This window comes from Hyla sarda, chromosome 1 (assembly GCF_029499605.1).
Source record: "Hyla sarda isolate aHylSar1 chromosome 1, aHylSar1.hap1, whole genome shotgun sequence".
Lineage (NCBI taxonomy): Eukaryota > Metazoa > Chordata > Amphibia > Anura > Hylidae > Hyla > Hyla sarda.
In genome coordinates this window covers 86,203,821-86,347,999 of record NC_079189.1, presented here as the reverse complement: position 1 = coordinate 86,347,999, position 144,179 = coordinate 86,203,821, and the positions used below count along the sequence as shown (strand labels likewise).

Sequence of the window (144,179 nt, the reverse complement as noted above, 5' to 3'; positions counted from 1 at the left end):
GACACATTCTCTCTCCAAAATCCCAATGGCGCGCCTTCTCTTCTGAGCATTGTAGTGCGCCTGCAGAGCACTTTACATCCACATATGGGGTGTGTTCTTACTCAGAAGTAACGGGGTTACAAATTTTGGGGGGCTCTTTTCCTATTCTCCCTTGTGAAAATGAAAAATTTTGGGTAAGACCAGCATTTTAGTGAAAACATTTTTTTTTTTAATTTCTCATCCAACTTTAATGAAAATTCGTCAAACACCTGTGGGGTGTTAAGTTTCACTATGCCCCTGGTTACATTCTGTGAGGGGTGTAGTTTCCAAAATAGGGTCACATGTGGGTATTTATTGTTTTGCGTTTATGTCAGAACCGCTGTAAAATCAGCCACCCCTGTGCAAATCAGCAATTTAGACCTCAAATGTACATAGTGCGCTCTCACTCCTGAGCCTTGAAATACAATAGGGCTTCAAAGCGAGAGAGCGCCATGCGCATTTGAGGCCTATTTTGGGAATTTGCATCCGCTACCAAAATACCCTACGGCAGTGTTTCCCAAACAGGGTGTCTCCAGCTGTTGCAAAACTCCCAGCATGACTTGACAGTCAGTGGCTGTCCGGCAATACTGGGATGATGTTGTTTTCAACAGTTGGAGGCTCCGTTTTGGAAACCGTGCCGTACAAAAAAAGTTTTTCCCATTGGGGTGGGAGGGGGGGGCTGTGTAGGGGTATGTGTATATGTAGTGTTTTACTTTTTATTTTGTGTAGTGTACTGTTTTTAGAGTACATTCACATGGGCAGTTTACAGGGTGGAATTCCAATGTGTGGAAACGTTGCAAATCAGATTATGTTGAGGGATACCGTTCTGACACTGCAGCTCAAGGGGTGTGTGCTTTGCAGTGTACGAGTGGCTGAAGTGCATACCAAGTTTCCTTCCCATTGCTATTATGTCTTGCAGATGGGGGGAACACTTCAGGAACTGCTTCCCAACCAGATTGAACACGTGTGCCCTGCAGGGAGCATGTCTCAGGCTTCCGTATCTCAGCGCAGACAAGATGTTCTTCCCGTTATCGTCACCATGGTTCCCATTTCCAGTTTTCGTGGAGTAAGCCATTATTCGATTTCTTGATGAACGACTTTTAGCAGTTCCTCCCCTGTGTTCACCAAGACAAACCATGTCTTGAACAGCATGACACCGCCGTTCCCTGCACACATAGTATGCTGGAGGGGCACTGACACTTGTCCGTGCAGTGGAGGCTGAGGACACGGGGGAGGATAAGCAGGCGGAGTCGCACACTGTCACAGGACAAACAGCCTGAGAGCGTGGAGGCACAAGTGGCGTGACCTGTCCAAGTTGCTGTTGTGGCTGTGCAGGAACCACATTTACCCAGTGGGCCATAAAGGACATGTATTGTCCCTGACCGTAGTTACAGTTCCACACGTCTGCGCTGCCATGCACTTTGGTACACACCGACAGGCTAAAGGACTGGCCCACCTTCTCTTCCACAAAATTGAACAGGGCTGTCTTCATCACAAAGAAATGATGGCTTGGGACTCTCCACCTCAGCTCGGCACAAGCCATCAGTTCTCTAAAAGGTGCAGAGTCCATCACCTGAAAAGGCAGGGACTGCAGCACCAGCAACTTGGACAGGAGCACATTCAGCTTCTGTGCCGTTGGGTGGGCGCATACTGTTGTCTCTTGAACATGGCTTCGCCGATGGATTGCTAGTGGAATGACTAACTCGAAGTAGGAGAAGCAGGAGCATCTGGAGCCACAGAAAATGGGTATGACACACAGGTCCCTTCGGCTGTGGTGGTGGAGCCTTGGCTGGCTATTACAGGGAGCGACATGCCACTGGGTGATGCAGCAGGCTGGACCACCACATCGGAGCCACGGTTCTCCCAGGCAATTTTATGGTGATGCTGCATATGTTAACGCAGGGCCGTGGTGCCAACATTGGAACCTTGGCCACGCTTCACCTTCTGCTGACACATCTTGCATGTGGCCAGGTTAACATCCTCCGGATGCTTGATGAAAAACTGCCACACCGCAGAGTAGCTGATTTTACCACCAACAGTCTGCACTAATTGACTGCTACTGCCTCCGACTCCAGGAACCCCTGTTCCACTACCTAACAGGAAGGTAGGCTGCCTCAAAGCAAGTGGTCTTCCCCGGGCTCGTTTGGCTCCAGACTTTTCATTTCTGCCACCCTGCTGACTCCCAACCATGCTACTACCTTGCTGGCTCAGCTGCTGCCTCACGGGCAACCTGCAACCCTCTTCTCCTGATGATGATGAAGCCCCTTCTGCACCCAGCTCCCAAGTGCGATCAGCTAGGACAGAGGCAATGGGAGGACAGGGACTGCTCCCAGGCCATGCCAACTGAGGGTTGTGTCTGAGGAATCCACCTACTTTTGACTGGGGGTGTCAGATGTCACTTGTGATGAAGTGGATGACCGTGTTAACCAATCGATGACAGCAGATGGGTTGCTGATCGAGACACGACCGCTAGCTTATACTGGGAGCTCAGGCCTCTCGCTGCGACTCCTGCTGCCACTCACCCCTAGTCTGCTGTGACCTCTGCCTGATGAATTTAGGCCTCTGCCACTCCTTTGTGCACGTCCTGGCACTTCTCTGCCTGACATACTTAAAGCATATGGGAAGTACAATACGCTCCACTACACTTTAAACAGTTTTTGTCTACAACACCAGCAGTTGTGTACTTTTGACTGGCCTTTCACAGTATCTAGGCCCTTAAGACTTTAACAGGAACAAAATGGTACACCACTTAGGTGTACACACAGGTTACACTTAATAGAGGACATTACGCTTTTAGTGCTCTGCTCACCCTAACTGGCTTGCTAGTAATAGCTTTTCAGTTGTAATACACACCAGTGCTGCAGCACAGTGTACTAAACCCCAAATTGCACTTTCTCTCTATATCTCACTCCCTTCCCTATCAGTGCTTCTAGGCTGGATTTGGGCTTAAGGTGAATCGCTGCTGTAAAAAAGTTTTTCAGTGCAACACATTGCTCTCTTTCTCTCTCTCTCTGCAATAGAACGCTGATGTGACTGGGAGGTGAATCGCTGCTGTAAAAATGCTTTTCTGTTGAACACACACTGTTCCCTGTCCCTCTCTCTCTCTCTCTGCAATAGAATGCTGAGGTGACTGGGAGGTGAATTGTTGCTGTAAAAATGCTTTTCTGTGCAACACACACTGCTCTCTTTCCCTCTCTCTCTCTGTAATAGAATGCTGATGTGACTGGCCGCAAGATGGTTGCCAATTATATAGGGCTGTGACATCAGAGGGGTGGCTGGCTGCTGATAGGCTGCATGCTGCATGTGATTCGGGGTCATCCCGCCGACCCTTGATGCCACTTTCCCAGGATTCCTTGCCCCATGTCCTTACATGTGGATCCCCTATTTTAGATGCCTGGCCTCTGGAGCCTGGACCGCACTAAATGGAGTTTAGTGAAGCGATTTGCGCTATCGAATTGAGGCGATATTCACATTCGTTATGAATAAAAAATTTCCTGAAATTCGTAACAAATTCAGATTCGCCAGATTCGATTCGCTCATCCCTAGTGGTTAGTGTTAGGGCAAGATTTAAGGGGTTATATGATTGGTGCTGGCATTAAAGGAAGGAGGGGAGGGGGAAGAAAGGAAAGAGAGAAGCATTGTTCTTTTGAAGCCTTTCCCCTTTTTTTTTTCTTTTTTTTTTATATTATTCCTGTAAATAGGTGTATAGGGGGAGATTTATCAATACCTGTGCAGAGTAAAAGTTGCCCATAGCAACCAATCAGATTGCTTCCTTCAATTTGCAGAGGCCTTATTAAAAATTAAAAAAGCGATCTGATTGGTTGCTATGGGCAACTCAGCAACTTTTTCTCTGGACAGGTTTTGATAGATCTCCCCCATAGAGTTTAAAGGGGTATTCCAGGAATTTTTTTTATTTGACTATGCTACGGGGCTGTAAAGTTAGTGTAGTTCATAATATAGTGTCTGTACCTGTGTGTGATGGTTTTCTCACAATTCTTCAGTGATTTTCACTCCAATATTTATTTTTAACAGCATACAAAATGACTGTTGCCGAGACCTGACTCACTAGTCAGCTGATGACAGGGAGCCTGTCTGCTTCAATGGGTGGAGGGAACGCTTGGTGGGAGAGAGATCAATCTGCAACTAATGCAACAGCTGTAGGCACCCTGATTGAAAACCACAGGTCTTTTGAATGGATGCAACTCATTTATGTTTCAATGGGTGGGGTTGCTGATGTGTGGAAGGGAGGAAAATGGATTTGTGGGATTTGTAGTCAAAAAAAGAAAAGTGAAACAGGAAATACTAGTTCACAAAAAGCTAGCCACAGTATTATGGTAATCTCACAACATAGCCATTTAGCCCCAAGACAAGCGCAGATCCTTCCAAAGCATGTCCATTACTAAAATCACCTTATGTTGGAATTGGACCAATCGGAAGAAAAATACCAATGTGTCACCCCAGTAGTAAGGAGATTACATGAGGAGGAGTTTGTTACAGTGTGTCACCCCAGTAGTAAGGAGATTACATGAGGAGGGGGTTTGTTACAGTGTGTCACCCCAGTAGTAAGGTGATTACATGAGGAGGAGGTTTGTTACAGTGTGTCACCCCAGTAGTAAGGAGATTACATGAGGAGGTTTGTTACAGTGTGTCACCCCAGTAGAAGGAGATTACATTAGGAGTAGGTTTGTTACAGTGTATCACCCTAGTACTAAGGAGATTACATGAGGAGGAGGTTTGTTACAGTGTGCCACCCCAGTAGTAAGGAGATTACATGAGGAGGTTTGTTACAGTATGTCACCCCAGTAGAAGGAGATTACATTAGGAGTAGGTTTGTTACAGTGTATCACCCTAGTACTAAGGAGATTACATGAGGAGGAGGTTTGTTACAGTGTGCCACCCCAGTAGTAAGGATATTACATGAGGAGGAGTTTGTTACATTGTGTCACCACAGTAGAAAGGAGATTACATTAGGGGTAGGTTTGTTACAGTGTGTCACCCCAGTACTAAGGAGATTACATGAGGAGGAGGTTTGTTACAGTGTGTCACCCCAGTAGTAAGGTGAATACATGAGGAGTGGGTTTGTTACAGTGTGTCGCCCCAGTAGTAAGGAGATTACATGAGGAGTGGGTTTGCTGTAGTGTGTCACCCCAGTAGTAAGGAGATTACATGAGGAGGGGGTTTGTTACAGTGAGTCACCCCAGTATTAAGGTGATTACATGAGGAGGAGGTTTGTTACAGTGAGCCACCCCAGTAGTAAGGAGATTACATGAGGAGTGGGTTTGTTACAGTGTGTCACCCCAGTAGTAAGGAGATTACATTAGGAGGAGGTTTGTTACAGTGAGCCTCCCCAGTAGTAAGGAGATTACACGAGGAGTGGGTTTGTTACAGTGTGTCACCCCAGTAGTAAGGAGATTACAAGAGGAGGAGTTTGTTACAGTGTGTCACCACAGTAGTAAGGAGATTACATGAGAAGGAGGTTTGTTACAGTGTGTCACCCCAGTAGTAAGGAGATTACATGATGAGGAGGGTTGTTACAGTGTGTCACCCCAGTAGTAAGGTGAATACATGAGGAGGGGGTTTGTTACAGTGTGTCACCCCAGTAGTAAGGAGATTACATGAGGAGTGGGTTTGTTACAGTGTGTCACCCCAGTAGTAAGGAGATTACATGAGGAGGGGGTTTGTTACAGTGTGTCACCTTAGTACTAAGGTGATTACATGAGGAGGAGGTTTGTTACAGTGAGTCACCCCAGTAGTAAGGAGATTACATGAGGAGTGGGTTTGTTACAGTGTGTCACCCCAGTAGTAAGGAGATTACATGAGGAGTGGGTTTGTTACAGTGTGTCACCCCAGTAGTAAGGAGATTACATTAGGAGGAGGTTTTTTACAGTGTGTCACCCCAGTTGTAAGGAGATTACATGAGGAGTGAGTTTGTTACAGTGTGTCACCCCAGTAGTAGGGAGATTACATGAGGAGTGGGCTTTTTACAGTGTGTCACCCCAGTAGTAAGGTGATTACATGAGGAGGAGGTTTGTCACAGTGTGTCACCCCAGTAGTAAGGAGATTACATGAGGAGTGGGTTTGTTACAGTGTGTCATCCCAGTAGTAAGGAGATTCAATGAGGAAGGGGTTTGTTACAGTGTGTCAGCCCAGTAGTAAGGTGGGGTGAGTAAAAGGGCGGAGCCAGTGGGCGGGGTCAAGAGGGCGGCAAAATTCACTTTCGCCTAGGGCGGCAAAAATCCTTGCACCAGCCCTCCCTTACATGAAGGATTGGGTTTTTGTCTTAAGTTCTGCTTCTCGGTGAGTGCATTAGTCCTGCCACACCCCATCTTGCAAAGCCACACCCCATCTTGCAAAGCCACACCCACTACTTAAGCCATACCCCTTTTATTTGCTACTTTAAACAATAACCCCGATCCTCACAAATGGGGGTAGTTAAGGGTTAAATTAACTATCCTTTATTTTATGTGGACATATAAGTAACATGTGACCAAGTATAATGGAAATATCTCCAGCCGTTTGGAAGTTATGCAGTAACATATATTTTCCCATAGACTTGTATGGGACTTGAAATAAAAACCCAGACCCTGGCAAATGGGGGCGAGTAAGGGTTAAATTACCTATCCTATGTTTGTTGTTGACATATAAGTAATGTGTGCCAAGTTTCATGTTAATATTTTTAGTCTTTTGGACGTGATGCTGGAACATATATACATACACACACACACAATAATTTGCACAATTTTACTGCAATTCCTGTTATTTGTGGCAAAACTGTATGCAGTAATTAGCTGCGGTACCACTAATTAGCCACACCATATGCAGTAAAAATATGTCACAAAATATATATATATAATGCAGTAAACATTCAGTGTGTGAACACAGCCTCAAGAAGTCAAATCTTCAAAAAACACCTCAATTGTGTTTATAGGGCAAATCACTTTCTCCTCAAAAAATGCACTTTGAGTAGGAAAATGCATTAGAGCTACGTAGGGGGACAATTATGTTGTTGCATTTATCATACTATCACAGGGGGTTGATAAATTTGGTGCAAATAAGCAAAAAACAATAAATCACTTTAGAATACCACAAATTTAACTCACATAAGCAAAAAACAATATATAATTTCAGAACACCACTTTGTAACACCACCTCCTCTCCTCTGTGACTTTTCTGCTCTAAAGTCTGTGACTTTTCTCTATACATATTTATTTATAAAAAAAAATGTTACCACTTTTCTTTCCTCTAAATGTACTAACCCATTTTGTGTTTCTTTTCTTCTCATTTCAGATCAGTGTATGCAGACCTCTTTGGCTTTAGTGGACTACGTAGATTACCTGCCTTGGAAGTCATCTTATAGACAGAGTCCATTACTAAGCCAGGGCTTAGTGTTAGCCTTAAAAACAGTTAGCGCTAACCCCTAGTTATTTGCCCGGTACCCACCGACCACAGAAGTACTGGAAAGAGACAGTACCAACAGGCCCAGAGGCTGGCGTTATGTAGGCTATGGAGGGCCAGTAAGAATGGTCCTCGCCCACCCTGGTAACATCAGGCTGTGTCTGATTGGTTGATATCTGGCTGAGTATAAAAACATGGGTAACCCCACACATTTTTTGCATAAGTATATATTGTTTTAAATGTGTGTGGTGTATTTGAATTCCAAGCCAGATGCCAACAAAGCAGCAACAGCCAAGGGGCACCATTTTTGACGTTCCAGGCCTGTTGATACTGGCTCTTCCCGGCATCCATGTGGCTGTGGGTACCGGGGTAATATTTGGGGGTTAGCGCTAGCTAATGCTAAGCCCTGGCTTAGTAATGGACCCCGTCTATTAGACAGCTTCTACTACCAAGCCAGTAAAGTAAATAAATAAAAAACACAACATTTAAAAACTTTTATTCTAAAAAAACGCTCTCCCTAAAACCGTGGTTATGCTGCGGTTTTAGGTCTGGTCACAAAACCGGATACGGCTCAAAAATGAGCTGACCAGAGTCACTATCTTACTCCGGTCAGCTCATTCAAATGAATGAGATACAGGCTGGGTCCGGCTGGGATACGGGAGCACCGGTTTTCACTCCCCGCCAACCAGATCTAGTGACCTTATCATCAAACCGTAATGTGAACCCACTCTCACTGGGGGAGATTTATCAAAACCTGTGCAGAGGAAGAGTGGTGCAGTTGCCCATAGCAACCAATCAGATTGCTACTTACATTTTTAAAGAGGTCTGTGAAAAATGATTGATTGGTTCCTATGGGCAACTGGGCAATATTTACTCTGCCCAAGTTTTGATAAATCTCCCCCACTCTGTTTGTTCACAAGATTTGGAACAATATAGCAGCAAAGACATGTAATGAAGGTAGAGAGTCACATGAAATCTCCAATACTTTAACATTGTTAGTATCATGTATACAGCTATAAAATGACTGACAGCTTAAGTTGCATTTGTTGTAGATTTTACTGTAAGGATAATACACCATGAATCATGGCACACTTGTAATGAGTAATGAATTATATATACATATAACCAATAAGCGGCTGTTCCCATCATGTTTATTGCCTCAATTTGTCATATGCAGCATACATTTAATTGAGGTCATGATGAATGCCATAAATGGACACCTGTTACCCATAGGGACCCGGTGAAAAAAAAAAATATAATAATGTATACCGTGGAGTGTACTTTTTTAAAAGCTTGCATTGGATCGCATTGATAGATGCCTGTGATTGATGCGATACCGAAATATATGTCAATGGTTGGGTAACATTACAAATAATATATGCATTTCACTGAGCTTGTCCAGAGTACATGCTAAACATAAATGATAAATGTGATGTGAACAGTCTCTAACAGATATATTTCCACATGAATCTACTTCACAATAACTAGATATGACTAGTTAAATAATCTGCAATGTTCTACTTTTGTGTTGGTGCATGAATTTGAATTTCCTTTAAAGCACACTAGTGCCATCTGGTGAAAACCTGTATTACTCATCTGGGTCTGAGCATTGCAGTTCTCTACCAATGTATTAACTATCCTCCAGTGACTTATGTACCCCCTGCCATCACCAACACCACCAGCACCACTGTACATAAGGCTTTCAACAAAAAAAATACTGTATATACCTTTCTTCACTTTGAAACACTGAAGGTAAGGGGATGTTACCTGTATGTAAGGAAATACACTGCTCAAAAAAATTTAAGGTAACACTAAGATAACACATCCTAAATCTGAATAAACTAATCGTATGAAATACTTTTGTGTTTACATAGTTGAATGTGCTGACAACAAAATCACACAAGAATTATCAATGGAAATCAAATTTATCAGCCCATGGAGGTCTGGATATGGAGTCACACTCAAAGTCAAAGTGGAAAACCACACTACAGGCTGATCCAACTTTGATGTTATGTCCTTAAAACAAGTCAAAATGAGGCTCAGTAGTGTGTGTGGCCTCCACAGCCCGTATGACCTCCCTACAACGCCTGGGCATGCTCCTGATGAGGTGGCGGATGTTCTCCTGAGGGATGTCCTCCCAGACCTGAACTAAAGCATCCGCCAATTCCTGGACAGTCTGTGGTGCAACGTGGCGTTGGTGGATGGAGCGAGACATGATGTTCAAGATGTGCTCAATCGGATTCAGGTCTGGGGGACGGGCGGGCCAGTCCATAGCATCAATGTCACGATGCCGGCTGGCAGGTAGTGGATCCTCTGTGCCAGAGAGGGATTGGCGTGGACCGTGCTAGTGGATCGGTTCTAAGTCACTACTGGTTTTCACCAGAGCCCGCCGCAAAGCGGGATGGTCTTGCTGCGGCGGTAGTGACCAGGTCGTATCCACTAGCAACGGCTCAACCTCTCTGGCTGCTGAAGATAGGCGCGGTACAAGGGAGTAGACAGAAGCAAGGTCGGACGTAGCAGAAGGTCGGGGCAGGCAGCAAGGATCGTAGTCAGGGGCAACGGCAGGAGGTCTGGAACACAGGCTAGGAACACACAAGGAAACGCTTTCACTGGCACGATGGCAACAAGATCCGGCAAGGAAGTGCAGGGGAAGTGAGGTGATATAGGGAAGTGCACAGGTGATCACACTAATTGGAACCACTGCGCCAATCAGCGGCGCAGTGGCCCTTTAAATCGCAAAGACCCGGCGCGCGCGCGCCCTAGGGAGCGGGGCCGCGCGCGCCGGGACAGGACAGACGGAGAGCGAGTCAGGTACGGGAGCCGGGGTGCGCATCGCGAGCGGGCGCTACCCGCATCGCGAATCGCATCCCGGCTGGAGGCGGTATCGCAGCGCCCCGGGTCAGTGGATCTGACCGGAGCGCTGCAGAGAGGAGAGTGTAGCGAGCGCTCCGGGGAGGAGCGGGGACCCGGAGCGCTCGGCGTAACAGTACCCCCCCCCTTGGGTCTCCCCCTCTTTTTAGAGCCTGAGAACCTGAGGAGCAGACTTTTGTCAAGGATATTGTCCTCAGGTTCCCAGGATCTCTCTTCTGGACCACAACCCTCCCAATCCACTAAAAAAAAGGTTTTCCCTCTGACCTTTTTGGACGCCAGAATCTCTTTGACGGAGAAGATGTCCGAGGAGCCGGAGACAGGAGTGGGAGGAACAGATTTGGGAGAGAAACGGTTGATGATAAGTGGTTTAAGAAGAGAAACGTGAAAGGCATTAGGAATACGAAGAGAAGGAGGAAGAAGAAGTTTGTAAGAGACAGGATTAATCTGGCACAAAATTTTGAAAGGACCAAGATAGCGTGGTCCCAACTTGTAGCTAGGGACACGGAAGCGGACATATTTAGCGGAGAGCCATACCTTGTCTCCAGGGGAAAAAATGGGAGGAGCTCTTCTTTTCTTATCCGCGAACTTCTTCATGCGTGATGAAGCCTGTAAGAGAGAATTTTATGGTCTCTCTCCATATGATGGAAAGATCACGAGAAATTTCATCCACAGCGGGCAGACCAGAGGGCAAGGGGGTAGGGAGGGGGGGAAGAGGGTGACGGCCGTACACCACGAAAAATGGGGATTTGGAGGAAGATTCAGAGACTCTGAAATTATACGAGAATTCGGCCCAAGGTAGAAGATCTGCCCAGTCATCCTGGCGGGAGGAAACAAAATGTCGTAAATAATCACCCAAGACCTGGTTAATTCTTTCTACTTGTCCATTGGATTGAGGATGATATGCAGAAGAAAAATTTAATTTAATCTTGAGTTGTTTACAGAGAGCCCTCCAGAATTTAGACACGAATTGGACGCCTCTATCCGAGACGATCTGCGTAGGCAACCCGTGAAGACGAAAAATGTGTACAAAAAATTGTTTAGCCAACTGAGGCGCTGAAGGAAGACCAGGAAGAGGGATGAAATGTGCCATTTTGGAGAATCGATCAACAACCACCCAAATAACAGTGTTGCCACGGGAAGGGGGTAAGTCAGTAATAAAATCCATACCAATCAGAGACCAAGGCTGTTCGGGGACAGGCAGAGGATGAAGAAAACCAGCGGGCTTCTGGCGAGGAGTCTTATCCCGGGCACAGATAGTGCAGGCTCGCACAAAGTCCACAACATCCGTCTCTAGAGTCGGCCACCAATAGAAGCGAGAGATGAGTTGCACAGATTTCTTGATGCCCGCATGACCTGCGAGATGGGAGGAGTGACCCCATTTGAGGATTCCGAGGCGTTGGCGTGGAGAAACAAAAGTCTTTCCTGGAGGAGTTTGCCTGATGGAGGCTGGAGAAGTGGAAATCAGGCAGTCAGGAGGAATGATGTGTTGCGGAGAGAGTTCAACTTCAGAAGCATCCGAGGAACGAGAGAGAGCATCGGCCCTAATGTTCTTATCGGCAGGCCGAAAGTGAATTTCAAAATTAAATCGGGCAAAGAACAGAGACCACCTGGCCTGGCGAGGATTCAGCCGTTGGGCAGACTGGAGGTAGGAGAGGTTCTTGTGATCGGTGTAAATAATAACTGGAAATCTTGATCCCTCCAGCAGATGCCTCCATTCCTCAAGTGCTAATTTAATGGCTAGAAGCTCTCGATCCCCGATGGAGTAGTTCCTCTCCGCCGGAGAGAAGGTCCTAGAAAAAAAACCACAAGTAACAGCATGCCCGGAAGAATTTTTTTGTAGAAGGACAGCTCCAGCTCCCACTGAGGAGGCATCAACCTCCAATAGGAAGGGTTTAGATGGGTCAGGTCTGGAGAGCACGGGAGCCGAAGAAAAGGCAGACTTGAGCCGTTTAAAGGCGTCTTCCGCTTGAGGAGGCCAAGACTTGGGATCGGCATTTTTTTTGGTTAAAGCCACGATAGGAGCCACAACGGTAGAAAAATGTGGAATAAATTGCCTGTAATAATTGGCGAACCCCAAAAAACGTTGGATAGCACGGAGTCCGGAGGGGCGTGGCCAATCTAAGACGGCAGAGAGTTTGTCTGGATCCATTTGTAGTCCCTGGCCAGAGACCAAGTATCCTAGGAAAGGAAGAGATTGGCATTCAAACAGACATTTCTCTATTTTGGCATAGAGTTGATTGTCACGAAGTCTCTGAAGAACCATACGGACATGCTGGCGGTGTTCTTCTAGATTGGCAGAAAAAATCAGGATATCGTCCAGATATACAACAACACAGGAGTATAAGAGATCACGAAAAATTTCATTAACAAAGTCTTGGAAGACGGCAGGGGCGTTGCACAGGCCAAAGGGCATGACCAGATACTCAAAGTGTCCATCTCTGGTGTTAAATGCCGTTTTCCATTCATCCCCCTCTCTGATGCGGATGAGATTATAAGCACCTCTTAAGTCCAGTTTGGTAAAGATGTGGGCACCTTGGAGGCGATCAAAGAGTTCAGAGATGAGGGGTAGGGGGTAGCGGTTCTTAACCGTGATTTTATTAAGACCGCGGTAGTCAATGCAAGGACGTAGAGAGCCATCTTTTTTGGACACAAAGAAAAATCCGGCTCCGGCAGGAGAGGAGGATTTACGGATAAAGCCCTTTTTTAAGTTTTCCTGGACGTATTCAGACATGGCAAGAGTCTCTGGGGCGGACAGAGGATAAATTCTGCCCCGGGGTGGAGTAGTGCCCGGGAGGAGGTCGATAGGACAATCATAAGGCCTGTGAGGAGGTAGAGTCTCAGCTTGTTTTTTGCAAAAAACATCCGCAAAGTCCATATAGGCCTTAGGGAGACCGGTTACAGGAGGAACCACAGAGTCACGGCAAGGGTTACTGGGAACCGGTTTTAGGCAGTCCTTGGAACAAGAGGGCCCCCAACTCTTGATCTCCCCAGTGGACCAATTCAGGGTTGGGGAATGAAGTTGAAGCCAGGGAAGTCCAAGGAGAATTTCAGAAGTGCAATTAGGGAGGACCAAAAGTTCAATCCTCTCGTGATGAGATCCGATGCACATTAGAAGGGGCTCCGTGCGGAAACGTATGGTACAGTCCAATCTTTCATTGTTTACACAATTGATGTAGAGGGGTCTGGCGAGACTGGTCACCGGGATGTTGAACCTGTTGACGAGAGAGGCCAAAATAAAATTTCCTGCAGATCCGGAGTCCAAGAAGGCCATAGTAGAGAAGGAGAAGGCAGAGGCAGATATCCGCACAGGCACAGTAAGACGTGGAGAAGCAGAGTAGACATCAAGGACTGTCTCACCTTTGTGCGGAGTCAGCGTACGTCTTTCCAGGCGGGGAGGACGGATAGGACAATCCTTCAGGAAGTGTTCGGTACTAGCACAGTACAGGCAGAGATTCTCCATGCGGCGTCGTGTCCTCTCTTGAGGTGTCAGGCGAGACCGGTCGACCTGCATAGCCTCCACGGCGGGAGGCACAGGAACAGATTGCAGGGGACCAGAGGAGAGAGGAGCCGGGGAGAAGAAACGCCTCGTGCGAACAGAGTCCATATCCTGGCGGAGCTCCTGACGCCTTTCGGAAAAACGCATGTCAATGCGAGTGGCTAGGTGAATGAGTTCATGTAGATTAGCAGGGATTTCTCGTGCGGCCAGAACATCTTTAATGTTGCTGGATAGGCCTTTTTTAAAGGTCGCGCAGAGGGCCTCATTATTCCAGGATAATTCTGAAGCAAGAGTACGGAATTGTACGGCATACTCGCCAACGGAAGAATTACCCTGGACCAGGTTCAACAGGGCAGTCTCAGCAGAAGAGGCTCGGGCAGGTTCCTCAAAGACACTTCGAATTTCCGAGAAGAAGGAGTGTACAGAGGCAGTGACGGGGTCATTGCGGTCCCAGAGCGGTGTGGCCCAAGACAGGGCTTTTCCAGACAGAAGGCTGACTACGAAAGCCACCTTAGACCTTTCAGTGGGAAACTGGTCCGACATCATCTCCAAGTGCAGTGAACATTGGGAAAGAAAGCCACGGCAAAACTTAGAGTCCCCATCAAATTTATCCGGCAAGGATAGTCGTAGTCCAGAAGCGGCCACTCGCTGCGGAGGAGGTGCAGGAGCTGGCGGAGGAGATGATTGCTGAAGCTGTGGTAGTAACTGCTGTAGCATAACGGTCAGTTGAGACAGCTGTTGGCCTTGTTGCGCTATCTGTTGTGACTGCTGGGCGACCACCGTGGTGAGGTCAGCGACAACTGGCAGAGGAACTTCAGCGGGATCCATGGCCGGATCTACTGTCACGATGCCGGCTGGCAGGTAGTGGATCCTCTGTGCCAGAGAGGGATTGGCGTAGACCGTGCTAGTGGATCGGTTCTAAGTCACTACTGGTTTTCAGCAGAGCCCGCCGCAAAGCGGGATGGTCTTGCTACGGCGGTAGTGACCAGGTCGTATCCACTAGCAACGGCTCAACCTCTCTGGCTGCTGAAGATAGGCGCGGTACAAGGGAGTAGACAGAAGCAAGGTCGGACGTAGCAGAAGGTCGGGGCAGGCAGCAAGGATCGTAGTCAGGGGCAACGGCAGGAGGTCTGGAACACAGGCTAGGAACACACAAGGAAACGCTTTCACTGGCACGATGGCAACAAGATCCGGCAAGGAAGTGCAGGGGAAGTGAGGTGATATAGGGAAGTGCACAGGTGATCACACTAATTGGAACCACTGCGCCAATCAGCGGCGCAGTGGCCCTTTAAATCGCAAAGACCCGGCGCGCGCGCGCCCTAGGGAGCGGGGCCGCGCGCGCCGGGACAGGACAGACGGAGAGCGAGTCAGGTACGGGAGCCGGGGTGCGCATCGCGAGCGGGCGCTACCCGCATCGCGAATCGCATCCCGGCTGGAGGCGGTATCGCAGCGCCCCGGGTCAGTGGATCTGACCGGAGCGCTGCAGAGAGGAGAGTGTAGCGAGCGCTCCGGGGAGGAGCGGGGACCCGGAGCGCTCGGCGTAACAATCAATGCCTTCCTCTTGCAGGAACTGCTGGCACACTCCAGCCACATGAGGTCTAGCATTGTCTTGCATTAGGAGGAACCCAGGGCCAACCACACCAGCATATGGTCTCACAAGGGGTCTGAGGATCTCATCTTGGTACCTAACGGCAGTCAGGATACCTCTGGCAAGCACATGAAGGGCTGTGTGGCCCCCCCAAAGAAATGCCACACCACACCATTACTGACCCACCACCAAACCGGTCATGATGGAGGATGTTGCAGGCAGCAGAACATTCTCCACAGCATCTTCAGACTCTGTCACATCTGTCACATGTGCTCAGTGTGAACCTGCTTTCATCTGTGAAGATGACAGGGCACCAGTGGTGAATTTGCCAATCTTGGTGTTCTCTGGCAAATGCCAAACGTCATGCACGGTGTTGGGCTGTAAGCACAACCCCCACCTGTGGACGTGGGGCCCTCATATCACCCTCATGGAGTCTGTTTCTGACCGCTTGAGTGGACACATGTACATTTGTGGCCTGCTGGAGGTAATTTTGCAGGGCTCTTGCAATGCTCCTCCTGCTCCTCCTTGCACAAAAGCGGAGGTAGCAGTCCTGCTGCTGGGTTGTTGCCCTCCTATGGCCTCCTCCATGTCTCCTGATGTACTGGCCTGTCTCCTGGTAGCGCTTCCATGCTCTGGACAATATGCTGTCAGACACAGCATGCCACAGCTCGCATTGATGTGCCATCCTGGATGAGCTGCACTATCTGAGACACTTGTGTGGGTTGTGGACTCCGTCTCATGCTACCACTAGAGTGAAAGCAGTGCCAGCATTCAAAAGTGACCAAAACATCAGCCAGGAAGTATAGGAACTGAGAAGTGGTCTGTGGTCACCACCTACAGAACGACTCCTTTATTGGAAGTGTCTTGCTAATTGCCTATAATTTCCACCTGTTGTCTGTTCCATTTGCACAACAGCATGTGAAATTGATTGTCAATCAGTGTTGCTTCCTTAGTGGACAGTGTGATTTCACAGAAGTGCCATAGACTTGGAGTTATATTGTGTTGTTTAAGTGTTCCCTTTATTTTTTTGAGCAGTGTATAATGGATGAGCAATATTTGGTCATAGAGAGTTGACTCTGTGACTTATAAATATACCAATAGGGCATGAGTCAATTGTCAGTCACTTATCCTGTTAATAGGATCACACGTCCCTAATTTTGCTGCATATGTTCCTGCACATTTGTTGCTGCAAATTGTTGTATCTATGTCAATGAGTAACAAAATTAGCTGCAGAAAATAAGCAGCAAAATATCCAGCAAAGTAAGGAATCTCCACTGCAGAAAATACGCCACAGACCTCATTTAAGTCAATAGGATCTGCAATGAATTTTTGTTAGCAAAAATCTGCTGCCAAATATCTGCTGTAAACAGCCCACGGAGAGCACGCCCTCTTTCAAATTCACAGTAGGAAACACGCTGCAAGTTTCAAAATAAGGCTGGGTTCACACTACAATTTGACGATACGTTTTGTGACCGGACCTAGAATCGTGGTATGCCACGGTTTTAGGTCAGGTCACAAAACTGGATACGGGGCAAAAATGAATGAGATATTTGATGTATTGTCAAATCGTAGTGTCAACCCGGCCTTAGTCACATGAATGCACCCTTACACTATATGTTGCAGCAGACTGTGTTTATTGCTTATTGCACTGATATACACTATGGGGGAGATTTATCAAAACCTGTCCAGAAGAAAAGTTGCTGAGTTGCCCATAGCATGGAGTTGCCCAATTGGAGTCGGGAAGGAATTTTTACCTCTAGTATGAGGGTTTTTTGCCTTCCTTTGGATCAAATTAGTAGGGACTCATTAGGGTTATAGGTTGAACTTGATGGACTCTTAAAAATTATTTGTCCTTCCAGTACTTATTAGCAGCTGTATGCTACAGAGGAAATTCTTTTCTTTTTGAATTTCTTTTTTGTCTTGTCTACAGTGCTTCCTACTGACACCTGATGCCCGAATCAGGAACTGTCCAGAGCAGGAGAAAATCCCCATAGCAAACCTATGCTGCTCTGGACAGTTCCTGACACGGACAGAGGTGTCAAGAGAGAGCATTGTGGACAAGACAAAAAAGAAATTCAAAAAGAAAATAATTTCCTCTGTAGCACACAGCTGCTAATAAGTACTGGAAGGATTAAGATTTTTTAATAAAAGTAATTTACAAATCTTATTACTTTCTGGCACCAGTTCCTTTAAAAAAAAAAAATTCCACCGGAGTACCCCTCTAAAGGGGGCAGAACCCAAGTCAACATATCTGTGTAGTTTATGGCCATGCATGGACAGGTCTAGGAGAGTGTTGAAAAAGTTTTAGTTTTCATGTTGTGAAGTATGTGATAGATTAAAGGAGATGTACAAAAACCTATCCGCAGAATAGGGAATACGTTGTAAATTGTTGGGGGTCTGACTGCTGGGACCCCCAAAGGAATGGGACAGCCGAAGATAGATAAATGGCTCTCCCATAGAGATACAGTATATGTAGGGGGCATGTTGGCCACTGCTTCATGTGGGGGTCGACACTATCTGTTCCCAGGGAGAGCTGGGGCCTCGTACAGGAGATAGTAGGGGGGCCCCATCGGTCTGATCCCACACAATCTAAAACTTATGCCCTATCCTTTAATATAATGCACCAGCTATTCAATATTAGGAGTGTAAGAAATATTCATGGCATAAATTAGACTAGAAACCAATTCAGCATAACATGTTAAAATCATGATCTATTATTTCTTTCCTTAATCTCACTGTGTTATTAATGTATTCACGATAAATCTTACTCAGAATATGCACATATTGAGGCAATATGGCCGTACTCAATGTGTTTTATAAAAACTGTACCATATTAGCAGCCCCAAAGCACTGATCAGATGGGGGCCTATAAATAGGGGATCCATCTGTTCAGCTTCTGCTTGTGTTTCCCCTCCACTAATGATAATTACAACATATGCACTATGACTAAGCCACGTAATGAAACCACAAAAGCATTCAGTGGGAAACCTCCTAAATTATTTAGAACGCACAGGAATTTGTAATGCTCGACTTGCAAAAGAAATCCATTATTCAACACTGAGGCTAAAACATGCTGCAACAGACGGAAAAGTCAAATGTGGACCAAAAAATATACATGATTAGATATTATATATTATAGGTCAAATTTAAGGTAAGAGTAATATTGCATTGTTACTGTGCTTTATGGTGTTTGATTTTTATTATTCGTTTTTTACTCCTAGAACTGTTGATGTTAAAATTGCATGTGCAACACTACAAATGATAACTAGGGGGAAATCTATTATACGTTGTATCATGCCAGGCACCATTTCTTTTGCTGCTTCTCTTAAAGCTACATTCACTATTGTTTACCTGTTTTGTTGGCCTTTTGCACCTTGTTTGGTAATTTTGGACTTTGTAGTTGGTTTGGGGTGTGGCATGACCATTGCATCATTAGCTACTTTTGAAAAAGTTGCTAAACCTTTGTGCAATCCCAACCCAATAGATGTGGCATAGCAATTCAAAAGGCAAAAAGGGATGTAAAAATTGTTTAAATTACCAAAATCATAATACTTTACAGGACAATATTATAAATTTGGCTCGTTTCCTAAAGTGCAAGTTAGAATAGTGGAGCGAAAAAGGTACCAATGGTTTTAATTTCTACGTGCAAAGTTTAACGGACACAGGGCGTAGAGGTACCCCCAGCGCCCAAGTCCTTAATAGCTCGCTGGGCGGAGACCATAATGGGATGTCTGCTGAAATCATCCTGAGACCCCCCATATCGGCGATCACCGCAAATCGCTGGTCAATTCAGCGATTTGCAGCGTTTCCAGGTCATTCGGGTCTCTGGTGACCCAATGACCCGGATAAGGAGGGTGATCAGTGGTGTATGACCCACCACCAATCACCGTCTGTACTATACTGGGAGGTGGCAGTGTTGCCACCTCCCAGGACTGCTGTGATTGGGCAGTCGGAACGACCGCACCAATCACAGCAGTAAGAGGCGGGGAGGAGGGGTTAACAGCATGCTGTCCCACTCTGCCCACCACACTTTGTATGCTGGTGAGTAGGACGGAGCCCCTTGCTGCCATCTCCAGTGAAAAAAACCCCAATCCAGTGCCATCCTGTGGTATCAGGTACTTTAGTGTATAGGGACAGTGTTACGCCGAGCGCTCCGGGTCCCCGCTCCTCCCCGGAGCGCTCGCTTCACTCTCCCCGCGGCAGCGCTCCGGTCACGTCCTCTGACCCGGGGCGCTGCGATTCCGCTGCCAGCCGGGATGCGATTCGCGATGCGGGTAGCGCCCGCTCGCGATGCGCACCCCGGCTTCCCTACCTGACTCGCTCTCCGTCTGTTCTGTCCCGGCGCGCGCGGCCCCGCTCCCTAGGGCGCGCGCGCGCCGGGTCTCTGCGATTTAAAGGGCCACTGCGCCGCTGATTGGCGCAGTGGTTCCAATTAGTGTGTTCACCTGTGCACTTCCCTATATCACCTCACTTCCCCTGCACTCCCTTGCCGGATCTTGTTGCCTTAGTGCCAGTGAAAGCGTTCCTTGTGTGTTCCTTGCCTGTGTTTCCAGACCTTCTGCCGTTGCCCCTGACTACGATCCTTGCTGCCTGCCCCGACCTTCTGCTACGTCCGACCTTGCTTTTGCCTACTCCCTTGTACCGCGCCTATCTTCAGCAGCCAGAGAGGTGAGCCGTTGCTAGTGGATACGACCTGGTCACTACCGCCGCAGCAAGACCATCCCGCTTTGCGGCGGACTCTGGTGAAAACCAGTAGTGGCTTAGAACCGGTCCACTAGCACGGTCCACGCCAATCCCTCTCTGGCACAGAGGATCCACTACCTGCCAGCCGGCATCGTGACAGTAGATCCGGCCATGGATCCCGCTGAAGTTCCTCTGCCAGTTGTCGCTGACCTCACCACGGTGGTCGCCCAGCAGTCACAACAGATAGCGCAACAAGGCCAACAGCTGTCTCAACTGACCGTTATGCTACAACAGTTACTACCACAGCTTCAGCAATCATCTCCTCCGCCAGCTCCTGCACCTCCTCCGCAGCGAGTGGCCGCTCCTGGGATACGCTTATCCTTGCCGGATAAATTTGATGGGGACTCTAAGTTTTGCCGTGGCTTTCTTTCCCAATGTTCCCTGCATCTGGAGATGATGTCGGACCTGTTTCCCACTGAAAGGTCTAAGGTGGCTTTCGTAGTCAGCCTTCTGTCCGGAAAAGCCCTGTCATGGGCCACACCGCTCTGGGACCGCAATGACCCCGTCACTGCCTCTGTACACTCCTTCTTCTCGGAAATCCGAAGTGTCTTTGAGGAACCTGCCCGAGCCTCTTCTGCTGAGACTGCCCTGTTGAACCTGGTCCAGGGTAATTCTTCCGTTGGCGAGTATGCCGTACAATTCCGTACTCTTGCTTCAGAATTGTCCTGGAATAATGAGGCCCTCTGCGCGACCTTCAAAAAAGGCCTATCCAGCAACATTAAAGATGTTCTGGCCGCACGAGAAATTCCTGCTAATCTACATGAACTTATTCACCTAGCCACTCGCATTGACATGCGTTTTTCCGAAAGGCGTCAGGAACTCCGCCAAGATATGGACTCTGTTCGCACGAGACGTTTCTCCTCCTCGGCTCCTCTCTCCTCTGGTCCCCTGCAATCTGTTCCTGTGCCTCCCGCCGTGGAGGCTATGCAGGTCGACCGGTCTCGCCTGACACCTCAAGAGAGGACACGACGCCGTATGGAGAACCTCTGCCTGTACTGTGCTAGTACCGAACACTTCCTGAGAGATTGTCCTATCCGTCCTCCCCGCCTGGAAAGACATACGCTGACTCCGCACAAAGGTGAGACAGTCCTTGATGTCTACTCTGCTTCTCCACGTCTTACTGTGCCTGTGCGGATGTCTGCCTCTGCCTTCTCCTTCTCTACAGTGGCCTTCTTGGACTCTGGATCTGCAGGAAATTTTATTTTGGCCTCTCTCGTCAAAAGGTTCAACATCCCGGTGACCAGTCTCGCCAGACCCCTCTACATCAATTGTGTAAATAATGAAAGATTGGACTGTACCATACGTTTCCGCACGGAGCCCCTTCTTATGAGCATCGGATCTCATCATGAGAGGATTGAACTTTTGGTCCTCCCCAATTGCACCTCGGAAATTCTCCTTGGACTTCCCTGGCTTCAACTTCATTCCCCTACCCTGGATTGGTCCACTGGGGAGATCAAGAGTTGGGGGTCCTCTTGTTCCAAGAACTGTCTAAAACCGGTTCCCAGTAACCCTTGCCGTAACTCTGTGGTTCCTCCAGTAACCGGTCTCCCTAAGGCCTATATGGACTTCGCGGATGTTTTCTGCAAAAAACAAGCTGAGACTCTACCTCCTCACAGGCCTTATGATTGCCCTATCGACCTCCTCCCGGGCACTACTCCACCCCGGGGCAGAATTTATCCTCTCTCTGCCCCAGAGACTCTTGCCATGTCCGAATACGTCCAGGAGAATCTAAAAAAGGGCTTTATCCGTAAATCCTCCTCTCCTGCCGGAGCCGGATTTTTCTTTGTGTCCAAAAAAGATGGCTCCCTACGTCCTTGCATTGACTACCGCGGTCTTAATAAAATCACGGTTAAGAACCGCTACCCCTTACCCCTCATCTCTGAACTCTTTGATCGCCTCCAAGGTGCCCACATCTTCACTAAATTGGACTTAAGAGGCGCCTATAACCTCATCCGCATCAGAGAGGGGGACGAGTGGAAAACGGCATTTAACACCAGAGATGGACACTTTGAGTATCTGGTCATGCCCTTTGGACTGTGCAACGCCCCTGCCGTCTTCCAAGACTTTGTCAATGAAATTTTTCGTGATCTGTTATACTCCTGTGTTGTTGTATATCTGGACGATATCCTAATTTTTTCTGCCAATCTAGAAGAACACCGCCAGCATGTCCGTATGGTTCTTCAGAGACTTCGTGACAACCAACTCTATGCCAAAATTGAGAAATGTCTGTTTGAATGCCAATCTCTTCCTTTTCTAGGATATTTGGTCTCTGGCCAGGGACTACAGATGGATCCAGACAAACTCTCTGCCGTCTTAGATTGGCCACGCCCCTCCGGACTCTGTGCTATCCAACGCTTTTTGGGGTTCGCCAATTATTACAGGCAATTTATTCCACATTTTTCTACCATTGTGGCTCCTATCGTGGCTTTAACCAAAAAAAATGCTGATCCCAAGTCCTGGCCTCCTCAAGCAGAAGACGCCTTTAAACGACTCAAGTCTGCCTTTTCTTCGGCTCCCGTCCTCTCCAGACCTGACCCTTCCAAACCCTTCCTATTGGAGGTTGATGCCTCCTCAGTGGGAGCTGGAGCTGTTCTTCTACAAAAAAATTCTTCCGGGCATGCTGTCACTTGTGGTTTTTTCTCTAGGACCTTCTCTCCAGCGGAGAGGAACTACTCCATCGGGGATCGAGAGCTTCTAGCCATTAAATTAGCACTTGAGGAATGGAGGCATCTGCTGGAGGGATCAAGTTCTCCTGTTATTATCTACACCGACCACAAGAACCTCTCCTACCTCCAGTCTGCCCAACGGCTGAATCCTCGCCAGGCCCGGTGGTCTCTGTTCTTTGCCCGATTTAATTTTGAGATTCACTTTCGTCCTGCCGATAAGAACATTAGGGCCGATGCTCTCTCTCGTTCCTCGGATGCCTCAGAAGTTGAACTCTCTCCGCAACACATCATTCCACCTGACTGCCTGATCTCCACTTCTCCTGCCTCCATCAGGCAGACTCCTCCAGGAAAGACCTTTGTTTCTCCTCGCCAACGCCTCGGAATCCTCAAATGGGGTCACTCCTCCCATCTCGCAGGTCATGCGGGTATCAAGAAATCTGTGCAACTCATCTCCCGCTTCTATTGGTGGCCGACTCTGGAGACGGATGTTGTGGACTTTGTGCGAGCCTGCACTATCTGTGCCCGGGATAAGACTCCTCGCCAGAAGCCCGCTGGTTTTCTTCATCCTCTGCCTGTCCCCGAACAGCCTTGGTCTCTGATTGGTATGGATTTTATTACTGATTTACCCCCTTCCCGTGGCAACACTGTTATTTGGGTGGTCGTTGATCGATTCTCCAAAATGGCACATTTCATCCCTCTTCCTGGTCTTCCTTCTGCGCCTCAGTTGGCTAAACAATTTTTTGTACACATTTTTCGTCTTCACGGGTTGCCTACGCAGATTGTCTCGGATAGAGGCGTCCAATTCGTGTCTAAATTCTGGAGGGCTCTCTGTAAACAACTCAAGATTAAATTAAATTTTTCTTCCGCATATCATCCCCAGTCCAATGGACAAGTAGAAAGGATTAACCAGATCTTGGGTGATTATTTGCGACATTTTGTTTCCTCCCGCCAGGATGACTGGGCAGATCTCCTCCCATGGGCCGAATTCTCGTATAACTTCAGGGTCTCTGAGTCTTCCTCCAAATCCCCATTTTTCGTGGTGTACGGCCGTCACCCTCTTCCCCCCCTCCCTACTCCCTTGCCCTCTGGTCTGCCCGCTGTGGATGAAATTTCTCGTGACCTTTCCATCATATGGAGAGAGACCCAAAATTCTCTCTTACAGGCTTCATCACGCATGAAGAAGTTCGCGGATAAGAAAAGAAGAGCTCCCCCCGTTTTTTCCCCTGGAGACAAGGTATGGCTCTCCGCTAAATATGTCCGCTTCCGTGTCCCTAGCTACAAGTTGGGACCACGCTATCTTGGTCCTTTCAAAATTTTGTGTCAAATTAATCCTGTCTCTTATAAACTTCTTCTTCCTCCCTCTCTTCGTATCCCTAATGCCTTTCACGTCTCTCTTCTCAAACCACTCATCCTCAACCGTTTTTCTCCCAAATCTGTTCCTCCCACTCCTGTTTCCGGCTCCTCGGACATCTTCTCGGTCAAAGAAATTTTAGCTGCCAAAAAGGTCAGAGGAAAAAAATTTTTTTTAGTGGACTGGGAGGGTTGTGGTCCTGAAGAGAGATCCTGGGAACCTGAGGACAACATCCTAGACAAAAGTCTGCTCCTCAGGTTCTCAGGCTCTAAGAAGAGGGGGAGACCCAAGGGGGGGGGTACTGTTACGCCGAGCGCTCCGGGTCCCCGCTCCTCCCCGGAGCGCTCGCTTCACTCTCCCCGCGGCAGCGCTCCGGTCACGTCCTCTGACCCGGGGCGCTGCGATTCCGCTGCCAGCCGGGATGCGATTCGCGATGCGGGTAGCGCCCGCTCGCGATGCGCACCCCGGCTTCCCTACCTGACTCGCTCTCCGTCTGTTCTGTCCCGGCGCGCGCGGCCCCGCTCCCTAGGGCGCGCGCGCGCCGGGTCTCTGCGATTTAAAGGGCCACTGCGCCGCTGATTGGCGCAGTGGTTCCAATTAGTGTGTTCACCTGTGCACTTCCCTATATCACCTCACTTCCCCTGCACTCCCTTGCCGGATCTTGTTGCCTTAGTGCCAGTGAAAGCGTTCCTTGTGTGTTCCTTGCCTGTGTTTCCAGACCTTCTGCCGTTGCCCCTGACTACGATCCTTGCTGCCTGCCCCGACCTTCTGCTACGTCCGACCTTGCTTTTGCCTACTCCCTTGTACCGCGCCTATCTTCAGCAGCCAGAGAGGTGAGCCGTTGCTAGTGGATACGACCTGGTCACTACCGCCGCAGCAAGACCATCCCGCTTTGCGGCGGGCTCTGGTGAAAACCAGTAGTGGCTTAGAACCGGTCCACTAGCACGGTCCACGCCAATCCCTCTCTGGCACAGAGGATCCACTACCTGCCAGCCGGCATCGTGACAGACAGCTTCAGGTTAGGTAGGGAAAACTTTACCTCAAGTGTCCGAGGGTCAGCAGCACCTTCAGCTGCGTGACCCCGGCCCTACAGGGGCACTGCAGTCTGCCCCCAGCCTATTTTTTTGCGCTGTGTGGACAGACCATCTTCCCTATAAAAGAGCAGTTGGCCAACGTTAGAAAATTGCCCCCCCCCCCACCCCACCTCTGATCTGTTTCATAACACTGATCAGAATTTTTTGTGATGCAGACACCTTTTTGGGGGATTATAGCAGCTAATTTATTTTTGGCACCTTTAAGGTGGTCCATGCCACCAGCAGCAGGCCAGTGCTGTGTGGACAGACCGTGCCTCTGTGTGCAGCCTGCTCTGATTTATCACTGATCAGCGTTTTTTTTTTTTTCTTTGTTTTGTTTTTTTGGGTTCAGGCAGGTACTTTTTTTAGGCTTTAACTTTTTTTTCCCTTTATTTTTCTTTTTTTTTTGTATGGTGGTCTGTGTTTGCGAAACCAGCCGGTGTTCTGGGCCGGACCCCCACTGACTTCTGGTTAGGGCAGGTAGTCAAGCACCACACCACACACAGCACACACACCAAAAAAGTTTTCCCACACATACACACACTCCACCCCCCCATTAGAGTAGGGAAATGGCCCGCAGGGCATTTTCAGAGGAGGAGGCATATGCCTTACTTGCCTCCTACACTGAAAGCGTCAGTGAGGACATCATCTAGTGATGATGAGCCACCAAGGTGGCAGAGATACCTCAGTGAAGATGTATAAATTTTGCGAGAGTACCTCAGGGTACACTTGCAAGTTTATAGTGTAAGAGGGATGAGATTCCCGTATTGAACCCCCAAAATGTCCCCCCACTCTGGGTGTTAGCGGGAAAATCGTTTGGGACCTTATGCACCCATTGATAGATAAGGGTCACCACCTTTACGTGGATAACTATTATACTAGTATCCCTCTGTTCACATCCCTCGCTGCCAGATCCACATCCGCTTGTGGGACAATGTAGAAGAATCAAAGAGTCCTCCCGACCTATCCCCTCCAGACACCTATCCCCCAGGGGGAGTCCCGTTCCCTTACCCATGAAAACCTGTTGCTGGTCAGGTATAAGGATAAGAGAGATGTCCTTATGCTGACCACAATTCATGGGAAAGGCAGCACCCCTGTCTCTGTGCGAGGTACCACGGGACCAGTCCTCAAGCCTGATTGTATTCTGTACAGCAATCGGTATATATGGGGGGAGTTGATTTCTCTGATCAAGTCCTCAAGCCATATAATTCCATGCGGAAAACACGGGTATGGTACATGTTGGTCTACTTGGTACAGGTTTCCATGTACAACTCTTTTGTACTGTCCCAGTATGCTGGAAACACAGGGACATACCTTCAGTTCCAAGAAGAAGTTCTAAAGGCCCTAATCTTTGGCGACTGGCAACTGTGGGCCCCCCGGATCGCAAAAATAATAAGAGTGTGTTGCAGGAGGGGGATATGGAAGGACACCACCACTCAGTGTGACACTTGCCCCGATCAGGGAGTATCACACTTCAATGGAGTACTAAATTTATAATCCTTCTCCCTCATTTTAATATCCTAGAATTCTACTCCAGTGTACCAGTCCAGGGTACATTGACTTCCAAATTTTAAAACAAAACACCCCCCGCCGCCCCCGCCCAAAAAAAAAACCCTTGTTCATAATACCCCTGATAATATCTCTTTTTCTTCCCCCAAAAAATGGTTCATGGGTCACAGAGTCAATAGCATTGTAGGTTTGCATGCTACCTCAAATGTGCAGAACTCTTCCCTCACCTGAGCGGGTGCGTATTTGAGGTAACAGATTAGGGACAACCACACATATCACATTCCCAGAATGATGATTCAGAGCATAGGGTTTGGGGCGGGCATCATTTTTACTTTTGGCTATACTCTGCGTCATCATTCTGGGAAAATAATTGGCATATCAGTAGTAAAATAGCAATTTTCATTTTCCCCAAACTACACTTCATCCATTCCTGGAAAATAAATTTATGGAACACCCATTTGTACCAAATGTCCACTTCCCCCCATAAACAACTTCCCCATGGGGTGTATTGTCTGTAATAGGCTCACATTTGGGTGTTCCTTTCTTGTATTTTCCTCTGAATGTATGTAACTGTCAGGTCTGTAAGAAACATCGGCCTTAAATGCGAAGAGTTCTCTCATGAGCTCCGTCCCATTTGCAGACAATAATTCCAAGCCACATGTTATTTGTTCACAAAATGATGAAGCAGAGCATAGGTTGAAAATTTTCCCAAACTACCCTTCATCCATCCCTGGAAAATAAACTTATGAAGCCCTTATGCATTCAAAATGTCCTCTTTACCCCTGTACCCATTCCTCAGGGGGGGTACTTTCTGTAATGGTGTCACATGTGGGTGTTTCTTTTTTTGTATTATCCTCTTAATATATGTAAAATGCCATAGGCCTCAAATGCAAACAGACCTCTATGACTTCTTCTGAGCCTTGTTGTACGCCCGTCCAGCACATTACCCCATATGTAGATGTATTTCCATAGTCAGGAGAAAAAGCCCTCCAAAATTTGTAACCCAATTTCTCCCATTTCCCCTTGTGAAAATTATAAGATTTGGTAACACCAGCATTTATGTGTAAAAAATCAAATTTTTCATTTTTACTGCCCACTGTTCAAAAAACCTGTGCGGTGTAAATACTCACTGTACCCCTTGTTACGTTCTTTTAGGGGCATAGATTTTATGCCAGAACCTCTGCCATTGCAGTGCAAATCACCACTTTAGGCAACAAATCTCATCGGTGCTGTCTCATTCCTAAGCCCTGTTTAGCAGCAGAGTGCTTTACGTCCATATATGGGGTATTTCCTTACTCTGGAGAATTTGGGCTAAAAATTTTGGGGGGCTTTTTTCTTTTACTATTTGTGAAAATAAAAAAAAATGTGTAATACCAGCAATAACATTTTTCACTTTTACAGTCCACTGTTCAATAAACCTGTGAGGTGAAAGTACTCACTGTAACCATTGTTACATTCCTTGAGGGGCATAGTTTCTAAAATTGTATCACATGTGTTGGGTTTCTGCTGTTCCGGCACATAAATGCAATATGGCCCCGACTTCAATTACAGCCAAATTCTCTCTTCAAAAGTCCAATGGCGCTCCTTATCTTATGAGCATTGTAGTGCGCCCGCAGAGCCCCTTGCATCCCCATATGGGATATTTCCTTACTCAGGCGAAATTGCACTACAAATTTTGGGGGCCTTTTTCTTCTATTATCCCTTGTGAAAATGAAACATTTGAGGTAACACCACCATTATAGTGTTAAAAAATCTAATTTTTCAATTTTACGGCCCACTGTTCATAAAATCTGTGAGGTGTAAGCCCGGACTGGGGATAAAAACCAGCCCTGGAAATTATTGCATACCAGCCCCACAACACATTGTGCCAGCCATCGGCCACCGTGTGCGCAGGCGTATTACTTTACATGGATATATATATATATATATATATATATATATACACACATATATGTCACAGTATAGTTCAGTATAGTATAGTTCCCCACATTAGGTGCAGTTTAGTTCTCCACATTAGGTGCAGTATAGTTCTCCACATTAGGTGCAGTATAGTTCCCCACATTAGGTGCAGTATATAGTTCCCCACATAACGTGCAGTATAGCTCCCCCACATTAGGTGCAGTATAGCTCCCCCCCTATTAGGTGCAGTATAGCTCCCCCCACATTAGGTGCAGTATAGCTCCTCCCACATTAGGTGCAGTATAGCTCCCCCACATTAGGTGCAGTATAGTTCCCCCACATTAGGTGCAGAATAATTCCCCCACATTAGGTGCAGTACAGTTCCCCCACATTAGGTGCAGTACAGCTCCCCCACTTTAGGTGCAGTACAGCTCCCCCACATTAGGTGCAGTATAGCTCCCCCACATTAGGTGCAGTATAGCTCCCCCACATTAGGTGCAGTATAGCTCCCCCACATTAGGTGCAGTATAGCTCCCCCCACATTAGGTGCAGTATAGCTAGACCACATTACGTGCAGTATAGTTCCCCCCACATTAGGTGCAGTATAGTTCTCCACATTAGGTGCAGTATAGCTCCCCCCACATTAGGTGCAGTATAGCTCCCCCACAATAGGTGCCATATAGTTCCACACATTATATGCAGTATAGTTCCCCACGTTAGGTGCATTATAGTTCCCCACATTAGGTGCAGTATAGTCCCCCACATTAGGTGCAGTATATAGTCCCCCCACATTAGTTGCAGTATAGCTCCCCCACATTAGGTGCAGTATAGCTCCCCCACATTAGGTGCAGTATAGCTCCCCCACATTAGGTGCAGTATAGCTCCCCCACATTAGGTGCAGTATAGTTCCCCCACATTAGGTGCAGTACAATTCCCCCACATTAGGTGCAGTACAGTTCCCCCACATTAGGTGCAGTACAGCTCCCCCACATTAGGGGCAGTATAGCTTCCCCACATTAGGTGCAGTATAGCTCCCCCACATAAGGTGCAGTATAGCTCCCCCACATTAGGTACAGTATAGCTCGACCACATTACGTGCAGTATAGTTCCCCCCACATTAGGTGCAGTATAGTTCTCCACATTAGGTGCAGTATAGTTCCCCACAATAGGTGCAATATAGCTCCCCCACATTAGGTGCCATATAGTTCCCCACATTATGTGCAGTATAGTTCCCCACATTCGGTGCATTATAGTTCCCCACATTAGGTGCAGTATAGTTCCCCACATTAGGTGCAGTATAGTTCCCCCACATTAGGTGCCATATAGTTTCCCACATTAGGTGCAGTATAGTTTCCCACATTAGGTGCAGTATATAGTCTCCCACATTAGGCGCAGTATATAGTCTCCCACATTAGGTGCAGTATATAGTCACCCACATTAGGTGCAGTATATAGTCACCCACATTAGGTGCAGTATAGCTCCCCCACATTAGGTGCAGTATAGCTCCCCCACATTACGTGCAGTATAGTTCCCTACACATTAGGTGCAGTATAGTTCTCCACATTAGGTGCAGTATAGTTCCCCCCCCCCACATTACGTGCAGTATAGTTCCCCACATTAGGTGCAGTATAGTTCTCCACATTAGGTGCAGTATAGTTCTCCACATTAGGTGCAGTATAGTTCTCCACATTAGGTGCAGTATAGATCCCCCCACATTAGGCGCAGTATAGTCCCCCACATTAGGTGCAGTATAGTCCCCCACATTAGGTGCAGTACAGATCCCCCACATTAGGTGCAGTAAGGCTCTCCACATTAGGTGCAGTATATAGTCCCCCACATTAGGTGCAGTATATAGTCTCCCACATTAGGTGCAGTACAGTTCCCCCACATTAGGCGCAGTATGGCTTCCCCACATTAGGCAAACTATAGTTCCCCACATTAGGCGCAGTACAGTTCCCCCACATTAGGTGCAGTATAGTTCCCCCACATTAGGTGCAGTACATAGTTCCCCACATTAGGTGCAGTACATAGTCCCCCACATTAGGTGCAGTATATAGTCTCCCACATTAGGTGCAGTACTGTCCCCCAACATTAGGTGCAGTATAGCTCCCCCACATTAGGTGCAGTATGTTCCCCCACAGACATACAGCCTTCAGCCATATACAGTGTATGGCTGGAGGCTGTATGCCTGTTTAATTCCCCACTTCAGTATTCCGACCACCGCTCTGGGGTCACGATCTACTGCTATAGCCCGTAGCCTATGATCGTGACCCAGGAGCGGTGGTCGGAATACTGAAGATGAGGTGCTGCTGCCCGCTGGTCATTTACCTACCATGCACGCGCGTCCTCCTCACCTCCTCAGCGGAGCGCTCTGTTACTATGGGCAGATGCACGGGACGTCAGTGACGTCCCTGCGTGCGCTACTTCCCTGCGGCCCCTGTTTTTTAAAAGTTAACGCGGGGCCGGCGGCCGCACAGAGGTAACCGGGGCATCCTTGTGTCCATGAGCGCCAATGATCCGGCCCTGGCGGCTGCTGAAGGGGGAAAAAATGCGCAGGCACATCTCTAAGCGGCCCCAGGGCCGCGGCCCACCAGGAATTTTCCCGATATCCCGATAGGCCAGTCCGAGCCTGGGGGTAAGTACTCACTGTAACCTTTGTTACGCTCCTTAAGGGATGAATTTCTAAAATGGTTTCACTTGTAGGAGGTTTCTGCTGTTCTGGCACAATGGGGGCTTTGTAAGCACACATAGCCCCTAACTTCAATTCCAACCAAATTCTCTCTCCAAAAGCCAAATGGTGTTCCTTCTCTTCTGAGCATTGTAGTGCACCTGCAGAGCACTTTACATCCACATATGGGGTATTTGCTTGCACTACAAATTTTTAGGGGCTATTTCGCCTATTAACGATTGTGAAAATGAAACATTTGAGGTAAAACAACCATAATATTGTTAGAAAATCTAATTTTTCAGTTTTATGGCTTACTGTTCATAAAACTTCTGAGGTGTAAGTACTCACTGTAACCCTTGTTACATTCCTTGAAGGGTGTCGTTTTCAAAATGGTGTCTCATGTGGGGGGTTTCTGCTGTTCTGGCGCAAGGGGGTTTTTGTAAACCCACATGGCCCCCAACTTCAATTCCAGCCAAATTTTCTCTCTAAAAGCCCAATGGCGCTCCTTCTCTTCTGAGACCTGTAGTGCACCAGCAGAGTGCTTAATGTCCACATATGGGGTATTTCCTTACTTTGGAGAAATTTGTTTCAAATTTTGGCGCCTTTTTCTCCCCAAGTGAAAATGAAAAATTTGGGGTAAAACCAGCATTTTAGTGTTAAAAATCAATTTTTTTTCATTCTCATGTCCAACTTTAACAAAAAGTAATCGAACACCTGTTAGGTGTTAAGGCTCACTGTACCCCTTGTTAAGTTCCATGAGGGGTGTAGTTTTCCAAATAGTGTGCCATGTGGAGGATTTTTTTTTTGCTGTTTTGGCACCATGGGAGCTTCCTAAATGCAACATGGCCCCCAAAAGCCATGACAGCAGAATTCGCTCTCCAAAATCCCACAGTTGCTCCTTCCCTTTTGAGCCATATTGCGAGCCCGCAGAGCACTTTACCTCAATATATGAGGTATTTCCATACTGGAGAGAAATTGTGTTACAGATTTTTTTTTTTTGGGGGGGGGGGGATTTTTCTCCTTATACCCCTTGTAAAAATGAAAAAATGAGGCTACAAGAACATGTTAGTGTAAAAGATGCAGATTTAGATTTTTCTTCCTCACTTTGCTGCTATTCTTGTGAAACACCTAAAGGGTTAACAAACTTTCTGAATGTCATTTTAAAAACTGTGAGTGGTGCAATTTCTATAATGGGGCCAGTTATGGGGTATTTCTCACAGAAAGGCCCATGAAATCCACTTCGAACTTAACGGGTCCTTAAAAAATTAAGTTTTTGAATTTTTTGTGAACATTTGGAAAATTGCTGCTAAACTTTGAAGCATTCTAATGTTTTAAAAAAGTAAAAACATGTGAAATTTATGAGGCCAACATAATGTAGACATATTGTATATGTGAATCAATATATAATTTATTTGGAATGTTCATTTTCCTTACAAGCAAGTTAGAAAAATGCTAAATTTTCATGAAATTTTTGAATTTTTCACCAAGAAATTATGTAAGTATCGACGAAAATTTACCACTAACATAAAGTAGAATATGTCATGAAAAATCGTTCCCGGAATCAGAATGATTAGTAAAAGCATCCCAGAGTTATCAATGCATAAAGTAGCAGTGGTCAGATTTGAAAAAAAAGGGCCGAGTCCTTAAGGTGAAAAGTGAAAAGTCCTTAAAGAGGTACTCAGCTTATTTTTTTTTTATCATCTGGTGCCAGAAAATTAAACAGATTTGTAAATTACTTCTATTCAAAAATCTTAATCTTTCCAGTACTTATCAGCTGCTGTATGCTCAACAGGAAGTTCTTTTGCTTTTTTAATTTCTTTTTTGTCTGACCACAGTGCTCTCTGCTGACTCTTCTGTCCATGTCAGAATCTGTCCAGAGCATGATAGGTTTTCTATGGGGATTTGCTCCTACTCTAGACAGTTCCTAAAATGGACAGAGGTGTCAGCAGAGAGCACTGTGGACAGACAGGAAAGAAATTCAGAAAGAAAAGAACTTCCTGTGGATCATACTGAAAAGTACTGGAAAAGCAGCTGAAAAGTACTGTAAGGGTTAAGATTTTTTTTAATAGAAGTAATTTACAAATCTGTTTAACTTTCTGGCACCAGTTCATTTTTTTTCCAGTGGAGTACCCATTTAAGGGGTTAATAAAGAAAACAACAAACCAGTTTAAGGGTACAATCAGATGGAATGGGATGGCAATCACAATAGAAAGCTCCCTGCTGCAGGTGGGTATGTCTGCTCATAGCGGCAGATTTTCAGCTCTAGACACAGTGCATGCTCATAGCGGATGCGTATCCGGAAATCTGCCACTAAAAGTAGACACACATAACTACCCAGCCGCAGCAGGGAGCTTGCTGTCAGTGAATTAATGCACGTGATTTTTTTTTTTTATTGTGATGTAGCAGCACATTATTGTGATTGTAGCCTTATCCCAGTAGTTCTAAAGAACTGAACTTACAGCACCATAGTATCGAAATATAAGTATCCTAAGGAGTGGGATCTGTATGATTGCAGGCCCCTCTGCAGTAAACTGCTGTATATATGGAGAGCTCAGAACCCTGCGCCTTAGATAGATGAGGATCTTACTGCAAAGATTTGCAACTATCAGTTATTTAAAGCACGCCCTATAATTATACCCTATATATAATGCGTATACCCAGAACAGTATAACATTTTATATGTACACGGAAATGGTGCTTTTTTGGCAACTGTTTTACTTGAAAGTCAAAGCTTAGGTGCCTGATATCTGTCACCTGCACCCAAGCTATGATACTGCTGACAATATAAGGTATCCTTTAGGGCATCAATTGAGATTATAACTTTAATTTGGCTGTCTGTGGCCCAAAAATGCAGAAAAAATCCTTTAATCATTTTTGGCTGATGACTCGGAGAGGCAGTACCATGCACTAAAGTGCATGGTACCACAGGTTGGCACACCTCTTTGCTCACCCTTCCCGACCTATTTCATTATGATTGGCCCCATGATTTGCAACTAGGCATTTAAGGCGTACCCTATTAATATCCCCTATATAATGCCTATACCCAGAACAGTATACATACCATTTAATATGTACACTGAAATGGTGCTTTTTCTGTAGCTGTTTAACACTAAAGTCAAAGTTTTCGTGCCTTTAAATTTACTGCATTATTTTCTAGTATCCAGTGATTTGACATCCCAGTTCATGAAGTCTAATGGTTTACTACCTTATTCTTTGGTATCTAATTATTTGATGCCCAGTCCCCAGTGTGTATTGTTTTTTTGCCCACCCTATTTTCTAGAGCTTTAGTGCTTTTATCCTAGCTTAAAGGTGCATTCCACGAAAAAAAACTTTTAAAAAAATATCAACTGGCTCCAGAAAGTTAAACAGATTTGTAAATGACTTCTTTTAAAAAATCTTAATCCTTCCAATAATTATCAGCTGCTGAAGTTGAGCTGTTCTTTTCTGTCAGACAACATTGCTCTCTGCTGACATCCCTGCTTGTCTCGGGAACTGCACAGAATAGAAGAGTTTTGCTTATGGGGATTTTCTTCTACTCTGGACAGTTCCCGAGACAGGAGTCATCAGAGAGCACTTAGACAGAAAAGAAGAACTCAACTTCAGCAGCTCATAAGTACTGAAAGGATAAAAAACTGTAACAGAAGTAATTTACAAATCTGTTTAAATTTCTGGAGCCAGTTGATATATAAAAAAAATTGTTTCCTGGATAACCCCTTTAATGATGGAATAATGCCACATATTCTGGTATTCATTGATCACTTAGACCCCATTGACGTCATGTTTTCAGGGATCCATTAGGCAATACATCGGCATCCTCTCAAAAAAGGATGCCAACCTGCAGCCTGACGTGTTGCCAATGAGCCTATAGACTTCAATGGCCTGAACATACAGTGTACATTTATCATTGTCTTTAGACTATTATGTGTCTACAAAAGACGCAAAAAAGGCACAAGCAGGGTTTATTTGTGCCTTTTTTGCGCCCTTTGGTTTACACATTTCTGCTTATTTTGAGTGGCAATCCACTGATTTTACCAATACACATGAGATGGAAGGGTTTTTTAAACTGCGCCTTTTTGTAAAAAGGCGCAAAAAAGGCGAAAAGCCACCGAAAAGTCTCTAAAACTACACCAGCCCAGACTTCGCTTAGCTTTTTGGTGTATGTGAAAAGAGAGATTTCAGAAAATGTGACCTGCACAAAATTTATCACATGTTCTGTGACCATTTAATGAAATTGTTATTCCTACACATTACCAGCACACAAAATAAAGGTGTAGAAAAATGCTTCACTTACACCTACAATGATAAATGCTTCACTTACACCTACAATGATAAATGCCAGAAATGTGTAAACTGAAAGACGTAAAAAGCACAAATAAACCCTGCTTGTGCCTTTTTTGCACCTTTTCTAGACACAAAAAACTGTCTAAAGACAATGATAAATGTCAGCCTATATGTTCAGGAAAAGGACCGAACATAGTCACAGTTAGACTACGTTTGGTCCATTGAAGTCTACGGGCCTGTCAGCAACACATTCATTCCTTACTGAGCAGGACACTTTCCTTTACTAACTGAAGCTAAAATTCCATCTCTCAGCACGTTTCTAAATGATAAAAAATAGCACTTTTTAAAGTTCAGAAATCCTTTGGCTTGACATAATAAATGTAAAACTTTTGAGAACTGAGCAAATTAGTTAAAATGTATGTTTTATGTAATTCTTCACTGATGTAGTCCTCTATATCTGCTATCATAATGCACACTGGACAAATATATGGCCATGAACATGCAGGGGAAGGTTATTTATGAATATACTTCCACTTAATGGATTGTCTTATAAATCAATGAGAAACTCATGTGTACAAATCCCTTTTATTTATGCAAATATCTCCTTAAAAAAATTGATATGAAATGACTGACATATTTCAAAATGAATCTTAGCAACATTTTTTTCTTAACCAGTGCAGCTTTTACAGCGTTGTAGCCCATTCTCATTGCACGCTGTACACTTTAGAGCCTTAAAAGAGTCTGTGAAGCAGTTCCGGAACACTGACATCTTGCTTCCATGGCACACGAGACAAGGAAGGAAGCCAAACCCCCCACAAGAGGCACATGCGTGAGGGTGCTGCACTCTCTGAGTAAAAAAAAGAAAGGTTATACACAGTTAGGCTGGTAATGTGGAGCATTTTTTACCTATATTATGGCTGCAAGTATGTTTGGGTCATCAGTGGTCAGGCCTGGATTTACCGCCATAATAAAGATGTAAAATCTGCCTTTTTTTTTAAATATTCTAATATCTTAATTGTCACCTTTTAGGGCCTTGCAACAAAGCCTTTTCATATCCTAAAGCGTAAATTGTTTCAGTAAACATTTGAGAAAAAGCTGTCATGTTTGCGTACATAAGGAGCAGCACTATTTCTGTCTTTTATATCACTTGCATTTTTCATCAGTCTTACCCTTGGCATCTTTAAAGGGGTACTTCGGTGAAAAACTTTTTTTTTTTTTTTTTTTTATCAACTGGTGCCAGAAAGTTAAACAGATTTGTAAATAACTTCTATTAAAAAATCTTAATCCTTCCTGTACTTATTAGCTGCTGAATACTACAGTGGAAATTCTTTTCCGTTTGAAACACAGAGCGGTTTGCTGACCTCATGAGCACAGTGCTCTCGGCTGACATCTCTGTCCATTTTAGGAATTGTCCAGGGTAAAAGGAAATCCCCATAGCAAACATATGCTGTTCTGGACAGTTCATAAAATGGACAGAGATGTCAGCAGAGAGCACTGTGCTCATGAGGTCAGCAGACCGCTCTGTGTTTCAAAAAGAAAAGAATTTCCACTGTAGTATTCAGCAGCTAATAAGTACAGGAAGGATTAAGATTTTTTAATAGAAGTAATTTACAAATCTGTTTAACTTTCTGGCACCAGTTGATAAAAAAAAAAAGTTTTTCACCTTTAATTCTTAATTGTCCCAGAGCAAGCTTTTGCTCTTCTATGTTTCACCCTAAGAATCAGCAGCAGCAGCATGGTGGATATTATAGAGTAGAAGTTAACACTATAGTTAACACTATTAAAACTTCTATTTTTGAAAGCATTCTTATTTTGTAGCACTTTTTCATACCTGCATAAACTTTTTGCACAGTACTACAGTATAATAGAGAAAGGGTTAACACACATTATACAAAACTGTTAACAGATTAATCACCTCAATCTTCATGAGCAGGTCCTGAAGTTCTCCTGATTCATTCATTGATAGTATTTTTTCAGCACCCTGAAATAATATACAATAACAATAGAAATGTCAGCATTTTCCATTTTATATTGGTCTGATTAGTGCAGTGCAGTATAGAAATTCTAGGGATACTCTGGTGGAAAACTTTTTTTTATTTTTATTTTTTTATCAACTGGTGCCAGAAAGTTAAACAGATTTGTAAATTACTTCTATTTAGAAAAAAAAACATAATTCCAGTACTTATTAGCTGCTATACTACAGAGAAATTTCTTTTTGGATTTCTTTTTTTTTCTGTCCACGGTGCTCTCTGCTGACACCCCTGTCCGTTTCAAATCCCCATAGCAAACATATGCTGCTCTGGACAGTTCCTGATACAGACAGATGTGTCAGCAGAGAGCCTTGTGGACAAAAAAAAATATAAATCCAAAAACAAAAGAACTTTCTCTGTAATATACAGCTGCTAATAAGTACTGGAAGGATAAAGATTTTTTTAATAGAAGTACCCCTTTTAATGTACAAAAACTTGCACATATACAGTTAAGGGTATAGTACCATATAACTATATACTTTTTTTACACATTTTTTTGCCCTCCCCCCCCCCCCCCCCCCCCCGGGGGATGGAGAAGGTATAATGTTTGAAAGTGTCCACCACCGACCCAATAAGAAGTCCCCTGGGCTGGGAGCCTTACTCCCCTAGTCCTGTCTTCTCGGCTGTAGTTACGCCCTTTCAGCATGATTGACAGCCTATGTCACCGCTCTGCCCCCTAAGCAGGTGACGTAGAGCAATTACACTGGCCATGCCTGGGCTGTCAATCATGCTTTTATTTTTTATTTTCTAAATATTTTTATTGTAATCATGTAATTACAGCCCGAGCAAATAGAATAAGTGAGTATAGCTCCCCACCCAGGGTACTACTTACCGAGTGGGCAGGGGACGCTTTATAACATGATATCTTCACCATCCTCCTAGGGTGACCAAAAATGAGTAAAGAATGGAGATGAGCAAATCAAAGCTGATGAACCCGAATTAGTTACAAATTTCATGAAATATTCAATTCGCAACGAATGCGAATATCGCTGCAATTCTATTGTGCAAATCGCTTCATTAAACTCCATTTACTGTGGTCCAGGCTCCAGGGCATCTAAAATGGCAGATCCACATGTCAGTACATGGGGCAAGGAACGCTGGGAAGGTGGGAAGGGAAGGCGGGAAGGGAAGAAGGCGGGATGACCCTGAATCACATGCAAGATGCAGCCTATCAGCAGCCAGTCACCCCTGTGATGTCACAGCCCAATATATTCAGCAATTACACTGCATAGAGATAGGACGTAGTGAAGCGTATTGTACTCCCCTCATATACGTACTATGTCAGGCAGAGAAGTGCCAGAGCGTGCACAGAGGAGTGGCAGAGGCCTAAATTCCTCAGGCAGAGGTCACAGCAAACTAGGAGTGAGAGGCAGCAGGAGTCACAGCGAGAGGCCTGAGCTCCCGATATCAGCAAGCGGTCATGTCTCGACCAGCAACCCATCTGCCGTCATCGATTGGTTAACATGCTCATCCACTTAATTACAAGTGACATCTAAGACCCCCAGTCAACAGTCGGTGGGTTCCTCAAAACACAGCCCTCAGTTGGTATGGCCCGGGAACAGTCCCTGTCTTCCCATTGCCTCTGTCCTATGCTGTTCCCTTGCTGTGGGTTCAGCTCCACTATTCACAGAGGACGATCTAATGGAGGACAGTCAGCCGCTACTGCCCAGCCAAGAAGTGGAGGAGACATCCACCACTTCCTCCGCTAGGCGGGCAAGTAGTGATCAGGAGAGAGACGTGGAAGGCGTTGTTGCCAGGCTTCAGGGTCCTGAAGAAGACACTGTTGAGGAACCTGAGTAGGACATCACTGACGTGCAGACACTTGTTGATGATGATGAAGCCGATTGCAATTGGGAGCCGGGTGCAAAAGGGGCTTCATCATGATCAGGAGAAGAGGGTTGCAGGTTGCCCGTGAGGCAGCAGCTGAGCCAGCAAGGTGGTAGCATGGTTGGCAGTCAGTATGGTGGCAGAAGTGGAAATTCTGGAGTCAAATGTGTCCGGGGGAGACAACCTGCTTCGCTGCAGCCTACCTGCAGTGGAACAGGGGTTCCTGGAGACAGCGTCAATAGCAGTGAATTAGTGTGGACTGTTGGTGGGAAAATCAGCTAGTCAGTGGCAGTGGCAGTCAACATATGCTTCGCCACCATAAAGTGGCCTGGGAGAACCGTGGCTCAGATGTAGTGGTCCAGCCTGCTGCATCACCCAGTGGCACACCGCTCCCAGCCAAGATTCCACCACCTCAGCCGAAGGGAGCTGTGTGTCATACCCTCCTTGTTTGGCTCCAGATGCTCCTCCTACTTTTAGTCAGCCATGTCGCCAACAATTTATCGGCGAAGCCATGTCCAAGAGACAAAAGTATGTGCCCACTCATCCAATGGCGCAGAAGTTGAATGTGCTCCTGTCCAAGTTGCTGGTGCTGCAGTCCCTCCCTTTTCAAGTGGTGGACTCTGCACCTTTCAGAGAACTAATGGCTTGTGCCCGGCAAAGGTGAAGAGTCCCAAGCCGTCATTTCTTTGGGAAAAGGCAGTACCAGCCCTGCACAATTTTGTGGAAGAGAAGGTGGACCAGTCCTTGAGCCTGTCGGGGTGTACCAAAGTGCACGGCAGCGCCAACGTCTGGAGCTGTAACTATGGTCAGGGACAACACATGTCCTTTATGGCTCACTGGGTGAATGTGGTTCCTGCATAGCCACAACACCAACTTGGACAGGTCACGCCACTTCCTCCTCCACACTCTCAGGCTGTTGGTCCTGGGACAGTGTGCGACTCTGCCTCCTCATTCTCCACCTTGTCCTCAGCCACCACTGCCCAGACATGTCTTAGTGGCCCTTCAGCATAGCATGTGTGCAAGGCATATTGGTGTCACGCTGTTCTTCACATGGTTTGCCTTGGCATAAAGAGTCACACAGGGGAGAAACTACTAAAAGTCATTCGTAAAGAAATCGGAGCATGGCTTACTCCACGAAAACTGGAAATGGGAACCATGGTGACTGACAACGGGAAGAACATCTTGCAGGCGCTGCGACTGGAAAGGCTGAGCCATGTGCCCTGCATGGCACATGTGTTCAATCTGGTTGTGAAGCAGTTCCTGAAGTGTCCCCCCCCCATTTGCAAGACATTCTAACAAAAGGGAAGGAAACTTTGCATGCACTTCAGCCACTCGTACACCGCAAAGTACAGCCTCCTTGAGCTGCAGCGTCAGAACCGAATCCCCCAACATAGTCTGATTTGTGACATTGCCACACGTTGGAAATCCACCCTCCATATGTTGGACTGACTGTACAAAAGAGAAAAGCCATCACCGATTTCTTGATGATCCAAACAGATGGGGGTACTCCCCTGTGTAACCTCAATGTGAACCAGTGGCAGCTCATACGTGACACCTGCCGTTTGCTCAGGCCCTTTGAGGAAGCCACATTATTAGTAAGTTGCCAGGATTACTGGATGAACAACGTCATTCTACTGCTTCATTTCCTACAACACATGTTGGAAACGATGGCTGGTCAGGGCACTGGAGACGTGGCACATACACCTCACGGTCACATGAGCCCTGTGGGGGCTGAACTGGAGGAGGGGCACAGTGGAGCACAGTTTAGGTTTCGCCAAATGGGCATTTTTTCGAGTAATCTGACAGGAGAGGAGGAGCAGGAGCAGCCAGAGGAGCTAGAGGGTTATGAGGAAGGTGAGAGAGAGGTCCCAGACACACACCAAGGCAGCATGCAGTGGAGATGGAGGCAGGGAGTTCCTCCGAGTCACTTGCACAAATGGCACGATGCATGCTCACTTGCTTGTGTAGTGAAAGCCGAATTGTCACCATTCAGCAGCAGGATGACTTCTGGATCTCCACCTTATTGGACCCTCGCTACCACCACAAAATAGGGGCCTTTTTTACACCCACTGAGAGGGAGGACAAACTGACCTACCACAGAGGCATCCTATGTAGTCAGTTGGCCGATGCCTATCAGTGCCATGGTCCATCCTCTTGCAGGCCTGAATCGGGGGGCCCCCTGCGCTCACCTTCCACTGCCATGGCTGCTGGGGAGGGGTGGGGTGGCAGGAGCAGTACCAGCTCCATCAGCAGCAGCCTGAATCTACATTCGCTGATGAGTACCTTTCTTCACCCAGATAGTGAAGCAACTCATCAGCAGTAGGTAGACATGGAGCAGGACCTGAACCAGCAGGTGGAGGCATACCTTGACATGACCATGCCAACATACCTTGAAAATCCACTGGACTTCTTGGCAGCCAAACTTGATTTGTGGCCACAACTAGTAGAGTTTGCCCTGGAAAAGCTGTCCTGCCAGGCCAGCAGTGTGCCATCAGAGCAGGTGTTTAGTGCGGCGGGGGCCATAGTCACCCCAAGGAGAACTCGTCTGTCCACAAAAAATGTTGAGAGACTGACCTTTGTGAAGATGAATCTGGCATGGATCTGCCAGGATTTCCAACCACCAATGCCTGATGCATGAGTAGATTGACCATGGTGCCACACCAACACTTCACAAATATCGATAGTGCCAAACAGATTTAAGGAGCTGCTCCCCAGATACAAACATTCCTCAGCATTAGACCTTTTTTCAGCATTAGACCTTCCAGGCTGTCTCATTCAGCCACTATATGGTCTCTTCTCATGCTTCAGCCAACTCCAGGCTGTGTCATTTAGCCACTATATGGTCTCCTCATGCTTCAGCCACCTCCGGGTTGTGTCATTCAGCCAATATATGGTTTACTAATGCTGCTGGACCTAAAATTTTTTATGGTGGCACTAGCTACCATAAATCTTCAATTTGTGATGTGGAAGATGAGAAAAGGACCTCTAAAGGCGCTGAAGACTCCAATGGAATTAAACCAAAGCCAGAGATGTAGCAATAGTACAAAACACTGGGAGGTTTATTGCAATAGATAAACAATAAAGTAGATTACGCATTTCGGGGGAGCCACCCCCTTCTTCAGATCAGAATACATGCAGTGAGATATGCAGAGTTTAAATATGTACAAAATGGGCGCCAACCACTTAACATCCGGCATAGTCCGGATGTTTACATCTGGTGTCAGCATCGGCGCATCCAGCATGTGCCGGATGTTTACCTCTGACGGTCCGGACACTGCTACCGGAGATTTATGTTCTGTATGCTTGTTTCACATTTTTTACTGTATTATTAAGATGGCTTTTGTAATTTTATGTTTACAACGGTCTGATATAATTGTCAAATATGTACTGGATGTTTTTCTTAGATTCATTTATTATATTTTGTTATTGTATCATGTGACATAAACATGTTTGGCTCCTCCCACTTAAGTGGTTAGCGCCCATTTTGTACATATTTAAACTCTGCATATCTCACTGCATGTATTCTGATCTGAAGAAGGGGGTGGCTCCCCCGAAACGCGTAATCTACTTTATTGTTTATCTATTGCAATAAACCTCCCAGTGTTTTGTACTATTGCTACATCTCTGGCTTTGGTTTAATTCCATTGGAGTCTGCAGCGCCTTTAGAGGTCCTTTTCTCATATACCACATCACAAGTCCTATCAGGATTGGTCTTCCTCCTTTTCCTGTGACCTCCGGCTTAGCAGCGGTTGCAGTACTCCGTGAATTTTTGTAACCCCACTGTGGGTTGATATGCAAGTTCTGACTTGCTCTCAGGTGAGCAGCCACTACCTAGGGGTCATTTATTTTGACCATAAACTGCTGTAAGATTCCTCTCCCATACGGTATCACACGAGGCGCCTCCCTCTGGTCTCTCCTTTTTTCTTTCTACAGGTCAATAAATCTTCAATTTACATTTCAAAATTAATCTTTTAATCTTAGGGATTGGGAAGCTCTAGTGTCTGCTCATGCTGCTACCAGCTCCAGGCTGTGTCATTCAGCAACTATATGGTCTCCTCATGCTGCCAACACCTCCAGGCTGTGTCATTCATCCAATATATGGTTAACTGATGCTTCAGCCACCTCCAGGCTGTGCCATTCATCCAATATATGGTTTACTGATGCTTCAGCCACCTCCAGGCTGTGCCATTCATCCAATATATGTTTTACTGATGCTTCAGCCACCTCCAGGCTGTGCCATTCATCCAATACATGGTTTACTGATGCTTCAGCCAGCTCCAGTCTGTGTCATTCAGCAACTACATGGTTTAGTGATGCTGCTGGGACTAGGGCATTACCTATATATATGTTTATGGTAGCACTAGGTACCATACATTTTCAATTAAAATGTCAAAATTCATCTTTTATTCTTAGAGAATGTGAGGCCCTATTGTCTCCTCATTTGCCGCCAACTCCAGGCTGTGCCATTCAGACACTATATGGTCTCCTCATGCTTCAGCCAACTCCAAGCTGTGCCATTCAGCCACTACATGGTCTCCTCATGCTTCAGCCACCTCCAGGCTGTGACATTCAGCCACTATATGGTCTCTTCATGCTTCCACAAACTCCAGGCTGTGCCATTCAGCCACTATATGGTATCCTCATGCTTCAGCTACCTCCAGGCTGTGCCAATCAGACGCTATATGGTCTTCTCATGCTTCAGCCAAATCCAAGCTGTGCCATTCAGCCACTATATGGTCTCCTCATGCTTCAGCCACCTCCAGACTGTGCCATTCAGACACTATATGGTCTCCTCATGCTGCCAACACCTCCACGCTGTGTCATTAAGACACTATATGGTCTCCTTATGCTTTAGCCACCTCCAGGCTGTGTCACTTAGCCAATATATGGTTTACTGATGCTTCTGGGCCTGGGCTGAAAATTTTTGTGGTAGCACTAGCTACCTTAAATCTTCAATTAAAATTTAAAATTCATCTTTTAATCTTAGGGATTGTGAAGCCCTAGTGTCTGCTCATGCTGCTGCCAGCATCAGGCTTTGTCATTCAGCAACTATATGGTCTCCTCATGCTGCCAACACCTCCAGGCTGTGTCATTCATCCAATATATGTTTCACTGATGCTTCAGCCACCTCCAGGCTGTGCCATTCATCCAATAAAGGGTTTACTGATGCTGCTGGGCCTAGGACATTACCTATATATGTTTATGGTAGCACTAGGTACTATACATCTTCAATTGAAATTTCAAAATTCATCTTTTATTCTTAGAGATTGTGAGGCCCTATTGTCTCCTCATCTGCCGCCAACTCCAGACTGTGCCATTCAGATACTATATGGTATCCTCATGCTGCCACAAACTCCAGGCTGTGCCATTCAGCCACTATATGGTGTCCTCAGGCTTCAGCCAATTCCAGGCTATGCCATTCAGACACTATATGGTCTCCTCATGCTTCAGCCAACTGCAGGCTGTGCCATTCAGCCACTATATGGTCTCCTCATGCTTCAGCCACCTCCAGGCTGTGCCATTCAGCCACTATATGGTCTCTTCATGCTGCCACAAACTCCAGGCTGTGCCATTCAGCCACTATATGGTATCCTCATGCTTCAGCTACCTCCAGGCTGTGCCAATCAGCCACTATATGGTCTCCTCATGCTTCATCCAAATCCAGGCTGTGCCATTCAGCCACTATATGGTCTCCTCATGCTTCAGCCACCTCCAGGCTGTGCTATTCAGACACTGCATGGTCTCCTCATGCTTCAGCCAAATCCAGGCTGTGCCATTCAGCCACTATATGGTCTCCCCTAGACATGTGCAGAACCAAAAATTTCAATTTTTTTCATTTTGTTCGTCTTCAAAAAAATTTCAGTTCTGTGAATATTCGGAATGCTGTGCATTCGTCATATTCGGTTTTCAGATGCATCCGTGAAATTTTTTTTGTTTTCGGATGCATTCGTTTAAAAAACGAATGCATTTGCTAAAAACAACAAAGGCATTCGTTAATTCTGATTTTTGGTTCTGCACATGTCTAGTGATCCCTCAACATACGATGGTAATTTGTGCAATGTAAAAAAGTAAAGTCCTACTCACCTGTCCCCGCTGCTCCCGATGGTGTCTCCGGGCCTCCGCTGGGCTCCCCTAGTCCTCTTCGGTACTCCGCTGGGCTCTGCTGGGCTCTCCTGGTCTTCTCCGGTCCTCCGTTGTCTGCCGCAAGGCCTTACTGGGCCTCCGTAGCGACGTCATCAAGTCGCTGCCGCACGCCGTTCCTATTGGATGACGGGACAGCGTGCGCGACGGCGTCATGACGACGTCAAAGGGAGACCCGTATGAAGGCCCCGGACCAGCCCAGGACCCACCGGAGGAAGGCCCGGAGCAGTGCGGAAAGGTGAGTGAACCTGCCCGGGCTGCTTCAACTGCTATCCGGCAGAAGCTTAAGCATTATGCGCTGCCGGATAGCAGTTGATGCATGGCCCCGACATTCGGTATACTGATAACGAATGCATTCGTTGTTCGTTAACATGCATATTCGTTATGCGTTACTTAACGAATGCATTCGTTAACTGTATATTCGTATTTGTATGCTTTTTTGGGATTTTGTGTTTTTTTTTTTTCGTGCATTCTTTTCGTAACGAACATCCGAAAACGGCAAAAAAAAATTTGTTCCGTGTTCGTTACGAAACGAATTGCACATGTCTAGTCTCCTCATGCTTCAGCCACTTCCAGGCTGTGCTGTTGAGACACTATATGGTCTCCTCATGCTGCCAACACCTCTACGCTGTGTCATTCAGCCACTATACGGTCTTCTCATGCTGCCAACACCTCCACGCTGTGTCATTCAGTCACTATATGGCCTCATTATGCTTCAGCCACCTCCAGGCTGTGCCATTCAGCCAATGTATGGTTTACTGATGCTGCTGGGCCTAAAAAAATTTATGGTAGCAGTAGCTACCATAAATCTTCAATTTAAATTTCAAAATTCATCTTTTAATCTTAGGAATCGTGGAGCCCTAGTGTCTACTCATGTTGCGGCCGGCTTCAGGCTGTGTCATTTAGCAACTATATGGTCTCCTCATCCTGCCAACAACTCCAGGCTGTGTAATTCAGCCACTATATGGTCTCCTCATGCTTCAGCCACATCCAAGCTGTGTCATTCAGCCACTATATGGTCTTCTTATGCTGCCAACGCCTCCACACTGTGTCATTCAGCCACTATATGGTCTCCTCATGCTTCAGCCACATCCAAGCTGTGTCATTCAGCCACTTTATGGTCTCCTCATGTTGCCAACACCTCCACGCTGTGTCATTTAGCCACTTTATGGTCTCCTCATGCTGTCAACACCTCCACGTTGTGTCATTCAGCCACTATATGGTCTCCTCATTAGGCATGTGCAATTCGTTTTCGGACTTTCATTACGAAAAGAATGCACTGAAAAAAAAATCACAAAATCCCGAAAAAGCATACTAATACACAATTAACAAATGCATTCATTAACTAACGCATAACGAATATGCATGTTAACGAACAACGAATGCATTCGTTATCAGTATGCCGAATGTCGGGGCCATGCATCAACTGCTATCCGGCAGCGCATAATGCTTAAGCTGCTGCCGGATAGCAGTTGAAGCAGCCCGGGCAGGTTCACTCACCTTTCTGCGCTGCTCCGTACCTTCCTCCAGTGGGTCCTGGGCTGGTCCGGGGCCTTCATACAGGTCTCCCTCTGACGTCGTCATGACGCCGTCGCGCACGCCATCCCGTCATCCAATAGGAACGGCGTGTGGCAGCGATGTGATGATGTCGCTACGGAGGCCCAGTAAGGCCTTGCGGCAGACAATGGAGGACCGGAGAAGACCAGGAGAGCCCAGCAGAGCCCACCAGAGTACCGATGGGGACACCATCGGGAGCAGCGGGGACAGGTGAGTAGGACTTTACTTTTTTACATTGCACGAATCCCTCAACATACAAATTACCATCATATGTTGAGGGATCATTAGACATGTGCAGAACCAAAAATCAGAATTAACGAATGCATTCGTTGTTTTTAACGAATGCATCCATTTTTTAAACGAATGCATCCGAAAACGAAAAAAAAAATTGCGGACTCATCCGAAAACCGAATATGACGAATGCACAGCATTCCGAATATTCACAGAACCGAAAAAAAATTTCAAACCGAAACGAACAAAACTAAAAAAAACAAATTTTTGGTTCTGCACATGTCTACTCCTCATGCTGCCAACACTTCCATGCTTTGTCATTTAGCAACTATATGGTCTCCTCATGCTGCCAAAACCTCCACACTGTGTCATTCAGCCACTATATGGTCTCCTCATACTGATGCCAACTCCAGGCTCTGTCATTGTGTCGCTCTGTGGCAGTGATTCTAAATGTGATGCCTGTAATCTGCATCTCATACTGAATAACAGTATTATGTCACTACCCCAGCACCCTCCATATGCATGTTAGAACCAAGCAAAGTGTTCTACATCCCTATTGGGGCTCTCTATAGTCCAGAAATAGCCGTTATTAATATAGAATTGCCGCAAATAAATTAGGATCAAATCGAATTGTTTCGAATACCACATTTTTCTAAAGTTCGCTCATCTCTAGTAAAGAAAAACAAAGTAAAAGAATAGTTAGTATAGCCCTAAAGCTGTTCGGTCTGCGGAGAGCCCATAGTCAGCACTAACAGACCTACTATGGACCTTCTAGGATCTGCAATGACTCCTATAGGCTAGGACTCCTGATGATGTAATTGCAGGTCTTGGAAGATCCATAGCAAGTCTGTGCTGCGTATGGGCTCTGTGCAATGAATGAAGAAAGGTAATAGGGGAAAGTATGGAAGGGGGGGGAGGATAAATATTCAATTGCAGCACATATATCGCTGTCTACCCAGTGTGGAACCAGTAACAGATATTGTAGGGGATTTAAGATTTTAACCTTTTGAGGACACAGCTAATTTTGATTTTTGCTATAACTCTTATATTTTTCCATGCACAGACCCATATGGGGCTTGTTTTTTTGTGTCACTAATTGTATTTTGTAATAACACAAAAAAAATATTATTTTGTAGGGAAATTGAAAAGAAAACCGCAATTTTGCTAAATTTGCTTAGTTTTTATGCTATGCACTTTATGGGAAAACAAATATGTTTTCTTTATTCCGTAGGTCAACAGGATTAAAATTATCCCCATGTTACATGCTTTTCTAATATTGTACTACTTTTAAAAAACTTTTTAACAAAATAAGTTTGTAAAATTGCCAAATTCTGATCCCTACAATTTTCTCATTTTTCCGTATTCAGGGCTGCATGAAGGATCATTTTTTTGCGCCGTGATCTATAGTAGAGTAAGTAACATGAAGGTGGGCATTATTATAAAGTAAGGGGTACAAAGGGGCATTTTTACAGTGTGGGGCATTAAGAGAAAAACTATTACTGTGTAAAGAATAAAATGAGCACTATTACCGACAGGCAGCACTGAGAAGATCATTGTTATAGTATATGTGGGCCCTATTATTGACAGGCAGCACTAAGAAGATCACTGTTATAGTATATGTGGGCACTATTACTAACAGGCAGCCCTGAGAAGATCACTGTTTTGGTATATGTGGGTGCAGCGGGTTCACAACCACGGTGCAGGTTCCCTTCCTAAATAAGTGAGGGACAGTCTCAGGTCAAAGCATTAAACTATGAAAACTGACTGGTTGGGAACAGCTGGAGGCACACAAAAACTAACAGAAATAAATCTAAATACGCACACACACACACACACTGAACCAAAGTCAACAAGCTGAGTCAAAGCCAGGAGGAAACAGAGTACAATAACAGAGAGCCAAAAGGCAGTCAAAAGCCAAACCAAAAAGTATCACAACCAGATAGACAATAAGTACAGAGGTAGCTAGTTTCAGTCACAAGAATTTTTACAGGCAAGGCATAACTGAGAAAGACTACCTTGTATATCCCTGTGCTGCTAGCAGGAAGATTTTAACTGTCTCAACAAGCTGAACCACACCCAGAGCACAGAGGCATAGTCCCAGCAACAGAATAAACAAAGGAGCTAAAAGGAATTAACCCTACAGGTTCTGGCAGAACCAGTCATCACAGTACCCCCAATTTTATGAGGGGCCACTGGACTCTTACAAATCTTAGAAGGTCAAAAGACAGATTTAATGAGAGACAGAGGAAGAACAACATTCTCGTCTGCGTTCACGCAGACATCTATCCAAACATACCGCTAAGGTCATAGCTTGGTCCAAGGTGTCAGGAGAGGGGAAGTTCACCAGCATATCATTTAGGATGTCAGATAACCACAGTCTGAACTGGCAAATCAAAGCTGGGGTGTTCCATTTAGAAGCCACACACCACTTCCTAAAGTCTGCGCAAAATTCCTCAAGAGGTCTACTCCCTGTTTTAATGTACGCAGCTGAGACTCAGTATATGCAGCTCGGTCAGGTTCTGCATACAAAAGACCGAAACCAGCAAAGTCCACAGAAGACTGCTCAGGGGCATCAGGATCAAGAGAAAATACCCACTCTTGGGGATCTCCTTGCAAAAGGGACATAATAATACCAACTCTTTGGGCCTCAGTATGAGATGAATGGGGTGTAAAGTACAGCTTACAACTTTCACAAAAAGTTTTAAATGCTTTCCTGTTTCCCGAAAAACGCTCAGGAAGATTAACCTGAGGTTCCAAAGGAGCTGAAAGAGGAGAAGTAGGAACAGTAGCATGTGATGATTCAAGCTCCAAGATTCTGGCCATCAACCTCTGATTCAGCTGCTCCTGATGTTCCAGCCTTTCAATCAAGTCCTGGTTTATTCTAGACTGAGATTGAGATGACTCTTGCGGCTGTACCTTCTAAATCTTCCAGCTGAATCCTGGACCAAATGAGTTAGGGTCTGCATCTGACCAACTAGAGCTGTCATGGAGTCCATGACTAACAACAAAATAGATGCAGTAGTTAGGCCTGTGAAAATGTCACGTCGGGCAGCGATAGAGTACAGCCCTGATCTTGCCCACTTCCGATGGGCAAAAAAATGTCTGACCATTCAGGACTGATGTCTGGCCATTTATAGATTTAACAATAAAACATTTTATTTGAAATGTTCCATATGTGATCTAATATTGCACATATACCTGTGACACAGAGGTAGAGAGTAACGCAGAGTAATGCAAACAGCTTTACTATTTTATCATCTGCAGTGTCTGTGTTTAGTAGGCAGGTGGTGCTGTGCAACTATGCTGAACACTAAAATCCATAAATACTATCATAAACCAATATCCTAGTCATACAAAAGTGGTTTTAGATAAAGATATATGTGTGTGTGTGTGTGTGTGTGTGTGTGTTTATAATACTTAAAAAAAAAATTAGATCCATGGCAGTTTAAAGACGGAAGTGTAAAGTCTAAAAAACCCCAGACTTTACCTTTAGGGCAGGGCCACACGTGCCATATTTTTCTGCATATTTGCTGCTGTATATTTTTCCACCAATTTAAGTCAATGGGAAGCAAAATCATCAGCAAAATACAGCATGTGTGACTCTCCGCTTTATCTCCCAGCAACTTCGTAGCCTCAAACATGCCCAAGATTACAACATGCAGGTCTATGGGACATCAGGTGGATTCCTAAAGGGGTATTCCGGGCTCAAAGGGGTACTCCGGTGGAAATTTTTTATTTATTTATTTAAATCAACTGGTACCAGAAAGTTAAACAGATTTGTAAATTACTTCTATTAAAAACTCTTAATTCTTCCAGTACTTTTTAGCGGCTGTATACTTTTCTGTCATGACCATAGTGCTCTCCGCTGACATCTCCGTCCATGTCAGGAACTGTCCAGAGCAGGAGAAAATCCCCATAGCAAACATATGCTGCTCTGGACAGTTCCTAAAATGGACAGAGGTGTCAGTAGAGAGCACTGCGGTGGTGACAGAAAAAAAAATCCCAAATGAAAATAATTTACTCTGTATTATACAGTACTAACGTTGTGTTATTGTATGAAAAGTTTTAATGATGTTCAATAAAGATTTATATTTTATATGACCATTTTTGGCCTTATTGTTTGGTGAAAATTTGTATTGGTGGCCACTGGTTAACTAATCAAGCAGTGCCCTTGTTGCTTTGCTGACAATTGTTTCCTGTATCTTTACAAATTATTTTCTTTCTTCATCTACAAAATGGATTTTATGATACAACACAAAAACATGTATATAGCACTACCAATTGGGGGGTGTGATGTCAAGGTAGATATAAATTATGTATAAAGTGCTGCCTTATATTGGGTACTAGTGCACCAATGTATTTATATGTAGAAAAATGACCCCTTAACAGATGTGCAAATATGCCTTAAATAGACTCCAGATAGTCAATAAACCCAAAAGAAAAAGGAGCTTCTCAGAAGTGAGTGAAAAAGTATATAAAATACAATCTTTATTTCATCATATTTAGGAATATGGCACAGACAGGTGGCAAACCTGGGACAAAAGATAATAAATGCAAATGATGCTAATACATATGACATAGATATATAACTGCTGGATCCCATGGTTAAAGGAAAAAACTAAATGCTGGTGGGAGGATGTTTGGCTAATATATCTAAAGTGCAAGTGCAACACACAAGTGCAACACACTGACCTTCGTCCAGACCCCCGGATGAAGGTCAGCGGACCGAAACATGTGTAGGGGTGGCGGCATCCTGGGACTTGTAGTATCTTTTATATTAATGCGGTATGTATTTGTTGATGTGCTGTTGTCACATAGCTGATGTTAGGGCCTAATCTTGCGTTGCACTTGCACTTTAGATATATTAGCCAAACATCCTCCCACCAGCATTTTGGTTTTTCCTTTAACCATAGGATCCAGCAGTTATATATCTATGTCATATGTATAAGCATAATTGTTACGCCGAGCGCTCCGGGTCCCTGCTCCTCCCCGGAGCGCTCGCTGCGTTCCCCTCTGTGCAGCGCCCCGGTCAGACCCGCTGACCGGGAGCGCTGCACTGACACTGCCGACGGGGATGCGATTCGCATAGCGGGACGTGCCCGCTCGCGGATCTCATCCCAATCCACTTACCTGTCCCGGTCCCCGGCTGTCACGTCCTGGCGCGCGCGGCTCCGCTCCCTAGGGCGCGCACGCGCCAGCTCTCTAAGATTTAAAGGGCCAGTGCACCAATGATTGGTGCCTGGCCCAATCAGTGTCATTAGCTCCCACCTGCTCCACGCCTTTATAACCTCACTTCCCCTTCCCAGCATTGCCGGATCTTGTTGCCCTTGTACCTAGTGAAAGCGTTTCCTGTGATTGCCTTACCAGTGTTTCCAGACCTTCTGCCGTTACCATTGACTACGAACCTTGCCGCCTGCCCTGACCTTCTGCTACGTCTGACCTCGCCTCTGTCTAGTCCTTCTGTCCCACGTCTTCTCAGCAGTCAGCGAGGTTGAGCCGTTACCGGTGGATACGACCTGGTTGCTACCGCCGCAGCAAGACCATCCCGCTTTACGGCGGGCTCTGGTGAATACCAGTAGCAGCTTAGACCCGGTCCACCGGTACGGTCCACGCCAATCCCTCGCTGACACAGAGGATCCACATCCAGCCTGCCGAATCCTAACAATAATTTGCACATTTATTATCTTTTGTCCCAGGTTTGCCACTTGTCTGTGCCATATTCCTCCTTTTTTAATTGCATTATGTTTTTAAATATGATGAAATAAAGATTGTATTTTATATACTTTTTCCCTCACTTCTGAGAAGCTCCTTTTTCTTTTGGGTTTATTAAAATGGATTTTATGGCACGGGAAGCAACCTGGCAGTCCCAGGTTGAGAACCTTTTTGGCACATTGGTTACACATACTGCCAGCTGAGACCAAGAGACTGTATGCAATTTGAAATTATCTATTCGGAATTTACTGCATCGGAAAACAAAAATCTGGTGGAAGCTTCTTTGGAACAGTACAAGGTAAAGGGGCTTGTTCCTCTGGGTCTTAGGATTCAGACCTTCCCTTCTTATGGTCAGGAGGATAAAGTATTTGCTCAGCAGTGGGAGGAAGTGTGTCACCAAAGTTCTTCGTCATTTATCCAGTTAATTTTTGATTATAACACAAGATGTTTATCAACAATATGGATTGAGATTGACACGAACCAAGCAGCTACAAGATACACTAACATCACAAGAAAATGAAACATTTCTTAAAGAAATGAATGAATCATTCACAATATGGAAAAAACAGATTAAAGAACAAGAAACCAAGAAGTTTCAACGTGATATATCTGATTATCAGCACCAACGTGTATACAAGTGGAAATTTAATACTCAGGAGAATAGGGGGCAACCATGGGAGATCTAGAAGCACTTCAATTTCCTCCCATTTATCACAGGATGCTATATCAGACAAGAAAATACACACAGCGGAGAACACAGGAATCCTATGGTGGACCAATTACGAGGAGAAGGGGAAATAGATCCCAAATACACGATAATCAATGTAGAACCCTTAAGGTAATTAACCTTTCCGATATATGCCTCTCTGAAACTCAATCTAATGTACAAAGTCGTGGTTTATCTTTTTCACCCACCTCCAGTGCTGACCAGTTTGATGTCTTTAAAGACATCCAACTGTTTGCCAGGAAATTGAACTTTAGGAAATTATTTCATAACCAAACAAATGCTTCATTCTGCACAGGGTACAAAGCTGGCTGTTTCCACACACCAGGAAAAACGCCAGAAAAATGGCATGGCAGTTTTCCTGGCAGTTTTTTCTGACATTTTTGCTGGTGGGAAAAAACCTCAGTGGAAATCTAGCCTTAATAAATTTGCAAATATATTCTAAACTTTTATTTTCACACACAGCAATTTAGCACAAGGACACAACATAACAAAGTGTAAAGCAAGAGGGACTAAAAAGCATTGTATGATACAGCAATTGCTTAAAGGGGTACTCCGGTGGAAACCATTTTTTTTTTCTATGAGCATATGTTTTCTATGGGGATTTTCTCCTACTCTGGACAGTTCCTAAAATGGACAGAGATGTCAGCAGAGAGCACTGTGCTCATGATTCAGCAGAGAGCTCTGTGTTCCAAAACGGAAATAATTTCCTCTGTAGTATTCAGCAGCTAATAAGAACTGGAAGGATTAAGATTTTTTTATAGAAGTAATTTACACATCTGTTTATCTTTCTGGCACCAGTTGATTAAAAAAAAAAAAAAAAAAAAGAGTTTTCCACTGGCGTACCCCTTTAACCCCTTAAGGACCAGGGGCGTACAGGGAATTTCGGTCCCTGCCGCGTGCCAGGCGGGGAAAAGACAAGGGTGACTGCTGATATATATCAGCAGGCACCCCGTGCAAATGCCCAGGGGGGTCACCCCCCCCCCCCCCCCCCATGTCGGCGATCATGAATTCACTCTTGTGATTTGCGCCGATTCCAGGTCATATGGGTCTATGGTGACCCTTTGACCCGGAAAATAAGGGGGATCGCGGTTGTCCAAGACACCCACGATACCCCTGAAGGGATAGGAGTGAGGTGGCAGGGGTGCCACCCCTCCTATCCCTGCTATTGGTGATCTAGACGTGACCACCAATAGCAGATCAGGGGCAGGGGGCTTTACTTTCGGTTTCCCCATTCTGCCCACCCACAATAGGCGGGGCAGAATGGGAAACCGACAAAGGACCGGCGCCGACGTAACTTACCCCGCGGGCGAGGCTGCGGGCGATGATCGGTGGAGGAGATCGGAGTCCGGCGATGTCGTGCAGCTGGCTCCCTGGATCCGAAGGAAGCTGGTAAGTTGCCTAGCAACATCAGGAGGGTACAGTTTGAGACCACTATACAGTGGTCTCTAAACTGTAACCCTCCAGATGTTGCAAAACTACAACTCCCAGCATGCCCAGACAGCTGTTTGGGCATGCAGGGATTTGTAGTTTTGCAACAGCTGGAGGGCCACAGTTTGGATATCACTGGCAGTGATCTCTAACTGTGGCCCTCCAGATGTTGCAATACTGCAACTCCTAGCATGTCCAAACAGCAGTTCGCTGTCTGGGCATGCTGGGATTTCTAGTTTTGCAACAGCTGGAGGTCCACAGTTTTGAGATTTCTAAATTGTAGCCCTACAGATGTTGCAAAAGTGCAAATCCCAGCATGCCCAAACAGCTGTCTCTGCATGCTGGGAGTTGTAGTTGCGATCCCTCCAGCTGTTGCATAACTACATCTCCCAGCATGCCCTTCGGCGATCAGTACATGCTGGGAGTTGTAGTTTTGCAACAGCAGGAGGCACACTGGTTGGAAAGTACTGAGTTAGGTAACAGAACCTAACTGAAGGTTTTCCAACCAGCGTGCCTCCAGCTGTTGCAAAAGTACAACTCCCAGCATGCACGGTCTATCAGTGCATGCTGGGAGTTGTAGTTTTGAAACAGCTGGAGGTTTGCCCCCCCCCCCCCCCCCCCATGTGAACGTACAGGTTACATTCACATGGGCAGGTTTAGAGTAAGTTTCCTGCTTCAAGTATGAGCTACGACAAATTTATCTTACCTTGCAGTAAGCTCACTGTAAACCGCCGCCAGTGTGAATGTACCCTAAAAACACTACACTAAAACATAATAAAGGGTAAAACACTACATATACACCCCCTTACACTTTCCCCCAAATAAAAATGAAAAACGTATTGTACGGCAGTGTTTCCAAAACGGAGCCTCCAGCTGTTGCAAAACAACTCCCAGCATTTCCGGACAGCCACTGACTGTCCAGGCATGCTGGGAGTTTAGCAACAGCTGGCGCTCTCTCACTTTGGAGCCCTGTCGTATTTCAAGGAAACAGTTTACTGCCACATATGGGGTATTCCCGTACTCGGGAGAAATTGCACCACAAATTTTGGGGCTTTTTCTCCTTTTACCCCTTATGAAAAAGAAAAGCTGGGGTCTATACCAGCCTGTTTGTGTAAAAAAAAAAAAAATTTACACTTTTTATTTTCACAAAAGGTAAAAGGAAAAAAAAGACCCCCAAAATTTGTTATGCAATTTCTCCTGAGTACGGAAATACCCCATATGTGGGCGAAAAATGCTCGGCGGGCGCACAACAAGGCTCAGGAGTGAGAGCGCACCATGTACATTTGAGGCCTAAATTGGTGATTTGCACAGGGGTGGCTGATTTTACAGCGGTTCTGACATAAACGCAAAAAAATAAATACTGACATGTGACCCCATTTTGGAAACTACACCCCTCACAGAATGTAACAAGGGGTATAGTGAGCCATAACACCCCACAGGTGTTTGATGAATTTTCATTAAAGTTGGATGGGAAAATGAAAAAAAAAATTCTGGTGTTACCCTAAATTTTTCATTTTCACAAGGGAAAATAGGAAAAAAGCCCCCCAAATTTTGTAGCCAAATTTCTTCTGAGTAAGAACATACCCCATATGTGGATGTAAAGTCCTCTGCGGGCAAACTACAATGCTCAGAAGAGAAGGAGCGCCATTGGGATTTTGAAGAGAAAGTTTGTCTGGAATTGAAGGCCAAATGTGTTTACAAAGCCCCCATAGAGCCAGAACAATGGACATCCCCACATGTGACCCTATTTTGGAAACTACACCCCTCATGTAATGTAATAAGGGGTAGTGTTGCTCGCGAATATTCGCAATGCGAATTTTATTCGCGAATATCGCATATTCGTGAATTCGTGAATATTCGCGAATATAGCACTATATATTCGTGATTACGAATATTCGTTTATTTTTTCACAGTACACATCACAGTGATCATCCCTCTCTGCTTCCAGCTTGTGTGGTGTAAAGAAGGCTCTAATACTACTGTGTGAGACTGGCGTGCGAATTTTCGCATATGAGAATATAACGCGAATATTATGAATTTGCGAATTTTGCAAATATATGACGAATATTTGTCCATATATTCGCGAAATATCGCAAATTCGAATATGGCCTATGCCGCTCAACACTAATAAGGGGTACAGTGAGCATTTACGCCCCACAGGGGTCTGACAAATTTTTGGAACAGTGGTCTGTGAAAATGAAAAATTTAATTTTTCATTTGCTCAGCCCACTGTTCCAAAGATCTGTCAAATGTCAGTGGGGTGTAAATGCTCACTGCACCCCTTATTAAATTCTGTGAGGGGTGTAGTTTCCAAAATGGGGTCACATGTGGGGAGGTCCACAGTTCTGGCACCACGGGGGACTTTGTAAACGCACATGGCCCCTGACTTCCATTCCAAACAAATTCACTCTTCAAAAGCTCAATGGCGCTCCTCCTCTTCTGAGCATTGTAGTTCGACCGCAGAGCACTTGACGTCCACACATGGGGTATTTCCATATTCAGAAGAAATTGGGTTACAAATTTTGGGGGTAATTGTCTCCTTACCCATTTTACCGATTGTAAAAATGTAAAATTTGGGGGGGGGAAAACTGCATTTTATTGAAAACATTTTTTTTTCACTTACACATCCAACTTTAACAAAAAGTCGTGAAATACCTGTGAGGTGTAAAGGCTCACTGTACCCCTTGTTACGCTCCTTGAGGGGTGTAGTTTCCAAAAGAGTATGCCATGTGGGTATTTTTCTTGTTCTGGCACCATAGGGGCTTCCTAAATGCGACATGCCCCCCCCCCCCCCCCTCAAACCATTTCAGCAAAATTTGCTTTCCAAAATCCAAATGTGACTCTTTTTCTTCTGAGCATTGTAGTTTGCCCGCAGAGCATTTTACGTCCTAACATGGGGTATTTCCATACTCAGAAGAGATGGGGTTACAAATTTTGGGGGGCATTTTCTCCCATTACCCTTCATAAAAATGGTAAATTTGGGGAAAAAAACTGCAATTTTTTTTTCATTTACACATCCGACTTTAACGAAAAGTCGTCAAACACCTGTGGGGTTTAAAGGCTCACTGGACCCCTTGATACATGCCGTGAGGGGTGTAGTTTCCAAAATGGTATGCCATGCGGGGTGTTTTCTGCTGTTCTGGCACCATAGGGGCTTCCTAAATGTGACATGCCCCCCAAAAACCATTTCAGAAAAACTCACTCTCCAAAATCCCAATGTCGCTCCTTCCCTTCTGTGCCCTCTACTGGGCCCGCCGAACACTTGACATACACATATTAGGTATTTCCTTACTCGAGAGAAAATGGGTTACAAATTTTGATAGGATTTTCCTCCTTTTACCCCTTGTACAAATTCCAAAACTGGGTCTACAAGAACATGTGAGTGTAAAAAATGAAGATTTTGAATTTTCTCCTTCACTTTGCTGCTATTCCTGTGAATCACCTTAAGGGTTAACACACTTACTGAATGTCATGTTGAAAACTTTGAGGGGTGCAGTTTTTATAATGGGGTCATTTGTGGGGTATTTCTAATAAGAAAGCCCTTCAAATCCACTTCAAACCTGAACTGGTCCATGAAAAATTCAGATTTTGAAACTTTTGTGAAAAATTGGAAAATTGCTGCTGAACTTTGAAGCCCTCTGATGTCTTCCAAAAGTAAAAACATGTCAAGTTTATGATGCAAACATAAAGTAGACATATTGTATTTGTGAATCAAAATATAATTTATGTGCAAAAAACGCTCTGGTCCTACAGTGAAAATTGGCCTGGTCCTTAAGGGGTTAAAGAAGCTCAGGACTAAGAGGCCAAGTCAGGGCTTGAGCACTGGAGCCTGGAAAATGAATGTCTGATTTGGATAAAAATCCTCTGCCGGATGTCATTTGGTCAGACTGGCTTGCCATGGCAACACATCACTGCTGGGAAGACAAGCACTGAAGCTTGCTAGATGAGGGATAGAGATAATGATATTATGCACTAGGGAAGCAAACACAGGGGCTGGCACTGGAATGAGGAAAGATAAGGAATAATTGTCATTTTATTAGACACACTGTATTTTGGCATAGGAAGCAGAGCAGTGACAGGCTCTGATTCATTGTCGCAGAATAGAATCCCTACACTCCTTTACAGTATATTACAAGCAATTACGTCTATGTGTAATGTATAGCAATATTGCTGAAGTCTGCCCGCAACATATTTTTTGGACACTGATAGACCTGTCTTATAGTTTTCTATTTTTCTGTTGTTACCAGCATAGAGTCACAATTGTTGCAAAGAAAATTAGAAAACAGATGCAGTAGTACTATAAAGTGAGACATGGGGTGCTTACTCTTTAGATATTTCTATTTTGTGCGTTGGCTCTGATTTACATTCTACAGTATATCATTCTCTAGAGCTGCATTCACAATTGTTATGATTCGGCTAGCTGGATGTGGATCCTCTGTGTCAGCGAGGGATTGGCGTGGACCGTGTCGGTGGACCGGTTCTAGGTTGCTACTGGTTTTCACCAGAGCCCGCCGCAAAGCGGGATGGTCTTGCTGCGGCGGTAGCAACCAGGTCGTATCCACCGGCAACGGCTCAACCTCGCTGACTGCTGAGAAGGCGTGGGACAGAAGGACTAGGCAGAGGCAAGGTCAGACGTAGCAGAAGGTCGGGGCAGGCGGCAAGGTTCGTAGTCAATGGTGATAGCAAGAGGTCAGGAACACAGTAATGGCAAACACAATAGACGCTTTCTCCAGGCACAAAGGCAACAAGATCCGGCAAGGAAGGGAAGGGGAAGTGAGGTTATATGGACAGGGAGCAGGTGGAAGCTAATTGGACTGATTGGGCCAGGCACCAATAATTGGTGCACTGGCCCTTTAAATCTTAGAGAGCTGGCGCGCGCGCGCGCCCTAAGGAGCGGAGCCGCGCGCGCCAGGACGTGACAGCTGGTGACCGGGACAGGTGAGTGACTTGGGATGCGATTCGCGAGCGGGCGCGTCCCGCTATGCGAATCGCATCCCCGCCGGCAATGTCAGTGCAGCGCTCCGGGTCAGCGGGTCTGACCGGGGCGCTGCAGAGAGAGAAACGCCGCGAGCACTCCGGGGAGGAGCAGGGACCCGGAGCGCTCGGCGTAACAACAATGCTGCAACTAATCATCTGAAAAACTTTATATGCATGCTGGCAGACACATTCCTAATAGATTAACTCAACTCCTATAAAGCTATTCAAAGATTTTTCCTATATCACATTATTGTATAGTGTAGGACAACACGTCCAGGAATGCCAATTAAAGAAGCAGTCCTGGAGGTTTTGTTTTTTAGTTTTTTTTGCCTTTATAATGTCATGTGTATACCCGTTTTATCTGAGGTGGCATGCATGGCTTATATGCCATTTTGACTCCATTATCCTCTCTGATGTTGTTTCCCAGTGTTGCCTACATTTCTCTGGGTTTGCAGAGAGTGGGGGCAAAGTCTCACCACTGCATTTGCTCTAAATTACATCTAAGCAGAGTAAGTGATATAGAACCATATGGAGACGATAGTTGAGTGCAAATAACACCTTGTAATGTTTTTTTATTTTTACTATTTTAGTATAAATAAAAATAAATAATAAACAATAGCAAAATCCATGGTCACCCACACAGAGCCAGTAGTCAGGGGTAAGAGCGGGTATGCAGGAACAGCTGAAGTCAGGATACTGGAAGTAGCACTGTCAGAAGTCAGGACCAGGATCAGTAATCAGAGTGGACATCAGCCAGGCCAGGGTCTTACATGGAATAACAAATACTAAAAACAGGAATGCACTTGGAGATCAGCGACAATTCAAGGGTATAGCCCATCTCATCTGCTGCAGTTCAAAAACTAGGGCCCAGCGGTAAGGGACTGACTGGGAACAAGGAGCTGCTTATTCCTTTCAGCTGAGCTTTCTTGCTATTAAGCAAGTAGGGGAGTAGAAGAAGGGTGAGCATCCTAACAATGATATTGTATGTGATACAGCAGCAACTGTATCACACCTGTCTCCTTTTCTCCCTGTCAGCTATAACCCACAGGGGAGCAGTGTCAGGCTACATCACACAGGGCACCCCACATCTACAATCTGCACACTGGAGACACAGGCAGTGGTATCAGTTGCATAACAATGTGTCTGGACTCACCAACTATCACATAGCTGCTTGTTGCTTAGGGCAGAGGCATATAGAGATGAACGAGGATGGTGCAGTAAAGAAAGAAGCCATCTAAGCTGATATTAGAGATCTTATATGTGATAATGTAATCATGTAGTTCACAGGAGTAAGATGACACAGGACAGATCACTTCCTGACAACATTAAGCTCTGTCATTTTCTGATTGTCAAACTCTTGGACTGATGACACAGCTGCTGTTATGAATTTTATGGATGCACCAGAGCTGTAATGAGACAGATGGCACTACAGGAATACCGATGGTGGATGTGCATTATATGGGCAAAACATCTGGCAGATTAAATGTGCTCAAAGGTAAACATGCCCTTAACTCTTTAAGGACACAGCCTATTTTGGCCTTGAAGACAAGGACAATTAAAATTTTTGCTTTTTCCTTTTTATCTCCTCTCCTTTTAAAAGTCATACCTCTTTTACTTTACCATCTACAGAACCATATGAGGGCTTGTTTGTAATGACACATAAGACAGAAAAACTTGGCACTCGGAGCCATAACATCTGCCAGTAATGACGAACATTGTAGATTTGCTCAGATGTCCATCATTTTAAGTGTTAATTGCTGTGATCAATAGCAATCACAGTATTTAAACAATAAATTATGATAATCCCTGGTGTCTAGTGGTGCCATTGGTGCCAATGGGTTGCTGTAGAAGCCCAGGGCATTACCTGTGCTCTTTGGGCTTTCATGGATCGGCAATTGTTGAGTGCTGCCTTAGGCAGTCCTTAGCAATTGAGTGCCGATTACATGGATCAGGGTAATGATTGCATTAATCTATGTAGTTGATCTACTTATGGCCTAAAATCTACTGATGGCCTAAAATAGGCTCCTAATTGGGCCAAACAATGTTTTCATTGATCTATGGCATTGCATTGATCTATGTAATCCATCTACTGATGGCCTAAAATAGGCTCCTAATTGGGCCAAACAATGTGTAAAAAAAAATGTTTTTAAAAATATAACCCCCCTCTCAATAAAATATAAATCATTTTCTCATTTTTCAAATAAAACACTATTAAAAAAACACACCTCCCAGATAAAATGGAATAAAAAGTGACCAAAAAGAACAACAAAAAAGTGGTGCAAAAATAAATCCTAATAGAGATTTTTAGGTGGAAAAAAAAATTATAAGGGTCAGAACATGGCAATGAAGATTTGAATGTCAGTTTTACTGTATTGTGAACTCAAAAAAAATTGCACAATTTCATTTTTTTTTTATTTGGCCTTACGTATAATTTCTTGGGGCTTTATAATACAATATATGATAAAATAAAGTGTGCCAATATACAGTACAACTTGTCCCACAAACATGAAGCTCTAATACAACCTTGTCAGTGAAAAAATGAAAAAGCTATGGGTAAGGAGGAGTTTTATATTGGTACCACTTTTGCATATGTTTGACTTTTTAATCACTTTATATTCTTTTTCTTGGAATGTGATCTGACCAAAAAATCTGCAGTTTTAGACTTTAGTATTTTTTTTTTACGTGTACACTGTTTGCTTATGAGATCATTATTATTTTTAAATAGTTCAAACATTTATGCACATGGTACCAAATATGTTTATTTACTCAATTTTTTCAATTTTTTAGTTGTAAAAAGTGGGTCATTATGCATAGGCATAGCACTGATCAAGAGATATCAGAGCAGACCCTGGAGCAGGTGAGCAAAGATCTGTCCACCTCTTGACTTATCAGACCCCCGCGATCACAATGAAGGTGTTCTGATGAGTCCCTCAAAGCCCCAGTAATACTTCAGATGCCATGATCAGTATTGATTATGGCATCTAAAGGGATAATGGCAGGCATCAGCATGATTGCCATTAGCTGCGGGTCCCGTACACTTTATAAACCCGCACTCTAGAGGTTGAGGAAGTACATGCACGTGTGCCAAATACCAGGCAGCCAGGGCCTCCAGGTTCATCCCGTGTCCTCTACAGGTTGGCAGGAGTTGTTAGGTCAAAGCCAGATTATGTAAATACTGTATAATAACACTCACTTACCCCAAGATAATGGCCATCAATGAATACAACAGGTAGAGATGGCAGTTCAGAAACCCAGCGACATCTTTCATCAACCTCTTTTCCATATTCACTATTGAGGGCAATATTCTTCTCTTCAAATTTTACCCTGTGATTCTGGAAGATCTTTCGTACCATTTCACACCTCTCAAAAGTGTTTCTTACCACACGCAGACTTGTAGTGTAAATCACAATGCGTCCATATTCTAAGGTGGTAGTGGACTGCAAACAAATACAAATTCAGTATTAAAAGAATATATTTAATACTCTTTACTATATTTTAGGAGGTAGAAAGAATAAAGACAACAAAATAATGGACATAATTCTGGACTTTGGTATTAAAAAAAATACCAAAATCCAAAATTTGTGATTTTTGGTCAGTTCATATACCAGAAAAAAAATTAAAGGGGTACTCCAGTGTAAAACATTTTTTTTTTATCAACTGGTGCCAGAAAGTTAAGCAGATTTGTAAATGACTTCTGTTTAAAAATCTTAATCCTTCCAGTACTTCTCAGCTGCTGTATACTATAGAGGAAGTTCTTTGCTTTTTGAATTTCTTTTCTGTATGACCACAGTGCTCTCTGCTGACACCGCTGTCCATGTCAGGAACTGTGCAGAGCAGGATAGGTTTGCTATTGAGATTTGCTTCTACTCTGGACAGTTCCTGAGGTGTCAGCAGAGAGCACTGTGGTCAGACAGAAAAAAAAATTCAAAAAGAAAAGAACTTCCTGTGGAGCATACAGCAGCTGGTAAGTACTGGAAGGATTACAATTTTAAATAGAAGTAATTTACAAATCTGTTTAACTTTCTTGCACCAGTTGATTTAAAAAAAATGCTTTCTACCAGAGTACCCATTTAATACAAAATGATCAAATCAAAACAAAAATGGTACCGAAAAAAACTACAGATCATGGTGTAAATACAGCCCCGTACACAACAAAAAAATAAATAAAAGAGGATAATTTTAAGCATAATCATTTTTTTAAATAAATTAGTAAATACATTTTAAAGCAGTAAAATAAAACAAAACCTATATGAGTTGGGTATCATTGTAATCAAATTTACCTACGGTATAATGATAACGTCATTTTAACCATAAAGCAAACTGTGTCGAAATATAAACCCCAAAAAATTGCGTTGTTGTTTTTTGCTCAACAAATATATATTTTTTTAGCTTCGCTGTAGATTTTATTGTAAACCAGGTGATGTCATTACAGAGAACAATTAATCTCACATAAAACAACCCCTGATATGACTCCGTAGGTGAAAAATTTAAGAACTTTTAAATTACTTGAATTGAATGACTATTAAAAGGCAAAGAAGAAAAAACTAAGCCGCAAAATTTACTAATGTATTACTTAATTTATACATCGTTTAATCCTAAGAGGACACACAATATACATAAATGCTACTGTGCCCTGGTAATCAGTGCACAGCAATGTACATGTGTATCTCAGGGTTCCATGATCACCACGTCTTGGTGATCGAAACCAGTCGGCTGCTGATGTCCTCCATTTACCCTTCAGATGCTTTGATCTTTAGATGCGGTGCAATCCTCCTCCTATATCACAGAAAACACTGATCAGTGCTATGCCTTTGCATAGCACTGATCAGTATTGGCAATCAAAATATTGCTATTAATAGTTCTCTATGGGGCTTTAAAAAAAAAAAAGTTAAACAAGTACATCAAGCATGTCAAACTCAAAGGCTAACATGGGCCAAAAAAAAAGTCTTAAGTTTATGTGGGCCGCATCCAAAAAAGGACATAGTAACGCCAGCCTTTGAATTCTGTGAGTGTGACGTGACGTTAGCAAACGAGGCCCCCACATTAGGTGCAGTATAGTTCCCTAACATTAGGTACAGTATAGTTCCCCCACATTAGGATGGCAGTATAGTTCCCCCACATTAGGTTGGCAGTATAGTTCCCCACATTAGGTGCAGTATAGTTCCCCCACATTAGGTGCAGTATAGCTCCCACACATTAGGTGCAGCATAGTTCCCCCCACATTAGGTGCAGTATAGTTCCCCACATTAGGTAGGCAGTATAGTTCCCCACATTAGGTGCAGTATAGTTCCCCCACATTAGGTGTAGTATAGTTCCCCACATTAGGTTGGCAGTATAGTTCCCCACATTAGGTGTGCAGTATAGTTACCCAATTTAGATGTGCAGTATAGTTCCCCCCATTAGATGTTCAGTATAGTTCCCCACATTAAGTGTGCAGTATAGTTCCCCACATTAGGGGCAGTATCGTTCCCTCACATTAGGTGCAGTACAGTTTCCCCACATTAGGGGCAGTATCGTTCCCCACATTAGATGCAGAATAGTTCCCCACATTAGGTGCAGTATAGTTCCCCACATTAGGTGCAGTATAGTTCCCCACATTAGGTGCAGTATAGTTCCCCACATTAGGTGCAGTATAGTTCCCCACATTAGGTGCAGTATAGTTCCCCACATTAGGTGCAGTATAGTTCCACCACATTAGGTGCAGTATAGTTCCCCACATTAGCTGCAGTATGTTCCCCCACCGACATACAGCCTCCAGACATATACAGTGGGGTCTGGAGGCTGTATGCCTGTGTACTGTCCCACTTTAGTGCTCTGACCACCACTCCTCCGGTCTGGCCATAGCAGTAGGTCCCGGGACCGGAGGAGCGGTGGTCTCAGTACCGAAGCTGACGTGCCGCTGGTCACTTACCATGCTGGCCAGCGCGTGTCTTCCACCTCCATGTTCCGCTCCTCCGCTCCTCCGTTGCTATGGGCACACGCACGGAATGTCAGTGATGTCCCGGCGGTCTCTGCATTTTTAAACCTATCGTGGGGCTGCTGAGAGTTGACGGGGACATCCCCATCATGTCCTTAATAGTGATGGGGGGATCCGTCACTGCAGGGCAAGCATCGGCTCTGCTCGGGCTGCAAAGGTATTCATTGTGGGCCCCATGTTTGACACCCATGAAGTACATAAACATAGTTGGTATTGCTGTGTGTGGAAATGTCCATACTATTGAAATAAAATGTAAATTAACCCCCTGTACTGAACAGTGTAAACATAGACATATTTTTGGTCACATCACATCCTTAAACACACAAAAAAGTGGCTAAAATGTCACACATATGCAAAAGTGGTACAAATAAAAACTAGAGATCACAGCACAAAAAATGTACCCTCACACACCCCCGTATATGGAAAGCTATAGGGGGTCAACATACTTTTTAAACAAAATAAGATAGACTTTTTTTTAACCCCCTTTCCACCCTATGACGTATGCATATGTCGCAGTTTCTAGCTCGTTAGAACAACTGGACGGACATATGCATACACCCTGGAGATATCCAGCTCAGCATGACACGCTACAGGAGATCGCTGGCGGGACTCGACTGTCAATCACAGCCAGGATCCCGCCGCAGCTGCCGAGACTCGGCTCGCGGTCTTGGCAGCATTAACCCCTTAGATGCCGTGATCAGTCCTGATTATGGAATCTATGGGGTTAACAGTGGGAGAGGTGTTTGTTGCCATGGCAGCAGGAGGCAAGCTGATGGCCTCCTGTCTGCTTACTACAGCAGCCTGTGAGATCCAGCCATAGGCTGGATCGCACCAGCTGCATATCAGTGTAATACTGATGTACTGCAGCATAGAATAACCTATAAAAAAGGGAAAAGTAAAAAAAAAAAAAAAAGGTTTTTAACCTCTTGGGGACGCAGAGAGTATGCGTTCGTCCTGCATCCCCAATCCTCAAGGACCCAGGGTGTATCTGGATCAACTCAGTAGGGACTCATTAGGGTTATAGGTTGAGCTTGATGGACTCTAGTCTTTTTTCATCCTTATGAACTATGTTACTATGTTACCTGTATGCCCTTGGGAATTACGGTCCCCGCTGCTTGCTGGGCGGGGACCGGACCGGGATGCCTGCTGAAATCATTCAGCAGGCATCCTGTGTCAACGCCTGGGGGTCCCGAGACCCCCCATGTCGGCGATCGCCTCAAATCGCTGGTCAATTCAGACCTGCGATCTGCAGTGATTCTGGGTCACACGGGTCTCAGGTGACCCGGAAAATAAGGAGGATCGGGGCTGTCCAAGACAGCCCTGATCCCCCTGAAGTGATTGAAGTGAGGTAGAAGGGGTGCCACCCCTCCTATCCCTGCTATTGGTCAGTCAGAAGCGATCGACCAATAGCAGATCGAGAGCGGGGGGGGGTTAAAGTTAGGTTCCCCCGCTCTGCCCACCCACGGTAGTCCGGGCAGAGCAGGGGAGCTGTCCTGTGAGTAGCGGTGGGCAGCGGCGGTGACTTACAGATTGGCGGCCGTCGGTGATCCTCCTGAAGGTGTGGCGGGTGGCGATCCTGCTGGTGAGTAGTTGCCTAGCAACATCTGGAGGGGCACAGTTTGGAGACCACTATACAGTGGTCTCAAATCTGTAGCTCTCCAGATGTTGCAAAACTACAACTCCCAGCATGCCCAGACATCCGTTTGCTGTTTGGACATGCTGGGTTTTGTAGTTTTGCAAGATCTAGACTCTAAACTCTGGCCCTCTAGATCTTGCAAAACTTCAAAAAAAAAAAAAAAAAGCCCCCAAAAATTTGTAACCCCATTTCTTCTGAGTAAGAAAATACCCCAAATGTGGCTGTAAAGTGCTCTGCGGGCACACTACAATGCTCAGAAAAGAAGTAGCACCATTGGACTTTGGAGAGAAAATTTGTCCGGAATTGAAGGCCATGTGTGTTTACAAAGCCCCCATGGTGCCAGAAGACTGGACCCCCCCCCCCCCCCCCATAAGTGATCCCATTTTGAAAACTACACTCCTAATATAATGTAATAAGGGGTACAGTGAACATATACGCTTTTTCACTTTTCACTTCACTTCACTTCTCAAACTAAATTCTGTGAGGGGTGTAGTCTCCAAAATGGGGTCACATGTGGGTGGGTCCACTGTTCTAGCAACATGGGGGCTTTGTAAACGCACATGGCCCCTGACTTCCATTCCAAACAAATTCTCTCTCTAAAAGCTCATGTTACGCCGAGCGCTCCGGGTCCCCGCTCCTCCCCGAAGCGCTCACGGCGTTCTCCTGTTCGCAGCGCCCTGGTCAGACCCGCTGACCGGGTGCGCTGCGATAATGTCCCCAGCCGGGATGCGATTCGCGATGCGGGACGCGCCCGCTCGCGGTGCGCATCCTGACCCGCTTACCAGACTCGTTCCCCGTCTGTGCTGTCCCGGCCCTGCTGAACCTGGTCCAGGGTAATTCTTCTGTGGGCGAGTACGCCATCCAATTCCGTACTCTCGCCTCCGAATTGTCCTGGAATAACGAGGCCCTCTGCGCGACCTTCAAAAAGGGCCTATCCAGTAACATCAAAGATGTGCTGGCTGCACGAGAAATCCCTGCTAACCTTCATGAACTTATTCATCTGGCCACCCGCATTGACATGCGTTTTTCCAAAAGGCGTCAGGAGCTCCGCCAGGATATGGACTTGTTCGCACGAGGCGGTTTCTCTCCCCGGCTCCTCTCTTCTCTGGTCCGCTGCAATCTGTTCCTGTGCCTTCCGCCGTGGAGGCTATGCAAGTAGACGGGTCTCACCTGACACGTCAAGAGAGGACACGCCGCCACATTGAGAACCTATGCCTGTACTGTGCCAGTACCGAACACTTCTTGAAGGATTGTCCTATCCGACCTCCACGTCAGGAAAGACGCACTCCGACTCCGCACAAAGGTGAGACAGCTCTAGGTGTGAACTCTGCTTCTCCACGTCTTACTGTGCCTGTGTGGATTTCTTCTTCTACCTTCTCCTTCTCAGCTGTGGCCTTCTTGGATTCCGGATCTGCAGGAAATTTTATTTTGCCCTCTTTCGTTAACAGGTTCAACATCCCAGTGACCAGTCTCGCCAGACCCCTCTACATCGCCTCTGTTAATGGTGAAAGATTGGACTGTACTGTGCGTTACCGCACGGAACCCCTCTTAATGTGCATTGGACCCCATCATGAAAAGATTGCATTTCTGGTCCTCTCTAACTGCACTTCTGAAATTCTTCTTGGACTACCTTGGCTTCAACGCCATTCCCCTACCCTCGATTGGACCACCGGGGAAATCAAGAACTGGGGTAATACTTGCCACAAAAAGTGTCTTATGTCTGCTCCCAGTCCTGTCAGTCAAAACCCTATGGTTCCTCCGATACCTGGTCTCCCCAAGGCCTATCTGGACTATGCTGATAGGCCTATCTGAGACTTTGCCTCCTCACAGGCCTTATGACTGTCCTATTGATCTCCTCCCTGGTACTACTCCACCCCGGGGCAGAATCTATCCCCTGTCTGCTCCGGAAACACAAGCTATGACGGAGTACATCCAAGAAAATTTAAAAAGGGGATTTATCCGCAAGTGTTCCTCCCCTGCTGGAGCTGGATTCTTCTTCGTCTCCAAAAAAGACGGCTCCTTACGACCATGCATTGATTACCACGGTCTTAATAAAATCACTATAAAAAAACGCTATCCCCTACCTCTTATCTCGGAACTCTTTGACCGCCTACGTGGCGCCAACATCTTTACCAAATTGGATTTAAGAGGTGCATATAATCTCATCCGCATCAGGGAGGGGGACGAGTGGAAGACCGCATTTAACACCAGAGATGGACACTTTGAATATTTTGTTATGCCTTTTGGGCTTTGCAACGCCCCTGCCGTCTTCCAGAACTTTGTAAATGAAATTTTTCGTGATCTTTTATATACCTGTGTTGTGGTCTACCATGACGATATTTTGATTTTTTCTTCCAACCTAGAAGAACACCGCCGGCATGTCCGCATGGTTCTTCAGAGACTTCGGGACAATCAGTTATATGCCAAAATGGAAAAATGGCTCTTTGAATGTCAATCTCTTCCCTTCCTAGGATATTTAGTCTCTGGCCAGGGACTCCAAATGGACCCGGACAAACTATCAGCCGTGTTGGATTGGCCACGCCCCTCCGGACTCCGAGCTATCCAACGTTTCTTGGGGTTTGCCGATTACTAAAGACAGTTTATTCCACATTTTTCCACTATTGTGGCCCCAATTGTGGCCCTAACCAAGAAAAACGCCAACCCTAAGTCCTGGCCTCCTCAAGCGGAAGAGGCGTTCAACCGTCTCAAAACTGCCTTTTCTTCTGCTCCCGTACTCTCCAGACCTGATCCATCTAAACCCTTCTCACTGGAGGTAGATGCCTCTTCGGTGGGAGCTGGAGCTGTACTCCTACAGAAAAATGTCTCTCTCCTTAAACCACTCATCCTTAACCGCTTCTCTCCTAAGGTTGTTGCTCCTACTCCTGTCTCCGGGTCCTCTGACATCTTCTCGGTTAAAGAAATTCTGGCATCCAAGACGGTCAGAGGTAAAAAAAAAAAATTCTTGTAGATTGGGAGAATTGCGGCCCGGAGGAGAGGTCATGGGAACCCTAGGACAACATCCTTGACAAGGACCTTATCCACAAGTTCTCGGGTTCTAAAAAGAGGGGGAGACCCAAGGGGGGGGGGTACTGTTACGCCGAGCGCTCCGGGTCCCCGCTCCTCCCCGGAGCGCTCACGGCGTTCTCCTGTCCGCAGCGCCCTGGTCAGACCCGCTGACCGGGTGCGCTGCGATAGTGTCCCCAGCCGGGATGCGATTCGCGATGCGGGACTCGCCCGCTCGCGATGCGCATCCCGACCCGCTTACCTGACTCATTCCCCGTCTGTGCTGTCCCGGCGCGCTCGACCCCGCTCCCTAGGGCGTGCGCACGCCGAGTCTTTGCGGTTTAAAGGGCTGGTGCGCCACTGATTGGCGCATGGGTTTTAATTAGTGTCTTCACCTGTGCACTTCCCTATAATACCTCACTTCCCCTGCACTTCCTTGCCGGATCTTGTTGCCATTGTGCCAGTGAAAGCGTTCCTTGTGTGTTCTTGTCTAATCCCTTGTACCGCGCCTATCTCAGCAGTCAGAGAGGTTGAGCCGTTGCCGGTGGATACGACCTGGTTGCTACCGCCGCTGCAAGTCCATCCCGCTTTGCGGCGGGCTCTGGCGAAAACCAGTAGCAACTTAGAACCGGTCCACCGACACAGTCCACGCCAATCCCTCTCTGACACAGAGGATCCACCTCCAGCCTGCCAAATCCTGACAGCTCAATGGCGCTCCTTCTACTCTGAGCATTGTAGTTTACCCGCAGATCACTTTACATCCACATATGGGGTATTTCCACACTCAGAAGAAATGGTGTTACAAATTTTGTGGGGCATTTTCTCCTATTACCCCTTGTAAAATTCTAAAATTTTGGGAAAAAAACGCATTTTAGTGAAAAAAATAAATTAATTTACACATCCAACTTAAACAAAAAGTCGTCAAACACCTGTGTGATGTTAAGGCTCACTGTACCCCTTGTTACATTCCTTGAGGGGTTTAGTTTCCAAAATAGTATGCCAAGTGGGGATTTTTTTTTTTTTTTTTTTTTTTTCCTATTCTGGCACCATAGGGGCTTCCTAAATGAGACATGCCCCCCAAAAACCATTTCAGCAAAATATGCTTTCCAAAAGCCAAATGTGACTCCTTCTCTTCTGAGCATTGTAGTGCGCCAGCAGAGCATTTGGCATCCACACATGGGATATTTCCATACTCAGAAGAGATGGGGTTACAACTTTTTGGGGACATTTACTCCTATTACCCCTTCTAAAAATGTACAGTTTGGGGAAAAAACGGCATTTTAGTGAAAAAATTAATTAATTTACACATCCGACTTTAACGAAAAGTCATCAAACACCTGTGGGGTGTTAAGGCTCACTGTACCCCTTGTTACGTTCCACGAGGGGGGTAGTCTCCGAAATAGTATGCCATATGTTTGTTTGTTTTTTGTTTTGTTTTTTTGCTGTTTTGGCACCATAGGGGCTTCCTAAATGCGACATGCCCCCCAAAAACCATTTCAGTAAAATTCCCTCTCCATAATCCCATTGTCGCTTGTTCCCTTCTGAGCCCTCTACTGCACCTGCAGAACACTTTACATCCACATATGAGGTATTTCCTTACTTGTGAGAAATTGGGTTACAAATTTTGGGGGATTTCTCTCCTTTTGCCCCTTGTAAAAAGAAAAAAATGGCTCTACAAGAACATGGGGGTGTAAAAAATGAAGATTTAGAATATTTCTCCTTCACTTTGCTGCTATTGATGCTTTCTGAATGTCAGAATACTTTGAATACTTTGAGGGGTGCCGTTTCTATAATGGGTTCATTTTCACAGAAAGGGGCCTGAAATCGTCTTCAAACTTAACTGGTCCCTGAAAAATTCAGATTTTAAATTTTTCGTGAACATTTTGAAAATTGCTGCTATACTTTGAAGCCCTCTACTGTCTTCAAAGAGTAAAATCATGTCAACTTTATGATGCCAACATAAAGTAGACATAGTGGGGGAGATTTATCAAAGGATTTAGACGTTTTTTCCTGTCTAAATTTGTCGCACAGAAAGTCGCAGTTTAACCCCTTAAGGACTCAGCCCATTTGGGCCTTAAAGGGGTATTCCAGGCCAAAACTTTTTTATATATATCAACTGGCTCTGGAAAGTTAAACAAATTTGTAAATTACTTCTATTAAAAAATCTTAATCCTTCCAATAGTTATTAGCTTCTGAAGTTGAGTTGCTGTTTTCTGTCTAACTGCTTTCTGATGACTCACGTCCCAGGAGCTGTGCAGCTCCTATGGGGATATTTTCCCATCATGCACAGCTCCCGGGACGTGACATCATCATTGAGCAGTTAGACAGAAGCTTCAGAAGCTAATAACTATTGGAAGGATTAAGATTTTTTAATAGAAGTAATTTACAAAATCTGTTTAACTTTCCGGAGCCAGTTGATATATAAAAAAAAGTTTTTGCCTCTAATACCCCTTTAACCCCTTAAGGACCCAGCCATTTTACACCTTAGGACCCGGCCATTTTTTGCACATCTGACCACTGTCACTTTAACCCCTTCAGGACCAAGCCCATTTTGGCCTTAAGGACCAGAGCGTTTTTTGCACATCTGACCACTGTCACTTTAAACATTAATAACTCTGGAATGCTTTTAGTTATCATTCTGATTCTGAGACTGTTTTTTCGTGACATATTCTACTTTAACATGGTGGTACATTTTTGTGGTAACTTGCATCCTTTCCTTGTGAAAAATCCTAAAATTTGATGAAAAATTTGAAAATTTTGCATTTTTCTAACTTTGAAGCTCTCTGCTTGTAAGGAAAATGTATATTACAAATAAAAAAATTTTTTATTCACATATACAATATGTCTACTTTATGTCTGCATCATAAAATTGATGAGTTTTTACTTTTGGAAGACACCAGAGGGCTTCAAAGTTCAGCAGCAATTTTCCAATTTTTCACAAAAATTTCAAACTCACTATTTTTCAGGGACCAGTTCAGGTTTGAAGTGGATTTGAAGGGTCTTCTTATTAGAAATACCCCACAAAAGACCCCATTATAAAAACTGCACCCCCCAAAGTATTCAAAATGACATTCAGTCATCATTTTAACCCTTTAGGTGTTTCACAGGAATAGAAGCAAAGTGAAGGAGAAAATTCACAATCTTCATTTTTTACACTCGCATGTTCTTGTAGACCCAATTTTTTAATTTTTACAAGGGGTAAAAGGAGAAAATGTATACTTATATTTGTAGCCCAATTTCTCTCGAGTAAGCACATACCTCATATGTCTATGTAAAGTGTTCGGCGGGCGCAGTAGAGGGCTCAGAAGGGAAAGAGCGATAAGGGGATTTTGGAGAGTACGTTTTTCTGAAATGGTTTTTGGGGGCATGTTGCATTTAGGAAGCCCCTATGGTGCCAGAACAGCAAAAAACCCTCACATGGCATACCATTTTGGAAACTAGACCCCTTGAGGTACGTAACAAGGAATAAAGTGAGCCTTAATACCCCACAGGTGTTTCACGACTTTTGCATATGTAAAAAAAAAATTTTTTTTTTCACTAAAATGTGTGTTTCCCCCAAATTTCACATTTTTCCAAGGGTCAATAGCAGGAAATACCCCCAATATTTGTAACCCCTTCTCTTCTGAGTATGGAGGTACCCCATAAGTTGACCTGAAGTGCACTATGGGTGAACTACAATGCTCAGAAGAGAAGGAGTCATATTTGGCTTTTTGAGAGCAAATTTTGCTCGGGGGGCATGTCGCATTTAGGAAGCCCCTATGGTGCCAGAACAGCAAAAAATACCCACATGGCATACCATTTTGGAAACTAGACCCCTTGAGGAATGTAATAAGGAATAAAGTGAGCCTTATTACCCCACAGGTGTTTCATAACTTTTGCATATGTAAAAAAAAAAAAAAAAAATTCCAGTAAAATGTGTGTTTCCCCCCTAATTTCACCTTTTTGCAAGGGTTAATAGCAGAAAATACCCCCCAAAATTTGTAACCCCATCTCTTCTGAGTATGGAGGTACCCCATAAGTTGACCTGAAGTGCACTATGGGCGAACTACAATGCTCAGAAGAGAAGGAGTCATATTTGGCTTTTTGAGAGCAAATTTTGCTCGGGGGGCATGTCGCATTTAGGAAGCCCCTAAGGTGCCAGAACAGCAAAAAAAAAACCACATGGCATACCATTTTGGAAACTAGACCCTTGAGGAACGTAACAAGGGGTACAGTGAGCATTTGCCCCCCACTGGTGTCTGACAGATCTTTGGAACAGTGGGCTGTACAAGTTTTCATTTTCATGGACCACTGTTCCAAAGATCCGTCAGACACCTGTGGGGGGTAAATTCTCACTGCACCCCTCATTACATTCCGTGAGGGGTGCAGTTTCCGAAATGGGGTCACATGTGGGGTTTTGTTTTTTTTGCGTTTGTCAAAACCGCTGTAACAATCAGCCACCCCTGTGCAAATCACCTCAAATGTACATGGTGCGCTCTCCCTTCTGGGCCTTGTTGTGCGCCCCCAGAGCACTTTGCGCTCACATATGGGGTATCTCTGTAGTCGGGAGAAATTGCGTTATAAATTTTGGGGGGGCTTTTTTCCCTTTTACCTCTTGTGAAAATGTAAAGTATAGGGCAACATCAGCATGTTAGTGTAAAAAATAAAAAATGTTTCCACTAACATTCTGGTGTAGACCCCAACATTTCCTTTTCATGAAGGGTTAAAGAAGAAAAAGCCCCCCAAAACTTGTAACGCAATTTCTCCCGAGTACGGCGATACCCCATATGTCGCCCTAAACTGTTGCCTTGAAATACGACAGGGCTCCAAAGTGAGAGCGCCATGTGCATTTGAGGCCTAAATTAGGGATTTGCATAGGGGTGGACATAGGGGTATTCTACGCCAGTGATTCCCAAACAGGGTGCCTCCAGCTGTTGCAAAACTCCCAGCATGCCTGGACAGTCAACGGCTGTCCGACAATACTGGGAGTTGTTGTTTTTCAACAGCTGGAGGCTCTGCTTTGGAAACAGTGGTGTACCGGACGTTCTTATTGGGGGAGGGGGGCTGTGTAAGGGTATGTGTATATGTAGTGTTTTTAACTTTTTATTTTATTTTGTGTTAGTGTAGTGTAGTGTTTTTAGGGTACAGTCACATGGGCGGGGGATTACAGCGAGTTTCCCAGCGCAAAATTTGCTGCATCTCAAGATGCGAGAAACCCACTGTAAAAGCCTCGCCCATGTGAATGTACCCTGTACATTCACAGGGGGGGGTGCATCAGCTGTTGCATGCTGTTAGTGCATGCTGGGAGTCATAGTTTTGCAACAGCTGGAGGCACACAGGTTAGGGAACACTGAGTTAGAAACAGACAATGTTTCCCAACCAGTGTGTTTCCAGTTGTTGCAAAACTACAACTCCCAGCATGCCCAGACAGCTGAAGGGCATGCTGGGAGTTGTAGTTCGGCAACATCTGAAGGGCCAGATGTTGCTGAACTAAAACTCCCAGCATGCCTGGACAGTCAGTGCATACTGGGAGTTGTAGTTTTGCAACAGCTGGAAGAGCACCGATTGGAGACCATTATACAATGGTCTCCAAACTGGGGCCCTCCAGATGTTGCAAAACTACAACTCCCAGCATGCATGGTCTTTTAGTGCATGCTGGGAGTTATAGTTTTGCAACAGCTGGAGGCACACAGGTTAGGAAACACTGAGTTAGAAACAATGTTTCCCAACCAGTGTGTCTCCAGCTGTTGCAAAACTACAACTCCCAGCATGCCCAGACAGCTGAAGGGCATGCTGGGAGTTATAGTTCGGCAACATCTGAAGGGCCAGATGTTGTTGAACTAAAACTCCCAGCATGCCTGGACAGTCAGTGCATACTGGGAGTTGTAGTTTTGCAACAGCTGGAAGAGCACAGATTGGAGACCATTATACAATGGTCTCCAAACTGGGGCCCTCCAGATGTTGCAAAACTACAACTCCCAGCATGCATGGTCTTTTAGTGCATGCTGGGAGTTATAGTTTTGCAACAGCTGGAGGCACACAGGTTAGGAAACACTGAGTTAGAAACAATGTTTCCCAACCAGTGTGTCTCCAGCTGTTGCAAAACTACAACTCCCAGCATGCCCAGACAGCTGAAGGGCATGCTGGGAGTTGTAGTTCGGCAACATCTGAAGGGCCAGATGTTGCTGAACTAAAACTCCCAGCATGCCTGGACAGTCAGTGCATGCTGGGAGTTGTAGTTTTGCAACAGCTGGAAGAGCACAGATTGGAGACCATTATACAATGGTCTCCAAACTGAGGCCCTCCAGATGTTGCAAAACTACAACTCCCAGCATGCCCAGACAGCCAAAGGCTGTCTAGGCATGCTGGGAGTTGTAGTTTTCAGACTCCTAGAAGCAGCAGTGAAGATCTTCACTGCTGCTTCTGAGGACCACATACTTACCCGTCGCTGCTCGTCCACGTGGCCGGTCCCGCGCTGCTCCTCGGTCCCGCCGCTGGATCAGGTAAGTCCGCCGGTCCCCGCGTGTTCCCCCCGTGTGCCGCAGGTCCCCGCGAGCCCCCGCAGCCTTCGTCCCCCGTTCTGCCCGACTTCCAGGGGCGGGCAGTGCGGGGGATCTGAACTTTCACCCCAGATCACTGTGATTGGTCCACAGGGACCAATCACAGTGATCGCTGACCAGGACCATCAATTGATGGTCCTGGGGGTGAAGCAGAAGTTGTCCCCTGCTGGAAACAGCGGGACTTCTGCCAGTTAACCCGTGCGATGCTGCGCATCGCCGGGTTAACTGCATGTCATTTATAAACGCCGGGATGCGCGAACGCACTGCACAACCCGGCGTTTATATATGACATTCTGCGGGAAGGGGTTAAACATTAATAACTCTGGAATGCTTTTAGTTATCATTCTAATTCCGAGATTGTTTTTTCGTGACATATTCTACTTTAACTTAGTGGTAAAAATTTTTGGTAACTTGCATCCTTTCTTGGTGAAAAATCCCAAAATTTGATGAAAAATTTGAAAATTTAGCATTTTTCTAACTTTGAAGATCTCTGCTTGTAATAAAAATGGATATTCCAAATATTATTATTTTTATTCACATATACAATATGCCTACTTTATATTTGCATCATAAAATTGACGAGTTTTTACTTTTGGAAGACACCAGAGGGCTTCAAACTTCAGCAGCAATTTTTCAATTTTTCACAAAATTTCAAAAATCACAATTTTTCAGGGACCAGTTCAGGTTTGAAGCGAATTTGAAGGGTCTTCATCTTATAAATACCCCACAAATGACCCCATTATAAAACCTGCACCCCCCAAAGTATTCAAAATGACATTCAGTCAGCATTTTAACCCTTTAGGTGTTTCACAGGAATAGCAGCAAAGTGAAGGAGAAAATTCACAATCTTAATTTTTTACACTCGCACGTTCTTGTAGACCCAATTTTTGAATTTTTACAAGGGGTAAAAGGAGAAAATGTATACTTATATTTGTAGCCCAAATGCTCTCGAGTAAGCACATACATCATATGTCTATGTAAAGTGTTCGGCGGGCACAGTAGAGGGCTCAGAAGGGAAGGAGCGACGAGGGGATTTTGGAGCGTACGTTTTTCTGAAATGGTTTTTGGGGGGCATGTTGCATTTAGGAAGCCCCTATGGTGCCAGAACAGGAAAAAAAAACACAAGGCATACCATTTTGGAAACTATACCCCTTGAGGAACGTAACAAGGAATAAAGTGAGCCTTAATACCCCACAGGTGTTTCACGACTTTTGCATATGTAAAAAAAAAATTAAAAAATGTCAATAGAATGTGTGCTTACCCCCAAATTTCACATTTTTGCAAGGGTTAATAGCAGAAAATACCCCCCAAAATTTGTAACCCCATCTCTTCTGAGTATGGAGGTACCCCATAAGTTGACCTGAAGCGCACTACGGGCGAACTACAATGCTCAGAAGAGAAGGAGTCATATTTGGCTTTTTGAGAGCAAATTTTGCTCGGGGGCATGTCCCATTTAGGAAGCCCCTATGGTGCCAGGACAGCAAAAAATACCCACATGCCATACCATTTTGGAAACTAGACCCCTTGAGGAACGTAACAAGGAATAAAGTGAGCCTTAATACCCCACAGGGGTTTCACGACTTTTGCATACGTAAAAAAAAAAAAATTTCACTAAAATGTGTGTTTCCCCCCCAAAATTTCACATTTTTGCAAGGGTTAATAGCAGAAAATACCCCCGAAAATTTGTAACCCCATCTCTTCTGAGTATGGAGGTACCCCATAAGTTGACCTTAAGCGCACTACAGGCAAACTACAATGCTCAGAAAAGAAGGAGTCATATTTGGCTTTTTGAGAGCAAATTTTGCTCGGGGCGCATGTCGCATTTAGGAAGCCCCTATGGTGCCAGAACAGCAAAATAACCCCCACATGGCATACCATTTTGGAAACTAGACCCCTTGAGGAACGTAACAAGGGGTACAGTGAGCATTTACCCCCCACTGGTGTCTGTCAGATCTTTTGAACAGTGGGCTGTACAACATTTTTAATTTGCGCAGCCCACTGTTCCAAAGATCTGTCAGACACCAGTGGGGTGTAAATTCTCACTGCACCCCTCATTACATTCCGTGAGGGGTGTAGTTTCCGAAATGGGGTCACATGTGGGGTTTTGTTTTTGTCAAAACCGCTGTAACAATCAGCCACCCCTGTGCAAATCACCTCAAATGTACATGGTGCACTCTCCCTTCTGAGCCTTGTTGTGCGCCCCCAGAGCACTTTGTGCCCACATATGGGGTATCTCCGTAGTCGGGAGAAATTGCATTACAAATTTTGGGGGGCATTTTTCCCTTTTACCTCTTGTCAAAATGAAAAGTATAGGGCAACACCAGCATGTTAGTGTAAACATTTTATTTTTTTACACTAACATGCTGGTGTAGAACCCAACTTCACCTTTTCATAAGGGGTGAAAGGAGAAAAAGCCCCCCTAAATTTGTAAGGCAATTTCTCCCGAGTACGGTGATACCCCATATGTGGCCCTAAACTGTTGCCTTGAAATACGACAGGGCTCCAAAGTGAGAGCGCCATGCGCATTTGAGGCCTGAATTAGGGATTTGCATAGGGGTGGACATAGGGGTATTCTACGCCAGTGATTCCCAAACAGGGTGCCTCCAGCTGTTGCAAAACTCCCAGCATGCTTGGATAGTCGACGGCTGTCCGGCAATACTGGGAGTTGTTGTTTTGCAACAGCTGGAGGCTCCATTTTGAAAACAGTGGCGTACCAGACGTTTTTCATTTTTATTGGGGAGGGGAGGGGGGCTGTGTAGGGGTATGTGTATATGTAGCGTTTTTTACTTTTATTTTATTTTGTGTTAGTGTAGTGTAGTGTTTTTAGGGTACAGTCACACGGGCAGGGGGGGTTACAGCGATTTTCCCACTGCGAGTTTGAGCTGCCGCGCAAAATTTGCTGCATCGCAAACTTGCAGCCTGATACTCACTGTAAGCCCCTGCCCATGTGAATGTACCCTGTACATTCACAGGGGGGGGGGGGGGGACCTCCAGCTGTTGCAAAACTACAACTCCCAGCATGCACAGTCTATCAGTTTTGCAACAGCTGGAGGCACACGGGTTGGGAAACACTGAGAAACAGACAATGTTTCCCAACCAGTGTGCCTCCTGTTGTTGCAAAACCACAACTCCCAAACATTCTCAGGCATGCTGGGAGTAGTAGTTCGGCAACATCTTTAGAGCCAGATGTTGCCGAACTACAACTCCCAGCATGCTTGGAGTTGTAGTTTGCAACATCTGGAGGACTACAGTTTGCAGACCACTAATACAGTGGTTCCCAATCTGTGCCCTTCCAGATGTTGCAAAACTACAATTCCCAGTATGCCAAAACTGTCCAGGCATGCTGGGAGTTGTAGTTCTGCAACATCTGAAGGGCCAGATGTTACAGAACTACAACCCCCAGCATGCCTGGACAGTAAGGGCATGCTGAGGATGTGTAGTTTTGCAACATCTGGAAGGGCACAGTGGTCTCCAAACTGTGGACCTCCAGATGTTGCAAAACTACAACTCCCCGCATGTCCAGATGCCAAGGGCTGTCTGGGCATGCTGGGAGTTGTAGTATACAGGGTCCCAATACAGCAATGCATGTCGCTTTACGGCGACGTGCATTGCTGTAAAGGGCCCGACCGCGGCTGAAGATCTACTCACCTGTCGCCGCCGCCGCCATCTTCCTCGCTGGGATCCGGGTCTTCAGGGACGAGGTAAGTACCGGGGTCGGGCCCCAGCACTCCCTCGTCCCCCCGCCGCGTCCCCTGGTCTTCCTCCCGTCCTCTCCGGGCTTCCAGGGGCCAGGCAGGGCAGGAGGAAGTAAACCCCCCCCCCCCCTGCGATTGGTCGGTTAACTAACCGAAGAATCGCAGTGGATCGGAGGAGGTGGCCGGCTTGCCACCTCGCTCCTAGCCTCCAGCATGGTCCTGGCTGTCTGTGACAGCCGGGATCATGCAAAATTACCGGGCGGTCAGGTCCCAGAGACCCTATCAGCCCAGTATCGCCACAGATCGCAAGGGCGATTTCCCTTGTGATTTGCGGCGATCGCCGACATGGGGGGCCTATATGGCTCCCCTCAGCGTTTGCCCTGGATCCCTGCTGACGGATTTCAGCAGGGATCCGCTTCCGATCTCCGCCGGGTGAGCGGCGGAGACCAGGAAAAGACCATGACGTATGCATACGTCATGGGTCCTTAAGAGGTTAAGGACTCAATTTTATTTTTACGTTTTTGTTTTTTCCTCCTCGCCTTCAAAAAAATCATAACTCTTTTAGATTTTCATCCACAGACTAGTACGAGGGCTTGTTGTTTGCGTGACCAGTTGTCCGTTGTAATGCCATCACTCACTTTACCATAAAATGTATGGCGCAACCAAAAAAATACTATTTGTGTGGGGAAATTTAAAAGAAAACCGCAATTTAGCAAATTTTGGAAGGTTCCGTTTTCACGCCATACAATTTATGGTAAAAATGACGTGTTCTTTATTCTTTGGGTCAATATGATTAAAATGATACCAATGATAATATAATTTTCTATTAATGTTGCACTTAAAAAAAATCGCAAATTGTAACCCAATTAGTACGTTTAAAATCCCTCTATTTTGAAGACCTATAACTTTTTCATTTTTCCGTATAAGCGGCGGTATGAGGGCTAATTTTTTGCGCCGTGATTTGTACTTTTTGTTGATACCTTATTTGCTTACATAAAACTTTTAATACTTTTTTTATAAAAAACATTTTGGAAAAAAATTTTTTTTTACGTTCAAGCCGTTCACCGTACGGTATAACATTTTATTTTAATAGTTGGGATATTTACGCACGCAGCGATACCAAATATGTATATAAAATATTTTCTTTACACTTTTTGGGGGTGAAATAGGGAAAATGGGACAATTTACGTTTTTATTGGGGGAGGGGGTTTTTCAAATTTTTTTACTTTTATTTTTTACTTTTAATTTTACACTTTAATAGGCCCCATAGGGGACTATTTATAGCAATCATTTGATTGCTAATACTGTTCAGTGCTATGTATAGGACATAGCATTGATCAGCATTATCAGTCATCTTCTGCTCTGGTGTGCTCGATCGCAGACCAGAGCAGAAGACCCCGGGAGATGGCCGGAACAAGGTGAGGGGACCTCCAGTTGCCATGCTGGATGATCGGATCGCCACGGCAGCGCTGCAGCGATCCGATCATCCATTTAAAGTACCGCGATGCTGCAGATGCCGTGATCTGTATTGATCACGGCATCTGAGGGGTTAATGGCGGACATCCGCGCGATCGCGGATGTCTGCCATTACCGGCGGGTCCCTGGCTGCTATCAGCAGCATCGACTTGCTGTGCATGACGCGAACATCGCTCCTATGCTCGGGGTTATGCATAGGACGTAAATGTACGTCCTGGTGCGTTAAGTACCAGCTCACCAGGACGTACATTTACGTCCTGTGTCGTTAAGGGGTTAAATATGTACGACTTTTTTGCGACTTTTGCTTTAGAGGATTTTTAGAACATGATGCATTCTAGTCTATTTTAGAAGGAAAAATGCATTGGTTCTGAATTTATCTAAAGCGACTTTTCAGCGACAAGTCGCATCGGCTGAAAGTACGCTGAAATGTCAGACCATGCTGGAGCAGGTTTAAATACAGTCTAAAGTATAAATCCCGAAGTCCATGCGCAGAATTTATCAAGAGCCGTGCTACTTTTGATAAATTAGGCGCACAATAGACCAGCCTAACGCTCTGTAGTTTGGTCTATATTGATGCGGGACAGCTTTGATAAATCTCCCCCATTGTATTTGTGAATCAATGTATAATTTATTAGGAATGTCCATTTTCCTTACATGCAGAAAGTTTCAAAGTTCGAAAAATGCTAAATGTTCTAAATTTTCATGAAATTTGGGGATTTTTCACCAAGAAATTATGCAAGTAGCGACAAAAATTTCTCACTATGTTAAAGTAGAATATGTCACTAAAAACAATCTCGGAATCAGAATAAAAAGAAAAAGAGCATCTCAGAGTTATTAATGCATACATTGACAATGGTCAGAATTGCAAAAAAAGGGCTGAGTCCTTAAGGTGAAAATGGGCTGAGTCCCTAAGGGGTTAAATAAATTAATAAAGTGTAAAAAAAATTAAAATAAATATCTCTTTTCCAATAAAACCCTATATTGTCACCCAAAAAAAACAACAACGCCCAAACCTATACATAACTGATATTGCCACATCCGTAATGACTTATACAATAAAACGATAATGGTATTTATCCCGCACGGTGCACGTCGTAAAAAAAAAATAAAAAATATGCGAATGTTGGTCCAAAATGTGGAATGTAAAAAAAAAAAGTTGGCATGAATCACAAAAAGAGTACCAATAAAAAGTGCAGCTTGTCCCATAAAAAATAAGCCATCACACAATGGGGTTGGATGAAAAATTATGGTTGTCAGAACATGACAACACAAAGAAGGGGAAAAAAGGATTTTGTTGAGAAAAGGAAAAACAATATAAAAAAGCTATATAAATAGGGTATCGCCATGATCATACCAACCCACATAATAAAAATAACATTCAGTGAATGTCACTAAAAAAAGAAATAAAAAACGCTATAAATTTTCACATTTTTCACAATATTTTTGGGTTTTTCACAAAAAAATGCTGCATGAATCAACAAAGATTTACCAGTAATATAAAGTACAAGATGTCACACAAAAAAACATTCCCAAAATCGCGTTGCTAAATAAAAGCATTTCAAAGTTATTACCACTTAAAGAGACATAGGCCAGATTAGAAAAATCGGGCTTGGTCATTAAATGGGCACTGTCATTAAAAACATTTTTGCTATTGCACTCCTTATGGTAAATAAAAAAATCTTTCTAATGTACTTTGTTTAAAAAAAAAGAAGTTTTTTTTATGTTTTTTGTTTAAAATAGCTGCCACTAGGTGTCTCCCTACTTGTACAGAGCACATATCTCCCCCATCTCTTGCACAGACTTTAAAATCCTGCTGGTCTGGCAGAAGTCCAAAATCAGGAAATGCTGAGCAGGGTGTGTGCAGTCTTATCCAATCATAGCTCATCTCAGACACTGAGCTGCTATGGGCTGTGTGCAGCAGAGTGAGGGAGGAAGTTCTCCCCTGTATGGCTTCAGATTAGGTCACTCCTGCTGGGTAACACCCCTTACCAGTCTCTGAATCTGACTGACACTGAGAAGAAAATACAGAGCAATGTCAAGGTATAAAACTAAAAAATAATAAAAATAAAGGCAGGGGGTGGTTTATCATGATGGGGGCAGTGAACTGGGAGGATTATAAAATTTAACAAGATCATGACAGGTACTCTTTAAGATAAACACAGGCGGCATCCTTAAGGAGTAAAAGCAGTACAATAATAGAAAAGCATGTAAACACAGGTATTGTTTTAATTGCATTGACCCACAGAATAAAAAGAACATGTCAGTTTAACTGTAAAGTGCACTTAGTAACAACAAAACCCCCAAAAGTTGCAACATTGGGGTTTTAATTTCCATTTTTTTCCTCACATAATTATTATTTTTTCGTTGTGCCATTCATTTTATGGTAAAATGAAAGGTGCCATTAGAAAGTACAATTGGAAACGCCAAAAACAACCACCTAATATGGGTTTTTTTTTATGGAAAACTAAAAGACTTATGGAACACAATAAACTCATTGGGGGAGATTTATCAAAACCTGTCCAGAGAAAAAGTTGCCCAGTTGTCCATAGCAACCAATCAGATCGCTTCTTTCATTTTTCAAAGGCCTTGATAAAAATGAAAGTAGCGATCTGATTGGTTGCTATGGGCAACTCAGCAACTTTTCCTCTGAATAGGTTTTGATAAATCTCCACCATTGTCACTACTCTGCATACCATGCACATTTTTTAAATTCATTGTAAGTACAAGCTGACAGAAAGATTAAAAAGTGACGGATGCGATGATCGTAAAACAGAAAGGAAAGATGATCATGAAAAGCCATGGACACTGTCATGTCTGTATTGGTCTGTGTTCACACATAGCTATTGCATTGTTTGTGTCTGAACAGTTTTATGTTTCCTGGCCAGGGAATGGTTAAATGTTTCTGGCCTTTTCAGCCCAGGCCTCTTTTAGCCAATAGTCTTTCGGGTGTGTCTATTTATAGTCAGGCCAGCATAGCCATGAGCTGGTGATTATCCTCATTATACCCTGACTTGCTAACATTTTGGACATGTGGCTAATGGAGGCTGGGTGAAACACTCTTTGTTTGTGCTTTTATCTACTGTATCTGTTTAAGCATGCACCTTTGTATTTTCTGGTTTTAGCCATGTTATTGGGCATGCTCTTAGTAGATTTTAAGCTGTGTTTTTATAGTCAGTTTTAGCATTTATTATCCTTTCTGTTGTGTGTCTGTTCACACTATGTCTGAGTATGCTCTGTATGTTATCCCTGTTTGGTATCCTGGTTTGTGTTCAGTGTGAACAGTGTCCTATATGGTATCCCTGTTTCTGGTCCATGGGGACTTGGAGTCTACTGGATGTTCCTGAGGGATTGCGGTTTCCTGTCTTTTGTTCAGTGTGAACAGTGTTCTACAGGGTGGGCCATTCATATGGATACACCTTAATAAAATCGGAATGGTTGGTGATATTAACTTACTGTTTGTGGCACATTAGTATATGAGAGGGGGGAAACTTTTCAAGATGGGTGGTGACCATGGTGGCCATTTTGAAGGCAGCCATTTTGAATCCAACTTTTGTTTTTTCAATAGGAAGAGGATCATGTGACACATCAAACTTATTGGTAATTTCACAAGAAAAACAATGATGTGCTTGGTTTTAACGTAACTTTATTCTTTCATGAGTTATTTACAAGTTTCTGACCACTTATAAAATGTGTTCAATGTGCTTCCCATTGTGTTGGATTGTCAATGCAACCTTCTTCTCCCACTCTTCACACACTGATAGCAACACCGCAGGAGAAATGCTAGCACAGGCTTCCAGTATCCGTAGTTTCAGGTGCTGCACATCTCGTATCTTCACAGCATAGACAATTGCCTTCAGATGACCCCAAAGATAAAAGTCTAAGGGGGTCAGATCGAGAGACCTTGGGGGCCATTCAACGGCCCACGACGACCAATCCACTTTCCAGGAAACTGTTCATCTAGGAATGCTCGGACCTGACACCCATAATGTGGTGGTGCACCATCTTGCTGGAAAAACTCAGGGAACATTCCAGCTTCAGTGCATAAAGAGGGAAACACATCATCATGTAGCAATTTTGCATATCCAGTGGCCTTGAGGTTTCCATTGATGAAGAATGGCTCCACTATCTTTGTACCTCATATACCACACGATACCATCCATTTTTGTGTTCCAACAGTCTTGGAGGGATCTATCCAATGTGAGTTAGTGTCAGACCAATAGCGGTGGTTTTCTTTGTTAACTTCACCATTCACATAAAAGTTTGCCTCATCACTGAACAAAATCTTCTGCATAAACTGAGGGTCCTGTTCCAATTTTTGTTTTGCCCATTCTGCAGCACCTGAAACTACGGATACTGGAAGCCTGTGCTAGCATTTCTCCTACAGTGTTGCTATCAGTGTGTGAAGGGTGGGAGAAGAGGGTTGCATTGACAATCCAACACAATGGGCAGCACATTGAACACATTTTATAAGTGGTCAGAAACTTGTAAATAACTCATGAAAGAATAAAGTTACATTAAAACCAAGCACATCATTGTTTTTCTTGTGAAATTCCCAATGAGTTTGATGTGTCACATGACCCTCTTCCTATTGAAAAAACAAAAGTTGGATTCAAAATAGCCGACTTCAAAATGGCCACCATGGTCACCACCCATCTTGAAAAGTTTCCCCCCTCACATATACTAATGTGCCACAAACAGGAAGTTAATATCACCAACCACTCCCATTTTATTAAGCTGTATCCATAGAAATGGCCCACCCTGTAAATCATATCCTGTGTATCTAGATGTCCCTGTTACCTGTCCATGGGGAATCTGGGGAATTGGGAATTAGTACAAGATATCTCCGTGCTCCAAGGTGGACTCTGAGAGATTGCGTTCTAGTATCAAGACATTCCTGTTTCTACTGGAGGTATCTAGGGGATTGCGATAATTCCTGTTTAGCTATAGATCCCTGTTTCTGGTCCATGGCCTTAGAGTCTATTGGACGTTCTGGGAGTTATGCTATATTTCTTTCTGTTCCTGAAGTCTGTTGAATTATCCATTTTCCTGTCTGGTGTTTTGAACTCTATTTGTTATTAGTTCTTGTACTCTGATCTCTTGAGTTTTGTACATGTCTATATAGATGTCTGTCTATATAGATGTCTACATCTATAGTGACTTCTGTTCATGACCACTGATCTATAGATTCCTCTGTTCACTGCCACTGTGCCCCCTGTTCATGTCCAATGATTCTCAGTGTCCTCTGTTCATGTCCGCTGATGGTGTCCTTTGTGCTGCTCACTGATCTGTGTCCTCTGAACTTATATATCATAGAGTTGTACTGTATTTTCCTGTTAGTTTTCTGGTTGGTGACCGCCTATTTATTAGTGTGTGTTTTTATTAGGCCCCAGCACTTTAGTTCAGGGAGGGACCAGCACCCAGTTGTCAACTCATCGTTTAGGGTGAGTGGGCAAGGAGGCAGGGAGAGCGGTTTTAGGGTCAGTTTACGGCTCACTCTCCCTGTCCCCTGGTCGAACCCTAACAGACACCTTTGATGGCTTTTTTGGTAAATGGAATGTATGTGTTCTGGGATTTAAAAAAAAATACTATTTTTTTTTTGCAGTTGGCTATTATTTATACTGTGCATAGCAAGCTTCAGAATCTAGTTCTTGAGTCTTGTTTCATGGCTTAATGATCTATTCACATGTACAGTATTCTGAGCAGAATTAATGCACAGGATTTTCTGCTGCAGATTTCAATGTGAACTTAATAACTGAACACAGCTTGAAATCCTGCGCATCAAATCTGTGCAGAATACTGTACATGTGAATAGACCCTAATGGTCTATTCACACGTACAGTATTCTGCGCAGATTTGATACGCAGGATTTTCTGCTGTAGATTTTGGCGGTAAACTTAATGATGGAGCACAGCCTCTAATCAGCAGTAGTGTTGCTCGCGAATATTCGCAATGCAAATTTTATTCGCGAATATCGCATATTCGCGAATTCGTGAATATAGCACTATATATCCCTAATTTTCGCATATGTGAAAATAAAACGTGAATATTACTAATATGCGAATTTAGCGAATATATGACGAATATTCATCCATATATTCGCGAAATATCGCAAATTCGAATATGGCCTATGCCGCTCAACACTAATCAGCAGTTATAAATCCTGCGCATCAAATCTGTGCAGGATCATGTACGTGTGAACGTACCCTAAAGGGGTATTTCACCCATAGGCATCTTATCCAAAGGGTAGGAGATAAGATGTCTGATCGCAGGGATCCCGCTGCTGGGACCACCCACGATCTCTGTACAGCACCCAGCATAATGTGCTGCTCCAGTGTTGAAAATGCTGGATTTATGAGACAGAGATGTGACTTCACGCCATGACGTCATGAATGGAGGAAGCGTGGCGAGACGTCACGAGGGGACAGGGCGTGACACATGTCTCCATCTTGGAAAACCAGCGTTTTTGCATGGAGATTGCAGGGGTCCCAGTGGCGGGACCTCCGTGATCAGACATGTTATCCCCTATCCTTCAGATGTCAAAGGCCGGAATGCCCCTTATATCTTTAGCATTTGCTGCCTTGTCCTTATTCATCTAAAATCAAGTATAATCAAATGAAAGCTGCAAACACTTCTTCTTAGACTGTGTTCACATAAGTCATTTTCAAAGCAAAAGATTCAGTTTACTCAGCAAGTGGAACACTTAGCCCCCTAGTCCCTGCTGGCAACACCCTTACCCTACCTGAATGGTAGTTGGGTGACTGTATGTATACAGATAATCATTTTTGCCAAGAAAAGACATTGAATACCTTTATTATAAATGCAGAATTTAGTGACTGAATGTTAACATTACCACCACAGTCCTGCAAAATGTCAGTTTCACATAATGCTGTGGCATTAAATAGAATAATGCAAAGGAGAAAACCACGGTGCAATACAGGGTGACACATGGGGGGCTGTTGCTTATACAATGGCCACATAATATTAGAAGTAACAGCTGGCATCAGTCTCTCATATGACACGTGTAGATCTAGACACAATACATCCCCACTCTTTTACTGGGAAATAGAAAGATGCATTGTCCTGAAGATGGCAGTATAAATCATCTCTGAGGAAAATGGAGGTTTCTCTGTAATCGTCACATTTATCAAAATGTAGGAGCCGGTCATAGCACAACAAAATCTTTAAAACTGTCTAGTTTTAGACCACTCTTAAATTGGCTTTAAGAGTTCCATGTTCCTGAGATACAGGGTCTTATAGCCCCTCTGACAATGGAGGTAATCCTTCAGAGGGGCAGGACCCATAATTATAATACGGTCATGTATTCAGTGCAGTTACGATTACGGGGTGTTGGAATATTTAACATCCTGGGGTGTGTATTCAGCACTGGTTGCGCTCTCACAAGATACTGGTTACTGAGGGTGGACTGCACTGCATACATGTAACCGCACTAAGCACATCTGAACACAGTTCATATCAAAATCATGGTTCCTGCTTCTTTGATGGATTAGCTCAATCGTCAGAGGGGCTAGAAAGCACTAGACCTTAAGAACGGGGGGAAGTGGAGATTAACATGATATAAAAAGGTTTGTGATCAGCCCCTTTCCCCTCCAAGCTATGTAAAGGTAACAGTCACTGTTGGGGTCGGCGAGAACTCTATTCACTTCTATGGAAGCACCAGAGATGCCCAAGTACAAGGGGAATAGGGGATAAGTTACTTTTCGCTGCAGTTCCCCTTTAAGCCAGAAATTGGGGTTCATGTGGCCCCAACTGGTGCCCATTTTAAAGAAATTCATAATATTTTTTGCAGGATACCTATGAAGGTATAGATACTAGTTAAAAGATTTCTCATCTACGGACAGTCACATTTATTGCATTCCATATTTGCTATGGTTTCTGATCTTTTTATAAAATGTAATTAAAAAAGAGATACCTGAGTAAGCACGGATTTATGAATTGTACCAGAAAAAAGGTTGCTCAGTCTTCTGTCTGGAAGCTGAGACATGGGAAACGTGAATTGGTTACGCAGCAAGAACATTACCATATAATGATACAGAAGCCAGGCTACAGAGGAACAAAGTTACTGCTTTGGTTTGGCCAGCAGAGATCCTGTACCTGGATTTGAAGCCACTAGTTCTTCATATACTAGAATTAAAGATTCTGTACATCTTACATCTGCTGTGAGGCTATCTTTACGCACAATATTAATGGGTTGATTTTTTGAGGCATAGCATTTGCTGTTGCCAAAAAGGAAGGAAAACATTTGAAAGAAAATCTGAAGAAAAAAAAAAAAAAAAACATTGCATTTGAAGAATACAAAAAAGGCTAAAAGATAGACCAAAATGAAAAATAACTTATGGATAGGATGTTGGGGCCCCTCTCAATCACTGGGACAGGACCCAGCACTTAGTGAGGAGCACATGCTGCAGCCGGCATGTGCTCCATTCATTCCTATGGGAATGCCGAAAAGACCTGAGAAAAGCTCTTGGGTCTTTTCAGCGCTCCCATAGAAATGAATGGAGCGTATGCTGTCTACTGGTAGAAGACATGCGCTCCTCACAAAGAGCGCCAGGGTCCCATCCCAGTGATTGCGGAGGGCCCAGCAGTCATATCCCCTGTGTGCCAGGTGAACCCTTGTAGGGAATCTAAATCATTCTTTTCCCTAAGAAATGTATCTCTCTTAGTATCTTTTATAATTCTCTGTAGGATTGTAAGCTTCCTCTACAAATTCTGAAGAAAGGTGTTAAGTTGTTGTTCAGACAAGCGCTTTCTTAGTAGCACTTCGCTCTACAGAGTTCTGCTGTTACTTTTTCATACTCGCTTTTATGAAAAACTAAAATCTTTGTTGCCCTGGAGAGGTGGAAAAAGCAGTAAAATTCGGGGATAGAGATCTCCAACTTATAAAGGGGTACTCCACTGGAAAACATTTTTTTTAATCAACTGGTGCCAGAAAGTTAAACAGATTTGTAAATTACTTCTATTAAAAAAAATCTTAATCCTTCCAGTATTTATCAGCTGCTGTTATGATCTACAGGAAGTTCTTTTCTTTTTTTAATTTCATTTCTGCCTGACTACAGTGCTCTCTGCTGACACCTCTGTCCATTTTAGGAACTGTCCATTTTAGGAGCAAATCCCCATAGAAAACCTATGCTGCTCTGGACAGTTCCTAAAATGGACAGACTTGTCAGCCGAGAGAACTGTGGTCAGGCAGAAATGAAATTCAAAAAGAAAAGAACTTCCTGTGGATCATAACAGCATCTGATAAGTAATGGAAGGATTAAGATTTTTTTATAGAAGTAATTTACAAATCTGTTTAACTTTCTGGCATCAGTAGATTTAAAAAAAAAAAAAGTTTTCCACCGGAGTACCCCTTTAATGTGCCTAAAGAAAACACTAAACACCTAACTCTAAAGTCAGAGTATCAAAGAAGGAATTATAAAAAAAAGGCAATTATTTTGTTGCGATCGTTCAGCCCCAACTTTTTATACCATAAAAAATTAATAAAAAGTGATCAAAAAAGCCAATCAAAACAAAAATGGTACCGCTAAAAACTTCAGATCACGGTTCAAAAAAATTGGAAAAATAAAAAAAGTTATAGGGGTCAGAAGATGACAATTTTAAACGTATAAATTTTCCTGCATGTAGTTAGGATTTTTTTCAGAAGTAATACAAAATCAAACCTATATAAGTAGGATATCATTTTAATCGTATGGACCTACAGAATAATAAGGTGTCATTACCGAAAAATGTACTGCGTAGAAACGGAAGCCCCCAAAATTTACAAAATGGCGTTTTTTCTTCCATTTTGTCACACAATAATTTTTTTTCCCATTTCGCTGTAGATTTTTGGGTAAAATGACTGATGTAATTACAAAGTAGAATTGGTGGTGCAAAAAATAAGCCATCATATGGATTTTTAGGTGCAAAATTGTAAGGCTAATGATTTTTAAAAGGTGAGGAGGAAAAAACTAAAGTGGAAAAACGCTATGTCCTTCAGGGGTTAAAGGGGTACTCTACTGGAAAACATTTTTTTAATATCAACTGGTGCCAGAAAGTTAAACATATTTGTAAATTACGTCTATAAAAAAATCTTAATCCTTCAATTACTTATCAGATGCTGTTATGATCCACAGGAAGTTCTTTTCTTTTTGAATTTCATTTCTGCCTGACCACAGTTCTCTCTGCTGACACCTCTGTCCATTTTAGGAACTGTCCAGAGCAGGATAGATTTTCTATGGGGATTTGCTCCTACTCTGGACAGTTCCTAAAATGGACAGAGGTGTCAGCAGAGAGCACTGTGGTCAGGCAGAAATGAAATTAAAAAAGAAAAGAACTTCCTGTGGATCATAACAGCAGCTGATAAATACTGGAAGGATTAAGATTTTTGTAATAGAAATAATTTACAAATCTGTTTAACTTTCTGGCACCAGTTGATTTAAAAAAAAATGTTTTCCAGTGGAGTACCCCTTTAAAAAATGAACTGCTTTCTCCACCGTCTCCAGGGCAGCAAAAATGTATGTTTTTCATAAAAGCGAGTATGAAAAAGTAACAGCAGAACTCTGTAGAACTAAATGCGAACTAAGAAAGCGCTTGTCTGAACAACTTAAAGAGGTTCTCCGGTGCTTACACATCTCTTCCCCTATCCAAAGGATAGGGGATAAGATGCCTGATCGCGGGAGTCCCGCCACTGGGGACCCCTGGGATCATGCACACGGCACCCCGTTTGTAATCAGTCCCCGGAGCGTGTTCGCTCCAGGTCTGATTACAGGCGACCACCGGGCCACCGGGTGTGACATCACGCTCCGCCCCTCAATGCAAGCCTACGGAAGGGGGCGTGACATATATCACGCCCCCTCCCGTAGGCTTGCATTGAGGGGCGGAGCATGACGTCACATGGGGGCGGAGGCATGACGTCACACGCCGCCGGCCCGGTGGTCGCCTGTTATCAGACACGGAGCGAACACGCTCTGGGGACTCATTACAAACGGGGTGCCGCGTGCAAGATCACGGGCGTCCCCAGCGGTGGGACTCCCGCGATCATGCATCTTATCCCCTATCATTTGGATAGGGGAAAAGATGTGTAAGCACCGGCTTTCATCAGAATTTGGAGAGGAAAGTTACAAACCTACAGAGAATTATAAAAGATACTAAGAGAGATACATTTCTTAGGGATAAGAATGAATTAGATTCCCTACAAGTGTTCACCTGGCACAGAAACCGTATGCAACATAAATATAAAAAAAACGTAATGGGAACAAGCCTATAAACTAAAAGAAAGGGAAAGCATCAGATTACACCCTGTTCTAAATTATTATGCAAATGATAATTTTCTCATTTACCTAAATAATTGATGTAAATAACACTCAGCATAATTCTCTTGTTATCGACTATTAAGAGTACAATTCATATTTTATTTAACAAACCTCCTAATGATAACAGTATATTTTTTTAAACATAAAAAACTTACAATGCACTGTTCCAAATTAATACACACAGTGGGGAGATTTATCAAAACCTGTGCAGAGGAAAAGTTGTCCACTTGCCCATAGCAACCAATCAAATCTCTTCTCTCATTTTTCACAAGGCCTCTGCAAAGTGAAAGAAGCAATCTGATTGGTTGCTATGGGCAACTGGACAAGTTTTGCACAGGTTTTGATAGATCTCCCCCTGTAAGTTTCAAAACACTGAAAAATAGTCATTTGTTGTGTTTGCAGCATATTTACTGAAATCAAAAGCTATTTCAAACAAACTTTTAACATTTTTACTTTTTAAAAATTTTAACAGGTCACGTTACATTTTAACATAGGACTCCTTATATGATAGCAGCTTCACAAGTCTTACATCCATTGAACTTGTGAGTTTTTGGACAGTTTCTGCTTGAATTTGTTTGCAAGATGTCAGAATAGCCTCCCTGAGCTGCTGTTTGGATGTAAACTGCCTCCCACCCTCATAGATCTTTTGTTTGAGGATGCTCCTAAGGTGCTCAATAGGATTGAGGTCAGGGGAGGATGGAGGCCACACCATGACTTTCTCTCCTTTTATCCCCATAGCAGCCATTGATGCAGAAGTATTCTTTGCAGCATGAGATGGTGCATTGTCATGCATGAAGATGATTGTATTACGGAAAGCATAGTTCTTCCTTCTGTACCAGGGAAGGAAGTGGTCAGTTAGAAACTCCACATACCGTATTTATCGGCGTATAACACGCACTTTTTAGGCTAAAATTTTTAGCCTAAAGTGTATGTGTGTGTTATACGCCGATAAGCCTCTGCAGTTCAATGATTTAAAGCGGGCGCTTTAAATCAATGAACTGCAGCGGCTTTGCAGGTGCAGAGACAGCCAGCGCTGCCGGCTTCTCTGCCCCTGCCTGTCCTGGGGTCTAGAGCCCTGCTGCCGGCCCTTCTCTCCCCCTGGCTATCGGCGCCGCTGCCCGTTCTCTCCCCCTATCGGTGCCGGCGCCCCATTGCCCCATTGCGTCGTTGCTATGCGCAGCACGGCGCATGACGTCAGTGCGCCGCGCCGTGCATAGCAACGATGCAGGGGACGCACACCGGAGGCCTGAAGCAGCGCGGACCCGACCCCGGCAACAGGTAATTATGCAACCGGGGATGGGGGGAGGCAACGGGGCAGCGGCGTCGGCAATGGGTGCCGCTGCACCTTCTCTCCCCCTGGCTGTCGGCACTGCTGCCCCATTGCCGGCGCCGCTTCTCTACCCCTGGCTATCGGCACCGGCAATGGGGCGCCGGCACCGATAGTCAGGGGGAGAGAACGGGCAGCGGCACCGATAGCCAGGGGGAGAGAATGGTCAGCAGCAGGGCTCTAGACCCCAGGAAAGGCAGGGGGAGAGAAGCTGGCAGCGACGGCCTCTATCCCCCTGCCTTTCCTAGGGGTGTATCGGGGTATACACGCGCACACACGCACCCTCATTTTACCATGGATATTTGGGTAAAAAACTTTTTTTACCCAAATATCCTTGGTAAAATGAGGGTGCGTGTTATAGGCCGGTGCATGGTATACCCCGATAAATACGGTACTTTGCAGAGGTCCTTTTTATACCTTCAGGAACATTAAAGGGGCTAACTAGCTCTCTTCTCTCTACCAAAACATTACTCCACCATGCCTTGCTGACGTCGTAGCCTTGTTGGAACAGGGTGTTCGTCCACCAACCATCCGCTACTTCATCCATCTCGACCATCCAGGGTTGCACGGCACGCATCAGTGAACAGGACTGTTTAAAAATGTATCGTTATGTATTTTTCTGCCCAGTGTAGCCATTTCTACTTGTCAGCATTAATTAGTGGTGGCTGGATAGAAGGTTTATGCACAGTTGCAAGACTCTACACCTTGATGTCCGTGGGACTCCAGAGGCACCAGCAGCTTTAAATGTCTGTTTGCTGCTATGTAATGGTATTTTAGCAGCTGCTCTTATGATCCGATGCATCGTTCTGGCAGAAACTTTTGCTCTGACTCAGCCGCAAATAGTGTGATGATCATGCTTAAGTTTTCGTGAAATATCTAATGTTTTCATACCTCGTCCAAGGCATTGAACTATTTCACTCTTTTCGGCAGCAGAGAGATCCTTTTGCTTCCCCATTTTGTTTGAAAATGGTGTCTGCTTAATAATGTGGAACACCCACCTTTCGTAGTTTTTCCTTAAAGGGGTACTCCAGCGCTTAGACATCTTATCCCCTATCCAAAGGATAGGGGATAAGATTCCTGATCGTGGGGGTCCCGCCGCTGGGGACCCCCGTGATCTTGCATGCCGCACCCCGTTTAAAATCAGTCCCCGGAGCGTGTTTGCTCCGGGTCTGATTACTGTCGATCACGGCATGCCTCAATGCAAGCCTCCCATCCTTTGGATAGGGGATAAGATGTCTAAGCGCCAGAATACCCCTTTAAATTAGACTCACCTGGCAATCAAATTATCACAGGTGTCCGAGATTGTTTTCAGTGATCAAAAGAGCACTGAGACACAATGCCATCCAAAAGTTAAACTAAAACGCTAAATACTTAATCTTTGTGACACTTAAATAGAATTTGCATAATAATTTGGAACATGGTGTATATGACCTCTGAATCTAGTGATTCAGATGACACCGTGCAAACTGATAAGCTATCACAACCAAATACTTCTGAGAATGTTCCTTTAGGAGGACCACGTGGAGAGGATGCAGAAAGAAACAAAATTAATATGAGGAAGCAACCCAAGAAAAGAAAAATGGTGACACGGCGCAAGTAACTGTTAATAACATTGTAACCAATTTAATGAACATTCCTTTGGATAATGACTGTCTGAGATTCTAAGGTCCCTTTAACACTGCCGTTGCTCCATGTTGAGAACGGCCATTATTTTTTATTTTTTTATTTTATTTTTTTCACTTTAATTGTCCTCGTGACGGGGAGCAACGGGCAACAATGGGTCCCAGGGGCTCCCATTTACTATTTTGGGGGCCGCCGGGACCCCTTATTTTTTACGGGAATAGCAGGAGAAAAAGACGGCTCTTGCAATAATTTTTCTCCCCTGATGCCGTCACACTGCCATGTGCCAACGGTAGTGTGAAAGTAGTCTAAGTAGGGGGCTTAATTTTGGGCTTGTGGAACGGTTTAGTTTCACTGCTTTTGAAATAGATTTTTTCAAAGCAATTCATAAGATCAATTTAAAAAAGCTTTTTGCATGTAGTAAAACAAATAAAAATAAAGTAGAACAGGCTAAGCTTGAAGGTGAAAAAAGATGTACTATAGGACCTCTGGGTATTAAAGCTGTTCAGGAGTAGTGATGTCGCGAACATAAAAGTTTTGGACATGTACACATGGATGAAAAATTGGGTATTGTTGCAGCTGTAGCAGCGGCCAGAAAAATTGCAGTACTATAACAAGTGCAGCAGCAGAGGCCATAAAAATTAGGCATGTACACATGGATGAAAAATTGGGAATTGTTGCAGCCGCAATGCGAATTTTATTCGCGAATATCGCATATTCGTGAATTTGCGAATATAGCACTATATATTCGCAATTACGAATATTGTTTTTTTTTTTCACAGTACACATCACAGTGATCATCCCTCTCTGCTTCCAGCTTGTGTGGTGTAAAAAAGGCTCTAATACTACTGTGTGAGACTGGCGTGCGAATTTTCGCATATGCAAATTTTTATATATGCTAATTTTCACATATGTACATTTTCTCATATGCGAATTTTCAGTTATGTTAATTTTCACATATGCTAATTTTCGCATATGTTAATTTTCGCATTAGCGAAAACAAAACGAGCATATTACGAATATGCGAATCTAGCGAATATACGACGAATATTCGTCCATATATAATCGCGAAATATCGCAAATTCGAATATGGCCTATGCCGCTCAACACTAATTGTAGCAGCGGCAAGAAAAATTGCAGCACCAGAAAAAGTGCAGCAGCAGAGGCCAGAAAATTAGGCATGTACACCTGGCTGGAAAATTTGTGACAGTTGTGCAAATTTTTTTAATTTGCACAACTGTCACACCAAATATGATTTGCACTAGTGTGACAATGAGCATAAAAGCTTGCCAGCGGAGTTCCCCTTTTAAGCAGTGGTCCCCAACCAGGGTGCCTCCAGCTGTTGCAAAACACACAGACTAATATTTTTCAGCCCTTTGAATACTGTAGTAGTTAGTTGCTTTAAAGAAAAAAAGCTTCCCAGCTGAGTTCCCCTTTTAAGCAGTGGTCCCCAACCAGGGTGCCTCCAGCTGTTGCAAAACACACGGACTGATATCTTTCAGCCCTTTGAATACTGTAGTAGTTAGTTGCTTGAAGGAACTTAAAGAAGATATCCCATGCAGCAAAGAAAAAAAAATACCTAGCCATTCCATAGTATATTCACCTACCACCTCTCTGACATGTTTGTGATTTTTTTTCCGCCCCCCCATTCACCGGCTATTCAGCTCATAAATTCCAGTTACTTCCTGGTTATGGTGGCTATGCCTGTGATCTCAAAGACTACATTTCCCTGCATGCACTGCTCACATTTCCTGCTCTCAGCTGCCTGAGCAGAGAGCTTGTTACCTCCCCTAACTTATGTTAGTCACTCCCACATAACACTGAGCTCCAATCATAGCCCTATACAGCAGGGTGGCCACGAGGAAACAAAATGTAATCTCAGTGCTCAGAGAGAGGGACCCTGGAGTTGAAGCTGCAGTTTTACACTGTAAAATCACTCCCTCCCCCTCCTCCTCTCAATGAAATAGCTTTACAGTGGCACAATCACCTCCCCCCTCCTCTGCCCTGCACTCCTCTCTCCCCTCCCTCCCCTCCATTCTCAGTGTGACAGGTCTACTCTCCCTCCCCTCCATTCTCAGTGTGACAATTCTACTCTCCCTCCCCTCCATTCTCAGTGTGACAGGTCTACACTGGCAGCTCCCTCCCCTCCCCCCTCTCCTCCGTTATCAGTGTAAAAACATTAGCAAGGAGAGGGGAGAGAACTATGATCTGAATCAGCCGGCATATAGGCAGTGCTGCTCAGCCAATCACTGCAGAACAGAGGGAGGACAGTGTGAATATTCATCAGATGGGAGGGGCTAAGGCCGAGCTCAGGGAGCTCTCTGCAGCACAGGGGTTTTCTGGGTAGTTGTCACGTCACGGCCCCTGGATGCTGCTGATAACAGCCTGAATAGGGGGTCGAAAGTCATGAAAACCTGGAACAGCTGAATTTCCTGTCAGACAGAAGAATGCAGATAAAGCTTGTTTCTAAGCAGCATTGGTAATGGAAGTGATTTACAAACCTGTATAACTTTACCTTCAGCACTAAAAGCTGAACAATTGTTTACTGTGAGACTTGTCCTTTAAGTTTTATACTGGAGTACCCCTTTTAACCAGCGGTTCCCTCCCAACCAGGGTGCCTCCAGCTGTTGCAAGACACACACTGATATTTGAGCCCTAAAAAGGGCTTTTTTGGGTGCTGTCCTTAAAGCAGATGTTACACTAGTGCTTTAGGAGTAAACTGGACCCTGAATACACCACCTAGCAGCAACCTAGCTATCGCTTTCCCTATACAGCAGGAGCAGCTTCTCTGACCCTCCACTTCCTAAGCCTGCAGCATGCCGAATGAGGGTAAAATGGCATCCGTGCAAGCGGTAGGAGGGTCTGGAAGGGAGGGACTGCTGCTGATTGGCTGTAATGTGTCTGGTGACTATGACTCACAGGGTCAAAGTTTACCGCAAAGTTAAAGTATAGGGGGCGAATCGAACTTCACATGTTCGCCCGGCGATGCGAACGCAAACATGCTAAATTCGCCGGGAACTGTTTGCCAGCGAACAATTCACAACATCCCTATTCAGGAGTTAAATGAGAATGAGGATCTTTGCTTAGCCAATCTACTTGAAATAGTGGGTGATGCTTGTACTAATGTTCATATAGCAGATGATTCTGTGTTCACAGGGGGGGTAACCCGTCAAAATTTAATCCACCTATTGTACAAGGTAGTGCTATTGACTTATTTTATAGGTCTGTGTGTAGGGAAGTAAGGGCTCTTATTTACCTATTAACCCCTTAAGGACGCAGGACGTAAATGTACGTCCTGGTGAGGTGGTACTTAACGCACCAGGACGTACATTTACGTCCTATGCATAACCGCGGGCATCGGAGCGATGCCCGTGTCATGCGCGGCTGATCCCGGCTGCTGATCGCAGCCAGGGACCCGCCGGCAATGGCCGACGCCCGCGATCTCGCGGGCGTCCGCCATTAACCCCTCAGGTGCCGGGATGAATACAGATCCCGGCATCTGCGGCAGTTCGCGATTTGAATGAATGATCGGATCGCCCGCAGCGCTGCTGCGGGGATCCGATCATTCATAACGCCGCACGGAGGTCCCCTCTCCTTCCTCCATGCGGCTCCCGGCGTCTCCTGCTCTGGTCTGTGATCGAGCAGACCAGAGCAGAAGATCACCGAAAACACTGATCTGTGAAAAATCCCCTCCCCCAATAAAAAAGTAAAACGTCCGTTTTTTCCTATTTTACCCCCAAAAAGCGTAAAAAACATTTTTTATAGACATATTTGGTATCGCCGCGTGCCTAAATGTCCGAACTATTAAAATAAAATGTTAATGATCCCGTACGGTGAACGGCGTGAACGAAAAAAAAAAATAAAAGTCCAAAATTCCTACTTTTGTAATGCATTTTATAAAAAAATTATTAAAAAATTAATTAAAAGTTTTTCATATGCAAATGTGGTATCAAAAAAAGTACAGATCATGGCGCAAAAAATGAGCCCCCATACCGCCGCTTATACGGAAAAATAAAAAAGTTAGAGGTCATCAAAATAAAGGGATTATAAACGTACTAATTTGGTTAAAAAGTTTGATTTTTTTTAAGCGCAACAATAATAGAAAAGTATGTAATAATGGGTATCATTTTAATCGTATTGACCCTCAGAATAAAGAACACACGTCATTTTTACCATAAATTGTACGACGTGAAAAGGAAACCTTTCAAAATTAGCAAAATTGCGTTTTTCGTTTTAATTTCCCCACAAAAATAGTGTTTTTTGGTTGCGCCATACATTTTATGATATAATGAGTGATGTCATTACAAAGGACAACTGATCACGCAAAAAACAAGCCCTCATACTAGTCTGTGGATGAAAATATAAAAGAGTTATGATTTTTAGAAGGCGAGGAGAAAAAAATGAAAATGGAAAAATTAAATTGTCTGAGTCCTTAAGGCCAAAATGGGGTGAGTCCTTAAGGGGTTAAAGAAAAGGAAGCATTCGATTAACTACTTGACAGGGATGAAATTGTTATATCAACGGCTGATTAGGGCTGCTCAGTTATGGTTTCGTGTAAGAAGGATTATGTGTCTAATCATTATGAAAAACTCTCTAGTGACCCGACAATTAAAACATTGGAAAAGTTTTGTTGACTACTCCATTAATATTCTGGAGTTTTTGTGCTTTCTACCAGAACTGAAGAAAAATTATTGCCCCCCAACCCCACTGGTATATCTACTGGTATATTTTAACCAAGGTGCATAAACCGTTAAATCCCCCCCATGGCCGCCCCATTGTTGCAGGAATCAATTCTTCTACTGAACATCTTTCCAGTTACATAAACTGGCTTTTAGCTCCACTTTTACCATCCATTTCCTCCTACTTGAATGATACTGGAGATTTGATTATCCTGTTAGATGAACTCTACTGGCAGGAAGAGTATGCCCTCAAATCGATTGACATAGAGAGCCTGTACACTCGCATCCCTCATGATGTGGATGTACAGGCTGTCTGTCAGTTTCTACAATATACAGAAAAATCGGCTGAGTTCATACAATTTGTCACAGATTCCATCATGTTTATCCTTACTTATAATCATTTTGTTTTTTTCTGACCAGTGATATAGACAATTGCAGGGCACTGCAATGGGCACACCCATCTCGTGCTTATATACAAATATTTTCTTGCCAATTTTTTAGAGTAATTTAGTTTTTACATCCAACAATCCTTTTACTCAACACATCAAAACCTTTCATAGGTTTGTGGATGATATTTTTCTAGTATGAGAAGGGTCAGAAACGGAATTTAACGATTTTGTGACTTATTAGAATGTCACTTTGGTAAAGATTGCCTAGAATTTTTGGATGTAAAAATTTAAATAATTCTATCACCACCTCTGGATACAGAAAACCCAGAGGTAATGCCCTACTTTATTATGATTCCTCCCACCCTACACATACAAAAAACGCTATCCCTACAGCCAGTTCATTAGTTTGAAAAGAATCAATAATAATGATATGGTATATCATCAGCAATCTCTTGAACTGTCTGACAGGTCATGTGAGAGGGGTTAGCCGATGGGTATCATTGAGAATGCTAAATCCAGGGCAGATAAGATCCCACGTAGTGCCCTGCTAAGAAAAAATCTAAGATATTAAAGGGGTTCTCCCTTGTTTAAACAGTTTTTTGTTATTATGTTTATGTTGTGTGTATAAGTATGTGTTTTTTTGTGTGTTGTTATTGTGTATATATGTATTTTCTTACCTTTTGTGAAGATCCGGAAGCTGGTCCATTTTTCTTCCAGTGGCTTGCTGTGTACCTCGGCCTCCGCCATGTTGTTTTCGGTACGTGGGATGTCGAGGAGTGTTCTTGCTTCTGTCCTTCCTATCTTCTGACGTCCGAGGCAAATCTTTTCTTCCTGTTTCTTCCGTGGCTCAGCGACGAATCTGCGGCCTCTTCGGGCGCATGTGCAGGTATTTTTTTTTATTTTTTTTACCAATAAAGTTTTTTTGTCTAATTGAAAAACTGTCTGCGCATGCGTGAGTACACAAGTGCAACGCTAACAGCGTAGCGTACATTAGGTCTACGCTAATAGCGTAGCTTCGCGCAAGCGCAGACAGTCAATTAGACAAATTAGACAATTAGACAAAAAAAACTTTATTGGTAAAAAAAAAAAAAAACCTACCTGCGCATGCCCCGGAAGAGGCCGCAGATTCGTCGCTGAGCAACGGAAGAAACAGGAAGAATAGATTTGCCTCAGACGTCAGAAGATAGGAAGGACAGAAGCAAGAACACACCCCCCGACATCCCAGGTACCGAACACAACATGGCGGAGGCCGAGGTACACAGCAAGCCACTGGAAGAAAAAGGGGCCAGCTTCCGGATCTTCACAAAAGGTAACAAAATACATATATACATAATCACAACACACATAAAAAAACACATACTTATACACACATAAAACACAAACATAATAACAAAAAACTGTATAAACAAGGGAGAACCCCTTTAAATAGATATGTCTTTTTATTTCAAAACTCTTCTATAATTACCTGTATAAAACAGGCAATCCTTAATAATTGGTTCAAGCTTGAGAGAGATAATGATCTAAAAAAGATAACAGCGAGTAAACCTATCATCACCTATGAATGCAATAAAACCCTTTAAAACAACAGACTCAGGATAAATTCACCAATTACTGGCTGAATGATGGTAGCCCTAAAGGTAACTTTACAGTGCTCTGTGCACTGAGGAAAAGCAGGGCTCTGTGCACTGAGGACAAGCAGGGCTCTGTGCACTGAGGACAAGCAGGGCTCTGTGCACTGAGGACAAGCAGGGCTCTGTGCACTGAGGACAAGCAGGGGCTCTGTGCACTGAGGACAAGCAGGGGCTCTGTGCAGTGAGGACAAGCAGGGGCTCTGTGCACTGAGGACAAGCAGGGGCTCTGTGCACTGAGGACAAGCAGGGGCTCTGTGCAGTGAGGACAAGCAGGGGCTCTGTGCAGTGAGGACAAGCAGGGGCTCTGTGCAGTGAGGACAAGCAGGGGCTCTGTGCAGTGAGGACAAGCAGGGGCTCTGTGCAGTGAGGACAAGCAGGGGCTCTGTGCAGTGAGGACAAGCAGGGGCTCTGTGCACTGAGGCTCTGTGACACACACTGGCTCACACAGCAGGATGATTGACAAGTCAGGAGCCTGCACAGAGTCCTGCCTGTCCTACGTACACTTCCTGTATTTGGTCTGCTCATAAAGACACACAGGCAATAGCTGCAGGGACAGAATTTTTTCACCCAAAAATATGCACATTTTTAATAAATGTATTTTACAAATAGTATTCTTTACATTATATCAAAAGTTTTTGTTAACGACAGGTACACTTTAAAGATGCCCATACAGTTATATTCTGCACTCACTTGAGAATACAGGGGTGAGTCCCTATTCCCAGTCGGGCCCCCTTCCCCTGCGTGAGACACCCTTCCCTAGCGCCATGTGCGGTTGCACACCTCAAACACCAGTCCTGCTTGCCACAGGGAAAGAAACCCCACTGAGATGCAAAGTGTAAGCTTATTTTTTTTATAATCTCTGACTATGGAATGAGTCAATGCAGGCCGAAGTAACCCCTATATGAGCAATTCTGGTGCACCCAGTTGGCCATGTGGTCATTAAATGTTTAAATGTTACGTCAAATCTGTCAAATGAATACCATAGTTAGTGTTGCTCGCGAATATTCGCAATTCGAATTTTTTTCGCGAATATCGCATATTCGCGAATTCGCGAATATTCGCGAATATAGCACTATATATTCATAATTACGAATATTCGTTTTTTTTTTGTTTTTTTCACAGTACACATCACAGTGATCATCCCTCTCTGCTTCGAGCTTGTGTGGTGTAAAGAAGGCTCTAATACTATTGTGTGAGACTGGTGTGCGAATTTTTGCATATGCGAAAATTTGCATATGCTAATTTTCACATTTGCGAATTTTCGCTTATGCTAATTTTTGTATATGCTAATTTCCGCATATGTAAATTATATACGTATATGCAAAAATAAAACGAGAATATTACAAATATGCGAATATTCGCGAATATATTACGAATATTCGCGAATTCGAATATGGCCTATGCCGCTCAACACTAATCGTAGTACAAATCTATCCAGCAGCAGGTAAAACAAACAACAATACTGTACTAAGTATGTAACTCCCAATGTGTCTCTCAAGCAAATACAGTATATCTAATGCCTCCATTCCTTCCACAAATGTATTGTCATGCTGCATCTAGTAAATAAAGAGATAAAATGGAAATTGGGTCTAAAATATTAAAATATAAGTGCTATTATTCATGTGATGAAAATGAAGATTTGTGAATAGCTGTGTAAATGACTATGAAATAAGACAGCAGGATCCCGTAATCAGCTTATTGTAAACCAGGAATCATTACAGCACATTAGACGCTTCTGGAAAGACCATGAAGATTTTATTACTTCTATTGCTTAATAGATGACAGTATATTTTGAGTTTTATCGTTTTTTATATTATAATATATATATATATATATATATATATATATATATATATATAATTTTTTTTTTAAACAAAGAGTCTGTCATTTAGCTGTTTCCCTCAGTTGATCTATAGACATGTATTTCGTTCTTTTTGTGGAATCAAATGGTATTTAAAGTGCTAGTCTCATCTTTAACTATGTTAAAGGGGTACTCCGGTGTAAAAAAAAAAAATTCAACTGATGCCATAAAGTTATACAGATTTGTAAATGACTTCTACTTAAAAATCTTCTGCTGTATACTACAGAGGAAGTTCTTTTCTTTTTGAATTTTCTTCCTGGCTGATCACAGTGCTCTCTACTGACACCTCTGTCCATGTCAGGAACTGTCCAGAGCAGGAGCAAATCCCCATAGCAAACTTCTCCTGCACTGGACAGTTCCTGACATGGACAGTCATGGACAGAGCACTGTGGTCAGACAGAAAAGAAATTCAAAAGTAAAAACTTCTTCTGTATTATACAGTAGCTGATAAGTACCGGAAGGATTAAGATTTTTAAACAGAAGTAATTTACAAATATGTTTAACTTTCTGGCACCAGTTGATTTAAATGGAAAAAAATGTTTTCCACCAGAGTACCCCTTTAATTTTTTTTCTGTTACATGAACTGACTAAAAATCATGAATTCTGTACTTTGGTATTTTTTTAATACCAAAGTCCAGAATTATTGTCCAGAATTATGTCCATTATTTTGTTATCTCTGTTCTCTCTGTGGTGTCCCGGTACTGGACTTAGTCCCGTACCTTTGTCGTAAGTCCCCACAGTCAGAGTTCCTCCATGCTGATAGAGCTTACCTGGTGGGTTAACCTCTAGTCGCCTCATAGTGCTATATAGAAGTGTATATATTTAATATATTTTAATATAATGTAATTTATGTACAGGACCTTTGGTCACGTGATTTATGGAGAATTTAGGTCATGTGATTAGGTCATGTGATGCACCATAATGCCTTGGTTTAGGACCGACAGGTTTGGGGACCAATATGCTTTGATCCTGCCCCTTCTGTATATAAGGTTGCTGAATCCAATAATCTCTCTTAGTTCCTGGTTGCAAAGCAAGCAACATCTCTCTTAGTTCCGGACTACCAAACTAAGCAGATCTGTTATCACAGATACAAGACAAGCTAGGCCTGAAGCCTTCCACTTAAGCCGCATTCTAAACCGTGAGTTAATGTAACTCCATCCTACCAATCCTACGTGACTACTGAACCTAAACATACCCCTAAATTCAGTGGAACAGCGTACAGCAAAAATCAAAGCTTATTTAACTATAAAGTCCCAGCCAACCTGTGAGAAGCCTAAGTCCCGGTCCTCTTGCAAAAGACTGTTTGTCATCATCATCTGCATAAAATCTGCAGTAAAGTTATTTCCAGTTTATTACTACTTCTGCTGTGGACAATCCTTTATTCCTCCCTATCGTTCCTGGGACGGGTGGCGGTAGGACATTTATATATCTAGAGGAAGCCCGTACCCTGGCGTCACGACAATCAAGGGTTAATACTATACCCTGCAACACTACTCTGCAACCCCCCTGTTCACCCTACATCCCCCAAGCTCACCACATCTCTACCTCTTAACATACTGTAAAGAGTATTAAATATATTCTTTTAATACTGAATTTGTATTTGTTTGCAGTCCACTACCACCTTAGAATATGGACGCATTGTGATTTACACTACAAGTCTGCGTGTGGTAAGAAACACTTTTGAGAGGTGTGAAATGGTACGAAAGATCTTCCAGAATCACAGGGTAAAATTTGAAGAGAAGAATATTGCCCTCAATAGTGAATATGGAAAAGAGGTTGATGAAAGATGTTTTCCCCCCGAGTACCCCTTTAAGAATGTGTCCCCTTTACTGCCTGATGGGACAGATGAAAGAATACTTTACTGTTTCAATAAATCCCATGAAAGGTAATATATCATGGATAGATAGGCAAATGTCCATCCCATCTCCTAGCTACAATATTTGTGAAGTTGTCATGTGGCTGTGAGAAAGTCTATTTCTATCTGCATATGTCTGTGTATGGGCTACTGGGAGGTAACTTGCAGAACTGTTTTGCACATTGCATTGCTCGAATAGCATAAACTGATGTATTCCAGGAGTGTTGCATTAATGTTAAATATTTGCATACTGCTGTGTAAAGATGAGTGATGCTTTGGTCACTTGATGCTTCCCAGCTAGTTTCTATGCAGAAACTTCTAGAAGGCTGTGGGAAGAGTTGCTCGTCCAACCCCCTTTCCCCAGAGGGCTGGAGCCAAAGCCCTGTAGTGTTACGTTACGTTCACACTGCCGGCTGCCTCCGGCAGTGTGAAGCCCGATATTTTAGGATCGAGAAAAGCTGGAGAAAAAATTGTTGTTGCACCGTCTTTGTCTCCAGCTTTTCTCTCCAAAAATAATGGCTGCTAATGAATACAATGGAGTCCATCGGGACCCGTTATTTGCCGGTATGTTCCGGCAAAATAAAAAAAATAAGGGAGTTTGACGGCTGAATTTGCAGGAGTATACTGGCAGTGTGAAAGGGGCCTACACCTAGTCCAGAATGTTTCTCCTAGGTTTAGTTACCGTATTTATCGGCATATAACTAGCATTTTTTAGGCTAAAATTTTTAGCCTAAAGTCTATCTGTGTGTTATACGCCGATAAGCCGCTGCAGTTCAATTATTTAAATCAATGAACTGCAGCGGCTTTTGCAGGGCCAGAGACTTGCCATCGCTGCCTGCTTCTCTGCCCCTGCCTATCCTGGGGTCCAGGGACCGCCGCTGCCACTGCCCCATTGCCTCCCCTGTCCCCGGTTTTATAATTACGGTACCTGTTCCCGGGGTCCGCTCTGCTTCTGGCTCCGGCGGTGTCCTGCTTCTGGCTCCGGCGGTGTCCTTGTTGCTATGCGCTGCGCAATGACGAGTGACATCTTCAACGCGACGTACCGTCAGTGGCCCGGCGCACAGTCATAGCTAAGGACGCCTCCGGAGCCAGAAGCAGCGTGGACCCCGGGAACAGGTAATTATAAAAGCGGGGATGGGGGAGGTAATGGGGCAGCAGCGGCAGGCAGTCTCTGTACAGCCAGGAGGAGAGAAGCGGTGGCAGCAGGACTCCAGACCACAGGAAAGGCAGGGGGAGAGAAGCGGGCAGCGATGGTGGTCTCTGGCCCCGCAAAAGCCGCGCTTCTACGGGGTCAGAAACATCTTTCAGGATATACACATGCACACACACGCACCCTCATTTTACCAAGGATATTTGGGTAAAAAACTTTTTTTACCCTAATATTCTTGGAAAAATGAGGGTGCGTGTTATAGGCCGTTGCGTGGTATACCCCGATAAATACGGTAACTACACGACAATCCTGTCCTGTACCTGTACAGAGTTTAGAGGATTTTAGCCAAAATCCGGTCTCAAATTCATGCTGTTAATGCATCTTACTTAAATCTTCAGCTCGAAGAAAGAGTATTGTTTCGTCAGAGGAGGGGTGATCTCCCCTTCCCAGCCTCTGTGTCATCAGCATCACTCAGTAGCTACAGTGTCCAGCTCTGCTGAGAGTGAGGCTGTTAGTTTATAAGGAGCCCGGGACATCAGGCTTCCTCAAATTTAAATAGGTCTTCTGCTGGTTGCAGATGTCTATAATTGGTTTTTACTTCTCAGTCTCACCCACATTTACAGTATTGGGATCTCCTGCATTCTGGCTCTCTGCCTGTTGTCCCTGGACTTTGCTTTGTCTCCTTATTTGGCCTCTGATGCTCTCTCCTGACTAGCTACTGACCTACATCTGGTATCTGACTGTGCTCCAGATCTTACCTCCTGCCTTGGATCTTGGCTTTGACTATTGACTACAGTACTACCTCTTACTTTGTCCCTGACATGCCAAGCTGGTTCTTACCTGTGGAGAGCACTGGCTAATGGGGTGATTGAACATAGGGTGTAGAGTGCAGTTTGTGGGCCAAGCGGGGGGGACAAGGATGACACGGATGCAAGGTTTTGGATAACTATCTTTTCTGTTGCAGGAGTGAGCAAATCCTTGACAGCACAAACTTTAGTGCAGAGGGATGTGGAGTGTGTAACCCGGGGAGCCTGTTGCCTTGCTGAGGCTTGTAGTAGATGAAACTGCAGATTAATGATTAGACCACGGAGCAGCATAGAGACAGCAGGGATGCCTGAGGCAATCTTTAGCCCACAGGACAATCTTTGGTGCTGGGACACTACATACCCAGTTAGTTAAACTTTTGTCCCTTGTGTTAAGATAAGTTTCTGTGCACATAGTCAGAAAGGGACTGTCGCCCAGAACTCCAAGTAGGTTGGGATATGTTTTTTTTTTGTTTGATTTCCCTTTCATAAACTTTCAGTGCTTTCTATAAATCAATACAAAATTAAAGGCAATCTGCCAGATGGGTTTAAATAGTGTAAATAATCACAACGCAAGGTAGGGGTTAAAGCAACATCCCAGTTCTATGTTTAGGTTTGTGAACTTCTGCTTGAAAGCTGTGCATTTTGTATATTTTAGATATGTAAATAAGGAGGAAGTGCCCAGAGGGTGTGGCAGATTGGCCATTTTTTTCTCCTACACCACACAGCACAGAGGCTGAAAATCAAAAACAGTAGGTGGCTGCAATAAGCTACAGGGGATGGAAATGGTGGGCACTTGAGGTGATTGGCCCAGTCCTGGTCACCAGGAATCTGTCACCAACATCACTGTTTACCCTTTTTTTTTTCCCTATGTGGCCACATTCCCAAGTTATGTCCAAAAATCTAAATATGCAAATGAAGTGTTTTGGTGCACTAGGGGTGTTCCCAGCCCCTTGGCGCACAGTTCTGCCTTCCCAGCTCTTATCACGTGATCATCTTTACAGCTCCTTTAGCTACATTCTCTTCTTCCCTGCTGAGCTTCCCCATACATGTACTGGTCACATGATTGTGACATCATCACAGGTCCTCCACCTCCAACATGTAGCAGATCAGGTCCTGATTGGGCAGTCACTGCTATGTGTGGAGATTAGAGCCTTGCCCACTGACTGTTTTCTTAATCCGCTCCTGCCCACTCCCACTGAATTTCTGACCACTACCTCCCGAAACCTGTGTGTTCCACTTCCACCCGCTCCTGCAATGTGTGTGTGTCTAATCCAGCTTGCTCCCCGCAACATGTGTCAAATTCTCTTGGATCCCACAACCATTCTGTCACAGCTTTTAGAGATAGCCAGCCCTTGTGCCATGTCATCACCCTCTGTGCCATTTCATCACACATCTGGGTGTCACGATTCGGCTGGCTGGAGGTGGATCCTCTGTGCCAGAGAGGGATTGGCGTGGACCGTATCGGTGGACCGGTTCTAAGTTGCTACTGGTATTCACCAGAGCCCGCTGCAAAGCGGGATGGTCTTGCAGCGGCGGTAGCAACCAGGTCGTATCCACCGGCAACGGCTCAACCTCTCTGACTGCTGAGATAAGCGCGGTACAAGGGAGTAGACAAGAGCAAGGTTGGACGTAGCAGAAGGTCAGGGCAGGCAGCAAGGATCGTAGTCAGGGGCAACGGCAGGAGGTCTGGAACACAGGCTAGGAACACACAAGGAACGCTTTCACTGACACAATGGCAACAAGATCCGGCAAGGGAGTGCAGGGGAAGTGAGGTATAAGTAGGGAGTGCACAGGTGAAGATACTGATTAGGCCTGCTGCGCCAATCGGTGGCGCAGTGGCCCTTTAAATCGCAGAGACCCGGCACGCGCGTGCCCTAAGGAGCGGGGCCGCGCGCGCCGGGACAACACAGACGGTGTACGGGAGCCGGGATGCGCATCGCGAGCGGGCGCGTCCCGCGTCAAGAATCGCATCCGGGCTGGGAGTAATATCGCAGCGCACCCGGTCAGCAGGTCTGAACGGGGCGCTGCGAATGATAGGACGCTGCGAGCGCTCCGGGGAGGAGCGGGGACCCGGAGCGTTCGGTGTAACACTGGGCTCAGAGCCTCACTGAGATGTGTCTGTGAGACTTTTCTCTCTGACTCCAGTCCCTCCTAAGTGGCTGTGAGCCACCACTGAGTACTGTGAGGAAGTGATAGGATGTGACGGTCACTTCTTCCCAGTGCTGGTAACACCACTGTCCATGTAGGGAGCATCATCACAGCCAAGGGCCAGGCTGCCTCTGCATAGTGTTTTGTGGAAACTGAACTGTAAGATATGTGATCACATATTTTTGTTTTTGGGCATAACTCGGGAACAGGGCCATGTAGGAAAAAAGGTAAACATCATTGGAATCAGCGACACTTACACTATTACCCTGTACCTGCAGATGACACTGTTGACAGATTCCCTTTAAGCCGCTCTAGTACCCAGTAATATTACAATAAAATTATAGCGAACCCCTGAACTATTCAATGTAAAATGGGTGATGATGTACAAATATAATTGAAAAGATGTCAGTTTGTGTAGGACATCACACAAGGACACCTTCCACCTTAGAAGTGACCTTTAAAAAGTTTGACTCCTATCATATTAACTTCTGTGGATGTACTGTATGTATAGTCAGTCATGCATGCAATAAGGTTAGTGATGTCACCAAAGAACTATAGTTCCCATCATGTCTACCTGCATGGTAATTCACTGGGGAATGACAGTTTTATGTCATTTATTGTGTTCTTTAAATGATCAAATAAATTATTCATGGACAATTTGTACAATGTCTTGTGAAAGTACTGTGTGCAACCTCTTGGTGTTTTTCAATTATAACAAAAAAAAATTAAATTGATATTGTGGGGATTTGTCCCATTTGATTTCACAACATGTCTACTGTCTGGAGGTGCAACATTTTTTCTACTTTGAAACAAAAAAAATCTATTTAAATTTCAGATTATAATGCACTAAAGCTGAAAAAACAAGACAGGAAAACCACCAGGGGTTGAGATTTAACATTCCATGTATATTCTGTTGTTCTTTTAACAGATAAGGGGGCATTTATGGCTTGTATACCTGTAGATGATTTATCAAAATGGCATACTTTGCATAAAATTTACTCTGTCAGTCTACTATGTACTCTTTACATTTTAGATAAACCAAAGTTATCAAACTCCGGCAATTTCAATGTGGTTGTCCATTACTCTAATATGTATGGGGGCCAACCAACTGTGACCTGTTATAGGGGAAAAGAAGGAGAGCATAATGGTCCAGGTCAGATCAAGCTATTGAACAAGTATTTGACCAACGTTGTCACGATCACACCAGCCAAGACATTAGAGAGAGTGTGATGGTGCAAGGGTTAAAGCCGCCAGACCTCTGGGTATCCACTACTAGTCCCAGCAAGTCACCAAATTAACCCTTAGATAAACGTGTTTTACCAGAGCCTCCTTCAGAAAGGTGAGCTCATATATTTAGAGATCAAAGACCAGAGCTGATTAATTAAACATTTAATCTGATAAAAGGTATCACAGTGCTGACTATATAAAAATACAGAACCAAATGACATACAGTTACAAAAATATGAAAGAGTTTAGCAAGGCAAGTTCAGAAAACAAAAGATGAAGTTCTCACAGCATGATGGTATAGCAGTCCTTCAGTGAGAGTGCTGTTCTTAGGATGGCCTTGTCAGTTTGTTGCACAGCATTGAACAACCTTAGTCTAGCATTATTAAATATTATATATCTGCCTTTTTGGAAGGGAGACTCCATTCCCCCCTCCCCTTCTCTCTTCCTGGCCCCTTATCTGTTTTATTATATGATGGGACCAGAGTGCATGACTTCAAAAAAGCCTTTGACTTCAAAGGAGATGTAAACAAACAGCAAGACCCTAATAAAATGCAATACACAAACCCACAGTCTGAATGACCTCTCATCCCCAGGTCTTAGTTTATACACAGATATAATTATTATACACATATAGGATTTAATAATCAGGCCTTGGGCCTGACAAACAGTAACAATATCTCATGACTTTGGCCAGCTTTAGTTCTTCAGTAACCACAATGTGCCTCCGACACACATGTGCTACTTTGGGTATGTGTGTCGAAGGGTATTGGCTTACGTTACTCAAGAGCCACATTTTGGATATGAGAAGCAGTGCTAGTCCACCTAATCTGTTGTCATGCAGACGTACGATATTTTATGAAAATCCCAGATTCACTATTGAATATATTATTGTAAAAAATAATACAATGTATTGTATTATTAGTACACAAGGCCCCTTAAGTTGCTCTCACGTTATAGACCCAGCGTTGCCTGTGGTGCAATACTGTTTAATCTTTCATTACATCTATAGGAGTTAGGTTAGTTTCACACTGTGTTTAGTCTTACATGTACAGCAGGATCCACTTCACATAAGTGCAGAGATAGGTCCTGATATATGCAATCAAATTATCCATAGACCCCCCATATGCTTGATGGAGGCCACAAGTGTGCCCTTTTAGCCTCCATTTGGAACGTTTGTGGCAAAGTCTACTGGATGGAATAGCACAGACATCTGTACTATTTTGCTTAGTTGGATTCAGCAAAATGACATATATCATGCAGTATAAATACTTTTTCTGTGGGACTAAGTGCTAAGTGGCATCCATGATAAGCATACATCACATGTACATATCAGGGGTTCCCCCCAACATGTATGTTAGTGTAAATAAAGCCTTTGTAAACTGTGAAATACAGTCCATTTGGCTGCTTTCATTTCCTGATCCCCTCAGGCAGCCACAAACAAGCCAGGGTGGGTCAGGGGCTTTCAGTCTTGAGAGAGGTGCATGTCCCAGAGGTGGGACCAGCATTTATCAGATATTTATGGAATATCCTGGAGATATGTCCCAGATGGGAATGTCCCTTTTAACCCCTTAAGAATGAACAAATTGTTTACCTTAATTACCAGGCTTTTTTTTTTTGTTTGTTTTTTTGGCATGTCTCTTTAAATAGTAATAACTTTGGAACACTTTTTCTGAACGGAACAATTCTGAGATTGTTTTTGCATGACATATTGTACTTTATATAAGTGACACATGAAGCATTTTTTGTGAAAAACTCATAAATATTGTGAAAAACTGGAACATCTCTGGCATTTTTTTAAAATTATTTCTTTTATGGTGTTCACTGTGTGGTAAATGTGATCTTATATTTATTCTGTGGGTCGGTATGATTGTTTCGATACCCATTTTATATAGATTTTTATGTTCTTTTTCCTTTTTCTGTGCAAATTTTTTTCCCTTTTTTTTATGTTCCGACAGCCGTAACGTTTTTATTTCTCGTTCCGACGCCATTGAGTAAGGGTTTATTTTTTGTGGAACAAGCTTTATTGGTATCATTTTTGTGATACATGCTACCTTTTGATATTTTTTATTCTGGTATTTGTATTAAAATTGGCAAATTTTTCGCTTTTTTGTTATTTTTTTTACTGCATTCACCGTGCAGGATAATTTACATGTGGCAATACCTAATATGTATATGATTTGTGTTTTTGTTTAGTTTTTTTATGATAATACAGGGAATCTATTGGGAAAGGGGCATTTTTCCCACATTTTACAGGTTATACTATGCTGCAATACATTTGTACTGCAGCACAGTATGACTTTATCAATTGCATATAGTACATCCTGTGTGATCCAGCCACACACTCCCGACGCTGAGATCTGGAATGGACGTATAAATATTGTTCATTTGCATTAAGAGACGGGAAAAATGGACATACCGTATTTATCGGGGTATAACACGCACTTTTTAGGCTAACATTTTTAGCCTAAAGTCTGTGTGCATGTTATACGCCGATACACCCCCAGGAAAGGCAGGGGGAGAGAGGCCGTCGCTGCCCGCTTCTCTCCCCCTGCCTTTCCTGCTGTCGGCCCTTTTCACCCCCTGGTTATCAGCGCCGCTGCCCGTTCTGTCCCCCTGACTATCGGTGCCGGCGCCGATTGCCAGGGAGAGAGAATCGGCGCCGACAGCCAGGGGGAGAGAAGGGGCAGCGGCACCCATTGCCGGCGCCGCTGCCCCGTTGCCTCCCCCCATCCCCGGTGGCATAATTACCTGAGTCCGGTCCGCGCTGCTCCAGGCCTCCGTCGTGCGTCCCCGGCGTCATTGCTATGCGCTGAACGGCGCGGCCCATGACGTCAGAGCGCCGCGCCGTGCATAGCAACGACGCTGGGGACGCATGACGGAGGCCTGGAGCAGTGCGGACCGGACTCAGGTAATTATGCCACCGGGGATGGGGGGAGGCAACGGGGCAGCGGCGCCGGCAATGGGTGCCGCTGCCCCTTCTCTCCCCCTGGCGCCGATAACCAGGGGGTGAAAAGGGCCGACAGCAGCGCTCTAGACCCCAGGAAAGGCAGGGGGAGAGAAGCGGGCAGCGACGGCCTCTCTCCCCCTGCCTTTCCTGGGGGTATATCGGGGTATACACGCGCACACACGCACCCTCATTTTTTCATGGATATTTGGGTAAAAAACTTTTTTTACCCAAATATCCTTGGTAAAATGAGGGTGCGTGTTATAGGCCGGTGCGTGGTATACCCCGATAAATACGGTATATATTCTGTCATGCATTTTGGACACCCAAAAAAATGAATCACTATGTTTAATATGTTTCATGGCATAATAGCATGATGTCAGCTATTTTATGTATGTTCTAAATAAGACCACAATAATTCTAAAGTCCTTCTCTGTATAGATGCCAGTCGGGGAGTAGAGATGTCTACTTACCTTACTTATGGTGTTTGAGATAAGGGACTGATAAGGGTCTGGTTACACTCTCTAGACATCACTACTAAAATTCACCCACGTAAAGGGGGGTGAGATAACTACTAGTGGAATATTCCTAAGACTTTGTGAATGTTATTCTGTTTAACAGTTAATTACCCATTTGACTGGACATAAACATTCACACATCTGTCTTGGAGAATCATCCATTGTAACTCTTTATCTCTCTAATAAAATTTAGGATGTCTAATTGGAGACTCTGTCTATGAGAATCCAAGGTTTGATTACTTATAGATGTCAAAAGTAATCCCTGTTTGATAATCTAGTGCTCCATATTTCAAGTGTGGAATGTTGGTTTAAGACCAATTATTGACAAGTTAACCCTTAATGGTAATGATGCTAATTGCTTATGCAATAGCAACCCCTAGTGGATTGGATGGGTAGGGGACATTCCAACACAGGAAAGGCATTATGGGTGAAGTGCTCAATGCATATAGTGATGTCATTGTCATTACCATATTTACACACCCAACCTACAGTCATTGGGGGATTCCAATTCAGGAGGTTGTGTCTAACTAATTAAAAAGTCTGGTAAACCAGATGTTAGGGAGCGGATACTGAATACTGATGCTGATACTGAAGGCTGAGCTGAGCTGAACTGAACTCTGTACCCTAGAGAAGACAAAGGAAAGAGGTCTACAAGATGGAAGCCATGTAGATTCCAGATGCCAGACTGATCACACAGTACCAACCCAATTGCTGTCCCTGACGATGAGATGGACCGTTCAGTGTTCCTCAGAGCAGAAGTAAGGTTCTTACAAAGTTTTGGTAAGAGACACAAAAATGGTATTCCATTTAATTAAGACTAATTGGGATAATGTGGATGGAATTATATAATTTAGATTGGTGAATAAATTAATTAAATAAAATAATTAATTATCTCGATATTGAGATTATAGTTTTGGGATATTGTGATACTTTATTTTACCTGCAGAAGAATCAAGACTCATAATCTATCAAAGCATTTAATTGCTTATACATATTGATAGAATTCCTACTCGCCAAGCTAAGTGTTATAAATATATTTCCCACACAGGATACTTGTTTCAAGACCTTCCTCCTAAAATATAGAGCAAGATCATATATCTCTGCTAATTGTCTTAATAGTCTTACCAAGATAATGTATAGAAAATAGTCCAGAATGGGGGGAATTATATCATATTTCTTCAATATTTATATCCTTAGATGATTTCCCCATTCATGGAGTCATGTGATTTGTAGTTGTTTAGAAGGGGGCGGAGTGTATTAAGTAGGGATGCACCGATATATCGGCGGCCAATACATATATATCGGCCGAAAATAGCTGTTTCAGGGAAATGCCAAAACAACAAAAAATGTGCCGATAATGACCCACCTCCCCTGCCCGCCCACAGCACAAGTTGCAAACACTGCCAGTGGCAGAGGCACTCGTGGGGAGTGCAAGGGGGGGGGGCGCGCTCTCCGGGATAGGAATACTTCTTTGTATGTGCCCGGGCCGGCTCCCGTGTGTGGCTGCAGGCGGGGGCCGGCCAGCGCAAATAAAACCTAATATTGTATACTAAAAACCAGGGGGCCTCCAGCTGTTGTGAAACTACAACTCCCAGCATGCCCGGAATGGCAAAGTCTGTCCGGGCATGCTGGGAGTTGTAGTTTCACAACAGCTGGAGGCCCCCTGGTTTTTAGTACACAGTATTAGTTTTTATATGCTCTGGTCGGCCCCCGCCTGCAGCCACACACGGTAGCCGGCCCGGGCACATAAAAAGTATTCCTATCCCGGACATCCCTGTGTCCCGAAAAATCTTTTCGGGACATAAGGATGTCCGCCGGTCACTCACCATTCCCCGGCTTCCTCCTGCGATCCTCCTTCGGTCCTTCGCTTCTCCGCCTCTATGGTCGTACGCACGGGACGTCACTGACGTCCCGTGCGTACAACCATAGAGATGCAGGAGGACCGCAGGATCGTCGCAGGAGAACGCGGGCTGGCCGGGGCCTGGTAAGTGACCGGCGGCGCGTCATCTTCTTGAGTGTTCCGGTCACCGCTCCTCCGGTCCCGGCACCTACTGCTATGGTCCATAGGCCATAGCAGTAGATGTGACCCCGTGCCGGAGGAGCAGTGACCGGATCACTGTGGGGGCAGCAGTACAGACATACAGCCTCCAGCCATACACTGTATATGTCTGGAAGCTGTATGTCTGTGGGGTAGAGGGAAGCTGCCCACTATTGTGGGGGAACTGCTGACCTAATGTGGGGGGGAGCTGCCTACAAATGTGGGGGGAGCTGCCTACAAATGTGGGGGGAGCTGCCTAATATTGTGGGGGGGAGCTGCATAATATTGTTGGGGGGAGCTGCCTATTAATGTGGGGGAACTCCCGACCTAATGTGGCGGAATCTAATCTAATGAGCGGAGCGCTGCATTTTACCAGAAGACGGGGAGAAATCCTTTTCGGTTTCGGTATCGGTTTCGGCCGGACTTTTTTTTTTATTTCGGTTTCGTTTCGGTTCTGAAATTTCCATTTCGGTGCATCTCTAGTATTAAGTATTCCATATTGATGTCTATGATTAGATATTGCCCATTTTAATATCATGAGGTTCCTCTGGATAGAGTGATATGTAACCTCTTTCTTATATAATATTCTAACCTAGTAGTTTTGTTTATTGTAACAAGTTACTTACTACTCACGTATTGTTCTACTATATGTAGTCAATTAACAATCTTGTACTGTTTACTAATATCTAATATTTATTTGCATATATCATTGTGTTTATTACTCATTTATGTTTATAATCTTATAACCAATAAATCTGGATACTTTTATAATACCTGTGTATTATTGTATATTACAAAACTACATCCTTAAGCGTTAATGTCATCCCGTCATAAAAAGAACTTGTTGAAATCTGAGGAAATAGTCAGACTCAGATGTGAATTGTATTGATTAGCTTTGTCTACAATTCACCAGCTCATAATTTTGAGATTGTTAATAATTTTCATAATTTTAAATTTTTCATCATTAATAATTTTTATGACCATAATTCATAATGGAGTTATTACCGCACAACAATACGTCCATTTGCTGCGACGGGTTAAAGGGGTACTCCGGTGGAATTTTTTTTTTTAAATCAACTGGTGCCAAAAAGTAAAACAAATTTGTAAATTACTTCTATTTAAAAAGCTTAATCATTCACATACTTAGCTGCTGTATGCTCAGTGCTCTCTGCTGACACCTCTTTCCGTATCAGGAACTGTCCAGTGCAGGAGAGGTTTTCTATGGGGATTTGCTCCTACTCTGGACAGTTCCTGACACAGACAGAGGTGTCAGCAGAGAGCACAGTGGTCAGTTTGGAAAGAATTACACAACTTCCTCTGTAGTATACGGCAGCTGATAAGTACTGGAAGGAATAAGATTTTATATAGATAGAAGTAATTTACAGATCTGCTTAACTTTCTGGCACTAGTTGATTTGAAAAAAGAAGAAAATGCTTTCCACCGGAGTAACCCTTTAAAACAAATGTTTTTAAAGTTCTATTTATTTACCTATTATGTCAGTCATCCTAATATAATGCTATTAAAAAATATATATTCCACCACACGTCAATTACACTTACTTATGAATTGTTTCTTACTATGTAACATGCAGATAGGAATCTCTCTATGACATATTATCTTGTTAGGATTAATGAAAACATGCATTACCTAGAGACTATTAGCTATTTATCTATGTCTCCTGCCAGATCATATTATTCATAGCCTTTGGGATGTAATGCGATACACTTCTCTGTTTGATCTCAAGTACTGAACAGTAAAAGTGGTTGTGACTTGTCTTTGTCTCTGAAAACATTCTCGGTATTAACCATATCACATTTTACTGTGAGCATCTATGAAAAATGTACCAAACACAAAAGACTTCACCAGACTAAATATGTGGCCATAGAATGATATAAATGTATCACCATTATTTCCAGTCTACTGCCAATGGATAATATGTTCCACTCATAGATATATCACAGATTATATAAACTATTCTTGCTCTTTTATTTTAAAGGATTTATTCAAACCACTGAAACTAGTATTTAGGCAATTGCACTATAATCAGTTCCCTGCTATAGGTGTATCACTATAATTGGTGTTGTAAATATCAGCACTTTTTCTGTAAAAAAAATTATATTTATATTTGGGCAATTGCTCCTTTTTGTCCTCCATATAATCTAGCTGATATCTTTTGACCACATTGTGCTTTTAGAATTTCTCATTCAAAGTATACTACATACAGCAGTAATGCAATTTAAAATAATTAAAAAATTTACTATGTATTTCCTAGTGCCTTAGAGGGGAGTGACCACAGTGGCTAAAGAGCACGCCATACAGTTTTTACCTTCAGTGTTTATACCTTCAGATTTCTATTGCAATTAAAGAAGTATTCCTTGAAAAAACTGTCTGTCTCAGGAACTGTCCAAAGCAGGAGAGGTTTGCTATGGGGATTTGCTGCTACTCTGGACAGTTCCTGAGACAAACAGAGGTGTCAGCAGAGAGCACTCTTGTCAGACAGAAAAGAACAACTCAACTTCAGTAGCTGAAAAGTACTGGTAGGATTAAGATTTTTTTATAGAAGAAATTTACAAATCTGTTTAACTTTCTGGAGCCAGTTGAAATGAAACAAATTATTTTTCACAGGAATACCCCCTTAACCTCTTGGGGACCATGGGCGTATGGGTACGCCCTTACGCCCTGGTACTTAAGGACCAAGGGCGTACCTGTACGCCCGTGGAAATTTCGATCCCCGCCGCTACATGGATGAGGATCAGAACAGGATGCCTGCTGAAATCATTCAGCAGGCATCAATTCAGATCGGCGATTCACTGCGATTCCAGGCTGATTGGGTCTCTGATGACCCAATAGCCTGGAAAATAGGGATGATCGGAACTGTCAGAAGCAGCCCCAATCATCCTGAAGGATAGGAGCGAGGTGGCAAAGGTGCCATCTCCTCCTATCCCCTCAGATTGGCCAATCAGGACTGGCCGACGAATCGCAGGGCAGGGGTGGGGGTGAAAGTTCATTTCAGGGCAGAGCGGGGGAAGATGGCGGGGCCGTGGATGTGGCGGGGACTGTCGATGGCAGTTACCTGGGTTCACGCAGGGATCAGGGACCGGCGGCTGACAGGAAGCAGCAGGCAAGTGGATGCAGCAACGGCGGTGTCCCAGATGCAGCAGTGAAGATTGCCGTAAAGTGATCAACACTGCTGCTTCTAGGAGTTTCAAAACTACAACACCCAGCATGCCCAGACAGCCTTTGCCTGTCTGGCTAGATCTCACAGGCTTCTGTACCAGGCAGACAGGAGGTGGAGGCAGCGACGGCGGTGTCCCAGATGCAGCAGTGAAGATTGCTGTAAAGTGATCTACACTGCTGCTTCTAGGAGTTTCAAAACATCTGGAGGGCCACAGTTTGGAGACCACTGTCCTTCCAGATGTTGCATAACTACAACTCACAGCATGCCCAGACAGTCCAGACATGCTTGGAGTTGTAGTTCTGTAACATCTGTCCCTTCAGATGTTGCAGAACTACAAATACCAGCATACCTGGACAGTCTCAGCATGCTGAGAGTTGTAGTTTTGCAACATCTGGAAGGGCACTGTTTGGAGACCACTATACAGTGGAGTCCAAACTGTAGCGCCTCCATATGTCAATTCAAAGCATGCCGAGACTGTCCAGCCATGCTGGGAGTTGTAGTTTGGCAACATCTGGCCCTTCAGATGTTGCTGAACTACAACTCCCAGCATGCCTGGGCAGTCTGGGCATGCTTGGAGTTGAAGTCTTGCAACATCTGGAGGACTACAGTTTGGAGACCACTACACAGTGGTCTCCAAACTGTTCTCCTCCAGTTGTTGCATAACTACAACTCCCAACATGCCCTTCCGCTGTCTGGGCATGCTGGGAGTTGTAGTATTGCAACAACTAAAGGCACACTGGTTGGGAAACATTGTCTGTTTCCTAACTCAGTGTTTCCTGACCCGTGTGCCTCCTGCTGTTGCAAAACTATAACTACCAGCATGCACTGACAGACCATGCATGCTGGGAGTTGTATTTTTGCAACAGCTTGAGGCACATGGATTGGGAAACACTGGGTTAGGAAACAGACAGGTAGCAGACTATCGCAGTGTTTCCGCACCACTAACTCAGTGTTTCCCAATCCAAACCAGTGTGCCTCTAGCTGTTGCATAACTCCCAGCATTCACAGTCTGTCAGTGCATGCTGGGAGTTGTAGTTTTGCCCCCCCCCCCCCCCCACGTGAATGTACAGGGTACATTCACATGGGCAGGGGTTTACAGCAAGTTTCCCGCTTCAAGTTTGAGATGCAGCAAATTTTCTGTAAACCAGGCCCGTGTGAGTTTACCCTTAAAACACTAAACTACAGTATACTAACCCTAAATAAAGAGTAAAACACAAAATATACACTACATCCTTACACTGTTGACCCCCCCCCCCCCCCCCCAATAAAAATTTAAAACATCTTGTACGTCAGTTTTTTCCAAAACGGAGCCTCCAGCCATTGCAAAATAGCAACTCCCAGTATTGCCAGACAGCCATTGACTGTCCAGGCATGTTGGGAGTTTTGCAACAGCTGGAGGCACCCTGTTTGGGGAAAACTGACGGATAGTATTTTTGGTGGAGGAGGCAAGTGTAACGCTTGCACCCCTATGAAAATACCAAATTTAGGACTCAAAAGTGCATGGCGCTCTCTCACTTCAGAGCCCTGTCGTATTTCAAGGCAATAGTTTAGGGCCACACATGTGGTATCCCCCTACTCGGGAGAAGTTGTGCTACAAATTTCGGGGGCTTTTTCTCCTTTTACCCCTTATAAAAAAGGTAAAGTTGGGGTCTACACCAGCATGTTAGTGTAAAAAATTTAATTTTTTTTACACTAACATGCTGGTGTTGCCCCATACTTTTCATTTTCATAAGAGGTAAAAGGAAATAAAGACCCCCCAAATTTGTAACATATTCTCTCCCAAGTACATAAATACCCCATATGTGGGCTTAAAATGCTCTGCATGCGCACAACAAGGCTCAGGAGTGAGAGCGCACTGTGTACATTTGAGGCCTAAACTGGTGATTTGCATAGGGGTGGCTGCTGGTTACAGCAGTTCTGACATAAATGCAAAAAAAAAAATACCTACATGTGACCCCATTTTGGAAACTGCACCCCTCACGGAACGTAACAAGGGGTATAGTGAGCCTTAACACCCCACAGGTGACTGACAGATTTTTGAAACAGTGGTCCGTAATTTTTCATTTGCACAGCCCACTGTTACAAAGATCTGTCAAATGCCAGTGGGGTGTAAATGCTCACTGCACCCCTTATGTTACTTGAGGTGTGTAGTTTCAAAAATAGTGTGCCATGTGGGGTATTTTTCGCTGTTCTGGCACCATGGGGGCTTTCTAAATGAGACATGCCCCCCAAAAACCATTTCAGCAAAATTCTCTTTCCAAAAGCCCAATGTCGCTCCTTCCCTTATGAGCCCTCTAGTGCACCCGCAGATCACTTTACATCCACATATGAGGTATTTCCTTACTCGAGAGAAATGGTGTTTAAAATTTTGGGGGACATTTTAACCTATTACCACTTTTGAAAATGAAAAATTTGGGGTAACATCAGCATTTTAGTAAAAAAAGAAAAAAAATAATTTTCACGTCCAACTTCAGCGCAAAGTCGTCAAACACCTGTGGGGTGTTAAGGCTCAATGTACTCTTTATGGTCCTTGAGGAGTGTAGTTTTCCAAATAGTGTGCCATATGGCGTGTTTTTCGCTGTACTGGCTCCCTGGGGGCTTCCTAAATGAGACATGCCCCCCAAAAATCATTTCAGCAAAATTCGCTTTCCAAAAGCCCATTGTCACTCCTTCCCTTTTGAGCCCTCTAGTGCACCCACAGATGAATTTACATCCACATATGATATATTTCCTTACTCGAGAGAAATGCTGTTTCAAACTTTGGGGGACATTTTCACCTATTACTCCTTGTGAAAATGAAAAATTTGGGGTAATATAAGCATATTTGTGAAAAAAATTAAATTTTTCATTTTCACGTCCAACTTTATTGAAAATTCGTCAAACACCTGTGGGGTGTTAAGGCTAATGGTACCACTTGTTACGTTTCTTGAGGGGTGTACTTTCCCAAATAGTATACTATGTACGGTGTTCTTTGCTGTTCTGGCACCATAGGGGCTTCTTAAATGCGACATGCCCCCCAAATACCCCCCCCCCCCCAAAAAAAAAAAAAACATTTCAGCAAAATTCGCTCTCCAAAATCCCATTGTCGCTCCTTCCCTTCTGGATCCTCTAGTGCGCCAACAGAACGCTTTACATCCACATATGAGGTGTTTCTTTACTAGAGAGAAGTTGGGTTACGTATTTTTGGGGGCTTTTTCTCCTTTTACACCTTGTAAAAAGGAGTCTACAAGAACATGTTAATGTAAAAAGTGAAGATTTTGAATTTTTGCCTCCACTTTGCTGCTAGTCCTTTGAAACAGCTAAAGGGTTAACAAACTTTCTGAATGTTATTTTGAATATGTTGAGGGGTGCAGTTTTCATAATGGGGTCCATTCTGATGTATTTCTAACATAAAGACCCTCAAATTCACTTAAAAACCAAACTGGTCCCTGAAAAATTCAGATTTTGAAATTTACTTGAAAAATTGGAAAATTGCTGTTATACTTTGAAGCCCTCTGATGTCTTCAAAAAGTAAAAAATATGTCAACTTTATGATGCAAACATAAAGTAGACATATTGTATATGTGAATCAATATATAATTTATTTGGAATGTCTATTTTCCTTACAAGCAGAGAGCTTCAAAGTTAGAAAAATGCAACATTTTCAAATTTTTCCTGAAATTTTTGCATTTTTCACCAAGAAATGATGCAAGTATCGACAAAAATTTACCACTATCATAAAGTAGAATATGTCACGAAAAAACTATCTCGGAATCAAATTCATAAGTACAAGCATCCCAGAGTTATTAATGCTTTTAGTGACAGTGGTCAGAATTGCAAAAAATGCTCTGGTCCTTAGGGTCAAAATGGGCTTGGTCCCCAAGGGGTTAAGGACCAAGCCCATTTTCACCTTAAGGACCAGAGCCTTTTTTGCACATCTGACCTCTGTCACTCAGAATTAATAACTCTGGGATGCTTTTACGTATGAATTTGCGCTTTTACGTATTAATTTGATTCTGATTCCACTAACATAGTGGTTAACCTGTTAGCGACCATGGACGAGTATAGACGTCCAGTTTGGCGGCCATTCCCACAAATGGACGTCTATACTCGTCCATTATTCTCGTGGGTGCTGCCTAGTGTACCCATGAGATCACGGCAGGGACTCGGCTGTATCACACAGCTGGGACCCTGCTGCACTGCCGGGACCGAAGTAAATTTCGGTCCAGGCAGTTTTAACCCTTACAGCCGCGGTCGGAAGTGACTGCGGGCTGTAAGTGTTATGACAGAGGGAGCTCCCTCTGTCTCCTCTGCAGCACCCCGCATCACGATTGCGGGGTGCTGTGTGTGGCCGCGGCTGGCCGGGGCCTTCCGCACTGCCGGGAGTGAAGTTCACTTCACTCCCAACAGTTTAACCCTTACAGCCGCGGTCAGAGGTGACCGCACGCTGTAAGGAGTTCTGACAGAGGGAGGGGGCTTCCTCTTTCTCTCCTGCAGCACCCCGGAGCATCGTGGGGTGCTGCTGCATACCTGGGCAGCCGGGGGTCCTACAAAGACCCCCAGGTCTGCCCTGGGTATTGCCTGTCAGGACGTGCCAGAGGCATGCTATGGAATACTAATTATTCCAAAGCATTAAAAAGTGTCAAAATAAATAAATAAATAAAATAAAAGTGTAAAATTAAATAAAAATAAAAAATACATTAATTAAATTAATCTAATAAAAAAAATGCATAACGTGTAGGATTGCATTGGCGGACATCCGCAGCATGTAATATGCTGCAGATGTCCACCATGTGATCCTACACATTATGCAGCAGTCACGGTAATGAGCTCCCTGCTGCGGCTGGGTAGCTTTGTGTGTCCACTCATAGCGGCGGATTTCCCGCCGGCAGTCATGAGCGGACACACTGAGCTACCCAGCCGCAGCAGTGATGGATATATTCGCCATGAGCGGGTGCTTATTCCCACAACATGGCGGATATATCCATCAGGAGCCTCAACTTTCACAGACAGACGCGTTATACTGCTAGCCGACCAAGGACCAATCAGAGAGGTCCCTGGTCCAGCCAATAACTTGTAGGGGTGCGGTATATAAATGGGGTCACTTGTGGGGGTGGGGGTACTACATGAAAATAGTAAAAGTTAATCGATATCATTTGTATTTTTTTTATTTACAATGCAAGAAACCGTGAAATTGTCAGAATTGTTTTAACCCCTTCAGGACCAAGCCCATTTTGGCCTTAAGGACCAGAGCGTTTTTTGCAATTCTGACCACTGTCACTTTAAACATTAATAACTCTGGAATGCTTTTAGTTATCATTCTGATTCCGAGATTGTTTTTTCGTGACATATTGTACTTTAACATGGGGGTAAATTTTTGTGGTAACTTGCATCCTTTCCTGGTGAAAAATCCTAAAATTTGATGAAAAATTTGAAAATTTTGCATTTTTCTAACTTTGAAGCTCTCTGCTTGTAAGGAAAATGGATATTACAAATAGAAAAAAATTTTATTCACATATGCAATATGTCTACTTTATGTATGCATCATAAAAGTGACGAGTTTTTACTTTTGGAAGTCACCAGAGGGCTTCAAAGTTCAGCAGCAATTTTCCAATTTTTCACAAAATTTTCAAACTCACTATTTTTCAGGGACCAGTTCAGGTTTGAAGTGGATTTGAAGGGTCTTCATATTAGAAATACCCCACAAAAGACCCCATTATAAAAACTGCACCCCCAAAAGTATTCAAAATTACATTCAATCATCATTTTAACCGTTTAGGTGTTTCACAGGAATAGAAGCAAAGTGAAGGAGAAAATTCACAATCTTCATTTTTTACACTCGCATGCTCTTGTAGACCCAATTTTTGAATTTTTACAAGAGGTAAAAGGAGAAAATTTATACTTATATTTGTAGCCCAATTTCTCTTGAGTAAGCACATACCTCATATGTCCATGTAAAGTGTTCAGCGGGCTCAATAGAGGGCTCAGAAGGGAAAGAGCGACAAGGGGATTTTGGAGAGTACGTTTTTCTGAAATGGTTTTTGGGGGGCATGTTGCATTTAAGAAGCCCCTATGGTGCCAGAACAGCAAAAAACCCTCAAATGGCATACCATTTTGGAAACTAGTAAATTAATAGCAGGAAATACCCCCCAATATTTGTAACCCCTTCTCTTCTGAGTATGGAGGTACCCCATAAGTTGACCTGAAGTACACTACGGGCGAACTACAATGCTCAGAAGAGAAGGTGTCAAATTTGGCTTTTTGAGAGCAAATTTTGCTCGGGGGGCATGTCGCATTTAGGAAGCCCCTATGGTGCCAGAACAGCAAAAAAACACACATGGCATACCATTTTGGAAACTAGACCCCTTGAGGAACATAATAAGGAATAAAGTGAGCCTTAATACCCCACAGGTGTTTCACGACTTTTGCATATGTAAAAAAAAATATTTTTTTTTCCACTAAAATGTGTGTTTCCCCCCAAATTTCACATTTTGCAAGGGTTAATAGCAGAAAATACCCCCCAAAATTTGTAACCCCATCTCTTCTGAGTATGGAGGTACCCCATAAGTTGACCTGAAGTGCACTATGGGCGAACTACAATGCTCAGAAGAGGAGTCATATTTGGCTTTTTGAGAGCAAATTTCGCTCGGGGGGCATGTCGCATTTAGGAAGCCCCTAAGGTGCCAGAACAGCAAAAAAAAAAACACATGGCATACCATTTTGGAAAATAGACCCCTTGAGGAACGTAACAAGGGGTACAGTGAGCATTTGCCCCCCACTGGTGTCTGACAGATCTTTGGAAGAGTGGGCTGTACAAGTTTTCATTTTCACGGACCACTGTTCCAAAGATCCGTCAGACACCTGTGGGGGGTAAATTCTCACTGCACCCCTCATTACATTCCGTTAGGGGTGTCTTTTCCGAAATGGGGTCACATGTGGGGTTTTTTTTTTTTTGCGTTTGTCAAAACCGCTGTAACAATCAGCCACCCCTGTGCAAATCACCTCAAATGTACATGGTGCACTCTCCCTTCTGGGCCTTGTTGTGCGCCCCCAGAGGACTTTACGCCCACATATGGGGTATCTCCGTAGTCAGGAGAAACTGCATTACAAATTTTGGGGGGCATTTTCCCTTTTACCTCTTGTGGAAATGTAAAGTATAGGGCAACATCAGCATGTTAGTGTCAAAAATAAAAAAAATTTACACTAACATTCTGGTGTAGACCCCAACATTTCCTTTTCATGAAGGGTTAAAGAAGAAAAAGCCCCCCAAACCTTGTAACGCAATTTCTCCCGAGTACGGAGATACCCCATATGTGACCCTAAACTGTTGCCCTGAAATACGACAGGGCTCCAAAGTGAGAGCGCCATGTGCATTTGAGGCCTAAATTAGGGATTTGCATAGGGGTGGACATAGGGGTATTCTACGCCAGTGATTCCCAAACAGGGTGCCTCCAGCTGTTGCAAAACTCCCAGCATGCCTGGACAGTCAACGGCTGCCCGGCAATTCTGGGAGTTGTTGTTTTTCAACAGCTGGAGGCTCTGCTTTGGAAACAGTGGTGTACCGGACGTTCTTATTGGGGAGGGGGCTGTGTAGGGGTATGTGTATATGTAGTGTTTTTAACTTTTTATTTTATTTTGTGTTGGTGTAGTGTAGTGTTTTTAGGGTACAGTCTATTGGGCGGGGGATTACAGCGAGTTTCCCAGCGCAAAATTTGCTGCATCTCAAACTTGCAGCGAGAAACCCACTGTAAAACCCTCGTCCATGTGAATGTACCCTGTACATTCACAAGGGGGGGGGGGGTGCACCAGCTGTTGCAAAACCACCACTTCCAGCATGCATGGTCTGTTAGTGCATGCTGGGAGTTATAGTTTTGCAACAGCTGGAGGCACACAGGTTAGGAAACACTGAGTTAGAAACAGACAATGTTCCCCAACCAGTGTGTCTCCAGTTGTTGCAAAACTACAACTCCCAGCATGCCTAGACAGCTGAAGGGCATGCTGGGAGTTGTAGTTCGGCAACATCTGAAGGGCCAGATGTTACTGAACTAAAGCTCCCAGCATGCCTGGACAGTCAGTGCATACTGGGAGTTGTAGTTTTGCAACAGCTGGAAGAGCACAGATTGGAGACCATTATACAATGGTCTCCAAACTGGGGCCCTCCAGATGTTGCAAAACTACAACTCCCAGCATGCCCAGACAGCCAAAGGCTGTCTAGGCATGTTGGGAGTTGTAGTTTTCAGACTCCTAGAAGCAGCAGTGAAGATCTTCACTGCTGCTTCTGAGGACCATATACTTACCTGCCGGTCCCGTCGCTGCTCGTCCACGTGGCCGGTCCCGCGCTGCTCCTCGGTCCCGCCGCTGGTTCAGGTAAGTCCGCCGGTCCCCACGTGTTCCCCCACCTATGCCGCGAGCCCCCGCAGCCATCGTCCCCCGTTCTGCCCGACTTCCAGGGGCGGGCAGTGCGGGGGATCTGAACTTTCATCCCAGATCACTGTGATTGGTCCACAGGGACCAATCACAGTGATCGCTGACCAGGACCATCAATGGATGGTCCTGGGGGTGAAGCAGAAGTTGTCCCCTGCTGGAAACAGCGGGACTTCTGCCAGTTAATCCGTGCGATGCTGTCATTTATAAACGCCGCAAACGCACTGCACAACCCGGCGTTTATATATGCTATTCTGCGGGAAGGGGTTAATTGGCAACACATTACCAGAGTTATTCTCAAATAAAGACATACATCCCTGATTTGAAAAAACAGGCCTGGTCTTTGAGGGGCATACAGGCTTAATTAGCTTGGTCCTTAAGGGGTTAATATTCGTCGAAAATTGCATAATTTCTTGGTGAAAAATTTCAAAATTTCATGAAAAATATGAAAATTTAGCATTTCTCCAAATTTGAATCTCTCTGCTTGTAAGGAAAATAGACATACCAAATAAATTATATATTGATTCACATATACAATATGTCTACTTTATGTTGCCATCAATAAGTTGACATAGTTCAGCAGCAATTTTCCAATTTTTCACAACATTTTCAAAATCAGAATTTTTCATGGACCAGTTCAGTTTTGAACGGGATTTGAGGGGCCTTCATATTAGAAATACCCCATAAATGACCCCATTATAAAAACTGCACCCCTCAAAGTATACAAAATGACATTCAGAAAGTTTGTTAACCCTTTAGATGTTTCACAGGAATAGCAGCAAAGTGAAAGAGAAAATTGAAAATCAAATTTTTTTTCACTATCATGTTCTTGTAGACCCAGTTTTTGAATTTTGACAAGGGGTAAATGGAGAAAATGCCCCCCAAAATGTGTACCCCAATTTCTCTCGAGTAAGGAAATACCTCATATGTGAACGTAAAGTGCACTGTGGGTGCACTAGAGGGCTCAGAAGCAAAGGAGCGACAATGAGATTTTGGAGAGTGCATTTTGCTGAAATGGTTTTTGGGGGGCATGTCACATTTAGGAAGCCCCTATTGTGCCAGAACGGCAAAAAAAAAAAAACAACACATGGCATACTATTTTGGAAACTACACCCCTCAAGGCATGTAACAAGGGGTACAGTGAGCCTTAACACCCCACAGGTGTTTGACGACTTTTCATTAAAGTTGGATGTGTAAATGAAATACTTTTTTTTAACAAAAATGCTGTTTTTTCCCAAATTTACCATTTTTACAAGAGGTTATAGGAGAAAAAGCCTCCCAAAATTAGTAACCCAATTTCTTCTGAGTATGGAAATATCCCATGTGTGGATGTAAAGTGCTCTGCGGGCACACTACAATGCTCAGGAGAGAAGGAGCGCCATTGAGCTTTTGGAGAGAGAATTTGTTTGGAATGGAAGTTGGGGGCCATGTGCGTTTACAAAGCCCCCCGTGGTGCCAGAACAGTGGACCCCCCCTCCACATGGGTCCCTATTTCGGAAACTAAACCCCTCACAGAATGTAATAAGGGGTACAGTGACCATTTACACCCTACTGGCATTTGACAGACTTTTGGAACAGAGGGTTGTGCAAATGAAAAATACGTTTTTTTTATCTTCATGGACCACTGTTCAAAAAATCTGTCAGACACCAATGGGGTGTAAATGCTCACTGCACCCCTTATTAGATTCCGTGAAGGGTGTAGTTTCCAAAATGGGGTAACGTGTGGGGGGGGGGTCCACTGTTCTGGCACCATGGGGGCTTTGTAAACGCACATGGCCTTCAATTCCAGACACATTCTCTCTCCAAAAGCCCAATAGTGCTCCTTCTCTTCTGAGCATTGTAGTGCGCCAGCAGAGCACTTTACGTCCACACATGGGGTATTTCCATACTCAGAAGAGATGGGGTTACAAATTATGGGGGGCTTTTTTCATATTACCCCTTGTGAAAATGAAAAATTTGGGCTAACACCAGCATTTTAGTGAAAAAATAAAAAAAATTCATTTTCACGTCCAACTTTAACGAAGATTCTTCAAACACCTGTGGGGTGTTAAGGCTCACTATACCCCTTGTTATATTCCGTGAGGGGTGTAGCTTCCAAAATGGGGTCACATGTGGGTGGTTTTTTTTTTTGCCATTTCTTAGAACCGCTGTAACGATCAGCCACCCCTGTGCAAATCACCTCAAATGTTCATGGCGATCTCACTCCTGAGCCTTGTTGTGCCCCCGCAGAGCATTTTACATCCACATATGGGGTATTTCTGTATTCACCTCTTGTGATAATTAAAAGTATTAGGCAACACCAGCATGTAAGTGTAAAAAAAAAAAAAAATTTACAATAACATGCTGGAGTAGACCCCAACTTTACCTTTTCATAAGGGACAAAAGGAGAAAAAGTGCCACAAAATTTGTAAGGCAATTTCTCCCGAGTACGGAAATTCCCCATATGTGACCCTAAACTTTTGCCTTGCAATATGACAGGGCTCCGAAGTGAGAGTGCCATGTGCAATTGAGGCCTAAATTAGGGATTTGCATAGGGACGGACCCGGAAGCAAGAATTACACTTGCCTCCGATACCAAAATTACCCTACGTCAGTGTTCCCCAAACAGGGTGCCTCCAGCTGTTGCAAAACTCCCAGAATGCCTGGACAGTCAATGGCTGTCTGGCAAAACTGGCAGTTGTTGTTTTCCAACAGCTGGAGGCTCCGTTTTGGAAACAGTGCTGTACCAGATGATTAAAATTTTTATTGGTGGGGGGGTAAACTGTGTAGGGGTATGTGTATGTGTAGTATTTTACTTTTTATTTTATGTAGGTGTAGTGTAGTGTTTTTAGGGAACATTCACACAGGCGGGGGTTTACAGTGAGTTTCCCGCTGGGAGTTTGAGCTGCAGAGGAAAATTTGCTGCATCTCAAACTTCAGCAAGAAATTCACTGTAAACCCGGCCAGTGTGAATGGACCCTGTACATTCAAATGGGGGGAGGTAAACCTCCAGCTGTTGCAAAACTACAACTCCCAGCATGCCCTTTGGCTGTCCGTGCATGCTGGGGGTTGTAGTTATGCAACAACTGGAGGCACACTGGTTGCAAAACACAGAGTTTGTTACCTAACTTAGTGTTCTGCAACCAGTGTGCCTCCAGCTGTTGCAAAACTACAACTCCCTATCATGTCCCGTCTGTCAGTGCCTGCTGGTAGTTGTAGTTTTGCAACAGCTGGAGGCACACTGGTTGCAAAAAACGGAGTTAGGTAACAAACTCTGTGTTTCACAACCAGTGTGCCTTCAGCTGTAGCAATACTACAACTGTCAGCATGCACTGACAGCCGAAGGGCATGTTGGGAGCTGTAGTTATGCAACAGCTAGGGGGACACTACTACAACTCTCAGCATGCCCTTTGGCTGTACGTGCATGATTGGAGTTGTAGTTATGCAACAGCTGGAGGCACACTTTTTCATAACTACATAACTACAACTGCCAGCATGCCAAGAGCCAAAGATCATGCTGGGAGTTGCAGTTGTGCCTCCAGCTGTTGCAAAACTACAACTCCCAGCCTGCCCTTTGGCTGTGCATGCTGGGAGTTGTTGCTAAGCAACAGCAGGATGCAAACAGCGCTTACCACCTGCTGTTGTATCCCTCTGCCACAGACCTTCGGAACAGCTCAGGACAGGAGACCACGCCGCCGCTCGGGACTGCTGCCGCTCTGGACCGCTGCCACACCAGACCCCTGGTGAGCCTCCCCACAACCCCCCCACCGCTGATCACCCGCTGATGCCGCCCAGCAGGATGGGTGCCACCTCACTCCTGCGGCAGTGACCAGAATTCCCACTGGCGTACACCCTATGTCCTTAAGGGGTTAATGAATACAAAGCCAGGATGCCATAAACATGTATAAAGGAAAGACTGAGGGGGAATTTACCAATGCCTGTGAAAAGTCGCAGCATTTTTTGCCCAAACCTCAGTTTTATGCATAAATGTTGCAGTTTTTTTTTACTTTACACCTTGCTCACCAAGTGTTTCATAAATCCATTCCTGACTTTGTATTCAGTAATTGCAATTAAAAGCCTGAATGTGTAAACACAGCCTTGGATTATAAGAATATAGAGGCACAGCCTACCTTTCTGTGACCACCTAGACTTAATTTAAATGAAAAGCAGCATTATTTGTATTGTACAGTATATCACTGTTACTATTATACTTACTTTATGTAACAAGCTGTTGTTTGGCTATTTTATGTTAGTATTATTTGAGCACTGTATGATTGTATTTATTTGGGCACTGCTACTTAGGCACTGTACACTATGTTATTTCTGTAGTGTGTGTCAGCAGTAGCCTATGTTGTTTTCTTTTCAGCAACTACATGAAAGTGCCCAATTTATGATACTTTTATACTTTTTTTTATACTTTTTTTTTTTTTGGGGGGGGGGGGGGGACCATACTATATGGCACTTATTTATAGGCACTACATGGTATAATTTTTTGTGCACTGTATGACATGACACCAAAGGGAGGGGGGTAATTGAAGCAACAGGTACTGTTTTTTTTCTTTTTCTTTTTCTTTTTTTTTAATAAAACATCTAATTATTCATTCTGTTCTAGCTGTAATAAATGTAATACAATGCATTTTAATAAAAACTATTTTCAACCTGGATTTCCCTGTAAAATATGGCAACTACACAGAAATGGAAAATTAGTATTTTGAGTATCTGCCCAAAGGTCTTGCTTTTATTCGATAGTACAATGATGCTGATGTAAAGGAAACTTTCCGTATTGCCTGACTTCTATTAACCTAGAATGACTTCTGTTAACCTGGCCTTGAACCATAAAGAACCCATTGTGCCAAAGTTCACTGAAACAAGTTATCCAGAAGGTGCAACACGTAGCAAAGAGGAGCCGACTAAAGCCAACCAATGAATATCAAGCTTCTTACTGAGCTTTTCATTGCTACGGTAGATAAAGATACCTGCCTTGCTGAGGTGAGATCAGTTACATGGCTCTATATTGGTTACTATACCAGGAACATTTTAAGCATATGACATTTGTCAAATTAAATCTAGAGTATAAATTCATGAATAATTACATTGACCGGTTGACATATGTTATAGTGGCCCTAATAAATAACCATGACATTAGGCTTCACCCTGTTGTTGCAGGTATATACCTAAATAAATTATATATTATCATTTGGTGAGTGTTCTCTCTGCAACAAGTATTATGTAAAATCCTACATCATAGATACTAGTATATCAGTATCCAGTCCTTCTCAGTCAACAGTAAAGGGCAGTGTTAAAAATGCAACACATTTACTACAGATTACATTGACTAAATAGGGAATTGTATCAGCTATTCCAAATTAAATATAATCAAATACAAGCTATTTCTGAATGCACACCATTTTACTGAAAATAAAAGAAACCATATTTGCACATGCAGCTACCTAGAGAAATAGAAGGTCCTGCTCATCTGTCCCATGAGCAGAGGTGTAGGGTGGGGGGTGCAGTGGGGGCCAGCCGCACCGGGCGCAACATCTGGGGGGGGGGGGGGCGCGCTCTCCGGCATAGGAATACTTCTTTTTATGTGCCCGGGCCGGCTCCCGTGTGTGGCTGCAGGCGGGGGCCGGCCAGAACATATAAAAACTAATACTGTATACTAAAAACCATGGGGCCTACAGCTGTTGTGAAACTACAACTCCCAGCATGACTGGACCGGCAATGGCTGTCCGGGCATGCTGGGAGTTGTAGTTTCACAACAGCTGGAGGCCCCCTGGTTTTAGTATACAGTATTAGTTTTTATATGCTCTGGCCGGCCCCCGCCTGCAGCCACACACGGGAGCCGGCTCGGGCACATAAAAAGAAGTATTCCTATCCCGGACATCCCTGTGTGCCGAAAAATCTTTTCGGGACATAAGGATGTCCGCCGGTCACTCCCCATTTCCCGGCCAGCACGCGTCCTCCTTCGGTCCTTCGCTTCTCCGACACTATGGTTGTACGCACAGGATGTCACTGACGTCCCGTGCGTACAACCATAGAGACGCAGGAGGACCGCAGGATCATCGCAGGACGCGCGCTGGCCGGGGCCTGGTAAGTGACCGTCGGCGCATCATCTTCTTCAGTGTTCCGGTCACCGCTCCCACGGTCCCGGCACCTACTGCTATGGTCCATAGGCCATAGCAGTAGATGTGACCCCGGGCCGGAGGAGCGGTGACCGGATCACTGTGGGGGCAGCAGTACAGACATACAGCCTCCAGCCATACACTGTATATGGCTGGAAGCTGTATGTCTGTGGGGTGGGGGGAAGCTGCCTACTATTGTGGGGGAACTGCTGACCTAATGTGGGGGGGAGCTGCCTACAAATGTGGGGGGGGAGCTGCCTAATATTGTGGGGGAACTGCCTACTATTGTGGGGGGAAATGCTGACCTAATGTGGGGGAGCTGCCTACTATTGTGGGGGAACTGCTACTATTGTGGGGGAGCTGCCTACTATTGTGGGGGAGCCGCCTACTATTGTGGGGGAGCTGCCTATTAATGTGGGGGAACTCCCGACCCAATGTGGGGGAGCTGGCAATCTAATGTGGGGGATCTGCCACCTAATGTGGAGGAACTATACTGGGGAACTATTTAGATGCATTTTGCTTTAATTACATCAGTATTTCCATAACAAACAATACACGTGCTTAGGGGGTAACGGTTTCTTTAACTAATCTGGTGGAAGAGACTCGAGTGCTAAAATCCACGGGTTAGGGGGCGCAAATTACTTGCCTTGCCCCGGGTGCTGACAACCCACGCTACGCCACTGCCCATGAGGAACCTTTTGTGAGGCAATGGAGCCTTATATTCAGTGAATTTGGTGCTATGGGTCTACTAATGCAAAGTGGTATAAAATAAAATAAAAATAGAAAACATCTCAGCTATCCAGTGTAAAATGTTATACAATGTATAAAGGCATAATGTATTAAACACTGTAACATCTATGTTGTCATACAGCATTTCAGGAGGATGGATTGACCTTGATGAACCTTACTGTGTTACAAATGTTCCCACTTATACAAGGTTACCAGCATGGCAAAGTATCAGGTGCACATAAAACTGAGTTATGGTATTTTCATACATAGGACCTAAAAAGTGGATTTTAAGCAACCAGAAACCTACAAACTGAGAGCTGGATTCTGATTGCTCCATCGGCACATGTAGAAACCTTTGAATATTGTATCAGCTATTAGTCCAGTCGTTTCTAACTTATAGCTCACAGCCAACTTCCAACTGTTTTATATTACTTCCATAGGGGCATGAAGCTATTTTCTCCTTCATACAGCTCTTGAAAAATAAAGATGATCCAGTCAGTTATATGGGGCATGCCATTGTAGCTAGTAACCAAAGCTAGACAGCCCCCCAAGTCCACCCAAGAATCCAGTAAAACTTTAAATGCTGCCACATTAGTTTCACATCCAATCTGCTATTTTTCCTATCAATATTATACACATCTGAGCAGTTCCCAGTGGATCCCAATAAAAGTCAATAGGGTCTATTGGTCTCTGCCGGTGACCGTCACATGGCAGATCTGTCTAAACATTGAAGCTAAATAGAAGCACAGTGCACATATGGACAGAATCTCTGAACCACCAATAAATGTGTCTTTAATATGTATTTATTATTGTATTTTCTTACCTGGAAAACCTTTGCCAAATTGTCAAACAAAGCTTGGCCTGCGCTGACTTTGTGCTTGACTCCTCGCACCGTGCCATTCTTACTGAGAATATTCACCCGCTTTGTTCCAAATCCTCTATCTTTAGTGGCTCTTGCTAAAACAAGCAAGTCATCTGGTTCATTTTCACTTTCATCATACTCTGACCCTAAAAAGCCATTAAGATGACCATCTGATTCACTTTGTATGCTGTTCTGGTCAGTCTCTGAGCTGCTGGCACATTCAGAATCCACTGAGTCTCCGTCAGTATAGACTTCCTTCAGCACTCGACCACTATAGGATGACGCTATCCTAAACCTCACTTTTCTTTGTTGCCTGTCTCCTTCCGGCTTCATCTCCATGTTGATTATATCTCCATCCATGGATAAAAAACAAAATCACTTACATTGTCCAGGCCTCAGAGCGTCACCTCACTTGCCGAACTGTAGCACTCACAACAATAGGAATATTCTTAGTAATGACAGCAGCACCCATAAGGAAATAACGTCTGGTATGGAAAGGTGTAGCTTACTTCGAAACTGCGATTAATAATGAATTCTTTTGTGCTATGGTTACCCTTAAGCTAAAACCTGTAAATGAATATGCCTGATTAATAATGTAAGACCTGTAGAGTACTTTCACAGCAGAAACGGTATAGAGAAACAATGTTAATGGAGGAAAACACTTGACAAATTGGTTACCTGTAAGGATATAAAAAATGCAATGTGCATTTTGGAAATTCATTTAACAATATGTATTAGAATAAGGTGTACACTATAACTCCGCTGAATAACTTAAAGCGTACCTGTCATAGTGCAATAAAAAGAAAAAAAAAGTGATATGTTACTCAGGATCCAATCCTGATCATGTGCATATACTTTTTATGTGTCTCAGACCTATATATGCAGAGATATAAACATTTATCTGCTGGTGAGTCACTTTTTCATTCTGCAGGCTGGAGGGGGCGTGTCAGTCTGTCTCCCTCACGGGAGCAAGCCTGGGCAGTCAGCCAATCAGTACTCTCTACTCTGTAACCCTTTCCTCTCTGGTTTTATGCTGTGTCATGTGTCAGAGGAAGATACTTGGAGCTTGCCTGCAGTAATCAGAAGACATTATGGTGAATTCATAACAGGATAAAATGTGTAAATATAAGAATAGATCTTTATAAAATCAGTGCAAGGATTTTTCAGATAAAAGTACAGCATTTTTATGAATACATGTTCTATCTGTTTTATCTTCTTCTAGTAAAGCTGGATGCTAATCATCATAGCTGTCACTATGTGTGTCATTCATCTTTCACAGACACCTGAATGTCTGATCAATTTCTTTGTCATTCAGGAGTCCGAGAAAGCTTTGACTATTTCAGCATGCTGGGAGTTGTAGTTTAGTAACAACTGAAGCTACAATATTTGTAAATAACTGTGTTAGAGCTGTGTTGCCTCCAGCTGTTTTAACCCCTTAAGGACTGAGCGATTTCACGTTTTTCCATTTTCGTTTTTTCCTCCTTGCCTTTAAAAAATCATAACCCTTTCAATTTTGCACCGGGACCCCTCGTTATAGACAGGGATCAGACTTAGGATGTACTCATACGTCCTAAGTCCTTAAGGAGTTAAAACTACAGCTCCCAGCATGTCCACACATCCTTTATCTGTAGTTTTGCTTACACAATAGAAATCTCCTATACTGGATACCGGTATGCTTTACGGCCGGTATCCAGTATGCTGTAAAATCTAGACTAGTCTGTCTGGCTAAAAGACAGGCGACCCCTAGTGGTGGCTATTTTGAACTTGAATTTCAGGTGAAAATTTGCATTTTTTTAACAGGTGCATATTTTGAAATGTCATATTATAATGAGTCCTGCATTATATGAAACGTTTTTTTAACAATGACAGAGCCTCTTTAAATAGGCTCTATAAGTAAAAAAAAATATATATGCACAAATCAATAGAACAAGCTGCGGTGTCCGAGTGCAGGATGTTGTCCTTTTGGCTAAATGTTGCCTCAGCGCCTAGGGTGTCACTATTCTGGGCCCACTACTCTAAGGTGTTGTTGTTTTTGTTGTAAAGGGGTTTTTCTGCTATGTTCTAATCAATTGTGTTACTGTCCCCTTAAGTAACTATTGCAGAGTGACCAAGGTAACCCTGAAACCCCAATGGGAGCCCCCCAACATTATTCCTGTATAGTTTAGGGAGGGAGAAACTGTCCAGTGTGTTCAGTTGGAGGTTAGAGTGAGGAGAGAGAAGAGTCTAGGAGTTGGAGAGCTGAGGAACAGTGTGGAGAAATCTGAGGAGGCGCAAGGAAAAAAAACCTAAAATCTGCCGCCACGCAATTCTCAGGAAAACCCCATCGCTCCGGTGTAGTTCAAGCTTGGCGATAAGCACTAGGCTCTGGTGGAAAAATAATCTTCAGTCAGTGTAAAGTCTCTAATTCAGCGTGGGCTGTCATTAAACTCAAGTCTGCAGTTTCAGCAACTAGAAGTCCAAACAAGACGGCAGGCATCCTCGGCAGACTCGGCTCTTCTCTCTGTACAAATCTGTTTTCTGTAACCTGGCATTGTGGTCATTATTGTCCCCAAGCTTGGCACAGGAGAGCTATCTAAATATTAGAAGTTGAAGGTTAACGTTGCCCTGGCATAATGAATTGTGGATTACATGCACATCTCACATGTAGACACCACAAAGGAAATGTAAGAAACTCTGTAATATATCCTATTAGAGAATAATGTGTTCACATATCTTATTCTTTTCTGCTCCCCTCTCCCTCCCAAACGTATAATTCATTTAAATCTATCTTAAGACGTATTTGTTCACTGACGTATCACGTTACAGCTGCCTATAGAAATCTTTGAAGAGGGGAGGCGAGAGAAGGGGCTGGAGACAGACAGAGGCAGACAGATATGCATAAAGAGGCTCCAGCAGCTCTGCTTAGTGCTGATCTATAGTGTTCTCCATTCTGCTGCTTCTGATGGTGTGCTAAGGAGATACAGAGGAGTAGGAGCCCCTCTTCAGTGTAGATGACGTGTATAGTAGACAACATAAAGGATATGCCCATCCCACTAGCTCAGACACAGCTGTAACTTAGCGATGAAGCGATGGGAAAAACTGGTAAAAAAAAAAACTGGCCAAATGTTGCACATTATTAAGCAGAGCACCATTTTCAAGCAATATCAGGGAAAAAGGGATCTCTGCTGCAGAAAAGAGTGAACTAGTTCAATGCATTGGACGAGGTATGAAAATATTAGATACGGAAACTTAAGCGTGATCATCACACTATTAGGAGATTTGTGGCTGATTCAGAGCACAGACAGATTCATGCAGATAAAGGCACATTGAGGAAGATTTCTGCCAGATCCATGCATCGGATCAAGAGAGCAGCTGCTAAAATGCCATTACATAGCAGCAAACAGATATTCAAAGTTGCTGGTGCCTCTGGAGTTCCACGGACATCAAGGTGCAGAGTCCTCCAGAGTCTTGCAACTGTGCATAAACCTTCTATTCAGCCAACACTAACCAATGCTTACAAGCAGAAACAGCTGCAAAAAATACATGAAGACTCATTTTCAAACAGTCCTGTTCACTGATGAGTGCCGTGCAACCCTGGATGGTCCAGATGGATGGAGTAGTGGATGGTTGGTGGATGGTCACGCTGTTCCAACAAGGCTGCAACATCAGTAAGGCGTGGTGGAGTCATGATTTTGGTCTGGAATTATGGGAAGAGAGCTGTCCGGCGCCTTTAGGGTCCCTGAAGGTGTAAAGATTACCTCTGCAAAGTATGTGGAGATTGTGATTGACCACTTTCTTCCCTGGCATGGAAGGAATCACTAGGCTTTCCGTAATAAAATCATCTTCATGCATGACAATGTACTATCTCATGCTGTAAAGAATACCTCTGCATCAATGGCTGCTATTGAGTTAAAAAGTGAGAAAGTCATGGTGTGGCCTCCATCCTCCCCTGACCACAATCCTATTGAGAACCGTAGGAGCACCCTCAAGCAAAAGATCTACGAGGGTGGGAGGCAGTTTAAACCCAAACAGCAGCTCTGGGAGGCTATTCTGACATCTTGCAAACAAATTCAAGCAGAAACTTTCTAAAAAGTTCAATAGATGCAAGACTTGTGAAGCTGCTATCAAATAAGGGGTCCTATGTTAAAATTTAACGTGACCTGTTAAAATGTTTAAAAAGTTAAAATGTTGTTAAAAGTTTGATTGAAATAGCTTTTGCTGCAAACACGATAAATGGCAATTTTCAGTACTTTAAAACCTATAAAGTGTTTTGAAACTTACTGGACTACAATTATCATTGTCTTAAGACTGTTTTTTGTGTCTAGAAAAGGCGCAAAAAAAGGCGCAAGCAGGGTTTATTTGTTGCAGTCCACTGATTTTGGCAATACACATGATATGGAAGGGTTTTATCAACTGCACCTTTTTGTGAAAAGGCGGAAAAAGGGTTCAAAGCCACTGAAAAGTCTCTAAAACTACACCAGCCCAGACTTAGATTAGCTTTTTGGTGTATGTGAAGAGAGAAGTTTCAGAATATGTGACCTGCACAAAATGTATCAAATGCTCTGTGACCATTTAATAAATTTGGTGCTCCTACACATTACCAACACACAAAAAAAAGGTGTAGAAAAATGCTTCACTTACACCTACAATGATAAATGCCAGCCACTGTGCATAATAATTTGAAACAGTGCTGTCAGGGTCCGTGTCACGACTCTGGCTGGAGGTGGATCCTCTGTGCCAGAGAGGGATTGGCGTGGACCGTGCTGGTGGACCGGTTCTAAGTTGCTACTGGTATTCACCAGAGCCCGCCGCAAAGCGGGATGGTCTTGCAGCGGCGGTAGCAACCAGGTCATATCCACCAGCAACGGCTCAACCTCTCTGACTGCTGAAGATAGGCGCGGTACAAGGGAGAAGACAAGAGCAAGGTCGGACGTAGCAGAAGGTCAGGGCAGGCAGCAAGGATCGTAGTCAGGGGCAACGGCAGGAGGTCTGGAACACAGGCTAGGAACACACAAGGGAACGCTTTCACTGGCACAATGGCAACAAGATCCGGCGAGGGAGTGCAGGGGAAGTGAGGTATAAGTAGGGAGTGCACAGGTGAGAATACTGATTAGGCCTGCTGCGCCAATCAATGGCGCAGCGGCCCTTTAAATGGCAGAGACCCGGCGCGCGCGCGCCCTAAGGAGCGGGGCCGCGCGCGCCGGGACAACACAGACGGGGAACGGGTCAGGTACGGGAGCCGAGATGCGCATCGCGAGCGGGCGCGTCCCGCATCGCGAATCGCATCCCGGCTGGGAGTAATATCGCAGCGCACCCGGTCAGCAGGTCTGACCGGGGCGCTGCGAATGAGAGAACGCTGCGAGCGCTCCGGGGAGGAGCGGGGACCCGGAGCGCTCGGCGTAACAGTACCCCCCCCCCCCCTTGGGTCTCCCCCTCTTTTTGGAGCCTGAGAACCTGAGGATAAGACTTTTGTCCAGGATGTTGTCCTCAGGTTCCCAGGATCTCTCCTCAGGGCCGCAATTCTCCCAGTCGACCAAGAAGAATCTTTTACCTCTGACCGTTTTGGATGCTAGAATCTCCTTCACAGAAAAGACGTCAGAAGATCCAGAAACTGGAGTGGGAGAAACAACTTTGGGAGAGAAGCGGTTAAGGATGAGTGGTTTAAGGAGAGAGACATGGAAGGCATTGGGAATACGGAGAGAAGGAGGAAGAAGGAGTTTGTAAGAGACAGGGTTGATCTGGCACTTGATTTTGAAAGGACCAAGATAGCGTGGTCCCAGTTTGTAACTGGGGACACGAAAGCGGACATATTTAGCGGAGAGCCATACCTTGTCTCCGGGAGCAAAAATGGGGGGAGTTCTTCTTTTTTTATCAGCAAATCTTTTCATCCGGGATGAAGCCTGTAAAAGAGAATTTTGGGTCTCTTTCCATATGGTGGAAAGATCACGAGTCACTTCATCCACAGCGGGCAAACCAGAGGGCAAGGGAGTAGGGAGGGGGGGAAGAGGGTGACGGCCGTACACCACGAAAAATGGAGACTTGGCAGAAGATTCGGAGACTCTGAAGTTGTATGAGAATTCGGCCCATGGTAGAAGATCTGCCCAGTCATCCTGGCGGGAGGAAACAAAATGCCGTAAATAGTCACCCAGGACCTGATTAACTCTTTCTACTTGCCCATTGGATTGGGGATGATAAGAAGAAGAGAAGTTTAATTTGATCTTGAGCTGTTTACAGAGGGCCCTCCAGAATTTAGACACGAATTGGACGCCTCTATCTGAGACGATATGCGTGGGCAAACCGTGAAGGCGAAAAATGTGTACAAAAAATTGCTTTGCCAACAGAGGCGCTGAAGGAAGACCAGGAAGAGGAATAAAATGTGCCATCTTGGAAAATCGATCAACGACCACCCAAACAACTGTGTTGCCACGGGATGAGGGCAAGTCCGTAATAAAGTCCATACCAATCTGTGACCAAGGCTGTTCAGGAACAGGCAGAGGATGAAGGAGACCAGCAGGCTTCTGGCGAGGAGTCTTATCCCGGGCACAGACAGTACAGGCCCGCACGAAATCAATAACATCAGTCTCCAGAGTCGGCCACCAATAAAATCGAGAGATGAGTTGCAAGGATTTTTTGATGCCCCCATGGCCTGCGAGGTGGGAGGAGTGTCCCCATTTGAGAATCCCGAGACGCTGGCGTGGAGAAACGAAGGTCTTCCCTGGAGGAGTTTGCCTGATGGAAGCTGGAGAAGTGGAGATAAGACAGTCCGGAGGAATGATGTGTTGCGGAGAGACCTCTACTTCAGAGGCATCAGAAGAACGAGAGAGGGCATCGGCCCTAATGTTCTTGTCAGCAGGGCGAAAATGGATTTCAAAGTTAAAACGGGCAAAGAACAACGACCACCTAGCCTGG

General features: G+C 44.3%; 1 protein-coding gene across 1 annotated transcript; it reads right to left on the bottom strand.

The window, feature by feature from the left end:
* Positions 1-36,143: 36,143 nt before the first annotated feature.
* Positions 36,144-137,651, bottom strand: GRXCR1 (glutaredoxin and cysteine rich domain containing 1). Its single transcript, XM_056553188.1, has 4 exons — positions 137,253-137,651; positions 63,386-63,625; positions 37,474-37,539; positions 36,144-36,405 (listed from the first exon to the last, which is right to left on the bottom strand). The coding sequence occupies exons 1-4, from the start codon at positions 137,649-137,651 to the stop codon at positions 36,226-36,228; spliced, it is 885 nt and encodes a 294-aa protein (XP_056409163.1). The 3' UTR covers positions 36,144-36,225.
* Positions 137,652-144,179: the final 6,528 nt, after the last annotated feature.

Bases quoted from the DNA above. Each gene is read 5' to 3' on its own strand.
- GRXCR1 (XM_056553188.1), bottom strand. From the start codon at position 137,651: ATGGATGGAGATATAATCAACATGGAGATGAAGCCGGAAGGAGACAGG. The intron at 63,626-137,252 runs GTAAGAAAATAC...ATTTGTTTGCAG, and splicing joins ATTTGGCAAAGGTTTTCCAG to TCCACTACCACCTTAGAATA. The intron at 36,406-37,473 runs GTGATTAATCTG...TTTTTTACTCAG, and splicing joins ACCTGCTCATGAAGATTGAG to AGAGTGCAGCACCCTCACGC.